The 125,228-nt window shown below is 42.5% G+C and overlaps 3 protein-coding genes across 6 annotated transcripts in view; 1 reads left to right on the forward strand and 2 right to left on the reverse strand.

Annotated features, from left to right (window-relative positions):
• Positions 1-587, forward strand: part of NKX2-5 (NK2 homeobox 5) — a 2,586-nt gene extending 1,999 nt beyond the window's left edge. The window contains exon 2 of the mRNA XM_028102830.2: positions 1-587. This exon is cut by the window's left edge and continues 54 nt beyond it. Coding sequence (XP_027958631.1) covers positions 1-587 — 587 coding nt within the window.
• A 40,032-nt stretch (positions 588-40,619) lies between these two features.
• On the reverse strand, positions 40,620-64,262 carry BNIP1 (BCL2 interacting protein 1). Its single transcript, XM_028102849.2, has 7 exons — positions 64,107-64,262; positions 59,482-59,757; positions 57,484-57,576; positions 55,983-56,074; positions 53,099-53,200; positions 52,196-52,314; positions 40,620-49,088 (listed from the first exon to the last, which is right to left on the reverse strand). The coding sequence occupies exons 2-7, from the start codon at positions 59,563-59,565 to the stop codon at positions 48,892-48,894; spliced, it is 687 nt and encodes a 228-aa protein (XP_027958650.1). The 5' UTR covers positions 59,566-59,757; positions 64,107-64,262; the 3' UTR covers positions 40,620-48,891.
• Positions 64,263-64,317: 55 nt separating this feature from the next.
• CREBRF (CREB3 regulatory factor) lies at positions 64,318-119,832 on the reverse strand. Of its 4 annotated transcripts, none has more exons than XM_028102844.2 (9): positions 119,731-119,832; positions 100,344-100,545; positions 98,280-98,405; positions 95,556-96,642; positions 88,436-88,630; positions 86,798-86,987; positions 85,195-85,268; positions 79,537-79,659; positions 64,318-69,999 (listed from the first exon to the last, which is right to left on the reverse strand). In XM_028102844.2, the coding sequence occupies exons 2-9, from the start codon at positions 100,350-100,352 to the stop codon at positions 69,884-69,886; spliced, it is 1,920 nt and encodes a 639-aa protein (XP_027958645.1). In that variant the 5' UTR covers positions 100,353-100,545; positions 119,731-119,832; the 3' UTR covers positions 64,318-69,883. The 4 variants fall into 4 exon arrangements, with proteins under 4 accessions (XP_027958645.1, XP_027958647.1, XP_027958646.1 ...); XM_028102846.2 differs by having other exon boundaries at positions 100,330-100,545; XM_028102845.2 differs by lacking the exon at positions 119,731-119,832 and adding an exon at positions 118,525-118,629.
• Positions 119,833-125,228: the final 5,396 nt, after the last annotated feature.

Genomic DNA, 125,228 nt, shown 5'->3' on the forward strand with positions numbered 1-125,228 from the left:
CGGAGCGACCCCGGGCGCGACGGCGGAGGAAGCCGCGCGTGCTCTTCTCGCAGGCGCAGGTCTACGAGCTGGAGCGGCGCTTCAAGCAGCAGCGGTACCTGTCAGCGCCCGAGCGCGACCAGCTGGCCAGCGTGCTGAAGCTCACCTCCACGCAGGTCAAGATCTGGTTCCAGAACCGGCGCTACAAGTGCAAGCGGCAGCGGCAGGACCAGACTCTGGAGCTGGTGGGGCTGCCCCCGCCGCCGCCGCCGCCGGCCCGCAGGATCGCGGTGCCAGTGCTTGTGCGCGACGGCAAGCCCTGCCTAGGGGACTCGGCGCCCTACGCGCCAGCGTACGGTGTGGGCCTCAACGCCTATGGCTATAACGCCTACCCCGCCTACCCGGGTTACGGCAGCGCGGCCTGCAATCCTGGCTACAGCTGCGCCGCTGCTTACCCAGCCGGGCCGCCCCCGGCGCAGTCGGCTACGGCCGCCACCAACAACAACTTCGTGAACTTTGGCGTCGGGGACTTGAACGCGGTGCAGAGCCCCGGGATCCCGCAGGGCAACTCAGGAGTGTCCACGCTGCACGGTATCCGAGCCTGGTAGGGAAGGGCCCTACCTGGGGCGCCCCGACCGATCCCAGCTCTAGAGAGGGACACTGAGTCTCGGGGGAGGGAGGACCCCTGACGTGTCTCCACGTCCCTTGGATTATACATTCACTCCCGCAGGGGCCTCGGAGCTTTTTCCGTCCCCGGCGCCTTTGTCCCCAAGCGCGGGAGAGTTTGTGGCCGCGTTTACAGAGCTTGCGGCGATTGATCCCGCAGCCTGGTGCCTTAGCCGTCGCCCCCAGAGTGCCCTCCAAACGCCCACGGGCATCCCCAACCGGCTGAACATGGGCCGTTGGGACTGGGAGCCCGGGTGCACCTTTCTTCGAGCCTGGGCCCGGCGCCCGGGCCCTTGCTGCCTTGCCGCCGCCCACCCACCCGTATTTATGTTTTTACCTGTTGCTGTAAGAAATGGGAATCCCCTTCTCATTAAAGAGAGTGCGCTGATCCCGCATGTGTCTTCTTTCAGCTTGCCGCGCTTCAGAAACTGCATTTTAGAAAGCAGAGCTGGGCTGCCCAGCTGATCTTGAGTTGCAGGTACCGGCATTCACTGAGCAAATTGATGATAATAATAAACTCGTCCTGGGTCCTTTGTTAGATACTGCCTGGCATTGTCTCTCGTAATATTCAATAACTCCCTAAAAAGAGGTCCTGTTTTAAAGTTTAGCAGACTGAAGCCTGGAGAGGTTTGATGGCCTGTCCCTGAGCAGTGGGGAGTGGTAGAACAGAGGTCTCACTTCACAGACAGAGGGCACTTGCCTAGAGCTCCCCAGTCTTGCTTCCTTGAACCCTAGCCCATGTCAGGCACAGTTGAGGTGCTGGGCATTACATGGGGAGCAAAGGGACCTGGGTCCTCTGTAATTGGAACACACCAGAATTCATCCTGCTTAAAAGAACATTTTACTCCATTTTACAGATGGAAAAACCTAGATAGAACCAAAGCTCTTATCAAGCTTCCCGCAATTCCCCGGCCCAGCCAGGAAGAGAGCCTGGGGTCCTGTGGCCCCAGCCTCACCAGCTGTGGGCTCCACAGAGAGGCGGCTTGCCGGCTGCCCCTCCAGCTGTGGCTGGGCCATAAGAATTCACATGGTCAGGGAACCTCCCACCCAAACCTGATGGCTGTCCTCTCCTCTCCGCATTTAACGAATTTTGCCATAGTCTTGATCAACGAATGCAACTGTTCAGGCTTTACAGATGAGAAAATAGGCTCGAGGAAATAAAGCTAGAAACCTGCTTGCTGTGAGACTTGCTCACTGCACACCCCAGTCTGTAAATGAGGATAACAAGAATATCTTCCTCTGAGCCCAGGTCCCACCAGTCCACAGGGGCTCCGACCTGACCTCTGACTCCTCTATGCACAGCGTCCAGGGCCGGGAGGAACTAACTGCGCTTCTTTAAAAGGGATGAAAGCAGGAAGGAGTGGGAGCTTTGAGTTCCCGTGGAATACAGGTTTTTTTGAGATTTTCCCTAGCAAGCGCTGGGCTGGCCTCGTGGGGCTTAAGCCATTTGCCCTAGAGCTCCTGGTCATAGCCAAAACATTGATTGTGGCGTTCAGAGACCAAACGAGACTTAAAGCGCCCTAATAGCCAGGAAGAGTCGTCAAGCCAGGCCTGGTGCAACCAGGAGCCCTCCTGCCACCACACCGGGGGCCCATGCAGATCTGCCAGTGCCTGTCTGGTCATCTCTTTGGGTAAGTGCTGCCCCCAGGCTCGCCACATCGCCGGTGGAAGAGGGGAAGATGCCAGGAGGTTCCACCGCTTGCCAGAGCCTAGCAAGGTGCTGAGCTAGACGCCACCGGGAGCATGCAATCAACCATCGCAGGGTTATGCACGAGGCTCCAGGAAGGAGAGGAAAAGGGCTGAGCTCAGGGCTTGACTCTGGGCCCCAGGACTTATTCCCTCTGCTGCAAGGTCCAAGCCCAGCTGGTGAGCGCCCCGGGGAGGATGTGTTCAGTTCAGTCTCAGCATTCCGTGTTCTGGAAGCAGGGCTTATGACCCTGCTTCCAGCTTTTACCTCCAGCGCGCTCAGCGCTCCCTATCCCTCTTGATTATTCGCGCCTTGGTCCCCTCTCACAGAGGGGCACGTTGCGGCTCCACCAGGCCATCAGACAAGCTCTGAAACCAGAAGGCGTTCTCTTACCATGCATCCCTGGCCTGCAGGCAGCCTAACTCATGCACCCGCGGAAATCCTTCTATCTGGAGCTCACCCACCTTCTGCGCTGTTAATCAGAACAGTGTATTAGCCCACAGGCTCCTGGGGTCCTGCACTTCCGTTGGCCTTTTCCATCTTATACACATCTACGGTAACATTAGAGAAAGTATTTCTTTCACTTAACATACCGCGAGGTTTTATTTCTTTTTTTAAAATTAATTATTTATTTTAAGTAAACTCTGTCCCCAGCGTGGGGCTTGAACTCACAGAGGGAGATCAAGAGCCGCATGCTCTACTGACTGAGGCAGCCTGCTGACCGCCCCACCCCAGGACTTTTCTATGATGACTCTCTCTCTGTCATGTCCCTTGAGGGACCAGCTGAGTGACCCCAATGTCTCTCACAAATGGATAACAATGGCTGGCTGGCATCGGGCTCACCAACTGCGGGGACTCCAGGCTAAATGCTTTATAGGAGTTCTCTAATCCATCTTAATTTGCAAACCATGAAACTGAGAACCGGAGGTAATGGTCAAGGTCATACATTCCCCTAGCATGGAGCTGGGAAACCCATCAGGCATTACCGAAGGGCAGAGCAGGTGGCATGTTGAAGAAGCGAAAGCCTTCCACGTTGCCTTGCACTCCGAAAGATGCAGCGGGACCCTACTTCTGGCCATGGCACAGAGCCTACCCCTCTCTCTCACCAGTAGGGTGAGGGTGTCAGGCTTCATATTCAGGCTCATTATGGGGCAAACTGGTGCGTGGAGCTTTGGGAAGGCTCACTGCATGGACTGCTCTCCCTGGCGGGGGGTGTCAGATCCGGGAGCCAGGGGGCAGAGGACGGCAGGGTCAGAAGTACCCTAAACTAACAACGCCCGCGTTTACACAGCGATCCCTTCCCAAGTTAAATCGGTAGTGTTTGTTTTTCAATTATTACATAAAGGATGGGCGCAGTGAGAAAATTCAAACAGCACAGAAAAGTAAGAAATAGATGACAAGTGTGGGCCGCCTCTGAGGTGTCAAAGAGCGCAGAAATTGGGGTGACACAGGCTGGCCCCGCATTCCCGGAACGCCAGGGGGAGCACGTAGGGTACTAGTTATATTTAATTAAAAAAAAAAAATCAAACAAGGACACCGTGGTTAAAAAACAATGAGCGATACACCATGATATTAAATAGAAAAAAAGCTGGCTTCCCAGGCTGGGGTGGAGTGGTTCCCACAGCGCGGCGCCACCCTGCGCAGGCTGACGGAGGGGAGACCCCCGTCTGGGTGTCCCCCCCTCAATCCCCTGTCCTGCGAAAGAGAGACCAGAACACCTCGTCCCTCCCGGTCAGCCCCTGCACTGGCCCGGATGTCCTCTCGCCTCCTTGCGTTATTCCCAGCCAGCAGATAAAGCTTTTGCCAAATCAGAATAGCTCTCATCTTCTTATTTTGTATAGATACCCCTTAAATCAAGGCTATGTTGTGTATCTCAATACCTGTGTTTATTTTTTTTAAAGATTTATATTTATTTGTTTGCCAGAGAGAGAGAGCTCCAGAGTACAGGCAGGGGGAGCGGCAGGCAGAGGGAGAAGCAGGCTCCCCGCAGAGCAGCGAACCCAATGCGGACTTAATCCCAGAACCCGGAGATCATGACCTGAGCCGAAGGCAGTCACTTAACCAAATGAGCCACCCAGGCGTCCCTCAATACCTGTGTTTATTTTATTTTATTTTTAAAGACTTTATTTATTTGACAGAGAGACACAGCGAGAGGGAACACAAGCAGGGGGAGTGGGAGAAGGAGAAGCAGGCTTCCCGCTGAGCAGGGAGCCCGATGTGGGGCTCGATCCCAGGACCCTGGGATCATGACCCCAGTGGAAAGCAAACGCTTAATGACTGAGCCACCCAGGCGCCCCAATACCTGTGTTTAAAAGAACACACAGAACCCTTAGGGCTCGCAGCAGACCCGCGAACTTTACAGCAGCCAGGAACTCTGCCCTGCTCCCTGGAAAGCATGCCCTTCCTGAGCCGAGCCCCTAGAGTCCTCTGGTACTCCGGGTCTCCGGTTCTCCGGCCCATGCCCCTGTGTGGGAGGCACAGTCCCCAGGTCTTCCTACTTGCTCCTTACACTGGGCTCCTGGAAAAGGGAGCCTATGGCTTGGATTTCATTTAGTTATCACCACAGGAGCTTACCGCATGTCAGGCACTGTCCTGAGCTCTTTACAAAGTGAACCCATCTAATCCTCTTTCACACCTCTGAGTTCTACTGAGGAAATAGATGAAGACTCAATCTTAGGTTCAAAAAAGAGGAGTAGGGGCACCTAGATGGCTCAGTCAGTTAAGCGTCTGCCTTCCACTCAGGTCATGATCTCAGGGTCCTGGGATGGAGCCCCACATCAGGCTCCTTGCTCAGTGGTGACTCTGCTTCTCCCTCTCCCTCTGTGAGCTCTCTCAATCTCACTATCTCTCAAATAAATAAAAATCTTAAAAATAAAAAAATAAAATTAAAAAAAACAAAACAAAACAAAAAAGAGGAGTAACTCCCCAAGGTCTCACAGCTGATCAGTGCCAGAGCTTGGTTAAAAACCTGGGCAGGCTGGCTCTGAAGCCTGAGTGCCCAGTGCCATCCCATCCCCAGTTCAAAGAGTAGGCACCAAAAAGTGTTTGTCAATTGATTAAAGAGTACAGTAACAATATTAGCTAACAATTCTTTGAAGGCTTTTATGTGCCAAGCATGACAAGCCTATGAGATAGGCACAATTATTCTTCCCTTTGGGCAGAAAAGGAAACGGGCACAGAGAGATGTGACCCACCCAAGATCTCACAGTGGGGGAGGCATAGCGGCTGGGATTTCAGGGGGCCAATTTGGCCCCACCCCCACCCCACTCTGCTGCATCTCAGGAGCCCTTACTGCAGCACAGGGTGGAAAATGAGCGCCCCTCACAGGCTGGTCACCCAGAGCCACTACAGGTTCCCTACCCTGTCCCAACTCACAGCTGCACAGGATAACAACACAGATTATTGCCTAACATCTGTTCGTGCTTGCTTTGTGCCAGGCCTAGGGCTAAGTGCTAAACCTGCAAATCTCATTCTGTTGGTTCCCAAGGAGGAAATTGAAACCCAAAGAGGTTAAGGGCGTTGCCTAACTAAGGCCACTCTGGCAGTGTGGACCGGGAAGGCTGTACTTGAATCAGATGATGCTTGTAGAGCCCTGGCTTTGAACCATTCTCAGCAGTTCTCCAACTTACCTAAAGGCACACACTGCTGGAGGCTGGGACAAACGCAAATCCTTGTCTGCCCCGTCTCCCTTGAATTGGACTCCCAGGGACAGGGGTGGCTAGAAAACCGCATGTATAACCAGGTGATTCTCATCATCTGGCAAGTTGCAGAAACGAAACTCACAGAGGCCCCAGACCCTTCAGGCTCTGGCTCTTGAGGGCCTGGGAGAAAGTGGAGTCAGATTTCCTCTCTCTAGGCCCTGCTCTTCCATTTCAGGGTCTCTGTGTGTTTGCTGTGATCCAGTGGCTACAGCACAAGCCAAGGAGTCTTGGGGATCCTGGGAGCAGGGAGGAGGGCAGAAAGAGGTAAAACCGAGGGGGTAGAGGCTGGGAGAGGTACTCTGGGACACACCTGTCTGGGCGAAGACCACAGAGCCATCCCTGTGGGTTACACATCCCATTGCTTGCCGGTACGGCAATAGGAGAGAAGAGAAATTTGGGGGGACTATTCAGAAACAGTCCATCTCTTCTGTCCGGATTCTAAGCTCCACCTTGAGGTCCCACAGGAAGGGGAGTCAGGGGAAACCAGCCTCAATAGGGGTTTAAAGTGTGCCAGGCTTTCCACCAGCCCTCTGTCTGTGTGAGGCCATCAAAGCCCCACAACTAATTGATCCTCATGGGCTCCATTTTACAGATGAAGAAAGTGAGGCTTTAAAAGGTTTTGTGAGTTGTCCTGTCCCAATAGTTAGGGAGTAGCCAAGCTGAGTTCTAACACCAAACATCCCCACCCCACCCAAACTCCAGCTTACAGAAATCTCAATTACAGCATTGACTTGCATTAACTCCACCCCATCCATCCCAAACTGGTTTCCTCTGTCCTCAACTTTTTAGAGGAGGTCTTTTATAAAAGCTGCTATATAGAAAGAAGTTCTCATTTTCAATGAATGCAACAGTTACCATTCATTACTGTTCTTCTGTGGCCCTTCATAAATTCTTGTGCAGTTGCAACAATAGGAAACATATCTTGCTGATGACCTTAGTTTAGCTCTCTCCTTACAAATTAAAAAGAATAGTTCTCCCTTTTCTCGAACTCCAGTCAAATATGATGCTCAGTTATCACCATATTTGTCCTCACTGGTGGTTATTTGACTTATTTCCATGATCCAGATTTCCTAGCCACCTAGCTAAACATCTCAAGAACCACCTGGAAAGATTCGAAGTTTAAAACATATAAATAAAGAAATGACAGTTTAGGGACGCCTGGGTGGCTCAGTCAGTTAAGTGTCCGCCTTCGGTTCAGGTCATGATCCCAGGGTCCTGGGATCAAGTCCCACATTGGGTTCCTTGCTCAGCCGGGAGACTGCTTCTCCCTCTGTCTGCTCTGCCTGTCGCTCCCCCTGCTTGTGCTCATTCTCTCTCTCTCTCTCTCTCTCTCTCTGACAAATAATCAATAAAATCTGGAAGAAAAAAAAAAAAGAAATGACGGTTTAAAAGTTCCCTAAGTATATACAGATTCAGTGTAATCCCAATCAAAATGCTAGCAGTGCATATGTGTATAGTGTACCTTGATGATTAGAAGCTGATTAGAAAACTCACATGGAATTGTAAAGAAAAGCCAAGATATTCTTCAATAAGGAAAACAAGGTAGGGAGGATCTCTCCCTATAACAGGGCTTTTAAAGCTATGGTAGTTAACTCAGTGTGGTATTGGCACAAGGGCAGACAAATGAACTAATGGAACAGAACAGGGCCCCTAGAATCAGATCTGTACATACATGATTCATAGCACAGTTATTTTTGAAGATTATTAAGTAAAGGGTGGACTTTCCTTTAAATGCTGCTCCATGAGACAAAAAAACAAATGAAATTAGACCCCTACCTCACACCATTAACAAAAATTAAATCAGGGTTAATGTGAAAAGCAAACCTATATAACATTTAGAAGAAAATACAGGAAAATATTTTATGACCTTATGATAGGAAAAGGTTACTTAAATATGACACCAAAAAGCATAAACTTAAAGGAAAAGATTGTCTACATTAGATATTTGCAAGCATGTAGCCAACAAAACATGAGTATGCAGAATATATAATGAAATCCTAAAATTCTTCCTCAACATTGTACTCCAGGCCTCTCTGGCTTCCTTACTGTTTGTCACACAAATCTGGTACATACTTCTGCCTCAGGCCCCTTACATTGGCTGTTCTCTTTGCTTGGAATGACATTCTCCCAGATATTTTCCTGGCTAGTGCCTCATCTGTTTTGGTTTTTTTTGTTTTGTTTTGTTTTAAAGATTTTATTTATTTATTTGACAGAGAGAGAGAGAGAGACAAGCTGGGGGAGTGGCAGGCAGAGGTAGAAGCAGGCTCCCTGATGAGCAAGGAGCCCACCTCTGGACTTGATCCTAGGACCCTGGGATCATGACCTGAGCCGAAGGCAGACGCTTAACCGACTGAGCCACCCAAGTGTCCTGCCTCTTCTGTTTTAAGTCTTTACTCAAATGTCCTTATCATGAGGCTGACCCTGACTGCTCTATTTAAAATTGCACCCCCAGGGGCGCCTGGGTGGCTCAGTCGTTAAGCATCTGCCTTCGGCTCAGGTCATGATCCCAGGGTCCTGGGATCGAGCCCCGCATCAGGCTCTCTGCTCGGCGGGAAGCCTGCTTCTCCCTCTCCCACTCCCGCTGCTTGTGTTCCCTCTCTCGCTGTGTCTCTCTCTGTCAAATAAATAAAATCTTTAAAAAAAATAAAAATAAAATAAAATAAAATTGCACCCCCAGGGACAAACAAAAGGTCATGATGAGGTACTATAATTCACCCACAAGACTGGCAAAAATTAGCCATGAGTACCAGAAATTGGGAGAGTAAGCATCAGTGGGAATTATTCCTCTGGAAGAGGAGTGACCAAGCAGAAAGCCTTTAGAAGACAGTTTGGCACAACTTAGTAAAGTTGAATATGAGCCCACCCTAGAACCAGTCATTCTATTTCTAGGCACATATCCCTGGGATATTCTTATATGTGCGTACCTGGAGACATATGTAATTATATAATTAGTTCAAAATAGACTTGTGTGTAATAGTATGGACTAGAAACAACCTAAATGCCTATCAATAGTTGGATGGATAAATAAAATGTAGGAGATTGACACAGTGGAATATTATACAATAGTGAAAAATGAAGGTACCACACTTGTCAACATGAATCAGTCTCCAAGATGAATCAATGCTCAAAGGTGAGCAAAAGAAGCAAGTCATTAAAGAATATAGACAATGAGATTCCATTTACATAAAGGTGAAAATGGGCAAAACAAACGATGTATTAGTTAGGATGTGTACCCTAGATGTCAGAACTATAAAGAAAATCAAGTGTGGGGCACCTGTGAAGCTCAGTCGGTTGAGCCTCCAACCCTTGGTTCCAGTTCAGGTTGTGATCTCATGGGTTGGGAGATAGAGCCTGACTCAGCAGGGTCCACCCTCAGCAGGGAGTCTGCTTGAAGATTCTCGCCCTCTGCCTCTCCCCTCAACTTGCATGCGTATGTGCATGCTGTCTCTCTCTTTCAAATAAATAAAGAAAACGTAAAAAAAAAAAAAAAGAAAGAAAAGCAAGTGAATGATTAACCCAAAATTCAGATAGTGGTTGCCTCTGGGGGAGAGAAGGAGGAATGCAAATGGGGGGGGCTTTCAGCGGGGGCTGTGAAGTATTCTTGGTCTGGGTGATGGGTACTCATGAGTTCATTTTATTATTCCTTAAACTATACATATATATGCTCTTTATTTTCATTTTATTATTATTTAACTTTTCAATTGAGATATGACTTACAGTGAAGCATATAAATCTTAAACAGTCAATTAAATTTTGCAAATTATAATATTCCTTTGTGTATGTATGTATATAAAATACTATATTTGACAATTTTAAAGTACACCCCCAAAAGCAATCATGGTGTCCTGAATTTCAGTACTTAGCCTTAGAATTAGGGGGCTCTGCCCAAGATATATTTCTAAGTGAAAGAAAGCAAGATGAGCAACGCCTGGGTGGCTCGGTCGGTTAAGCGCCTGCCTTTAGCTCAGGTCATGATCTGAGGGTCCTGGGATCGAGCCCTGCATCTGGCTCCCTGCTCAGCAGGAGGCTGCTTCTTCCTCTGCCTGCCACTCCCCCCTGCTTGTGCACTCTATCTCTCTAACAAATAAAAAAATCCTTAAAAAAGAAAGAAAGAAAAAAAGATGAAAACTGTGCTTCCAGGAGGATCTCAAGTATGTAAAAAATAGTATATACTTATTATTTTATATTACATACTATCACATATATTATCTCATATTATCTAATGATCACTGTTTTCCAGCTGTCAAATGTTATTTAGTCTGCTGTGCACTGAGCACTTTAGAGTCATATGCCCATTCAGGCCTCCAGACAATTCTGTGAAATGAATCCAGGTACTATTTCAACAGAAGAGACAGAGCTGAAGTGAATTAAGCAAGTCACTCAGCTCATAGGCTACCACCCTCCCCCCTCCATCACCACAAACCAGGGCGGGCAGTGGGGGGGAATGGGAAGGGAAGGGAATACACCAATATGTGCCTGGCCAGGGGTAATCTCAAATTTTATACCCGGAAGGCTTCCTTAGGACCTCAAATAATGCAAGCCTGGTTTGCAATAGGATTAAATGGAAAGTACAATTCATGTATCCAGTTTTTCACTTAAAGAGAAATGATTATTTTTGGTATTGTTCTACCTCAAAAGCATAGGATTCAAATTTATATACAATGTAAGACACAAACTCTGATTTCTCTATATTCTAAGTCTACTACAATGAGCATCAGAAACAAAATCAAAGTCTAAAAACGTAAGTAGGGAGAGAGACAGCAGTATGTGGAGGCCCTTTCACCAAGAGGCCTGGAAACTATGAGCTAGAGATCAAAGCCAGACAGAGAAACCGCTGCATTACCCCTCCCAGAAATGACGGTGCTGTGACTCATGGTCTCCATTGTTACAGCAGAAGTTCCATGAGGGTAGGGGGTTTGGAATTCTCAGTGTCTGGAACAGTTCCTCACATAACGTGGACTACAAATTGAGCACTAAGTGCTTTTACATTCATTCTCAGTTTCCTAAATTTGACCTTCATGCTGAGACGCCCGGCCCCCCTCCCCCCTAGGGATTCGGATTCAGCTACACTTCCAGGATAAGGCCCCAGAAATCAGGCTGATCCCAGTGTTCCGGCAAACTGTTCATGGTCTGTGATGAAACCTGAAGAATATCTGGGGGCGTGAGTCTTACTTCCAAGGACTTCAGGCTTAATTCTCCTGGAGTCAGGAGATACCCAGCCTTGGGAGTGTCTAAAAAAAAGTCTTAGGGGCACCTGCACCCTAATGTTTATAGCAGCAATGTCCAGAATGGCCAAACTATGGAAAGAGCCCAGCTGTCCAATCGACAGATGAATGGATAAAAAAGACGTGGTATATGTATACAATGGAATACTACTCAGCCATCAAAAAATGAAATCTTGCCATTTGCAATGACGTGGATGGAATTAGAGGGTATTATGTTAAGTGAAATAAGTCAGTCAGAGAAAAATTATCAAATGATCTCACTCATATGTGGAATTTAAGAAACAAAACAGAGGATCATAGGGGAAGGGAGGGGAAAAATAAAACAAGATGAAATCAGAGAGGGAGACAAACCATAAGAGACTCTTAATCATAGGAAACAAACTAAGGGTTGCTGGAGGGGGGGATGGGGTAATTGGGTGATGGACATTAAGGAGGACACGTGATGTGATGAGCACTGGGTGTTAGATAAGACTGATAACTCACTGACCTCTACCTCTGAAACCAATAATACATTATATGTTAATTGAATGTAAATTTTTAAAAATGGAAAAAAATTAAATTTAATTTTAAAAAAAGAGGAAAAAGGGGCGCCTGGGTGGCTCAGTCATTAAGCGTCTGCCTTCAGCTCAGGTCATGATCCCAGGTCCTGGGATCGAGCCCCGCATTGGGCTCCCTGCTCCGCGGGAAGCCTGCTTCTCCCTCTCCTACTCCCCCTGCGTGTGTTCCCTCTCCCACTGTGTCTCTCTCTGTCAAATAAATAAATAAAATCTTAAAAATAAATAAAGAGGAAAAAAAAGAACTTGCTAGGGGTTCATAAAGATTAAAGAGGTGATTCTGTATAAGGAAAGTTCTTGATATAAAAGAAGGGGGGGCGCCTGGGTGGCTCAGTTGGTTAAGCGACTGCCTTCGGCTCAGGTCATGATCCTGGAGTCCCGGGATCGAGTCCCGTGTCGGGCTCCCTGCTCGGCGGGGAGTCTGCTTCTCCCTCTGACCCTCTCCCCTCTCATGCTCTCTCTCTCTCATTCTGTCTCTCAAATAAATAAGTAAAAAATCTTAAAAAAAAACTTGTTTAAAAGAAGGGGCTCAATAAATCTCATAAAAAAGAAGTCTTAAGAGAAAGGGAAAGTTATCTGTGTTTCAGAAAACTAGTTCAAACAAACAAAAATACCCCACAACACAGTATCAGGGTCCTTTTCATTAAGTATTCCTTATTCAGATCACTTTCATAAGAAACCATAAGTCCTCAGAAAATAAAAATAATGACTAATGAACTAACCACTTTAAAAAGAAGGCTTCATTTGGGGCACCTGGCTGGCTCTGTTGGTGGAACATGTGATTCTTGATCTCAGGGTTGTGAGTTCGAACCCCACAATGGGTATAGAAATTACGTAAAAATACAATCTTAACAGGGTACCTGGGTGGCTCAGTCGGTTAAGCATCTGCCTTCGGCTCAGGTCATGATCCCAGGGTCCTGGGATCAAGCCCCGCATCGGGTTTTCCACACGGCGGGAGGCCTGCTTCTCCCTTTCCCCCTCCCCATGCTTGTTTCTGCTCTCGCTAACTCTCTCTCTCTGTCAAATAAATAAGTAAAATCTTTAATAAATAAATAAAATTTTAACAAAAAAAAAAGTAGGCCTCATTTAAACGGCATTTAGAGAAATTCTTGCAAATGTGTACCAGGAGAACCACAGCCACCCGGTCAAGGTCTTTGTCCCAAGCAGCGTCCAGTGGCAGTCAGTCAGCACTGTGCAACTCTATAAGGTTATTCAATTATAAAATGAAATAATAAATTCCACAAAAGCTGTAGAATTTCAGTTCAAAAATGCTCAAAGACTCAAATAGACATTCCTCCAAAGAAGACATACAAATGGCCAATAAGCACATGAAAAGATGCTCAATATCATTAATCATTAGGGAAATGCAAATCAAAATCACAATGATTTCACACCCCTGGAAGTGGCTACTATGAAAAGAACAGAAAATAACAAGTGTTGGTAAGGATGTGGCGAAATATGGCAATGTAAGAGGGCGCAGCACCTGTGGAAAACAGTATGTCAGTTCTTCAAAAACTGAAACATGGAATACCCATTTGATGCTAATTCTACATCAGGATCTACACCCAAAAGAAGTTAAAGGAGCAACTCCAACAGCTATTTGTACACCATTGTCCATAGCAGCATTATTCACAATGCTAAGAGAAGCAACACCAGTGTTCATTGAGGAATGAATGAACAAGATGTGATCTGTACACACAATGAAATATTAATGAGCCTTAAAAAGGAAGGGAATATTGATGCATGCAACAACATGAATGAAGCTTGAAGACATTATGCTAAGTCAAATAAGCCAGACACAAAAGGACAGATATTATATGGTTCCACTCACATGAGTATCTAGAGTAGTCAGATTGATAGAGGCAGAAAGTAGAATGGTGGTGGCCAAGGGGCTGGGGGAGGAGGAACCCGGAGTTAGTGTTTAATGGATACAGAGTTTTAGTTTAGGAAGATGAAAAATTTCTGGAAATGGATAATAGTGATGGTTGCACAGCAATATGAATGTACTTGATGCCACTACACATACACTTAAAAATAGTTAAAATGTTAAATTATATGTCATGCATATTTTATCACAATTAAAAAATTAAGTTCTGGGGCGCCTGGGTGGCTCAGTCTGTTAAATGTCTGCCTTCAGCTCAGGTCAGGATCCTCAGCGGGAGCCTGCTTCTCCCTCTCCCTCTGCCCCTCCCCTCGCTCTCGTGCTCTCTCTCTCTCTGTCTGTCTGTCTCTCTCTCTCAAATAAATAAATAAAATCTTAAAAAAAATAGTAAGTCCTAAAAGTAAAGAAGAAGAAGTTGTCAGCTTTCTGAAAACTGAGGAAAGTGTTGAAGTGTTATCCCATTTACACCCAAGGCAACAAGAAGATGAAGACCTGGCAAGGTGAGCCCAATTCATTGTAGAGAGAGACAATCAAGGAGTGACCGGTGAAATAGTAAAAATCCACTAGAACAGTGGTTCTCAAACATTTTGGTCCCAGGAACACTTTACACTTTTTTTTTTTTAAGATTTTATTTATTTATTTGACAGAGAGAGACACAGCGAGAGAGGGAACACAAGCAGGGGGAGTGGGAGAGGGAGACGCAGGCTTCCCCCTGAGCAGGGAGCCCCATGCGGGGCTTGATCCCAGGACTCTGGGATCATGACCTGAGCCGAAGGCAGACACTTAACGACTGAGCCACCCAGGCGCCCCTCACTTTACACTTCTTAAAAATTATTCAAAGCCCCAAAGAGCTTTAGTTTTGGTTGGTTATATTTATTGATATTATCATATTAGAAATTGAGAGTGATAATTTCTAAAGATACTTATTAATTCACTTAAAAATTGCAATGAGCTCATATGGGGTTTGAGATAGAAGACAAATGCAAAGCAAAGAAAGATGTAAATAGGTGGGCAAATATAAGCAAACATTGAATGTAAGACGTGGGGCCAAGAGAAAGGAGGGGCGAGAATTACAATACCACATAACAGTAACTTATCCATCAGGAGCAGTGAAATGGAGTTAAAGTGTGTTAAGCTCCTGAAAAAGGGTAGAAGTTTTGATCAATTGTAGATTTTTCCAACAATATTATATTTCTTGACCTGGGTGGCAATTACATGGGTGTTGTTTTCTACTATAAGTAAAACTGCACATATGTGTTTTATGCCTTTTCTGTCTGAATGTTATATCTAATCATTTTTTAAATATTTAGAAAAATTTCACAAAGCACAAAAGGTTATATGGTGACAACCTGTATCCTTGTAGAGATACCTGATGCATAAACAAGCAAATACATAGGATTTTTTTTTTGGCCCCCTTTACATACATGGCAGATTTTAGACTCACTGCTCTGTGCCTTGCTTCTTTACTGAATAATTTTTGGAGATTGTTCCATATCAGTTAATAAAGACCTTATTCTGTGTATTATAACTACATACTGTCTCACTGCATAGATGTACCATTTATTTAGTTACTTATTGATGGATATTTAGGTTGTTTCCAGTTTTTTTGTCTTGCAAATGATGCTACAGTGAATAACTTTATTAATATACCATTTTGTATGGTTATATCTATAAGATAGAGATTTTTTTAAGATTTTATTTAGTCATTTGAAACACAGGGATACAGAGAGAGAGAGAGCATGAGCAGGGAGAGAGGCAGAGGGAGAAGGAGAAGCAGGCTCCCCGCTGAGCCAGGAGCCCGATGTGGGGCTCGATCCCAGGACCCTGAGATCATGACCTGAGCCGAAGGTAAATGCTTAACCATCTGAGCCACCCAGGCGCCCCTATGAGATAGAGATTTTTAATGATGACATTTTGCCACAGCGTCTCAAGATCTTTTCTTTTTTAAAAGATTTATTTATTTATTTGAGAAAGAGAGAGAGAGAATGCACATGAGTGGGGGGTGGGGAAGGGGCAGAGGGAGAGGGAGAGAATCTCAGGCAGACCCTCGCCAAGCACGGAGCCCGACACAGGGCTCCATCTCACGACCCTGAGATCATAACCTGAGCCAAAATCAAGAGTCGGATGCTTAACTGACTGAGCCACCCAGGCGCCCCAAGATCTTTTCTTTTTTATTCTGGCAACTGCTCTATTAACACAAAATGTTTCTTGATCATGTGTTTTAATAGGGGTTTTCAAGTTACAACTACAGAAGGCATATGTTTTATAATTATAGCTGCATTTTAAGGGTTTTTAATTTCAGCACTATCTTTTATCATTTAGCTGCAGGTACAAGAAATGAAATGGTAGTGGCTTATGGTTCTATGGGAGCAGATGACAGAAGCCGGCTCTGGCTAAACAAGCCCAAAAGAGGACTTCATTGAACAGATCTTAGAGCATCTCGTCTAACCCAAGATAGGGCATCTAAACAACAGGTCCAGGAGGTGCAGAACCAGTGCAGCTCAAAGGCCCGCATGGAGGAATAGTTCACAGCACAGCCTTGCTCTTTAGAGGGAGTTGTTAAAAAGCCACTTAGCCCCAGTGACTGCAGCCTGTGAAAGCTCCATCCGTGCTCAGGTACCTAGGAGAGCAGCTGACAGGCCTAGGTAGGTCCGATTTCTCTCCCCGGATCAATCAACTGGGCCAGAGGGAACTCAGGGCCCACCTGGGCATTGCAACTGTTCCCAGAGAAGAGGGCATCATGGGCCAGTCGGCCCTAGCAACCAGCACCTACCACCAAGTGGAGCATGGAATCCTCAAAGGGACCCTGGGGTGGCCAAGGAGTGCCTGGCAGGGACATTATTCTTTCTTAAAAACTGAAAGCGCCAACATCTGAAACACTGACAGTACCAAATGCTGACAAGGATGTGGAGCAACATGAAGTCTCATTCATTGCTGGTGGGAATGCAAAATGGTACCGCCACTTTGGAACAGTGTGGCAGTTTCTTACAAAATTAAGCATACTCATTATACTAGCAATCGTGCCCTTGGTATTTACCCAAATAAGTGGAAAATTTATGTCCACGTAAGAAAGTGCACACAGATATTTATAGCAGCTTTATTCCTAATTGCTAAAACTTGAAAGCAACCAAGATGTCCTTCAGTAGGTAAATGGATAAGTAAACTGTGGTATATCCAGACAATGGAATATTACTCATCCCTAAAAAGAAATAAGCTACCAAGCCATAAAAAGACACGGAGAATCTTAAATGCATATTACTAAGCAAAAGAAGCCAGTCAGAAAAGGCTACACACTATATGATTCCAACTCTAGAACATTCTGGGAAAAGCAAAACTATGGAGACATTAAAAAGATCAGTGGTTGTCAGGGATTGGGGAGGGAGGGACGATTAGGTGGAGCACAAAGGATTTTTAGGGCAGTGAAACTATTTTGTATACTATAATGCTAGAGACATGTCATCATACATTTGTCCAAACCCACAGAATGTACAACACCAAGACTGAACCCTAATATAAACTATGGACTTTGGGTGGGTGATCATGATGTGTCAGGGTCGGTTCCTCAGTTGTAACAACTGTCCCACTCGGGTGCCATATCTTGATTGTGGGGGACGCTGTATATGGTGGAGGGGCAGGCAATATTCTGGAACTCTCTGTACCTTCTCCTCAATTTTGCTGTGAAACTAAAACTGCTCTAAAAACCAAAATCTTTGTTTTTAAAAGTATTCCTTACTATAAAATTAATACATTTTATTGCAGCAAATTTAGAAAATGCTAGAGAGATCAAAATTACCCATGATGCCACCCAGAGAGAACCAGGAAACATCATTTTTCCCTTCCAATGATTTTCTTCTAGGCATGTCTTTTGTCTTTAATTTTTTTAAGATAAAAACAAAAACAAAAAACAGGCATGTCCCTTCACCTAACAGTACATCATGAAGGTCTTTGAGAGTCTGGACCCAGCATTTCTGATTTCAAATCCCAGTTCTGCCACTTAGAGCTGTATCACCTTGGGCAGCTTACTTAGCCTCTCTGTGCCTTATTTTCCTCAAGAGTACAACGAGGATAATGCTGGTACCTATGTCTTCAGCTGTGGGGAGGATCAAACTGGTTGTTTACATAAAGCACATAGAACAGTGCCTGGCACATAGTAAGCACTCATATCGTCATCCTTCCATGATATTCAGTATTTTTGCACAACATGAAAACACTGCTTTTATTGGCTGCATAAATAATTGTGTTGTTCAGATATAGCATAATTTGTTTAACTAGCCTCTTAGCTTAAAATGTGTAGGGCCCTTTTGTTTCTCTCCTAACCAACACTGTGATGAACATCTTTACAGATACATTGAAGTAGAATCTCTAGACACAGTTTTAAAGCTTGAGCCTGTGTGATGCCACGTCACCCTGGAGAATGTGGCCCCAGTTGACGTTTCCTCCGGGAGTGGCGAGTCCTGCCCCATACCAGGTGGTACTGTATATGGATCCGGTTTCATCTTTGCCCACCTCCCAAGCAGCAAATGGCATCTCAGAGTTTTCAACTCATCTTCGCAGCAGGTAGAGGGGTCCCCTGACCTGAGGCTGGAGAATGCTTTCCCTCTGCTCCAAGCAAGCTGTCAAAGCCTAACCCAACCCTGACCTTTAGATCCAGATCTGAGCCCGATTAAGAACTTTTCCCAAAAGACAGATAGCAAAGATTACCCTCTTCCATCCTCTAACCAATCCGCACACTCTTGCCACAATTCCCGTTTTCATTACTCCACTGTCTGCTTTGATAACTAATGCGATCTTTACCACGGGTTCTGCCTCAGTTGTTTCTTTTCCGCTCTGACAAAGGCTCCCAGTAGGGCCACCTCACCTGCACTGGGTGCCCGTGGTCTCTGCATGCTGGACAGGGAGGCCGCTCCTGATTCATTCCACCCGCACGGGGCTCACCGGGTGATGGGTTGGGGCCTCTCTGACCCTTCACAAATGCCCTCCAGGCAGGTGCTGCTCTTTCCTTCTCTTTAGATTTTTTCTTTTTTTTAGTAATCTCTCCACCCAACATGGGGCTCGAACTCAAGACCCTGAGATCAAGAGTTGTGTGCTCTTCTGACCGAGCCAGCCAAGCGCCCCATGTTTTTGTTTTGTTTTGTTGTTTTAGATTGATTGATTGATTGATTGATTGATTGATTTATCTGACAGAGAGAGACACAGCGAGAGAGGGAACACAAGCAGGGGGAGTGGGAGAGGGAGAAGCAGGCTTCCCGCGGAGCAGTGAGCCCGATGCAGGGCCCGATCCCAGGACCCTGGGACCATGACCTGAGCCAAAGGCAGACGCTTAACAACTGAGCCAGCCAGGCACCCCATGTTTTGTTTTGTTTTGTTATTGTGGTACAATATACATAAGTAAATTTTACCGTTTTCACCATTTTTAGGTGTACGATTCAATTGGCGCTAAGCACGCCTAAAAGGTCATACAACCATCAGCACGATACATTTGTAGAACTGTTCATCATCAGAAACAGGAACTCTGAACCCCTTAAGCAATAACTCCTCATTCCCATTTACCCCGGGCCCTGGTAGACCTCTATTCTACTTTCTGTTTCTATGAGTTTGCCTCTGCTACACACCTTAAATAAGTGCAATCATACAGTATTTGTCTTTGTATCTGGTTTACTTCACTTAGCATAAGGTTTGCAAGGCTCATCCATGTTGTAGCATGTGTCAGAATGTCATGCCTTTCTATGATTGAATAGGATCCCATTGTGTGTATACACGACATTTTGTTTACTCACTCATGTCAATGGACACTTAGGTTGTTTCCACCTTTTGGCTACTGTGAATAATATAGCCATGAACATGAGTATACAGGTATCTGAGCCCCTGCTTTCAATTCCTTTGGGTATATACCTAGGAGTGGAATTGCTGGATCATAGGGTAATTCTTTTTGAGGATGTCATTGGCATTTTATAGATAGGAAAACAAAGTCTCAGGGGCGCCTGGGTGGCTCAGTCAGTTGAGCATTTGCCTTCGGCTCAGGTCATGATCCCAGGGTGCTGGGATCGAACCCCACATCGGGCTTCCTGCTCAGCAGGGAGCCTGCTTCTCCCTCTCCTCCCTACTTGTGCTGTCTCTCACTATCTCTATTGCTCTCTCTCAAATAAATAAATAAATAAAATCTTAAAAAAAAAAAAAACCCAAGTTTCAGAAAGGTGGAAGGATTGGCTATACTCTGGAGGAAGTGTAACCCAGGCCTGTCTCACTCTGAAACCCATGGTGTCTTCAGCACAATCTGTTGCCTCAGAGGTGAGAGGTAGAGCTGAGATGTGGACAGATTTTGGGGCAGACGTCAGAAGGTCCAGCTGGGTGACCCTCTAAACTACATCTCACATCTGTTCACTTTTTTCCATTTCCACTGCCACCACCCCAGGCTAAACAACTCTCTGGTCCCACTGGGAGTCCAGCCACAGCCTCCAGTCTCCCTGCTCACTCCTGCCCACCTCTAGCCAGTGGAATCCTGCAAAGACACAAATCAGATGGAATCATGTCACTCCCCTAATTAAAGGCCTTCAATGGCTTCCTAAACTTAGGACCAAATTCTTGGGCCTGCTGCTTCAGCTCCTGTCTGTTTCTCCAGCTTTACCCTAGCCTATCCCCTTCTTGCACGAGGTGTACCAATCTGCAGTCTGTCTCTTGAACCAGCAAAGCCCCTTCCTGCCTCAGGACCTTTGCCCATGCTATTCTCTCTGCCGCGAGCTCCTTCCACATACCCATTGCTTGACTGGCCCCTTCTCAACCTTCTGGTTTCCTGTTTAAGGAGTACTCCTCAGAGAGGCTTCTCTGGCCACCCTATCCAAAATAATCCACCCCCTTCCCAACTTCTCTGTATCTCCTACTTTGATAGTCCCTGATTCCAGAAGAGCCCTTTCTCAGCCAAGGGTGGGCATCTGTCCTTCAGGTCCAGCTCATACAAAAGAATGACCGGAGGCTGCACGAGGGAGGTCTCCTGGGCCACCAGCCACCATGGGGGAGGGCAGCTCTAGGGAGTTCCAGTCTGGCTGAGACTCCATGTCCCTCCCTCCCCACTCTAAGCCAATTGGTTGTCTCAGAGGAGGAGGTTCCTGAAGCCCAATCCGACCTGGTCTCACGCTATTTATACTCTTCAGGGCTCCTGTTGCCCTCAGGGAAAAGCAGGCATATGAAGCTGCCAGAGCTTGCCTCTGTCCATTCCCAGCCTCAGCCCGTGCCCTAAACCCCAGACAGCAACTACAGAGGGTCTGCAATGTGCAAGTCCCTACACTGAGGCACAGGGAAGCAGACCAGGTATCAAACCCACCCCAACACAAGTGCCCTACCTGCCTTGACCCATCCCCTGGTCCCCAACAAGTCCACCAGTAATCGTGCTAATCTTTGTGAGTTGGTTGACAAGCATCCTGATGAGGTGGTGCAAATCAAGATCCAAATAAGAAGATAAGTCTTGCAAAGGACACAGGAGGTCATGATGCTGAGGACAGTGGCATCAGGGAACCTCACGGATCCCAGCTCAGTCCTGGACAATTGGGGTCTGAGAAGGAAGGAGAGTGGACAACCATCCACAAAGAGAAACATGATAAGGAAAACGCTGAGACAGGCAGCTTCAAACAGGAATGCTTCAACACATCAGAGGGGGAAGGAGAGGCCCTGGGGAAACCCACCTGCCCAGTGGCCTGTGCTCTGAAATGAAATGCAAGGGAAGGATGTGGTGAACTTGGCCAGAAAAATTGCATCTTTCCCCATATCAACATTGGATTCCATTTTGGTTTCCTTTAAGAATTAAAACAACTGTTGGGGCGCCTGGGTGGCTCAGTTGGTTAAGCATCTACCTTCAGCTCAGGTCATCATCTTAGCGTCCTGGGATCGAGTCCACATCAGGCTCTCTGCTCATTGGGGAGTCTGCTTCTCCCTCTCACTCTCCCTCAGTGTTCACTCTCTCTCTCAAATAAATAAATAAAATCTTAATTAAAAAAATTAAAATAACTGTCAATCTAACAACTTTTGTTCACTATTAGATGAACTTATTTTCCTAATTTTTCATTTCTTTTCTTTAAGACAAAGTCCCACACTAATCTTTTTTTTTTTTCTTGCTTTGAGAATTTGTTTTCATATTTTGGACTCCATTTGTTTTAAATAGCCCTTTTTCCTAGCATGATTTTTTCCTTAAAAACTGATGACCCCCTGTTCTCATGGTCTCAAGACCAGCGCTTTCTCTTATATACACTTGCACTCTTGTGTCTGAAGTCCCTCCTTTCTACCTGGTGAACTCTCACTCACCCATCAAGGTCCATGTCATGTGGCCCACCCTTTCTGAGAGGCATTCCCCACTGTTTGAAAGTTGACTTTGTAATGTGGTGGTTGCCATTGGAAATCCGACGCATCTTTATGCCCACGGTGCTTAATATAGAACACACTAGGGTGGTAGTAGGCGCTCACAATGCTGAATGCGTGAATAAGTGAATGAATGAAGCCTATATGTAGGAAGCAGTGAGGCCTGCAGACTCATAATCTCCTGTACTTGTTTTCTGTAATATTCATGGCATTTGTAAATCTTGTTGCCATTCTGTCTTGTTGCTAAGTCACGGGTTCCCTGGGGGAAAGAGGCTCACCCTGTAGAGCCTGCATCATTGTAAGCATATCATAAATATGTACTGTCTGAATGAAAGAGTCCATTCATTAATTCTGACTTTCAAGATACAGAAATGCACTTCTGGGGACAGAATAAAAAAAAAAAAAAACATGACTTTCTGCAATTACTCATCACCCTTTCAAACTTCCCCCCACCCCGCTCCTCCCTGGCATTGCTGAAATTCCTTCAATACACATTTATTAAACATGTGTAGGGCACTAGGGAGCCCAACAGTGAGCAAGATCTCTGCCATCAAGAATCTTCGGTCCTGGGGAGGGGGCTGACAATAAACAAATAAACCAAACATATATGAGATCATTTGAGGTTGTAGTACTAAGAAAAAGAATTCAGCTGGGTGACATGATAGAGGGTGCTTGGGAGTGGGTGGGATGAGGGAGGGGAGGAGAGAGGTGTTTTAAGTATCGCGGTCTGGTAAGGCCACATATTAGAAGTAACATTTTAGTTTAGTTCTGAGATTTTAGATGTAGCAGCCATGGAAGGGTCTAGGGAAGAGAGTTCAAGGCAGAGGGAGCAGCTCATGCAAAGGCCGAGGTGGGAATGACTCTGGCATGTTGAAGAAACGAGTGTGGTCGGCACTTTGTGAGCGCTTGGATGGTTGGGTCGGTGGATGGGTGGAGGACTAGATGTGGGGTTGGAGCAGTCTGCCTTGTGGACGTGGGGCAGATTGATCATAAGACTTCCCTCCCCTGTATGGTATTTACACCTGTCCCTGAACTTCCCTGACTCTTGACTTTGGGCTTGCCTAGGGGAGTTGTTTTGAAGCATCAGATGTTAACAGATAGGACATAGCAGAGGCTTGAGGTATGCTTTCATGGAGGGGCTTGCTGTCTTGAGCTTCTGCCAGCCCACTGGTTCAAGGAGGATGAGAGACACCTGGAGCAGGCCTGGACCTAACCTAGAGCCTGGGTCAAGCCCACCGAACCTCAGCCAAACTCCAGCCAACCCAAAGATGTATGAAAGAAAAAAAAAGAAACCTGATGGTTTTAAGCCACTGGATTGGTGGGAAGGGATTGTTTCACAGCATTATTTTGGCTATCGTTAACTAATATGAAGCCACTGTAGGAAGCTGGGATTTTATTTCAAGGGGCAGAGAAGCCAGCTGGATGAATGCTGCCTTAGATGGCCCTTAGCTCCAGGGTCTCTACACCAGATGTAGCAGTCACACACACTCTGTTTGTGTTCCTGTGGGGCGCATAACATGATTGCATTTCCCCACCACCATAAAGTTAGCATGGCCATGTCACTTGTGAGCAGAAGTGATATTAACATGTCAATTCCAGATGAAAGCTTTAAGAGCCAGAACACTACTCGATCTCCCATTTTCCCTCTGCCAGGCAACCAATAGATCTCTCTAATTCCATTTGCTTCTCTCCACTTCCACTGCTCCCAACCTGGTCCAGGCTACTGTTCTTTCTCGCCTGTATGATCACAGCGGCCTCCCAGCCAGTCTCCTCTTTTCCATTCCTGCTCCCTGTGTTAGACAGAATAACAGTCTCCCGCAATGATGTCTGTAACGTTTACGTCTTAATCCCCAGAACCTGTGAAAATGTTGCTTCATATGGCAAAAACAAAAACAAAACCAGACATGCACACACCAAAACCTTTGCATGTGTGATTAGGTTAAATGGGCAGATTATCCTGGATTATCCCCTAGACGGGCCCACTGTCATCACCAGGGGCCTTATAAGAGACAGGAGGTTTGGAGTCAGAGAAAGAAATGTGACAATGGGAGCAGAGGTGGCAGTGAATGCACCTGGGAGCTGATGAAGGCAGCCAGCCTCTAGAAACTAGAAAAGGCAAGGAACAGGTTGTCCCGAGAGCCTCCAGGAGGAATGTGGCCCTGCTGACACACTGAAGTCAGAACTTCCAACTTCCAGAACTGTAAGAAAATACATTTGTATAGTTTGAAGCCACTGAGTTTGTGGTAATAGAAAACGAACACAATTCCCTACAGTCTAGTGTAGGGCCACTACACACGGCCTGCAGGGATCCAGAAGTTGGATGCTGTCACTTCCCTGCACAAGGGCCCCGAGTGTTCCCCAGTGCTTGTAGGCGATCCAGAACTCCTTGCCTGGGCAGGAAGGCCTGTCCACATCACCGGCTGCATCATCCACTCCTGCATGCAGCTTTCTAAGAAAGGGCCTTCCTGAGCCCTTGTCTAAGTTGGATGCTTCCACATCCTCTATTTTAGTGGCCCTTCTTACAGTCTGTTCCACATATTTGCAAGTGCATTGGTTGTCATCCCTTCTAGACTAAGTGCCATGGAGGGCGGGGACTATGCCATCGTAGTCCATACTCATGGAGCAATTATGAAGCATCAGGCTGCATTTGCAACATCACATTTAATCCTCACCTGAACCCTGTAGACAAACACCATCATTATCTTCCTGCTACTGATCAGGCCTGAAGTCCCTAGCGCAGAGGACATGGAGAGTGGAGAGTAATGGGCAGGGCCAGGACTGAATTCAGGACCCAGGCAGGCTTGGTCCAGAGCCCATGCCTCTATCCTCTGGCCTCCACTGCTCTGGTCGGTTCACACCGCCTGGCACACAGTAGCTGCTCAATGAACGCAGGACAAACAGATGGGTGTTCTCTGGAGGTGCGGTGCCGGGGCTGAGAACGGCGTGCCCTGATTGAAAGACCAGTAGTGATGCAGCAGAGAGCTCAGCTGCCTTGGTTGAAATAAACCGCACACATGTCAGTCCAAAGACGACGAGACCAAATTGTCTGGGGGCCACAGGTGGCCCCACTGTCCATCTGTCCCCTGTGCCACCCTGCTCCCATTAAGTGTAAAGCTCAAGGAGCTGTTAGAACAGAAATCAAGCCCCTCCTTATCAGTGTTTAGCCACCCGGCCTCCCTAGAGAATGATGGCTTTTAAACCTGACAGTGTTTCCCCTCAAGGAAATGAACTATTTGGTCCTGCAGGAATCATCTTCAAAGCCAGAGAACTTGGTTTAAGCATGGCATTTAGAAGCGGCTAATCGTGGCCCTGACTCCCACCAACCAGACGGCTGGACTGCCTTCCCCTGGTGGAGTCAGGGGCCTGTTTCACACAGCTGTCCAAGCTGTGGGCTGAAATCAAGATGCTGGAATTCATCCTCTCCACTCTTTCATCCGCAGCCTCTGGGACCTGCGGTCCGGAGTCAAGTGCGGGGTGAGCCGCAGGGCCTGCAGCGGGCAAGGCCTCGAAAGCTATTAGCTCCCATGCCCAGATACTTGCTCCTTTTTATGTTCCTGATCTCTTTACCAGAAACACTCCGTATTTTGTTCTGAGCTGGGCTGGGAGCATCACCCTGTTCAGAGGGCACTGGAAAGTCAGGTGTTTTCAATGCCAAAGCTGTCAGGCCAAGATCTGTGGCCTTGCAGCGTGGACCAATGGGGTTAGGAGAGCCAGAAGGGAGGAGAGCCAACAGAGCGTGACAGTGGGGGGAACGCCAGAAATCAAGGAGTAGAAACCAGAACGTCCTTGGACCTGTCAAATTTTGTTGATGTTTGGGAGGCAACCTGATGCAGTACAGAAAAGCGGGGCATATGGGGAGACATTTCTCTTACTGAGAGAAGATGCTTTCTGCTAGATTCCAAGATTATGAACCTGGACCAAAATGACTGGCTATCATCAACAGTGAGTGTCTGGTGGGATTATGTGCGTCGGTTTTCTTCCTTCTTTCTGAATTTTTGGAATGATCATCTATTTCCTTGAAAAACTGACAAAAGCACATTTTATGTCAAAAAGCAAAACAAAGTCTGGCTGTCCCCCCTCCGGTGTCCTCAGAACAACCCTCTTAAGTGCTCAATACTGCATTTGGTGAGTGACCTTCCCTGGAGGGTCCAGCTCAGCCCCTGAGCCGGGGGAGCCCCACTCCCGGCCAGCCTCTTAGAGCTGCTCGCAGAAGAACGGCCCCTGTCCCGCTGTCCTAAACAGCTAGACACCGGCTGGGCTTAGAGGCCGCGTCCGGGCCAGTGCTTGACATTTAGGCTTTCTTATCCTCAGATGAGGACAGCAAAGACTGAGCGGGCTGACTTGTGAGCAAAGGTGACCTGATCTGTGCACAAACACTGAGCTGGTATCTAGCCTACGAGAAACACCCAGAGGCAAGGAAAGATGGTAGGCTGGACTGGGACCCGAAAGGCCGGCCAGCCCTGTCCCCCAAGCCTCACCTTCACCGTCTCTCCCAAGTCCACTCAGCCCCCCCTGCTCAGGGGGTTCTTTGTTGACATTTTCCCGAAGTTCACCTTAAGTGACTCACTGCTTTTACTTGCCTAATCCTGAACAATAGTACCTGTGAAACTGCAGCTCCGCTACGCCAGTCACATTTCCCAAAGGTACGGGAAAATAAAGACAGAACTACTGAAAAGAAAATGTTTCCTGTGCACCATCTACAAGTGTCTTTCACGCCCCCAGGGACCTGTGCCTCGCCCCGCGGGAACCACAGCGTGGGAACTGTGGCCTCACCCACGCCGAGCGCCTGGGTTGCTTCCAAACGAGGCTGCTGATGCTCTAGGTGTGCTGCGGTGCATCGGGATGAGGGTCCTGAGAGAGCATCCTCCGAACCTTCCCACGCCCGCCCTGCGAGGCCGGCCGGAGTGCCTCCCGAAGCACAGCCCGCTGCCCGCCGGGGAAGAGGCCAGTGCACTCCTCCGGTGGCAAGCTCTGGCCTGTCCTCCCTGTGCCCACGGTCACCACCTTGCTCAGGCTCCCTTGCCTCCTACCAGCCTGGGACACTGACCCTGTCTCACTCTCCACTCCGTTCCCCACACCATTCTCTCCGCACAAGGTGCTTATTCAAAATTGCATCAAGCTTTCCGGTCACTAGAGTTGAGGTTGTAAACTGGAATGTTTAGCCCACGAAGCGTTCTCTCTCTCTCTCTTTTTAAATGAACACAATGTATGTGATTTTCCTGAATATTTATGTAACGCCTGTGAAGAGTATGCCTGGAGCTTGGAAAATAAATGCCTTGTGGTTCCTCCTTATTGTAACAGCGAAGTGCTGGGCTAGACTACCTGCAATTTGTCCCGCGTCATTTTGCTCCCAGGTGGCCTCGTGCGCACTGGCCTCATGCTACTATTTGGAGGAGCCACGGAGCCTCGGGACTGTCCCTGGGACCCGCGCTCTTAGCGTGCAAAGAAGCCTCTGCGTTTGGCAGCTCTCTCAGGGGCCTCTGCGCTCCTCCATGACACACACGGTGCTAGACTTAAACATTCAGACTACTGAACTTGAAAAATGGAGTTATCTGACCATGAGGGCTCATGTTCCCTGTGTAGGCTGAGTAGCATCTGCTCTCGAATTCACCACAGCCCCCACACTCCCTATTGTCCACGACAATGAGGTGGCACCAGCTGTTCCTCTCACAGCAGCAGAGAAAGATTTCTTATGTCCTTGTCTTGCAAAATGGGAAAAATTAAAGCTAGGTGAAGAGGATCCCGTATTTCCAACAGGAAAGCAGATATTGCTTGGTGAAAAGAAGTACCTAGTCTTCCTTACTCATCTGCATGGCTGGCCTGGTGCCTATAAGCCTTTGAGTTTGTATCCCCTGATCTGGGGATAGAACTAAACTCCTCTGCAGGGAATGATGAAGTTGCATGATACACTAGTTAGGATCCAAGGTGGCTATAACAAAGCACCCCCAAACTAGAATGGCTTAAGCAAACGAGAAGTTTATTTCTCTTTCATGCCAAGTTTGTCCCAATTTATGATTTGATGGTATTGGGAATCTGGGCTCTTTCTATCTTGTTCTGCAATTTGTTCTCAACATGCAGCAACCACCTCATGCTCTGAGATGGCTCCACCGTCCCAGCTGCATTCTAGTCAGGGGGATGAGGGAAGAGTAGAGAGGGGCCCTTGTCTTCCTTTAAGGACACAATCTAGATGTTTCACTTAGAACTTTCACTCTTGTCCCGTTATCTGAAAGTAGTTGCTTCACCATACCTACCTACCTACCCACCTACCTGCAAGGAAGGCTGACAAATGTAGGTAAGTTGGTATCTATGCCTGTGCCCACCTAAAATTTTTACAGAACAGAGGAGAGAATGAGCAATTTCTGTCATCTAAGTACCCTGCTCGTCTCTCCAGGCTCATCTCCCACCTGTATGTGTCAGAAATTTGCTCTCCCACAAACTATCCCTCCCCTGTGCCTTTGCATACACCCTTCCCTGTGCCTGCAATGCGCTCCCCAGACGGACTCCATTCTTCAAATCCAGGGCAAAGTATGCCTCCTCCACCATGCCACTGCCCCCTGCCGCAGCTCAGCTCAGCACTCTCTCCCCTGGGCTCGTTTTATAGCTTGCAGGAGCTCAGACTCTGATGCCGGGCTGCTTAGGCTGTGTTCTGATTCTCACTTACACAGCCATGTGACCTGAGGCCATTCACTTAGCTTCCCTGGAACTCCGTGCTCTCATTTGTAAAATGGGACTATTTAGGACCTACATCACAGTAAGGCATTTAAATGAGAACAAAGAAGTAAAGCTGGTAGCACAGTGCCTGACACAGAATAGGTCCTCTTATCTCACTTTTAAGGGCTCTTAAATATTAGCTCTCATTATTATCATCTGTTGAGAACCTAGTCTGTGTCCAGCCCTATGACAGGGATTAGAAATCCGGCAATCAATAAGCATCCCACTGGAACTCATAGTGTAGAGGGGACGTGTGCTGGATCTGCTTATTATTCCCATATATTTGCCTCATCTCCCTACTTCCATGGGCAGAGCGGACATCCCTGGCTCCTGACTCTGTACTTGGTCATGTGACTTGCTTGGCTAATAGGATGTTAGCAAATGACATGGCAGCAGAGGCTGGAGGGACGCTAGCATGGCTGGTCTTGTGCTCCTGTGTTTCGGCCTTCTCCACGAGAACAGCAAGCCCAGGCTGGCCTGCTGGCTGCTGAAGGAGGGGAGAGACACATGGAGTGGAGCCAGCCGGCCTACAACAGTCCACCAACCCCCCACCCCCGCCAGACCCAGCTGGCCCGTCAGAGCCATAGAGTTAATTTAATGCTTATTGTTGAGTGCCACTAAGGTTCAATGGTTTTGTTGTAGTTGTGATGCGCATTATTGTGGCCATAGTCAACTGATTCAGAGAGAAGGAATCGCAAATAGCCAGCATTAGAGGACACGGCAAAGGTGGTGATGGCAGCCTCACAATGAGAGCTAGAATGTGAGCCCAGGCAGTCTGACTTAAGAACCCAGGTGTTCGGCCTCTGTACCTGTCCTCTCCTCAATCTTCCCTTCCTCCCCTGCCCACTCGCCTCTGCCCAGGGCTGGGTAAACGTCTGGTGAACAAGGTAGGCCACTGGGGCTCAGGGGCCATCTCTACGGCGGTCTCATCCGAGGGCCTTGTCAACCCTCAGTGGGTGTCTGCAGAGTATCCTCACTCTGAATCTATAAGAAAGGCTCCTGGGGGCTATGGTCACCTGGGGGCTCTCTCCAGCTGGGCCCTGGCCAGCGCAAGGGCTGCTCCCATCCTTAAATGCCACCTAGCCCAAGCCGGCCCAACAGTCCCTCCCCTCTTCTCGCCACTCCAGTCCTGGGTGGGAGGACTGGCCACATCCCACGGCCACAGGCAAGCAGGGCCTGTGGGATGGACAAGGATCTGTCGTCTGGGGGGAGTACACAGGGAGGTGCGGGGAGGTCCTCTTCTGGAAAAGACCGTGGGGTAGTGGCGAAACCGCTGGTTTTAGTACTCACTGGCCCATGTTATTATCCTAGCTCTAGCATCATGAAACTTGATTTCCCTGATTGTTAAATGGGCCTGTTAAAGCCCTCCCCCACACCATGTTGTTGGGAGCATAAAAGGATAATGCAGATGTCAGTTCAACAAACGTCAGTTCCCTTCCCCACTTTCCATGGGTTGCTGTCTCAAGCAGGAGACTGGGCCTAAGGTAGTTTCTGTCTGAGGCCCCAAAGTGGAGATTCCTCACAGACAATGTCAAGTGGGTGGAACTGGAGGTCGCGCTGCGGTGTGGGTGGAGGACAGGCTTTGGACACCGAGAGCCTAGGGGCTGCTTGCCAGCTGTGTGCCCTCGTGCATCACTGGGGGAATGATGTGCTGCCTCACAGAGCCGCAGGGTGTGCACACGGGGACATGGAAGCGCTTACTGAACAGGCCTAGTTAAAGGATTTGGAAACCACTGAGTGGAGTTTCTATTATGTAGTTTGAACAGGAAGATACTACAATGTTTTCTGTCTGTTCATGGGCTAGCAGTTGGCTGGTATGACTGTTTCTTGCAGGAGGGTTTGCTGAGTGAATGTGCCCGCTCTGCTATCCCTGTCCTTGGTCACCTTGGCTGCAGACCAGAAAGGAAGGTATAATGGGCAAGAAAGATCTGGAAAGGGGTGAGTTAACAAGCCTCACTGGGTCATCTTTGATCATCACACAGTTGGAAAAGAGGGAGCCAGGGGCAGGCCACTGCCTGCTTTCATGCTGTTCTGTATTTCCCACCCACTGGTCTGTTGGTGGCACTAGGCGTGTGCTGACCCCTGCCTAGCCCTGCCCTGGCTCCCAGGGGTGCCATTATCACTGCATAAGCACGCCTCATCTCCTGGGACGTACGGGCAGCAATTTTGCTTTCAGGTTGAAACCTTCACAAATCCATTTTCAAATGCCTTCTATGCACCAGCCTATGGCTGCACCCACCTCTTTGGTCCCCTCAATTTTAGTCTCTGCCCCTCCACAGTGGTTCCAAGGGAGCTTTCTGAAATGTTTTTTCCCTCCAACAAGTCACTATTCATTTATTCATTCATGTGTGCACTCAATCAGTATTTATTGTGACACTGTGGTGGGAACTGGGGATGTAAGTGTTAATATGATACATAAGGACCCTGCCCCTCTCGAGCTTATAGTGAATAAAATAATGACATGTTGTAGTGAGTGCTGCCCTATGAAGAGATGTGCCAAAAGGCAATAAAAGGGGGCCCCTTTACATGGTGTGATAAGCTCATGCATTGGCGTGCCTGAGCACCTTGGGTGGGTGCTCCACTGGTCACCTGGTGAACCCCCCAGACTGGGTTCTCATTCCCATCCTGCTGGCTCAGAAGGCTTTTGATCAGCATCCTGGGAGCAGATCCTTATCTCAGGGCTGGACTTATGTTATCTAAGCTGTTATAGGTTGAAATTTGCCCCCCCCACACACAAACATATGTGAAGTCCTGACACACAGCACCTCAGAACGTAACCTTATTTGAAAATAGGGCCATTGCTTGTGTAATTAATGAAGATGGAGTTATTAGGGTAGGCCCTAATCCAGTATGATTGGGCTCCTTATTAAAAGGGTAAATTGGACATAGAGATAGATGTGCACAGGGGGAAGACTATGTGAAGACACAGAGGGAGAGCATGGCCATGTGGTGGTGTAGGCCAAGATTGGAGTGACGCATCTACAAGACAAGGAATGTCAGAGATTACTGGCACTACTAGAAGCTAGAGGAAAGCAAGGAAGGATTCTCCCCTCAAGCTGTCAGAGGGAGCACGGCCCTGTCGACACCTTGCTTTCAGACTTCTAGCCTATAGCATTGTACAACAGTAGTTTTCTGTTGTTTTAAGGCATCTAGTCATATACCAAGTACTTAGTGAGCAACTACTATGTGTAGACACTGTGCTAGGTCCTGGGGACACATGTGGAGGCCTAGAGGCCCAGAGGTGGGGGTAGTAGGTAGGCTGGTGAAGAGTCTGGGCCAGAGGTGAGAGGACAAGGGCACTACCATCATGAAGAGGCATCTGTGGGTGAGACTGGAACCAGAGGCAAGGGAGGTGAGGACCTACTCCTCCCTGATGGACAGAGTTGGGGGGTACTGTGAGGTGAGGCCTCGGGGTGGGGGCTGCTCTTTCCTAACCTTGTGGCTAAAGCGATCACCAGCTTGTTTCTCTAGATGGTTACAACACAACTGATGAGGCTTCTGCATCACAAACTACAGTCCCATCCAATAGTTGGGCCTCCCTGAGATCGCCCCAGATGACTTTGGTTGGAGTTTGGGGTGTGCCCCAACTCTTCATTCACATTTACCAAGGTGATACTGCTTTAATCCAGATGCCACAAAGGCTTCACCCCAGGGCCATCAGGTGGGTGCTCCCTGCCGCATAGTGTTTTTGCTGGCCCCACCACTTCCTCCCTAGGCCCCGTTCTCACATTCTTACTTCATGCCTTGCCCAAGTGAAAGTATCTGAGGTTAAGATGTCTGTCTTACTCAGATTATTGGTAATGTTCCAGTTGTCTATTGCTGTGTAACAAACCACCCCAAACTTAGTGCCATAAGACAACAACAACCATGTAACTCTTCTGTGGGCCAAGAATTCAGATGAGGCACGGTGTGGATGACTTATCTCTACTCCATGATGTCTGGGCCCCCAGCTAGGAAGACTGCAATGGCCAGGGGCTGGGACCACCTGCCGCCTTCTTCACTCATTTGTCTGGTGCCTAGGCTGGGATGACCCAAAGATTGGCCCTAGTGGGAACTGACAGCCCAAGCATCTACACTGGCTTCTCCACATGGATTAGGATCCTCACAGCATGGTGGCCTCAGGACAGTTGAACCTCTTACATGGCAGCTCAGTTTTCCAAGGGCAAGGGCTGAGAACCAGGTGGAAACTGTACAGCCTTTCATCACTTATCCTTAGAAGTCATATAATAGAATCACCTCCACTGTACTCCATTCATCAAAACAGTCCCAAACCCTCAGAGTTTCAAGAGGAAGGACATGGAGCTTATAGACGTAGACAGAGACTCCTCCTCCAAAAGAGAAGTGTCAGTGGACCCATGGCTGTGTTTCAAAACCACCACAATCAATTACGTCCACTAGGTAGAAAACCAGATTTCCCACAGGTCTAGGTTTTGGGGTACACCTCACTTGACTGACAAAACCTGGCCCTCTGCTCAAGTACGGAATGAGGTCCAAACCCCTTGGCATGAAAATCAAAGTTCTTCACAGCCTGTCCCAGCCTGCATTCCAGCCTTCTCCTCTAGCCATCTGCCTTTCCCTGAACCAGCTGAATATTCTCACACGAAGTGCCACTCGCTGGCCAGCTGTGGGCCGAGGACCCGTGACCCCCGCAAGGGGGCACACTTTTCTAACTCCCCAAAGGTGCCACTGAGGCTGGTGGCATCCCTGGATTATTCCTCCAGAGGCTCAGAGCTTCCCTAGGGGATGCTGAAACCCATCCAGAGCTCTGGATTCTTGCCCTGAGGATGTTGTCCCCTGTCCTCCGCTAATGACTCAGCCATCTGTTTTCTTTCCCTGAACTCTGCTCTGCTGGAAGCTGCACAGACACTCCAGCTGGGCTTCAAAGCCAGGTGGTTTGAGTGGCCCTAAGCATGGGAATCGGAGCTGCTTGTGATTCTCTAGAGTTCCCGCCCCAATTCATAACCATTCACAGGGCACGGACAGCTGAGCTCTGTCTGCTTCCTTGAAAAGGCCGCCTTTGAAGCCAGTGATGGGGGCACTGGATGGCCTCCTGAGTGAGCACCACACCCAGCGAGGAGAAGACAGGGGTCACGGGGGGCCACACCTGGAAGGGCCACTCTGTTACAAGGAGCCATGGCCCCGCCAGGAGGGTGAGAAGTGAGACAGGAGGGATGCACTTCCGCCATCAGTGACCTCTGGTCCCCAACCAAATGGATGACTGTGGGGCTGGAGGGGACTGAGAGTCCAGGAATTAAAGCCACGTCTCATTTCAGTTGACGAGCTGCAGCCTGATCCTTTCTAAGGAGGAACAGACAACTCAAATTCACAAGCACATAAGGCACATGACACTCTGCACTTGGACTTGTGCCCCTGAACAGTACTTAGTGAGTCAAGTACAAGTAACCTGAACCCCAGAGTCTAGCAAGAAGTCTTCTTTTCTGATTTATATTCATCCGCAGTAATCCCTAATGTTTAGGGTTTTTAAAAACTTTGTATTTGGAAATCATTATAGACTCCCAGGAAGTTGCAAAAATAGTACACAGGATTCCATGGACCCTTCACCCAGCCTCCCCCAATGGTAACATCTTCTAGAGCAGTAGACCAACATCAAAGGAGACTGATGTGGATATAGTATGGTTGACTAGACCACCGACCCTAATCTGCACCAGTTTTTACGTGTTCATTTGTGTGTGTGTTCCTGTGTTATCTTATCCCATGAACAGACTGGTGTAACCACTACTGTAATCAAGACATGGACCCATTCCATCCCCACATACGAATTCCCTCACGCTACTTCTTCACAGCCAGAGCCCCCTACACCCATCCCCTGGCTGTCTCTAATCTGTTCTCCTTCTCCTTAGTTTTGTCATTTTGAGAATGTTCTATCAATGGACTCACAGGGCATGCAGACCTTTGAGACTGGCTTTCTTCACGAAGCATCATTCCCATGACACCCATCCAGGTTGTTGCACAGATGGACAGTTTGAACCCTAATGTTGTTGAGTAGTGTTCTACCGTAAGGATGTACTAGAATTTGATTAGCCATTCACCCGTTGGAGGACATTTGAGTTGTTTCTGGTTTGGGGCTATTAAAGGCACTCTGAATGCTCGTCGACGGGTTTCTGTGAGGATGTAAACTTCCATTTCTCTGGAATAAATGCCCAAGTGAACATGTAGTAGTTTTAAGCCTCCCTGTTATCTGGCACACATCTGCCAAGGAGTTACAATCTGCAAAAACTTCAGATTTTGTGTTTTGACACGCCGTAGTGACTTTTCTAAAGGGAAATCATCTTGTTCTCACATGGGTTTTGGAAATGGGGCTTCTTCCATATAGAATTTGAATATGAGAGAATATCTATATGTCAGTATGATTCAAGAGATAATCAAGCTATTCTCCTTTCCCATTTGAAAAGAGGCATTGCACCTCCATTCCACATGCAATGACGTTAAACTCCGTGGTTGACATGGTTTTGTTTCTCACTCTCCTAGTGGACTAGCTGCGGGCTTTCAGTAGGATCCTGAGATGGGTACAGGGGAGAAAACACAAAGACTGTGCTGGGTCTGGATTAGAAAGATAATGGCAGTAAGGATGATCCGAGCTCTGGATTCCTAATTGTCAGACTTTTTAAAGAGATACATCAGACACACCAAAAGGTAGAAAGTAGTTTTACCAAGATGGTAATGTTGCTATGGCAGGTGCAGCAGACAAGAGGGGTTTTAGACTTGTCTCTCTGGGGCTTCATGAAAAAATTCATCACACTTTCAGATGACGTAACTCTGACTTTAAAATAAATTACAAAGAGGAGGAAACTTAATAGGAAACTGGAATGAAATATTGTCAAAAATCTGAGAATTTCCTTCCATGAATGTAACTTTTGTGTCAGGCTTCAGGCTCATGGCCACCTGCAATCCCTGTTTTAATGACGAGTGCTTCAAATTCTTCAGAGTCAGCACAGCCAAGAGGTTTTGTTTTCACAACACAAGTAGTTAAAAAAAAAAAAGAAAGAAAAGGTTTAAAAAATTTTGTCTTGTCAGCTCAAAAAAATTATAACGGTCAAAACTACATTTAAAGAACCTCTCTTTTCTTTCACTTGGCAATTACAATATAGGAACTTCTTGGGATTTTGAATCTGGTCACATTTCTTCATATCAGGTATTTCTGTGGAAGTGGAGGGGGGCTTGTGACGAGTCAGAAGAGATAGAAGACAAAGGAGATGGGAAGGAGGTTGAGTTTCTGGCTTGGGCACTGGGGGCCAGTGACAGGGTGGGGAAGCTGCGTGATGGTAATGAGGTTGCAACCCAAATAGGGAACACACTGGGGCTGGTAAAGCTTTTGACACCCAGTTTCTTTATTCTTGCTCAGTGGTCAGATTTAAGCAGGCATCCCACACTCATCTCTGTGGTGTCAGGTAGGGCCTGGTCTTGGGGCAGAAACCTGTGGTAAGCCAAAGGTCAGGCTTAATGTCAACAAGGGCCAAATCCCAGACTTTGGGGTAATTAACATCCCAGCTCTAGGTTAAGACCAGTTCACAGTCAACTGAACAACTGGTGGTCAAAGTAAACCAGAAAGCCAACAGGGCCTGAAGCCTTTGTAGGGAAAGGTCTGGACAGAAACCGTTATGCTTTAGGCCACACTGATGTGGAGGGCCCTTGTCTGGAAGCCTTTTTGAAGGGGGTTTGCCTGCCAGTTCTCTCCCTCTTTAATTTCTCCCCCCTCCAATACACAGGGGCTGTATGATTAAGGACCCTTTGAGTTGCAAGTGACAGAAGCCACAGTAAAATAAGTTAATTTTTGGATGACCTAAACAGGAAGACCAGAAATATAGCTGGTTTCAGGCATAGCTGGACCCCGGGGCTTAAATTATGTCAGGAGGAGGCTATCTCTCTGTCCCTCTGTCTCTTGGCTCTCTTCTAGACAGGCTCCCCCAAAGACAGTAGTTCCAGGGTCCCTTCCTATGAGCTTAGCAATCCCAGAAAAAGAGAATGCTTCTTTTTGGAGAATTCCAGCAAACATCCCAGGACTGATGCTTGGTGGCCTGGCTTTGGTTATATGAGCCAATCACTGAGCTAATCTGACCCTGATTGTCCAGGTCACATCTCCAACCCCGGTATCAAGGGTTGGGTGAGCTCGACTCTAACCATGTGGACTGAGAGTGGGAAAGGGTGGTTCCCCAAAGAAAAACTGGCAGAGGTGGGGTATTCTCAGATAAAGGAGAATAGATGTAGGACAAACAGACACAGCAGATGCCCACCACGGGGCATTTGACTCTCAACCCTGAGGCTAGGGGAGAGGGACATCCTTTCCCTGCCCAAGGGAAGGGAGTATGGGTTCTTCTCGCAGACGATTTCCTAAAATAACCTCATCTGTGCTTAGCTACACCTACTTCCCGTCCCTAGAGAAAGGAGGAAAGTACGCCTGGTTATCCGGGGAGGCCTCCCCTTAAACTCTGCTCTGCTTCTACCAGTTACATCACTTCAAGACGCTAGGGAAGAAGGCAATGTTGAGTGTGTTAAAATATATAAGGAAAAACATTAACGTTGTGAGTGGACACTTTCAAGTCAGAAGGAAAGGGATGTATTTTGGTCAGAGGATTGAGAAAATTCTGGGTCACTAATATTATCTGCTCAAAAGTACCTCTGCTATTTCCTTTCCAGTTTTGGGTTCAGAAAATGGTTAATTTGGTTTCAGTTGCTGCCACATTCTTTGTAGGCCCTGGGATTACATGACCACATTTGTTCCTGAGAATAGCTGATGGCAATGCCTGTACTTGCTGGGGAGAAGTGTTTGAAGTCAGCGTGACACTGAGTAACATGAGCAGCACGACTGAAAGATGGATATAAATATTATCCTGAAAGCTCACCTTCCTATGTAAATCCATTTTCCAGAAGGAAGATGTTTGCGATCTCTTTTCTGAGCTGGGGTGAGTCAACGCCCCAGATGGGGGGAAGGTTCCTGAAGGCTCCAGGAAATGCTTTTCTATCTGGGAAAGACAAATGTTAAGGTTGCAAACCTTAAAATGGCTTGCCCAACTGATTCACCATGTCCTGCTTCCATCTTGCTCAGCACAGTGAACTCCAGAGGTCAAAAACCTACCATTCCAAAAACCTGCAAACAACCTAAATGCCCAAAAGTGGATGCAGGGGCAGGGGGGCAAGTCATCAGGTCATTCACTTCCTCAGTAAATATTTATTGAGTGCCTGTTATGTGCTAGGGATTATCTTGGGTATATTTTTTCTTCTTTGAATTTGTAATTTTTTCTTCTTTGAATGTGTCAGTGTTTTCCAAATTTTCTCACATGACCCTGTATCGCTTTTACCATCAAATGAATCACTTTACCAGCAAAAAATGAATGTTCATTCGATAAGGACAATGTCAACCACAGGAACTGATGTTCTGAGGGCAGTCTGGCAGCATGTTCCAGCTGTGTAACAAATCACAACACACGGGGGCGCAAAACGACAATACTTGGTCATTGTCATTTTGTCTCATGGTTCTGGGGATCCATGGGGTGCAGCCTGACGTTTCTTCCTTGGGGCCTCTCATGTTCACGCAGTTGCAGTCAAATGGTAGCTGGTGCCAGAGTCATTTTGAAGTCCCTATCATTCACACGCCTGGCATTTGATGCTGGTTGTCAGCAGAGACCTCAGCTAGGCTCCAAAACTAGCAAGTGGCCTCCCTGTTTGGCCTGGGCATCTTCACAGCATGGTGGCTGGGTTGTAAGGGTGAGTGTCCTGAGAGAGAGCTAGATGGATGCTATATTGTTTTATGATCTAGTCTCAGATGTCACACAGCATCACTTCCACTGCAGTCTGTTATTAGAAGCATGTCATGAAAGTCAGCCCATAGTCAACGGGAGAGTACTTAGACTATACCTTTTGATGGAAAGAATGTCAAGAAATTTGTAAACATCTTTTAAAGTGATTGCACAGCGGTTTCCTGAACCAAAGTTCCCAGAACCTCCACAAAGCTCCAACACTACCAGCCATCCTACCCACCACCCCATGAGTCTCTGTATTGTCCATCTTCTCAGCACCCCTAACCCCACCTTGAACCCTCAGGAAAGAGAAACCAAAGACAGCAGAGGTCTCCACACATACACACACTCTCTCGAAATGTTCTTACAGTGGAACACGAACCCCCCTCCCAAGGTGAACCCTCTCCCCTCACCTCCCCCATGACCTTGCCTACCTCCTTCTCCATTCACCCTCACATTCTTGAAATGTGCTAAGTTTCTTCACCTTAAATAAGCCCATCCCTCAGAGCCTAGGGTAGGGAGACCATTCAGAAAGTTATTGCGTGGGGTGCCTGGGTGGCTTAGTCAATTAAGCATCTGACTCTTGATTGCAGCTCAGGTCATGATCTCAGGATCGTGAGATGGAGATCGAACCCCGGGTCAGGCTCTGCACTGGCCTGGAGCCTGCTTAAGATTCTCTCTCTCTCTCTGCCCCTGACCCCCCTCAAAAAAAAAAAAAAAAGTTATTGCAATAAGCCAGCCCAAGTCCAATTGGGGCAGTAGGAAAAGGGGAGAACCATAGGAAAGTTCACTTTGGAAAAGAATGGCCACACCCTTGGAGGTGATAATATGGGGATGAAAAAGGGAGTTTTGAACAGGACTTTGAGGTTTCCGGTGTCTGTGTTCCATGAATCCTTCTGTAGTATCCTTCTTACTAAATGTGGGAAAGTTCTGTCTTCTTAAATCCCAGAGCAGCGAGTGGTCACGTGTCCCACCGAGAAGAGGCTGAGAGGATGAAGCCTTGCAAAGAAGAGCAGAGATGGGAGGCAGCACGGGCACAGTGCTAGGACCACGAGCGCTTGGAGTCAGGACTTGTTCAGGACTCAGTCCCAGAGCTGCTCAGGCTCCGACAGTTCTCCTTCAGATCTGGAGCCACTCCAGGGGGATGCCGGGAAATCCACCCTCTCCTTTAAAACAATTTTTTTTTGTGGTAAAATATACATAACACAAAATTTATCATTTTAACCCTTGTTGAGTATAAAATTCAGTGGCATTAAGCACATTCACACTATTGTATGATCATCACCACCATCCATCTCCAGAACTTTTCCTAAACTGAATCACCCTAAATGGAAACTCTGTCCCCATTAAACACTAAACTGTAACTCCCCATTGTGCCTTCTCATTCTCCCCTCCCCCAACAGCAGCACCCTTCTACTGTGTCACTATGAATTTGACTATAAAAGGTACCTTGTATAAGTGAGATCATACAATATTTGTCCTCTCGTGTGTGGCTTATTTCACTTAGTATAATGTCGTCAAAGTATGTCATCCATGCAGTGTGTGGCAGAATTTCATTCCTTTTTAAGGCTTAGCAATATTCCATTGTATGTATAACCACATTTGGTTTATCCATTCATCCATTGATGGGACACTTGGGTTACTTCCACCTTTAGGCTTCTGTGAATAATGCTGCTATGAACATGGGTGTGCAAGACCACTATCCAGTTCGGATAAACAAACTGTGATACGTCCTTATAATAAAATAGTACTCAACAACAAAAAGGAACTATCGACACATTTAACAACACAAATGAACCTCAAAATAACTATACTGAGGTAAAAGGTCCATAATTATACCGAGTGAAAAAAACCACACCCCCCAAATAGTATATATGATATGATCCATTTATAAAAAGTGATGAAAAGTACAATCTAGTCTATAGTGACAGAAAGCATATCAGTGGTCATCTGGAGAAAGTACAGGACCGGTGGCGGCAAACAGACTACAAAGGAGCATGTGCTCACTTCTGCAGCACATATACTAAAGATTACGAAGGGTCACCAGAACATTTTGGGGGGTGATGGATATGCTCATTACCCTGACTGCATGGTACACATGACAAACATCAAATTATACAGTTTAATTATGTGCAGTTTATTATAAATTATATCTTGATCAACTATTTTTTAAAGTAAAAACAAACAAACCAGGATATACAACATGATCCCATATATGTTGAAGGTAGAAAAGAAGAAAGAAAAAAAAAGATACAGCATCCACTCCCAAATGTTTCCAGCAATTCTCTCTAGATGAGGTTATAAATTCGTATCTTTGGAAGGAGGAGTTTGTGTGGCTTAAATATGTTTTCTAATTTTCCTGCAATGAACAGATCTTTCCTAATAAGAGAATCCGCTGTTAAAAGTATGCTTCTTCCTACAAAGGAAATAAGCTGCACCGTGAACACCACTATACTGGCAAAAACGCAGCCCAGCCGCTCTTATTTCCTTGAAGGAACTACCTCCTCCCACTTTCCACTCTGCGGCTGGTCCATGCGGGGCTGATTCCACGCCCATGCTGGCCGTGTGACCAGGGCTTCACCAATCAGGACATCCTGGCCCCCTGGCCACAGGGACTCAGCGAGGGATTTTCAGGAACTCTTAAGGAAAAGGCTCTTTCTTCAGAAACTCCAAGCTAGGTGGATGGAAGTCTGAAGCTGCCCATGGGGAAGGGGGAAACCTGCTACCTGGTCAGAGTCCACCTCAGAAGAAAGCCAAGTGGAGGGAAACAGGGGAGAGACCAAAGACCAGTTTCTAATATCTTTGTTAGAGCACCTGGAGCCAGCTGTGTCTAAAGCCACTTACCTTTACACAAGCCAGTGAATTATTTCTTTCGCTTATGTGACTGTCCCATTCTTGAACCTCCAATGCTGACCAAGCTCAGCAGGCACCCTCACAAAGGGATCTGCTAACCCTGCACCCTCAACTCCTCCATCCCTACCCTCCCCTTTAGATCATTATGGTTGCTGGGTGGGGTCTACATGGAGGATGCCTCTGCCCCCAGAGCTTTGTTGGCCTCTCTTATTCCTACTGTTGGGAGTAGTCCAGAGACTCTTGAGCCTAGCTGTCTGGGTTTGAACCCTAGTTCTACCAGTTACTTGCTAACTGTGTGACCATGGGTATGTTTCTGGACCTCTCTGGGTCTCAGTTGCCTCAGCTGTAATAACATTAACTATAGGTAGAATTCCTGGATTAAGTGAATTAATGCACAGTGCCTGGCACATAGTAAGCACTCAATAAATTTATTAACATCATCACCTACTGAACACCTCACCAAGCACTGCTTTTGGACCTCATTATAATTGCTTATCATTAATTTTATTTTGACTACCATTTGCTGCTTCTAAGCAGTGTAAAGGAGTTGTCATTTTGTGCTCCCCAGGGCCCCTGTGGCTCCCTTTAGGACACTTACCACCCTCTGGGGTAACTATCTAGCTCCAGCTCTGTCTCCAATAGGCTGTGGGCTCCGCAAGGCAGGGAGAATCCTCCTCTTCTGTCCTTAGTGCCCAGCAGAGTGTAGCCAAAGCACACATGCAGTACGATTCTGGAATGGACTGGGGGTGGAGTGGGTTGAAGTCATTTCAGCAAGGCAGCCAGGAGATTGCAGAGTCCTAACAACGCACCTCCCCTCGGTCCTTGAATCCACTGGTCTGCAAACCCGGTCAGGTAGTGGCAGAGAATGCAATGGCAGAGCCATCTCTTGCAAACCAAGAACTCCTTTCTCAGAAACTGTGACATTTCTGTTAGGAGCCCTCCTGTCGTTCATACCAGTCAAGCTGTCAGATTAAAACTGAGGGACCATTTCTTCATTTTCCAGTCCACATTCATTTGTTAACTTTATGGATTCATTTTACCCAGGAGCATTCTTTGCCAGTGAACAAGATTGCGGGGGCAGGGAGAGAAGAGCAAACATTTAATAATAATAAACAGAACATTTTACATTGAGCTAATTCTTCCCATTGACTTTTTTTTTTCTTTTTGGATGTTTTGAGAATGATGGCCAATTTTCCACCACCTGCTTTGTCCCATTCAGCTCTCTACCGTCCGAGAAACTAAACTCTGCTCCATCCTTGGGCCTGATTCCTTGCCAATCCCAGCATCCTCTTCACCTAACCACCATTTCCCCCAAAATAAAGCTCCAAAGAGAAAAGGGAATGAGGTCATTCCACGTTTTTCTGGGAATGAATGCAATGGCCATCAGGGCGACTGTGCGCTCCACTGTGTGAGTTCTTGGGTGACTTCTGTCCTTTAATCTCCCAGCAGCCCGAAGAGGTCAATGCTGTTGGGTATCCCTGTGTTCCAGATGAGGAAACAACAGAGGGGTGAGCCCAGCCCAGGGGCATGTGGCCAGGAAGACTACAATTAGAACCCAGGCCCCTCTGTCACCAAAGGGCAGATTTGGGGCCCTGTGCACTGTAGGGCCGTTGAAAATGTAAGTTGACCAATACCACGGGCCCTGGGGCTCTGCTGTTGGGGATTGGGGTGGGGGGGCGGTTGGTGGGGTAGATAACACCCATCCCCTCCCCTCATCCCAGCCTGCAGCCCTTCATTCCTGACAACTGCTGAGACTCCAGGCTGGTATCTCTTAGATTAGCCCCCAGCTATTTTTATTCTGCCCTTGTTTAGGGAAGAAACACAGCTTGGGCAAACCCTCAGGCAGGGCCCCAGGGGAGACCACCATTAGTCAAGGAAGAAAAGGAAGCTTATTTTACATTTTAACTATCTTTTTTTTAACTATCTTTTTTTCCTTAGAAAAATATCCAAATTGGGTCACCCTGCCAAACTGCCTCCAGTAGAGCCTCCTGACCTCCTAAATTCACTAACACAATGCATCTGCCTTCCTTCAGAACAATATTGACCGTTGAATGTAGTCTCATCTCTTGGGCTGGTGGCAAGAGGTGTGAAGCAGATGGGCCTGGTGAAGGGAAAAGGAAGCACGGGAGGGGAAACGAGGTGTGCCAGGGAAGACAGGGAAGACAGGGAAGCTGGAGAAGAGCCAGGCTGTGCCTGGGAGGGAGAGGTCCCTCCTGAAGTGGAGGAGTCTCAGAGACAGAGACATCTGAATGGAGATGCTAGAAGGTTGGAGATGATAGAGATCTGGAGCTCACCTGAGAGTCTGTCATGGAGACAGAACTTTGAAATTATTGATAGTGATTCTCTAGATGATTGTTAAACTGGGTGGGGGGGGCGGAGGGGGGAAGAAGGATGACCTTGCCTGTGAGGGAATACATAGAAGAGGGAAGAAGCTCTGGTAAGCCAGCACTTAAGGCTGAAGAGAAGATGAAGAAAGAAGAGTGAGCAGGAGTTGCCAGAGAACAAGAGGAAAACCTAGAGTGTGGTATCACAGAAACAGGTTTCTGGGAGGAACAATGCCCACCATGGTCAACAACTGCTAAGGATGAGGTAGGTGGGGGCAGACATCCTTCAGATGAACAGCCTGGAGGTAACTGATGACCCCAGGGAGGCTTGTTTATGAGAGAGTGGGACTGTCGCAGCAATCAGACTTAAGTGGCCCAGGACGTGGGAGGCGAGGACACAGACCGTGTCACAGAAGTTGAGCAGTAAAGGGGAGAAGACAGAGCAGGGCTCAAGGGTGAAGGCACAACCTTCCCCGTGCTGTCACAGAGGAATGCTCCCTCCCTCCACAGGTCCCCTATGACAGCCAGCGCACGGGCACCACTGTCATTCTGTGCTGTCCTGAAAGGCAAGAGGGAACTGCATTTATGTGCAGTCCTCAGGGATCTAACACACAGCCGGAACTCAACAAACAGTAGATGCTTTTGATGATGAGAGTGACGATGACAACGATGAAGACAAGGATGAAAAACACAGACTCTTGTAGATCAGAAAGTCTCCTATTTGGGGGATTAAAAGAACAGACTCCCTAAGAAGCCTCACTGGTAACAGTGGCTCTGTTTCTGGGCATTCCTCCTTAGTCTCATGTGCTGGCTCCTCTTTTTTGTCGTGAGTTCTTTATCTATATACTCAAATCTCTGGGCGAGCTCATCCAACCTCATGTCTTTAAATCCCATCTATACGCCCTCTTCCAAATTTATACCACGAGCCCTGACTGCTCTCCCAAACCCCAGACTCACACATAACCACCTGTGTACCTGGCATCTTGACTAGGGGGTCTAAGTAGACATCTCAAGTCCAACACGTCCAAAACCCAACTCCTGATCTTTTCCTCCTTTAGTTACATAGGCCAAGAATTTCATAGTTTTGGGGCGCCTGGCTGGCTCACTTGGTAGAGGATGTGACTCTTGATCTCAGGGTTGTGAGTTCAAGCCCCATGTTGGGTGTAGAGATTACTTAAAAATAAAAGGACAATTTTAAAAAAGGAATTTCCTAGTTTTGGCTCTCATTCCTTCAAGAATGATACCCATTCCTTCATGAAACCTTATCCTATTGGTTCTATCTTCAAAATATATCCAGAATATGACTACTTCTCACCACCTCTACTGCTCCGCCAGGTATAAGCCACCGTCAATCTGCTACCTGGACATCTGCAATCAATGGTCCTCCCAACTGGCCACTCTGCTCTGCACTTGTCTCGTTCACTTTGTTACCAACATGTAGGTCGTATCAAGTCACTCCTCTGCTCCAGTGGCTCCCCATGTTCCTCAAAGTACAAGCTCAATCATTCCAATGACCTACAAGGCTTCTCATGATTTTGTTCCCACTCTGATGTCCTGTACTACTTCTCTACCACTCCCCACACTCTGCTAACCTAGCTTCCTTGCTATTCCCCCATCAGTCATGCTCCAGTGCATGCATGGATGCATTTCCGACGTATGGATTTTTTCCCCACACCAACAATCAGTTCTAGCTGGGTGTCCTCTAATTCAACTCAATTCGGACACTACGCACATGGTCATCTGTTCCCACAGGTTAAAGGCTCAATCCCACAAAACTGCGACCCCACCCCTCCACCCCTACTTCAGCTGCCCATCACAAGTCTAGATAGTCACAGGGGCTTCTGACTAACAGGCCCAGATGGGAGGTTCCCATGAGCACCTCCTCCTCGGGTTTGATTAATTCGCTAGAGAGGTTCACAGAAATGAAGGAAACGTTTTACTTACTAGATTGTCAGTTTATTACAAGAGGATATAATTCAGGAACAGACAGATGAAAGAGATGCCAGGGCAAGGCATGAGGAAAGAACGCAGAGCTTCCATGCCCTCTCCAAGTGCACCACCCTCCCTCGATCTCCACGTGCTCACCAACCCAGAAGATCTCTGAACCCAGTCCCTCTGGTTTTTTGTTTTAAAGATTTTACTTATTTATTTGAGAGAGAGACACAGCGAGAGAGGGAACACAAGCAGGGGGAGTGGGAGAGGGAGAAGCAGGCTTCCCACTGAGCAGGGAGCCCGATGTGGGGCTCGATCCCAGGACGCTGGGATCATGACCTGAGCCGAAGGCAGACGCCTAATGACTGAGCCACCCAGGCGCCCCTCCCTTTGGGTTTTGTGGAGGCTTCATTACACAGGCATGATTGATTAAATCACTGGCCATTGGTGACAGAACTCAATCTCCAGCCCCCTCCCCTCCTCTGAGGCCCAGGCAACCAGCCCCCATCCTTAGTGCTTTCCAAAAGTGGCCCCATGAAGATTAACAAAAGAAACCTTTATCACTCTCATTGTAGGAAAGTCCAAGGGCTTTAGCAGCTCTGTGCCAGGACCGGGGACACCAAATACATATTTCTGACAATAAATCACAGTATCGCAGATGCTCCCACTGTAGGCCTTTGCACTAGCTCTAGCTGGCCCCTGTGGGGAACCCTCCTCCCTCAGCAGTCCACATGGCTAAGGTGTCTTCATCCTCAACAGGCCTTTGCTCAGATCTTACCTCCTCATTGAGGCCAGCTCTGACCACCCTACTTAATACTGCAAACCTATCCCCTCACCTATATTCCAGATCTCCATTAACCAGCTTCACTTTTCCCTAAAACACTTATTTTCTAACAGAATGAATGACTTATTTAGTATCTTAATTGTTTATCATCTGCCCACCCTCCCCCACATATTATAAGTTCCATGACGACAGGGAATTTTAGTTTTGTTCACTGAGTGTACCTAACGCAGCGCCTGGTACAAAGTAGGTGCTCAGTAAATACTTGAATGAACGACCTCTTGCCAGATGCTCTGTCCTTTTAGCTCCTTGACCTTCATCTAAGCAAAATGTAGAATACACGTTTACGTTACTGTTAACAGTGAGAATTAAAATCATTTATGAAACATCCTCCAAAAACTATATAGGTGGACTTTGTACATTTCTATGGCCTTTTTTTTTAAAGTCTGGTATCTGAAAAAAAAAAAAAATCCATAAGAACATTCCATGTGGACTGATAGAGAGTCCTAAACACAGCAAGATCATAGAGCAAATGTGAACACTGCCCCCTCACGGATGAACATGGCGGTGGCTGCTTCTGCCCAGCCAGCCCACTTGGGGATCATTTTGAATCCTGGTGGCTGGCTGATTGGGGCTGCAAGATATAATCCTATTGATGGCACTTCAAATTCAACCTATTTGCAGAAGGAAACAAGTTAAAGAAGAATAAAGTCAAAGGGAGATTTTTTTAAGGAGTACAGAGCCCACACATTCCCATATTGTAAGGAGGATGTTGACAATTAGTGGGAAGTAGTAAAGAAAAATGTTAAGACAAGAAAATCCTAAATTGATAACATCCATCTGCTGCACTTACAGCTGGAATCTGAGTGGGAATTTCCCATCTGTGCTTTATTCTCAGCTTTAATTTGACTATAAATAAGACACATGCATACACATTTTGCACCGTCTTCTGAGTCCAGAAATTGTTTAAGAATGATATCTATATAGAAGCGTGTGTGGACAAGGACACACACACACACTTTAACTTAGAACCTGCTCATTAAACTAGTCAGAGGTGTGCAGCCAATCTCTCACACACTTGGTCCCATGACAATCCGGACTTTTTAACTGAAGCCGTAACTGTTCACACCCTCCCTCTGCTCAAGCTGATCTAACAGAACTTCCGACGCCCAGGCCAGCTTTCACTAAAGCCCATTCGCTGCAGGAAACCTCAGGGCCCAGAGTCCTGGAGGGGGCCCCATTTGGGAAGCCCACTGTCCAGTCAGACAGAAGCTGCACTTGTTACTGTACATTCTTGTTTGATTCTCCTATTGACTCTACCAATGACTGTATGGACTATCATCCCCACTTTACAGGTGGGGAAACTGAGGCTCAGTGACAAAAGGTAACCTGCCCATGGTCACATGGTCCCTTAGTAGTAGAGCCAAGACTCAAAACCAAGGTTCAAAGTCCATGTTCTTTCCACTTTCCCCTCTGCCTCCACACTATACCTCCCAGGGCCTCTGGGGCTATAAATAGTGGGGAGGCTGGGATTTCATGAGGCCAGCCAGTCCTACAGCACAAGGAGACACTAACATCTCCCAGCCTGAGCCCTAGCATCCCCCAGGCCTCAACAGAACTCAGGCCCAGACAGGCCTCAGCTTATCACTAGGCTCACTCTCATGGTTATATTTAGCTCTGGACCTCAAAGAGAAAGACATGGGCCAGCCCCCAAGACACGGCACACCCCCAGGCCAGGCCCACCACTGTACATAGAAAGAGAAGGATGTCTGCCTGAGCCTTTTCAGATGTGGTGTCAGCCACCTCCCGTGGGGGCTTTTTGTAACTTGCTTTTTTAGAGCCTATGAGATCTTGTTCTTCTTGCTCCGTGAGGGAGGAACCACAGCAGCTTTACAGCTGCTGTAACGGTCAGCAACGTCTTATAATACATTGCATGTGGCTGTTGCTTAATAATCCTTTGTTGAATAAACAAATAAATGATCTTAAGTTGATGTTCTAGAAATCTGGACATCAAAAACAGGACACAAATTCCTAGAAGGATACATTATAAATCCACATGCATTTCATTCTATTAAATAGAGTCAAGTTTATTCAAGGAACGGGCCTGAGTTTTCCTTATCCTTCTCCCCACTTCTCTCCTCCTTCCACCAAATCTGGCATTAAGGCTACAGCAGGAGAAGGGGAGAGAGGAGGATCCAATCCTGAAGGCTGGCCTCTGCATGCCCCATGTGACAGCCACACGCACTGTGTGATGGCTCCTGGAGTCCCTGTGTCCTGCAGGTGTCCTGATGACAGGCCTCCCTTGCTCTACTTGCCCTTTATAGGCTAACCAGCTGCCTACAGAAAGCTGGGGGGCTGGGTCTGCAATCCACCTGCTGAGCAAGTGGAGCAGGCCACAGAGGTGTGCAATGATTTGGCAGCTGGGGCCAGAGCTCAGGAGCATGGACAGATCCTGACACTGGAGCTTAAAGGGCAAAAGCTGGTAATTCTAGATCTTACAAAAATGGAAAGAGCCGCTTTTTTACAATATAGAGGACCGTAGCAAGGAAAAGGGCCAGGGCAAGGAAAATGAGAAGCTTGTCCGTCAGCTCTCGGCGATTATATTTTGTGATAAGCTTCCGTCCCAACTGGATGGTCCCTGACATGGACTTAAACTCTTCATTTGCATCCAGGATAGTCCGGGAAGAATTGGCTGAAACAAAAGAGGGAGGGAGCCTGACTCAGAGACTGTAGAGCACCAAATCCAAAGACTTTGCTCTGCTGGCTGGGTTACCAGCAAATAACACTGCACTTTGCAGCAAGTTCCCCTCGGCCATAAGCAAAAATGTGAGCAGAGACAAACAGAGGAGCAACGAACAAGGATATTATAAGGAAAGTACCTCCCTAGGTCCTATTCAGCTCAGAGTGATGTGGTTTGTTTATATACAATGTCACAGGGCCACAACTAGGTGTTCTCCAATGTGCATATCACCAGGGAAAAAAGAAGAGAGTTCCTTCCAAAGCAGGCAAGTGCTGGTGAGAAGAAGCACCAGCCCCAAAACAAACCCGGGCAATTGTGACCAGGCACTATGAGGTCTTTTGGGGGGGCAGAAGCTAAGAGTTACCAAGACTTTCCACCTGAGGTGCACCCTGCCAGGACCCCTGAGAGTCAGATCTGCTCTTGGTGGGATCCTAACAAGTTGGGCTAGGCCCTGCTGCCAGCCCCCACACACACCAGTTCTTCAGTCCTGGGACACTGCCGTGGCTTTAAAGATATCACACCTATGCTCTGGCCACTGTATGAAATCTAAAGGGAGGTACCTGTGCCTTAAGGTTCACTGTGCCTAGGAGTCAAATGTACTTCTGAGTATGGGTATTTGAGCCTGACACCTGGGTAAGAAGGTCTACCTGGCAAGATTCTCCCCCAAAGCCTAACATCATCAGAACATCCACAGAATAAAACGTGCTGTTAAGTGGAAAAGTGAGGTGTGAAAGAGCGTATGTGAAAATTTCCATTTATGTAAGAGAGTGGGGGATAAACAATATTTAATTTGCTTGTGCTATATGTGCTTGGAGGCGCTCAGGAGGATATAAAAGAAACTGGTAACAGTGGTTGCCCTTGAGGAGTAGACCTGATGGCCAGAGGTCAGAGGGAGGTCAGAAGAGAGAGCTATCGTTTTACTTCTCTCTTGTACTGTCCAATATGGCAGCCCCTAGACACAGGTGATACTTGAGCATGTATATGTGGCTAAACCAAACTGAGATGTCCCTAGGTGTAAAACACACACACGATTTCCAAGATTTAGTATGAGAAAAAGGAAGGTAAAATATCTCAATAGTTTTTGACATTCCATATTGAAATGGTAATATTTTATATGTATTGGGTTAAATAGATTCATAGGTTTCTTTTTACCTTTTTTAATGTGCCTACTGGAAAATTTAAAGTTAAATATGTGGCTCACATTCTATTTCTATTGGACAATGCAGGCCTAGAGGTTTTTTTCTTAACCATGTAATGCATATTACTTTTTCATAAAATTAAAAGTCAATGAGTAAGTAAAAGAAATTACCAGAGGAAACAGAGCAGTGTTTCTATAAAGACAGATGAAGGGGAAAAATAAACACTCAGACAACAAAAATCCCTCTCTTGGCCCTTTCTCCATGCCTACCTCCATCCCAAAAACCTAAGAGTCAGTTCAAAAAAATCTAACAGGCCTTTCTTTTTAAACTTCGTATGATAGCTAATTTTCAAGCATCACCAAAGTAGAGAGAATAGTATCATGAAATGTCCTATGCCCATCACCCATACCCAAGAACCACCAACTCCCTGGTGCTCCTGTTCCCATACTACCCCACCCAATTCCAGCAAATTCCAGACATTATATCCCTCACATGCTTTTTTTTTAAAAAACTTGTAGCCCTATTGGGCTCTTAAATCAAGCTGAATTTGTGAGCTGTAAGGAAAGGATTAAGAATTGCATTCTTCTTTCTTCAATAGTTTTCTCTCCTACAAAATGGGCCCTAAGAACAGCCCTCAACACCCCAGAAGCCATCAGCATCTGTGCACCCTCCTCACCACTTAACTATCTCATCTGTTTCTGATGTGTGTATAAACTGTGTGTGTATGGGGAGGCGTCCTGTCACCTGCATCAAAGCAGAAAAGCCCTCCACTCAAAGGCCAGGTGGCTTCCTATTTTGCACGTTCTCCCAGGTCTCTCCCAAGGCTTGAGCCCCGCTGCCAGCACGCATGTAGCAGAGGTGACTGGCTGGTTCTGAGCCTAAATGCCCAGATAGGTTTCAAACACAGGGACTGACCTTGGGGACAAGTTGCTTGCTTTGCTTTTCCTTCCACCTGTCTGAATAGTGCACAGAAAAAAAAGCGGCTCAAAATTACAGATACTTTTTAAGAGTGATAATGGTATTGTGGTTTGGTTTTGTTTGTTTTTTGTTTCAAGAGTCTCTTATCTTTTAGAGAGACATATTGAGATATTTTTAGATGATGTCTGTGATTTGCTTTGAAATAATCCAGATGGAGGCCCAGGAAGGGTGGAGCTGAAACGAGACTGGCCATGAGCTGACAAGTGCATACCACACTCTCTGCTTTAGTCTCTGTGAAATCTTCCAAAACTGTCTCAAACAGTAAACTCTCTCCTCGTTTTCCTATACAGAGGACCCTGAAGAGGGTCAATTCTCTTCTACATTACAAGGGAGACACCATGGGAAAGCTGCTAGAGAAACCAGACGCTCAAGTGGCTTCTGTTGTGGCCTCTGATGGTATCTTTTAAAAGGAGCTCATAGTAAAAATAACACTGGAGAGTATAATTGTAAGCTGAGGCCCCAGCAGACTGATCATAATTGTAAGCTGAGGCCCTAGCAGACCGACCAGCAGCCGATATACTAAACATCTCCTCAAGCAATGATTCCCCAACCTGCCTGGCCACATGGGTCCACAGAACTCCAGAGAAAAAAAGGGACTTCCAGGCCCCTCCCCCAGCCCTACTGGCACCCACTCTCCAGGAGAAGACCTGGAGATCTCTGCTTTTCACAGGAGACCCTGGGAGTGCTTCTGCCAGGGAAACATTTCGAGAGGGGTGTGCAGATCTTCTTAGTGCAGCTATAAAAACCAAGAAGAGAAGTAGGAGCGACCCGCCCCACTCCAGGCAGCACCGCACTGCCGAGGCCACACGAGTCAGCAAGCTCGGAGGGGAGGGGAGGGGAGGGGAGGGGGCAAAGGCGGAAGAGCCTGGTGGCAGGTGCCAGGGCAAGGGCTCTGGGGCTGGAGTCTCTGGGAGAAGCTTCTAACTCCAGGTCCGGCTTTACCTAGAGTCTGCATGGCTTCCTCGCTCTGCTGGACCTGCTGGGACATCATCCTGCTGATTCCCATGAGGCTCTCCGTGATGGCACTGGACGTCTGGGCCAGGCTCTCTTTGGTGGTTTTCCTAAAAGTCCAGAGTGAGAGGAGGCTTGTTGACATCGACATCCCATCGTCAAATGAAATCCCATCTTTTTAATCTATCAGAATAAAATCTATTTAAATATCAATGATCACAGTCAACACCGGCAAGGGTACACTGACACCACACTCCTGAAGACTGCTAGTAGGAACGCAAACTGCTGCTACCTTCTGTAAAGCAATTTGGCAATACATATTAGGAGCCTTAGAAACATTTAGGTCTTTGGCCCAATAATCTCATCCCTGGGAAACTCTCCAAAGGAAATATCCAAAATGTGGACAAAGCCTTATGTCCTGGGATATGGCCTTGTGTATTATTTACAGTACAAACTAGAAATGTAAACACCCACAAACAGGGGATTAGCTAATACAGGGGAATACTATGTACTCTTAAACTTTTGTTTAAAGAGTTTCTAAAGCAACAAGCAAGTCTTTGTGCTATAATACTATGTGACGAAGAGCAGGGCAATAAGTTTTATATACAGTATGATTCAGACTTTGTGAAAAAAAAATGGTGGAAGGAGGCAATATACCAAAATGTGTGCAACACAATGACAGTATGGTTTCATTTTGTCATTAATATTTTTCTTTATTTTACCAATTTATTAAAATAAGCATGTATTTCTTTCATACTTTAAAAAATATTACCTATATAATAAAATTAAGTACCAGTTTTACATTGAAAACAAGAAGGGGTTCCTTACGTGGGTTTTGCACCTTGCCAACTGCTGTTCTATCATCAGGGCCCAGAAAGACAAAAAGACAGATACCTTTGCCTTAAGAGGTCTCCTCCCTGGAGAAGTTCTGCTTTCTCTAGATTGTCGATAGCAATTTTGCAAGTGAGATTAGCCTTCCTCCATGAGGTCTGATTGCTGGAATCAAAAGGGTCTTGCATGAGTTTCTGTCAGATCAAGTCACAGCAGTTCTTCCTTCTGGCAAGGGAGTGATGGGGAAGGCCACCCAGGAGTGGCCCACAGAGTCCATCTCCACCACCCGCCATTTGCACTTCTTGGTTGCCCCAGCAACTGTTCCAGCTCAGGCCACAACACCTCTGGTCTGGACCCTGGAGGCTGCCTCTGGGACATTCTCCTACTGCCCTACTGCCTGTAACTGTCCCTCTCCCTCCAGGGCAGCCAGAGGGAGCAGTCTGGTCCCAGCACTTCTGTGTTGACAGCCCGCAATGGCTTCAGACTTCAAACTCACCGTGGGCGCACGAGGCCCTGTTCTGTCAAGTTATCTCTAACATTTTACTGCTCTTTGCCTTGCGTACTGGTTGGTTCCATTTCTTGAGAACCATGTCTTACTCATCTCTGGATCACCAGTACCTAGAACAACAGTTTCTGGCCCATTAGCCAATCAATAGGTATTATGAGAAGTAGAAAAATCATAGAAAGGCAGTTTTCCTCAATATTTCTTTTCTTTTTAAAGTTTTATTTAGGTTTTTTTCATTTTTTTGAGAGAGAGCACGCCTGAGAGTGAGAGAGCAGGGGGAGAGGCAGAGGAAGAGAGAGAAAAAAATCTCAAGCAGGCTCCATGCTCAGTGCAGAGCCTGACACAGGGCTTGATCCCAGAGCCCTGAGATCATGACCTGAGCCAAAATCAAGAGTTGGTCGCTCAACCGACTGAGCCAACCAGGCACCCCTAAGTTTTTATTTAAATTCCAGTCGGATAACATACACTGTAATATTAGTTTCAGGTGTACAATGTAGTGATTCAGCACTTCGGTTTTGCTCAATATTTCTTTAAGATTTGCTGTTCTTTACACAGCCAGAACAATCATGAACAAGAGAAACACAATGTATTAGCAGAGCCCAGTTTGATGTGATTTACTTACATTCTTTACCCGATCTCCCTTATGAGAGACACCTCAAATTTGATGAACAGCTCCCTAGGGAGTGCAGCTTTTGTTTTTTTGTTTTTTTTCTTAAATATTTTATTTATTTATTTGAGAGAGAGAGAGAATGAGAGATAGAGAGCACGAGAGGGAAGAGGGTCAGAGGGAGAAGCTGACTCCCCGCTGAGCAGGGAGCCCGACGTGGGACTCGATCCCGGGACTCCAGGATCATGACCTGAGCCGAAGGCAGTCGCTTAACCAACTGAGCCACCCAGGCGCCCGGGAGTACAGCTTTTGTCGATGGACTATACAAATGTTAATTGGGCCCCTGAGAGAATCAAACTCAAGCACTAGAACTCTTAGGCAGCTGGTTCACGGCAACTGTGCTAACCCCTGAGATATTTATGAAGTCAAACACAGGGCACGTGAACTGATAGGGTGTTTTTCTAAGAGCACCTCTGTGCTTAAAACATTAAAATGAGCTCTCTGCCACCGGAACAACATCTACTATGCCATTTCACACCTGATGTTTAAAAAGAATCAATTACATTTTCGAACTATTAGCAAGGGGGTTCTGCTGGGCCTTGTGACAGAGATAAGTGAGCTGCAGTGGCTGCCCTCAAGGGGCTCACATTTACTGGGGAGAAAGACAAGCAAACAAATATTTGCTGAATGGTGTGATAAGCATGATAACCCAGGCAAGCACAACCAGTTTTCACACACAACTGCCAAAGTATTCATTTACTGCTTTCTCTCTCTCCCCTGTAACTCCACATCGTGAATGGCCATTCTCAACTTTAAACCCATGCTAAGCCCATCTTATCTGGTGTAACTTACTATGCTTTATACAAGGGGTCCTCTTGACTCAGTGTTCAGAATCTGAGTATCCTTGGTGGCCGAGGGAAGCAAACACCATCACGCCACAAAATATTAAGACTGAGCCACGCACTTTAACACTGGTCGCCACCCACACATCCCTCCCTACTTACACTAGCCACCACCATGCCCACATCTTTGTCAGTCTCCTCCTGTTGCTGGGTGTTCTAAACACAGCTGCTGTCAGCAAGGATGATGCTGGAGAATTATTCAAATCAGAAGCAAAGCCACAGACAAATACAGGTATGGCAGAGTTAGAGTAATTAACAAGGATGAAGGGAACACCCAGGAGGATGATGACTAGCAGGGGCTTCAAACGAGAATGACCTGGCCACCAGAGGATTGGAAGAGTTGATGGAGTCCTCAAATATTTCTGCCACGACAAACCTCTTTATGATTATGATACAAAAGTCAAATGTGGAGGGACAGGTACTGTTTCATGCCATCAGACAATTTTGTTGGCAAGTCCCCCAGCTCAATACCCAGAAATAGCACATACTTCAGTTATATAATCAAAGGTTAGCACACAGTTACAATGGTGACCACCATTTAACGTAACATAACCTTATTTACATTTTGGGGGGTTTCGTTTTTTAAGATAAAGTGCCATTCAAAGCTTTCTAAATTTTGGTCCCTCCTAAGTAGGACTTTCTCTGGTAATGATTACACTTAAAGAAAAAGGACCCTGTATTACAAAAGCAACCATTTTTTGGTTTTGTCTTAAAAATATAAAATACAGTATAATGGTAAATATGCTTTTGTAAACTATACACAATTTGACCTACCAACAACCCTTGCTGGCCCCTGCTTTGAGAACTACTGATCTAGAGAGGACGCTCAGTCTGTGTAGAAATGACACAATTAAATCATTAAGCCAGGTTTGTTAGGCAAACCCTTGTACAAGCCTCCCAAGGAGCAAGTGACCCAGCACAGGCCCCACCTACCTGAGCATCTGCTTTTTGTGATTCTCCACTTCCTGGAGGAGAACTTGCTTCTCCGACTCTTTGTCTTGCTCTTTCGCTGACTGCTCAAGCTCCTTTGGGGGAAAAGAGCTCTATATTAAAATGATTTTAAAAGCCAATATAAAAACCAAAGAGCACTTCTCTTTCTAGGCAGGTTATACAACAGCACTTGAAAACCCTCCTAAAAGAGAACACTTAGGAATGCCAGGTAACAGAGAACAAACATCCTTATAAATATATAGCTGACTTGCAAGAAAGTAGGGATAATCCCCAGGGCCCCAAGGAGAGAAGGGAACTAAGAGCCAGAGCGGTCAACCTGTGAGTGATGCATGTCCCACTTGGAGATATCATGGAAATATCAAACTGCTACACATCCAAATGCTCACTCTCAATCCCTGTACCTATTTCATTATTGACTGGTAGCAAACAATTTGAAGGTTCCACTGTGTGCCCATATTTTTTTTTTAAATATTTTATTTATTTGACAGAGAGAGATGGTGAGAGCAGGAACACAAGCAGGGAGTGGGAGAGGGAGAAGCAGGCTTCCCCCCTGCCGAGCAGGGAGCCCGATGCGGAGCTTGATCCCAGGACCCTGGGGTCAAGACCTGAGCCGAAGGCAGGTGCTTAACGAGTGAGCCACCCAGGCACCCCACTATGTGCCCATATTTACAAAACATACATATATATATGTATGTTTTGTAAATATATATATATAAAACATATGAAAGTAAGAGCCTTTCAAAAATAAAAAATTAAATGATTAAATCAGTGCTAGAGATGGAGGCAAAAAGATCAGGTTCAGTGACATTGTTAAAATTCTAAAGTGAATTTTTATGACAAAAACTGCTTATCTTCACAATTGCCTTGAAAATCCCTTAGGAAGGCAACACACAGGACCCAGACATACTATTTCCGAATAGCCAGTTTTTCTTCCAGCTTTGGAAACAGACTGTCGTCTGTTAAACAACAAGGTTGTTGGCTGGCATCTGGGACCACGTCACAGGAAAAGCACAGGTCTTTAAATCCCAGGACCACAAGCAGTGAGACCGGGTGCCCCCAGACCCACTCAGGGATGGGCAGACCCATGCACCCATCTTATTCTCACTAGGGCACAGCAGCAGAAACAGGCTATGCAAATGGATACTTCTCACTCCGGTGGTTTTTGAGATAGCACATACACCTTAGTTGGATTCGGAAGTGCTATATGTGCATATGAAGTGACTGGAGACCTCAGAAACACGGAGGAAGATGCTAGGCAAAGCAGAGCACGAAAAAAACCCCAGGAGACACTGACAATGCATTCAAAAGTTCCTTACTTTTACCTTGAGAGCATGGAAGTACAGTTACCCTCACTGTCCAAACGTTTACTAAAAAAAAAAAAAAAAAAAAGAACCTGGACAGCTCTCAAGTGGAGGTTACTCCCAAGACGGAGCCTCCTCATTGTTACCCAATCTCCCCACATTTCAGCTCTGCAGCTACTCACCTGTATTCTGTGCCGCAACTGCTGAAACTTCCCTTTCACTTTAGTATTCAGTTCAGTAAGTGCACTTAATGGTCCTGAACAATCTCGAATATCCTAGGAGACACTGAAGAGGTGAGAGGGCCTTTCTCGAAGCAATGAAATGAAATGATACCATCTGTACAATGACAGAATTGGCTTAGACCACAACTAAGGCTGGCCTACTGACTATAATTCATCCTGATCTTTGCAGCTTACCTCTGCAACACAAGCAAAAACATTATCATTTACATTTCTCTCATACCTCTTTAAATTAATTTTGAGCATGTAATATAAAAGCATAAAAAGAAACACAACTGTCTTGACTTACTAGTTCCTAAAGTTTAACAAAACGCCACCTGGCCGGTATAAAAAGGCTTAAAGTAGCTTGTATGTCCAACAAGAATGGACATCCAAAAGTGATACTTTAACTTTAGATCTTTCCAACTTGAAAATCAGGATGCTCAATTCCTGGCATCATAGGACAAAGTTAACTTCAATCTGATTTTACAAACCATCTGTTATAAATCACCCTGTTTACAGACATGTCCAAGGGTCGATTTAGAATTTGTTTCTGGACATTCAAAATTACTGGGGTCAGGTTTTAGAGCAGGCCCTAGAGCCAGAGTATGTGGATTCAAATTCTGGCTGTAGCAATTTATTGGCTGTGTAACAAAAAGTCACTTGAGTTCTCTGTGCCTCAGTTTCCTCATCACACTGCCTACCACATAGACCATATATGTATGTAAAGCATGTTGCAGAGGAGCTGGAACACAATAAGAGTGCAGTAAATCTAGATATAATCAATCTTTCTCATTAGCAGCCATGAGAACCCAAATATTAGAGAGTACAAAAGGGGACTTAAGCAACTTAGATTATGTAAAAAGGCAATTTTATTTGTATGAATCCTAAATTTGTTTTTCTAGACTCATCCCAACAGTTTTGCAATGTGTATGGAGAAGAAGTGAAGTTGAAGAAATTTAAATGCTTGCATCAAGTTTCCTTACTTGTTCTCTGGCTTACTTGCTAAATCACACCCCCTTGCACCACGATAAGGCACTACTTTGGTTTATTCTGCATCTGGTTTCTATGGGAAGTCCCACTTTCCTTCACTTTTTGCCACAGCTAGTTGCAAACTCTGAGTCTACATCTAATGTCTAGTAACATTTGTTGGAAAGGGAAATGATTTGCCTAAAACCAAGATTTAAAACTCCTGGTTTCTTTTTGCTAAATTCAAGGAACCATTTCTACATTCCTAACTCTTGCCTATGTCAATTGGTTATTGCTCTGGGGCCTACTACTCTTAAATGGCTTAAGGCAAAGCATCTCAATTACCCAGTCTGTTAAAGGAAGTTGTAGACACTCCTTAAGTCCCTCTCTAGGCTGACTTTGCCCGTCAGGTCGCAGTTTTGCCACCATCTGCCCTCTGATTCAGGCCTTGGCACTTTACCCGATTTCCTCATTTACAAAGTCACAACTACAGTCTAAGTTAAGTTCATTTCACCGGGTGCCTCCCGTGTCAGGCGGCCTTTGGTACCACGGGACACTGCACCCAGCCCAGCTGGCCAGGAGGGGGCGGGGCTAATGCCCCCCAGGTCGCCACCAAATGGTGGGGAGGGCAGTGTCAGAAGGCGGGGCCCACCAGGGTGACAGGTATGTTGTGTGGCGGTCCCAGTCGAAAAGAGTGCGTGGGAGGGGCCAATGGGGGCCACAAAGGGGTAGCCTGGTCAGGGACCGGGGAACATGGGAGTGTCCAGAAGAGGGCAAGACGACAGCAAGTGGATGGAGGATCAGGGCCAACGGTCAAGGAAACGGGACCAAAGGGGGACCACAACGGGGCAGCCGGCCATGGGGCGGGACCAACGACCTCAGGGACTTGACCAAGTGGGGAAAGCTCGGGAGTGAGACCGCCAAGCTTACAAGGAGCCAGTGGAGCCTGGGTTTAAGGCTGCTGGAGCCCGGCAGAGGTCCCGGGAATTGTACCTGGATAAGCGCCTTCACCTCCAGGTCGAATTTGACAATCTCTTGGTTACAGATACGGACGTGGACATCTTGGGGAGCCGCCATGTTGAGGACGCCGGCTACGGGCAGCGGCGGTGCCCAAATTTAAGCGCGTTTCCGCGTCGCGTTCCTTCTGCGCCCGGTCTTTCGGCAGCGCCCTCTAGAGACCGGCCTGAGGCGAGCGAGGGTAGAGGCTGCAAGTCCTAGGGACTTTTCCTGAAAACGCGGATGGACTCAGCCCCGCCTCTTGGTGTGATCCTAAGAAAACGAAGAAGAAAAAGAGAGGGAGTATCAAGGGCGTTTTTGCAGTGGCTTCTCCCCATCTTCTATCTAACGGCCATTCTAATGACTACATATTTTTTGCATAGAGGAAAAAAAAAAGACTGGAAGGAAAGTATCAATTGGAATGTCTCTGGAAGGTGGAGTTAACAATTTTTTATATTTCTTTAAATTTTCTTATATTTTTCATATGTTGTACAGTGAATATAAACTGTGGAGCAAATGAAAAAATGAAAAATGTTATTACTACTTTTAATGTATGGAATTCGAGGCAGGTCTCTTAGAGCACCCCCTGTGGCCCAAGGCTTCTAAAATCACAATTGATCAAGTCACCTCCCTGCCTACACCTCTTCTGTGGCTCCTGGCAATTTCCTTTTGTGTACAGTTGGATGTATTAAATCTACCTCGCTGGAGTAGTTTTGCTGGAAATAATTAAGAGCAGACCCTCAACAAATGGTGGCTGTTTTCTTTTTATTATTAAATAGTCAAAGTTTCTTAGCTGGTCTTCAAGGCCATCAGCCACCTCACCCTGTCCCTCTCCTGGATTCCTCAAGTTCTTTTTGGATCTGTAGCTTTGGAATGTGCTGTTCCCTTTTCTTAGAATGCTTCTCCGCTCTTGCTCCCACCCCATGTACTTTTGTTCACATCAGCAAGCATGAAGTATGAGGACCTGAATGCTTAGCTGTGTATCTCTTAACCCTTCAACCACACTTGAAATAGGCAATACCCCAGTTTTACAGATCAGTAGATGGACTAAGAGTAGATCAAAGCGAAACAAACCCAAATTGAACAACCCTGCCCCAAGGTTACCCAACTTGAAAGTGGCAGAGCCTTCACTGAAAGCCATGTCTTCCCTCAAAAACCAAATATGGCCCCTTGGGTAGTGTTGTACACTTGGGGCTATGTAGCTTGCCCATCTGTGTTTCTCCAGTGCTCCACACACTGCCCCTTAAGGTGTTCATCATCCCACTGCACCTAATAGGCAATGTACTGCAGCCTTGGGAGTTGACCCTGCTTGAATCCTGCGGGACAACCCACTTCACACCTCTGTGCCTCAGAATCCTGAGGCTAACTGGTGGTAACCACAGGGTTGACTGGAGGATTAAATGAGGTGGTACATGAAAAGCACCAAGCACAGTGCAGTAATGTAGCATGTGTTTAAGAACTCAATGGGCATTAGCTGCTAGGACATGACTGACATTTTTGGAGCACTTCCTACGTGCCCAGCACTCTGTACTAAGTTCTTAATGTGTGTCATCTAACTTGACTCTCACGACAACCCTATGAGGTAGAATTATCCACATTTTACACGTGAAAAAAACAGGCACAGACAGAATGACTTGCCCAGTGCAAACGGAAGGGCTAGTCAAAGGATATGTGCATTTTTAAAATTTAGATACATACTACCAGATTGCTCTTCAGAGAGGTTATATGAATTTATACTCCTGCAGCAATGCGGTACAAATGCTTGCTTTCCCATGGCCTTCGCCAACGTGCTGTGTTAACAAATACTAGGACTTTTGCCAATTTGATTAAGTGAAAAATGCCATCTTTTAATTTGCATTTCTCTTATCATGAATGAGATTGAGTGCTATTTGTATTTACTTTGCTCATTTCTCTATTAGGTGGTGGTTCTTTATCATACCAGTTTCCAGGAGCTCTTTATATATGAGGAGGATTAGCCCTTAGAGATGAGCTTTTTGCATAGGCTATAGAATTTCGACTTCCCTTATGATGGTTTTGGCCTTTAAGTTTTTAGTTTTTATTTCACATAGAATTTATCAATCTTCATTTATGACTCCTGGATTTGGGATCCAAGTTAGAAAACCCTCCTTACCCTCACCCCACAGGTTTTAAAGGAATTGCCCACATTTCCTTCTGTTATTTGTTCATTTATACATTTTGAGATATATATTGGCTTATTGTATGAGATACAGAGCCAACTTTTCTTTCTCCAGAGTTTCCCAGTTGTTCCAATCCTGTTTTCTGAAGAATCCATCTTTTTCTCACTGGTTCTGGATGCTACATTTACCTTAATAAATTCTTATGTTTGAATCTATTTCTAGACCTTCCATTCTGTTCTATTGGCCTATTTATTTATGCACCAAAATGACAGTTTTATTTATAGTTTTATATGTTTGGATTAAATGCCCGATCTTTTCTTTTCCCCCAGCATCTTCCAGCTATTATTTTTTTCCCCTATGAACTTTTTTTTTTTTAACCTCATTGGTATGTTTTGAGAGAGCATTACATTTTTAATTTGAGGACTGACAACTTCATGTTGTTGGCTGCTCCGGTTCAAGAACTTGGGTCTTTCTTTCCATTTGTTCAAGTCTTCTTCTGTGTCCTTCATGTTATTTTAAAGTTTTCTTTATCTAGACCCTGTACATTTTAAGTTCACTCCTGATGATGTTTTAAGACTAAAATCTTTTAAAGAAACTGACATCTTTCAGGTCACTCAAAAGTTTTGGATTCTCAGATAGAAGCTCCCTATTTAGGACACATGACCTTGGGGCCCTTTCACATCTGGCTTCTTGCTGGAAATTCCTATGTAACTGAGTCTCCACACAGTCTTTCTGCAACAGTTGAAGAAAACATAGCTCCCTTTTTCTCCACCCTCCAGCATGCTCCCTTCTAACAAAGAGACCCAATTCTAGGCCCTTACGCTAGAGGCCATCTTTGAAGGATAGATGTACAATGCAGTGACCCACGCTCTCAATCACTGACTACTGCCAATTTTCTTTTGCTTCTATCACCTTTACCCACAGATCCTGAGATTAGCTTTTGGTTACTACATCTGCTAGTTTTTGGCTTTAAATGTTTGTTTGTTTATATTTATTTATTTATTTGATACAGACACAGCGAGAGAGGGAACACAAACAGGGTGAGTGGGAGAGGGAGAAGCAGGCTTCCTGCTGAGCAGGGAGCCCGATATGGGACTCAATCCCAGAACCCTGGGATCATGACCTGAGCCGAAGGCAGATGCTTAACGACTGAGCCACCCAGGCGCCCCATAGTTTTTGGCTTTAGTTATGGTTTTCAGATTCTAAGCCCATTATCTCCCTCCTACACAGATATCCATTCAAATATTGCCTGTGACCTGGCCTGGTCCTTTAGGAGTATGAATTGTCTCTGAGTGCAGGAGCAGACTGGAGTTTGAATTGGGGGTATCATATAAGCTGGGTCTGAAGTGAGTCCCCTTATCTGAGTCTATTCTCTTTTGTAAAATGGACATGACCACCCACCTCACTGCACCACCGAGAGCTGAGTTACTTGAAAGGAAAGCACTAGCAGGGGTTTAATGAATGCCAGCCACCCCAGCCTTCTAGACTTCCTAACACCCTTTTCTCATTCTAAACCTTTCAGCTGGGATATTAAAGCATTTCCCAACTTTATATCTTTCTGGCTAAAGAGCTCTCCTGGTTCTGAACCACTGTGGGTGAGGAAAGGCAACTGAATGACCCATTTAACTAGGTGCTACCCACAAAATGTTGTTTCCTAAGGACTATACTGACCTGGCTCACCCAGCTCCTTAAAAGTTCCCAGACCATGATGGAGGCTCCTGTGAGGGGTGGTTTGGATGGAGGTCAAGTCCATGAGAGGCTATCTCCACTTCAGCCCCAATGTCACTCAAATGAAGCAAAAAGAACTTCAAGAATCCTGGGATGTCATGAACACAAGCCTGTCGATTCTTCTCTAGCATACCCTACTGGATGTGGTACCTGTGTCCTTGCAAGTATCTCAGTAATAATGTACCCAAAACCCTTTGCATGTGTAACAGCTCAGGTCTTATTCACATGCTGCCTCCCCTCAGCAAACTCTGAGTTCCTGGATTATCTCTCTACCTAGCACAAGTCTTGGCAAAATATATGCTAAACAAATGTTTAGCATTTGAAGGAACACACTGCTTCAGTGGTGTTCACTCAGGTCCCCTGAAGTAAGACTTTATGTATATGGGGGCACCTGGGTGGCTCTGTTGGTTAAGCGTCTGCCTTCGGCTCAGGTCATGATCCCAGCGTCCTGGGCTCCCTGCTCAGCAGGGGAGTGCATCGCCCTCTGCCCCTCCCCCTGCTAGTGCTCTCTCTCACTCTCAAATAAAATCTTAAAAAAAAAAAAAAAAAGATTGTGTATATGTCCAGGCTATCTCAGAGACTTGCTTTGAATTATTAAACACATACAAATGTTTAAGTCAGGAGAGACTCAAAACAGTTTATTTCCCTTGCTTAACCAAAGAATCAAAGAGGAAAAAATACGTGTAAACTAAACTTTGCTCCAAACTATGAAGAATGCAAATGTTTTCATCAATAAATAATTCTCCATAATACTACCTTTCACTAGAGTACTGAAAAATCAGCCCAAAGTGTCCAAAACGTTAGCTCTTTATGTCCTGCACCAAGAGGGGGGCAGCACAATTCACGGTTCACAGCTGTCTTTAGTCTGGAATTTCTTTGCAGTGGGTTATCTTGCAGAGGCGCAGATGGTTACCTTGGTAAGCAAAAGAAAAGCAACAGAGAAGGGGCGAAAACATGAGGCAAACAATTCAAAACCTTTTCATCTTTTTTTATTTTAAATTACAAAGGATGTTGCATACACTGATGAATCTGTATCTGACTAGAAGTGCTGAGGGGTTGGAAGGTGACAGAAAACAAAGGCAACATTTGAATTGCCTTTTCTTCTGAAAAGAAAAACTGCACAACTATTAACCAACATTTAATAGAATAATTTTTAAACAGCTCATGCGTCAACAAGATAAAATTCTTTCTAGACAAAAGACAAGACTGAATCCAATAAAAAGTTTCATAGCTCCAGTTGGGGGAATGGGGAAACAAAACTACAGAATATTTATGATAGCATTACAAACAGGATCCTACGCCACTATGCAAAAGAGGTTGCCACATCGTATGAACAAATGCTCTGAATTCTTGCCCTTCCGCTCTTCTCTTGTGACTTCTTATGTGCGGTCAGCCCTAGTATCACTGTTAATCACAAATGCTAAGTTATAGGACAAATCCCAGGGAAAGAAAGTAAAAAAAAAAAAAGCAGGCAGTGGAATACAGTGTCATAAAAATGTGGTGGAAAGGCAGATACAGTACACACATACACATTTCTGTTATTTGGTTCCGAAAAAAACAAAGGGCGAAGGGCAAGACACAGTAATCAGTCCCGCTCCCATCCACCCAGAATTTAATTAACTACACCATTGTGTTTACATTGTTATGAAAGAGGCAAACCTAGTTCACCCAAACTTGGCACACTGAAATACCCAACTCTGATGTTCTTCTCTAGTCACCAAGTCTTCAATTCCAAAATACTATTTGGAAGTAGTTTTAAGGTTCTACTCCCTCACTACTACACCCTAACCTCTCTTTTCTAAAGAAAAATGGCAATTTGGCATAATTCAGTTCCTAGGTGTAATTTCTACAATTTTCGGTCAGTTTACTAAGCATGAGGATTATGCTTCAACACATAATCCCACTTGCCTATGGAAGTGTAAAACTGTCAGTAGTACATTTTCATCATCTTTCCCCAACATGCTTATTCCTTAAAACGAAACAACCATTCCTACAGTTGACATTCATTGTTACATCCCAATGTGTTTGAAATATTAAAAAAACATGGAGTCATCTTCTCATAATGCCCTTATTAAGATTACAAAGATTACAAAAGAATCCACAAGTATTACGGCACTGTGTGAGACTTATTTGTCATGATCCAAGGGAAGAACAAGACTGCAATTCTGTGCAAAGTTGTGGAAATGGCCTCAGTTCCATGGGAAATGGTATTCCACAATAGACTTCACTAGAAGGATAATTGAAACCTTTTACTTTAACACTGAAAGCATAATTCAATGCATTCTCAAAATTCAAGTTTCAAGATTTGGAGAGATGCTAACATTCTCTTACATAATTAATTAGAAAATACTTGAACAGAATTGTAGGAAGACTATATAAAGAAAGGGAACATAAGCTTTTGTTAATTCCTGCTGAAGGCAACTTGAATTTCTTAGAAAGTTAACTAAATCTTAGCAGCTAAAATATTTTTAAATGTATGGAATAAAGAAAAGCACATCCATTCTTGACATTTTGGTGAATAAACTAACAGCTTTATTAATGAAGGCAAACATCAGATAATTGTATGAATATTATATATAAAAAAAAGAAATCCAAACTAACAGCATTGTATTTCAAAAGTACTGTACTTCTGTTTCTTTTAAAGAGACTTGTCATCTGTTTTATAAAACAAACAAAACGAGTATTCTTCTCCTAAAAAATTCTGGAAAGATGAAATAGTCAATTTCAAGCTGATGAACTGAACACACCTTTCTTTAAATGCAGACTATTGCTAAGGAGCAAATCAAGTCAAGCATCAGAAAGAAGATGTAGGACAAATTCATGAAAGTCAGAAACAAGGGATGTAGTGAAATTACTGCTAGTCTTTCCCTCTCATATTTAAAGACCATTCAAAACTGGTCTTTCATACAAATATAAAATAACTATAAAGAGAGGGAATTGGAAACCATACCCATCTGAAATCCTTCATGATGTTTTTATAATTGCTCTGATTCTCTTACCAAAAAGGTCAAAGTGAAAGATTTAGGAGTGGAAGGGAATGAAGACGTTAAGTTTAAATGTACAAGTAAGGCACAATATAAAGCCACATCATAATCTGTCGTGAAGGATATAGGAAAGGACAAGAATCATACATGGTACAGTAGAACAAGCCATCATATTGACTGAAAAAGTGTGGCACCCAATTCAAAACTCAGACGAGATCTTAACAAGAACAACTGGACAGCATGCTTTCATATGGAGACAAACTCTATAAAGAATCCAGTGTATCTGAAACAAGGAAGAACGTTTTTTGTATTTTTTTTAAATCATAGTAGTACTAGAGTCAAAGTTTATAATTGCTTTTGGAACAATGGGTTTATTTGAGGTGAATTCACAATGCCTTCACTTAAAGTAAGATTCTGGACTTCATTATGAGCTATCTGTATACCATGTATGAACACAGAAAACCTTTAGAGAGCTCTTCTCTAATGATCTTCACCCAAAAATACATGCCACAATTTTCAAAAACAGAACATGTACAATTGTTGGGGTTTTTACGTTACCCTTATAAGATTTGTTTGTGTGATACACTAAACGTATATATTTTAATGACAATAGAGGAAGCAGATTATTACTGGCATTAAAGTACAACCATTTCTAGACGGTTTTAAATGCCACAGAGTCCCCTGGTTAAAATGTAAAGCTGCACAGCTTGCCTATGTCATCTTTATGATAAAGTTAAAACAGCAAGAGGATTTAACTTTCACTCTACATTTTACTGCCAGGTTTTTATTTAGATCAAGTATCGCTGCAGCATTCTGACCAGCCCAGATTTAGCAGCAAATGGCAGGAATCATATAAAATGCAATTTTTTTTTAACAAAGTGCTTTTCTAAGATATACATACATATATAAATAGGTACAAAATAAAGTGTCAACATTAAAAAGCTCAACTATTTAAAAGCTTTTAACTATTTAACTTAAGTAGTACATATAAAACACTGAAATGCAAGGATATGGAATCTACTAAACAGATTCAAAGTCTTTTTTTTTCTTTTTTTGAAATGCAAGACCAAAAAATCAAATTCTGGTTTGCAGATAGGAAAAAAGTATCAAAAACCAGAATTCCGAACAGAGCAGCTAGAAAGGGGCAATTTTATAAACCTCATCAGCTGAATCTCTATCATGAAGTGATTTTCACCTGATTGCAAAACTGCCACATTTTGGAACATGTTTCAATTTACTAAACACACTCTGCCAAAACTTCATATACTCCTAAGTTATAAGCCTGTGCTTTGCCTTCTCCCATCTAAAAAGGAAAAACTTTAAACAACGAGCTTACATTCTTTTAAACCATTAGCTCTGAGCTTATCATCTGTTTAGCATGAATGCACTAAAACCAGGTGTGTTTCCACCAAGCACACAGGAAAATCTTGTGCATCACAGTTCAGCTAAGGTGTTAAGACAATCCTTCTAGGAGTTTCCTTTTCATGATGTCAAAGAAGCATATAAGCAACATTGTTCAGTTGTTACTGTGTGTTTTAGAATCAAACTTTATAAGCTATAGCTTCAGATGCTATGGCTTACAAGTGGGGGGGGGTGGGAGGGAAAGGGGATAAAGTAGAAGAAAAAGAAACACACTATTAGGACAAAATATAATTAAGGAATAAATTCTCCAGGGGGTAATGGAGAAACAGTTGGAGAAATAGATAATTTCCCAGCAGCTAGATCTGAAATTTTTGGTATTTTTTTCTGGCTAGATAGGATCTTCTTAAAAGTATAGTTTTTATGCCACCAGTTTTCAGAGTTCAAAACACAAGATTTGAGAATCAAACAGTAAGAGAGACAGAATGGAAAGATCTGTGGGGAAGGTTTATAATGCTGCCTTGACACAAGAAATTTCTCATCAAGAGGTAAAGCTTTAACACAGTTAAAACACTGACTAATGAAGCTGTTCTATGTGAGCAAAAAAGAGCACCTAAAAACTAAATGTGTTAATATTTCTCAGTTCTAGAAACTATAGAAGAAGTCACATGTAAGTTTGAAGAAGCTAGTTTGAAAATACCTGTACAAAAATATAAAAATCTATAAATTGTTTTTTTTGTTTTAAGCTTGTGTTGATCTTTGAAAATATTACATGCACAATAATACATCAATTGGAAAAGTGGCAACTAAAGAATTAGATATTTTTAGCTTTTTTCTTTCTTTACATATATATATATACATAATACAATAAAAATAATCTGTATTTTGGTTGTTTGGTGGAAGTATACTACAATAAGCTAAATAAACTTTTTAATTTTCAAGGTCAAAAACTATTTTACCAATAGCTTACTAAAATGAAATATATTAAAATTTCCTACAACAAGTGCAGAAATAAAAAGACTTACAGACATCTAAATGGCCACCAACTTATCTACTATGGAAGCGAACTAGAGGAACAGCAAAATAATATTTGTGTGTGTGGATGCTCCTTCTGTAGATAATTGGACCCAAACAGAAATAAAATTCACAGTTCAGTAAGATCCCTAACCCTGACCTTTTCGTTTTTCTTTTTTTTTTCTCCTTTTTTTTCATACATTCATACAGTATCATGTAAGCTGTGCAAAACTTTACTTAGACTGGCAGTTTGCCATATCAGTTGCATTTGTCTTTGGTACAAAAAATAAAACAATCGCAATAATGTGCAAGTATTTGTCTTCTTCCGGTCAAGTACCGAAATAGGAGTTTTCTAGAGCCATCTTTTTTTTGTTTGTTTTTTGTTTTGTTTTTTATACAATACACAGACTCTGTGGCATATATCTACATTTCAACATAGTCCTATATACATTCAAAAAATTTGAAAAAGAGTTGGAACAAAAAAACATTTAAACCCCATAATTTTTCCATCTATATATCTTGTGTTTCCTCATTAGGGTTTTCATCATACAAAATATTACCAGTTTTATAGTTTCCCCAAAATACAAGGCACAAAGAATATGCTTTTTTTTCTTACTTGCACAGACATTATATATATATTTATATATTATTTATATATACCATATTGAGCTCGGAAAATGAACTTCTAATATGGCACATGGGCATGAGTGCTGGGTTGTGCCATGTACAAGTGAGATTAATGGTTGTGGAAAATTAGAACAAAAGGAATAATTCTAAAAACAATCTAAACTGACTGTTTAAAAAAATGCTTCCTCAATTTTTTGTGTGTGGTTCAGAGCATAAACCTGCCACAATATTTGGCATTTACTAATTTCGCTCCTCCCAAATGTTTTACTTTAACAGATTTTTGCAATCTGTACCTGAACAAATATTTACTTAAATGTGTGAGTTTCAATTCTGATGCCAGTAGCAGTTTTAACCATGGTTTATGCTCTGAAAATGCAATAATCAAGTATTTTGGATCATGCTTCACTTATGCTACTTAGTTCTTAAAACAATGTAACCTAATCGTAAATGTTTACATAATGCTAAACTGACATGCAAAACAGAATGAAAATTTACAATGAATAACGCGACAAACACAGACATTTCTGACCAGTGGTCCAATGAAGCTGATTACACTTTTGATGTTGGTATCCTTAGTCCTACAAGGCCTCCAGTGGGATTGCCTTCTGCAGTCTTCTCTAACACTTGGTTAACAAATTCTGAGGTTTGTCCAGCAACTGGGAGACCTGAGGAAAAAGAAATAAGGCACACTTAGGCACAGAAATGGAGAAGGCATAAAAGGAAGGTGAGGAGTAGGCAGATCTGAGGGTCAGGGGTGGCCTCCTGCTTGATACTGGTCCCAGCCAAGTACTCAGCTGCTTACTACTGCAATCCAGAAATTAATTCTACTCATCAGATTAGAGCTTACAATTTTTAAATTAGAAAGATCAAACCAAGAATAAAGAATGGTTAATCAACATTTTAAAGTGTGGTAGATGACAAGTAGCAATAGTCCAAATAATAGTCCAAACCCAAACCCCACACCTGTCAACAAGCATTGTTACCAAACTGACCATGTTCGCCGTTTTCCCAGCCAGTCTCTTCCGACTGCTCTAGCCACAGTGCGTCCCATGGGTGGGCTTTACCCACACAACTGAAAACACTGACCTGAAGGATGTTTTCAGTCATTTTTATAACTATTGTATTAAGTTTATGTTTCCTTTTCTTCATTTTAAAGAAAAGTGAATGAATAAACAAAGTTAGAAGAGAAGAGGAAAAAAGGTGGGAGGTAGTATAATTTGAATTTTTCATCTTCCTCATCTTCTACAGCTGAGGTCAAAAGATACTTCAAATCAGTAAGTCAAATAACAGAAGTATAAGCATGTTTTAAAAGTAATGAGAAAATAAATGATTAAAATGAGATGGAAATAGAAAAATATCTAGTCACTGCCCATAGGAAGAAGTCAAAAGATACTGTAACAAACACAGAACTGATGCTACCTCAGCCATGTGATTAAATGTAGCATGACCAATAATGAGACAAACTGATAATATGTACCTCTTGAGTGATGGAATGAGAAGGATAATCACCTATGATGATTCTTGCCAAGAAAATTTAACTGCATCTAGTCAGGAGGAAACAGATGTCTAACTCCAGATGTTGGGACATTTTATAAGATCAACTACCTGAATTTTTCATGGAAAAAAAAAAAAGGCTGGTAGACTAATCTAGATTAAAGGGGGCAAAAAGATATAAATAAATGCAATGCATGATCTTTAACAAACATACAAAAAGGCTATAAAGGACATTATTAAGACAACTGGGGAAGTTTAAATATGGACTCCATATAGATATTATAATAGTGTTGAAGTACTTGGGTGTGATACTGGTATTGTGCCTAAGTAAGAAAATGTCCTTGTTCTTGAGAAACACATGCTGAAGTAGCTAGGGATGAAGGATTTGTTTAGAAGTTACCTTCAAATACTCAGGAATAAAAATATGTAGATACAGACAAAAATAAAGCAAATGCAGCAAAATATTAACAACTGGTGAATCTAGTTGAATGATAAGCAGATGTTCATGTACCATTTCGATTTTTCTTATAGGATTGAAATCTTAAATGAAAAGTTAAGGGAAAAAAATTAAACATATTATGTTCTAGTTAAAAATTCAACTGACAAGTAAAAAATGAAGAGCTTACAAATTATCATAGAACACATACAAAACTGCAACTATAATAATGGATCATACAATGAGTGATATAAAAAGGAAAAAGCCACATGAACAAAGCCTAACATCTTCTGATGACAAAACTAAAATCAGACATGTATCAATAAATAAAAAATTACCTAAACTCACCTATTAAAGAAAAACTCCAGTCTGTCTGACTAATAAAATCCAACTTTATGCTATGTATAAAAATCTAAAAGTTAATTTTATACGCTACTTATCAAAATTAAATTTTAACTTAAATGTTTTTAAAAGAGATGTATCTAGTATAAAGTGATTCAGAAACACTGAAAATGAAAGGGTAGGCACAGGTATACTCAGCAAGTATAAATAAGAAAGCTGCATTCATGACTGCAGTACCAGACAGGACTGAATCAGAGAAAGTCACAAAGAAGACTGAAGAAGTATGCTTCACAATGATAAAGACTTTGATCCGTAATGAAGATCTAGCAGTAAGGAATCCTATTCAAGCCCTCCAGCATTCAAGCAAAACCACGGAAAATATGAGAAAAAATTGAAACACATTAGCAGGGACTTTCTCAGTTTTACAAAGAGTAAATGGACATCTTCTCCAAAAATAAAAAGGAAAAAAATACCCAATTAATATTACCTAATCAACATACAATGGAGTCTTAACATAAAACAGAAAATATATCTACTTTTCAATGTCCACAGAACATTTAATTAGGCTGTAATAAACATAACAAATGTAAATAAATGTAACCATGTTGGGACGCTAAAAAAAAATCTTTTTTAAGATTTTATTTATTTGACAGAGAAAGACACAGCAAGAGAGGGAACACAAGCAGGGGGAGTGGGAGACGGAGAAGCCGGCCTCCCGTGGAGCAGGGAGCCTGATGCGGGGCTCGATCCCAGGACCCTGGGATCATGACCCGAGCTGAAGGCAGATGCCCAACGACTGAGCCGCCCAGGCACCCCGGGTTGCTAAAAAAAAAAAATCTTAATAAATCACAAAAAAAGGAGAAGTTAATAACAAAACTAGAAAATAATAATGTCTACCTTCTGGAAAATTTTAAATCTCTCTCAAACAATTCTTGGGCCAGAGAGTAAATCAAACCTAAAATTTCAAAGTATTCAGAAAACAAGTAAGACATATCAGAATTTATGACATATAGCTAAAGCAGTTCTCAGGAGAAATTTCAAAGGTTTTTAATTACATTAATGAACAAGAAAAAATAAAAAAAGAAGTGAACTAAGCATCTAACTGAAGAAATTAGAAGAACTGATGAATTCAAGAGCTGGTTCTTTGGGGGAAAGTAGAACCACCTATAATTAACCAATGCAAGAAGTGAAGGCAAACACAGTAGACATAAAGTAAGAAATGTAAATGAAGCACTAACCACTGATACAGAGGCTATTAAAAAAACAAAGACAATTTTAATAAATTTGAGGGCATGGAGGAAGTGGATAATTTTCTAGGAATATACAAATCAAACTGACTCCAAAAGAGCTTGTAATCTGATATACAAATTATCATAGAGGACACAGAGAAAGTTTTCAAAGAGTTAATCACAAAAACACACTGGACGAGATAGTTTCAAAGAGCATTCTATCAAATCTTTAAGAAAAAGAAACTCCAATTTATTTAAAGTCCTCCAGAAAGGAATTCTGGAAAGATTATTGTTTGGCAGCATAGATTTTTAATCTCCTCAATGCCCCATATAAAAACAGACATTAAATAGAAAAACCATAAACCCATGGAAAACATTAACAAATGACAACGTATCTCCACAAACTCCAAAATTCAAAAGGGTGGAAACAAACTACCAAAAGCTACAAGACCCGTATGGCATTAACATTACCAATATTTGTGCAGGATGAGTCAAGGGGATTAATGTACCTGAGAACAAAAGAAGTCAAGAACAGCCAACAGGTTACTCACTGGAAGCCCCAGGAGACCAACCTGAGAACAGCTGAAGGTGAATGTGAGAAGCCCACAGTAAGATGTTGAGGGGCTAGAGCATTCTAGCTCTGTGAACTAAAAACTGACCAACCAGGACTCCCTTGCAGGACAGGAGGCAGGACTGGTAAGAATCAAAACTGGGCAAGATAGGAACAACAGGTATGAAAGAAAGATGGTCCAGATAAAATGGGAGAGGAGCACAGACCAAGAAATTTCAGAAAGCAAGCTGCCATGTGCACCTGCCTGCCCCAAGTTCCTCTTCTTGACTGTGGGCTAGTGACATACAAATGTACCAAAGAAATCCCCTCACACCTTCTGCTTTGGAACATCACCACTAACTCCAATAAAGGCACTTGTCCACAGGTACCTTTGTTTTTCTCCCACTCGTTCTCTCTGTCCCCTCCCTAACTTGCTTTGTTGAACCCTCTCCCTTATTGCTCCCTCCATGTGGCTCCCTTGTGGCATGTGGTGACTCCGTTTCTCTAGGGTAAACTTTCTTCCTGCTCCTCTCCTGTGTCCCTTTCTCAGGCTGGATTGAATGACCATCTCATAAATAAATACAAAACATAGTTTTAGGGTCCTCTGTTTTCAGTTAATACAAAACATAGTTTTGACTCTAACTAAAATTTGAAGTTAGGAAAGCAATCCTGAACTTTCTTTTCAAGGTTTAGAAAAAACAGTTTTACATGTATTAAAGTCAAAAATCCCATGAAGTTATTGTAAGTGGGAGTGCCTGGATGGCTCAGTCGATTAAGCATCTACCTTCAGCTCTGGTCATGATCTCAGAGTCCTGGGAGCCCGTGCTGGGTTCCCTGCTCAGCAGGGAGTCTGCTTCTCCCTCTCCCTCTGCCCACACCCTGCTCGTGTTCTCTCTTTCGAACGGATAAAAAAAGTTATTGTAAGATAAAAGAAAAGATTCCTACAAACAATGAAAGTGTGCCTGAAAGATATGACCACAAATGACCATATCCTACTATTATTATCTTAAATGGTCACAACCCACTATTATTTCAAAATGAATTCAATGATTTTCAAAATGAACAAAAAGACATTAAAGAAAATGTTACATGAAAGAACAAAAATCAGAAATAGAAAAACTCAGAAAAGAATTGGAAGAAAAAATTAATTCCTGAAATTAAGACAAAACTAAAAGAAAATGGCAACCTATGGAATGGGAGAAGATATTTGCAAATATCTTATCAGATAAAGGGCTAGTATCCAAAATCTGTAAAGAATTTATCACACTCAACACCCAAAAAACAACCCAGTCAAGAAATGGGCAGAAGACATGAACAGACATTTCTCCAAAGAAGACATACAAATGGCCAACAAACACATGAAAAAATGCTCAACATCACTTGGCATCAGGGAACTACAAATCAAAACCACAATTAAGATATCACTTCACACCGGTCAAAATGGCTAAAATGAACAACTCAGGAAACAACAGATGTTGGTGAGGATGTAGAGAGGGGAACCCTCTTACACTGTTGGTGGGAATGCAAAATGGTGCAGCCACTCTGGAAAACAGCATGGAGGTTCTTCAGAAAGTTAAAAATAGAGCTATGCTACCACTCAGCAATTGCACTACTGGGTATTTATCCAAAGGATACACACATAGTGATTCCAAGTGGCACATACACCCCAATGTTTATAGCAGTCATGTCCATAATAGCCAAAATATGGAAAGAGCCCACATGTCCATCGACAGATGAACAGATAAAGAAGATGTGTGTGTGTGTGTGTGTGTGTGTGTGTGTGTTATACCCACACACATATACACAATGGAATATTACTCAGCCATCAAAAAGAATGAAATCTTGCCATTTGCAACAATATAGCTGGAACTAGAGGGTATTATGCTAAGCGAAATGTCAGTCAGAGAAAGACAAATACCATATGATTTCAACTCATATGTGGAATTTAAGAAACAAAACAGATGAACATAGTGGAAGGGAAGAAAAAAAAATAAGATGAAAATAGAGAGGGAGGCAAACCATAAGAGACGCTGAACTCTAGGAAACAAAGTGAGGGTTGCTGGAGGGGAGGTGGGTGGGGGGATGGGGTAATTGGGTGATGGGCATTAAGAAGGACACTTGATGCATCAGTTCTATCACTAAATCCTATGCCTGAAACTGATAATACAGTATATGTTAACTAAATTGAATTTAAATAAGAATTTAAAAAAAAGACAAAACGAAAAGAACTATAAGAGCAGCAAATAAACACAACAATAATGCTTTTAAAAGAAACGGAGGTGCAGGGCGCCTGGGTGGCTCAGTCGTTAAGCATCTGCCTTCAGCTCAGGTCATGATCCCGGGGTCTTGGGATCGAGCCCCACATCGGGCTCCCTGCTCGGCGGGAAGCCTGCTTCTCCCTCTCCCACTCCCCCTGTTTGTGTTCCCTCTCTCACTGTGTTTCTCTGTCAAATAAATACATAAAATCTTTAAAAAAATAAAATGAAAGAAAAAGGAAATTAAGAGATAAAAAGGTTGATCAAAAGTGAATTTACCTCAGAAAATACTAAAGATAGGCAAAGAAGATCCAACCCACAAATAGTAAGTCCCTGAACAACAGCAACAACAAAAAACAAAGCAAGGGGGCGCCTTGGTAGGTCAGTCAGTTAAACGTCCAACTCTTGATCTCAGCTCAGGTCTTGATCTCAGGGTCGTGAGTTCAAGCCCTGCATTGGGGTCCATGCCCAGCTTAAAAAAACAAAACCAAAGCAAGGAAACAGGTCAAATACTAAAAATATCTGAACTACATACTGAAAGAGCAAAGTGCACACATGAGACTTTCAACCTAAAATGACCAAACCCAAGACAAAGTTTAGTGAAATTACTGGGAATTAAAGAAAAAGAAAAAATCCTGTTGACACTGACAAAAACAGCAAATGAGTTATAAGGCAAAAAAGTTAGGCAACTATTAGCTTTTTTTGGTGGGGGCAATTATTAGCTTTTTAATAGCAACACTTTATGCCAAAAGAAAAATGGAGAAACATATTTAAAGTAAGGAAAGAAAATGTGAGTCAAGGATTTTGGATCTGGTAAAACTGACTTTTTGGATGTAAAGAGAATATACAAACTTATCAAATTACAAGGTCTTTACATTTAAAATTGAAAAGGTAAAAAGAATCTTTACTTGTAGTGTTAAGTTCCTCCCTCTACCTAATAAAGGAACTGAAAATGATTTTAAAGAACATGAAAGACAGAAATACACTGAAAAAAATACAATATTAAAATAGCATCAATCCATTTGAAGAAAAAGTCAAGCAAATTCACCAGGACTTCCCATATTTGGGTACTGAATTAATCTATGTAGAGGTAAAAAGTAACTGGTTGTTTAGGAAAAGTATTGATATTTAGGAACTACTCTTTGACTAAGATTTTTCTCCATATAAATACAGTTTTGTTCAAAATAGACTTTTGACCTTTCATAGTGTTAATTTTTTGTATAAATATACTGTCCTTAGTTTTGTTTCACTTTGTATGTACTCTATTTTGATATATATTTACAACTCTACTTTTGAAAAAGTTATTCTGTATATATAATAATTGCATATTCAATTCATTTTAGTATTCTATGAACTTACCTGGTCACTATTTGTAAGTCATTTCCCAACGCTTAGCAAAAAGAATTAACTACTGATAAGAAATAATCACTGAAATACCATACCATTTGGAATACTAAAATAGAAAAATTGTATCTATTTTGTTAGTCAATTATATCACAAATAATCAAGTTAATACTATGTTGTGAACATACAACTTAAGCATTTGAGTAATTTTAATTGGCTTTGTCATGAACAAAAATCTTCAATTTTCTAAAATATGAATGATGGATTACAGGAACAAGGTGGAAATAAGACTTTAAAAAAATCTAAATGGTGAAGATGTAATATGGTAACATCTACAACTAGTATTTATTGAGTATTGAGGAATTTATGTGCTCAGCAGGGTGCTAAGTGCTTTATATGCACTCTTCCCATTTAATACACCCACTGTCCATATTTTACAGATGAGTAAAATTAGGTTGAGAGAAGTGAAGTCATTTCCCTAGTGTCCTCATGTAGTTAAGTGGCAGGGGGCCAGGAGTTCAATCTAAAACGGATTTCAAATACTCTGATTTTAACCACTATAATAAACAAGCTTTTGTTTTTTGAAAACATGATTTTAATTTTTAGACCAGTGGCTATTGCTAGAGCCACAGAGAAACCTAGCCTTTTTTTGGTAAAAAGATAGGAAACAAGGCATGCAGATCTAAGGTACCTTAAAATAAAGAAAATGTTTCAAGAATGAAGATAAATGCTCAAAAGTGTCAAATGTTACAAATAATGTCAAGAAAGGGAAATTCTCAAGTAAGCCTACTGGATGAAGCGATTAGCGGGCCACATGTGAACTACTCAGGTCAAATACCACAGAGATGGGTGTTAGATGATAGGGCTAAGTGATGTGGGGGTACTGTGAGCACGGGAACTCAAAGAACTTACTTCTATGCCTGGTTCGGCCATTTATTGATTGTATGACTTATGGCAAGTTACTTTAATACCTTGCTGTGTTTCTAATTCCTCATTTGTAAAATCAAAATAATACCTCCTTCACAGAACTGTGAAAGTAGATAACTAACCAACCTTAACAGACAGGTACTGGATCACAGTAAGTACCCATAAATGTTAGCTGTTTATCCCTTCCTAACACCTAAGGAATCCTTTCCAGGCTTTTGATCTCTCCTTTAAATCTTCTCCTTTTGGCCTTCAAACATGAATGTTGTCAAGTCATGAAACTGTTTTGTCAAAATCTATGTGCATTGCTAATTTTATTAATGATTCCAAATTGCCCTTCAAAAACACTAGAATATTTCACATCCGGTATGAACACAATGCTGACAAGAGAAACTAGTAATTGCAAAGACATGAGAAACTTACTAAGTGCATGGAAGCATTCAATGTGTATTTATCTTTAATTAAAGAAAATGCAATCATTTTGGTAGCTGTGAGAAGTATTTCTCTGTAAACAGAAATAAACTGTTGCTCACTCTACTCCATCTAAACATCTTGATTTCCTCACAGCAATTGCCACAGTTTGTTATTCTTTCCCGTTTATTCTTTGTCTTCCATTTTTAGACTACAAGCTTCCTAAGAGTAGTGACCAAATCTATTATTCATCCCTGTATCCCCCAACACCTGGCATATAGTAAGCATTGAAGAAACTTTGATGAATGAATTTATAGTAACTGGAAGTAAGAAAAATTGTCTTAACAGAAATGCAAAAAAATTCCAAGATATTTACAATTTTAAAAAATTAGAACAATTTATAGTGTTTGTTACCCTAAAATTCAGGTAAGTAACTAAATAATTATTTAAAAAGTAAGCTCTAATTCCTTTAAGTGACCTGATTCAATACACAGCATCCTGGGGAAAAATGAACTGGAAGAAAATTCTCAGGTAACCGAAGTATGCCACTCTACATAATGACTACATAAGAACCAGTTTTTAAAGACAGTCCTAGAATAAATATTGCGAAACAAAGAATATATAAAACAGCCAAGCCAATTTTATGAGCTTCAGGGTTTTGATGGATTGCACTATGCTGCAATGTCCTTGGGATGCTACTCATCTGTAAGGCAATCTGCTCTTATGGCAGCTAAGCTCTTACACCTCTAGAATTCTCATGTCTACCTTAGCTACCTCTCTGCTCCCTGTCACGTAGTGCTCTGCCTCTCTTCCTCCCCATGATATATATTCTGTTCAGGGAAAAAAGATAATTAAGTTTATTAGAATCCTGTGAACTGTATTACTGAGTAAAACATATACATAAGAACCTCTACCAAAGTATAAATTGCAGGCTTGACAGTTGAATCTTTATTTTTCCCATTAAAGGTTAAAGTTGCTAGAAGTTCATCTTTCCTAAGCAGTAAAACAGTTCAGTGATGAAGTCTAAATAACAAATTGTGGTAACCAGCAATACATGTTTATGAATGCAAAATCTCAAAAGACAAAACAACTTGGAAAGAAGAGCAACTACAATAAGAACATCTGAGTTTTTCCTTAAAAGAATGTTTACTATCTCCTTAAATCATATATCTTACACTACACGTTACTGTTATGAATTTATCCAATATTCTTCTTACCAAGAGTATCTTTAATGAGCATTTCAAGCTTCTGCCCCATGTTGGGTCCTCTCTCCTCTCTTGGATTCTGTACTCGGTTTACAATCTCTTGCTTGATGGAGTTGATTACAAACAATAAATTATCTGGAAGACAGAACAAGATACTTGGAACATGTCACTAACAGGGAAGAATTTGCTTTTTATTGTGTAGTAACAGTTATTCAGTTAAAAAATGGAGAATTTGTAAGAAAATATTAAGTAGTGATGGTTATAAGCCTTTTTTTAAATTTAAATTCGATTAGCCAACATATAGTAGTACATCATTAGTTTCAGATGCCGAGTTCGGTTATAAGCTTTTTTTATCCAGAGAAACTAATTTCAAATGATGTGCCAGTTTTGATGACACTGTAGACACATATCAATGTCTACTATCCTATAAGCAACTTGACTTAATTGTCTTCATTAAGACCCATGATAGTGCCTGTATATTGAATCATAGGATCTTAGTAAATGTTTATTAAATAAATCAAATGAAGTCCTTCAAGTCCTCCAAAGACAAAACTTGAAAAACTATCCCCAGTTTAAGAAGAGAGTTAACCAAAAGTAAATAGAAGGAGGTAAATAATAAAGAGCAGAAATCAATAGAACAGCAAAAACATACAACAGAGAAAGTTAATAAAGCCAAAAGTGGTTCCCTAAAAAGATCAACAAAATTGATATCCACTCCCACCCTCCATCCCCAGCTAAACAGATCAATCACCTATATGAAAAAGGGGTTATCACTTAAGAATCTGGAGCTACTGAAAAGATAATAAATGCTATGCCGGGGCACCTGGGCGCTCAGTTGTTAAGCGTCTGCCTTCGGCTCAGGTCATGATCCCAGGGTCCTGGGATCGAGCCCCATATCAGGCTCCCTGCTCGGCAGGAAGCCAGCTTCTCCCTCTCCCACTTATGCTCCTGATCTCTGTCAAATAAATAAATAAAATCTTTACAAAAAAAAAAAGAAAGAAAGAAAGAAAGAAAGAAAACGCTATGCCAACAAATTCAACAACTTGGTAAAAATGGTCACATTTCTTGAAAATGCAACTTAAAAAAATTGACATAAGAAGAAATGAAAAATCTGAACAGCTTATTTCAAGTAAAGGAATTAATTTATCCAAAAACATAAGGGGTTTTAATGGAAAAGTATATCAAATATACAACAAAGAAATAAAATTGATCTTATTAAACTTTTTAAAAAATAGGAAGATAGATCATGGCCCAATTCACTCTATAAGGCCAAAATAACCCAAATACCAAAACCTGACAAAGACATTACAAAAAAAGAAAATCACAGACCAACATCCCTCTTGAATATAGACACACAAATCCTTAACAGAATATTAACAACAGAATCCAACTTAGTTTTAGAACAGAATCTTACAGAATATCTGTAACAGACTCTAATATAAATATTGTCCTTTTTGGACAATATATCACAACCAAGTAGAGTTTATATTCCAAGAATACAAGGTTGGTTTAATATTAAAAAATCAGTTAATGTAATTTACCATATTAAGAGGTAAATATGTGATATATTACCAGAATAAGGGAGAACAACATGATTGCTCCAACAGATGCAAAAAAGACCATATGACAATATTCAACACCCATCTGTGATAAATGAAACTACAAAAAAAAAGAGAAATTAAAGTGATAGAGGGAATCTCATCTTACAAAAAAACCTACTGCCAACATCCTACTTTAAGGTGAAAGGCTCCTCACCCCCGAGATTGATTTATTTTTCTTGCCTTATTGCAATACCTAGGACATTGGATAGACATGGTGATTGCCTTGTTTGCAAAGGCATAAATATCAGAAAAGAAGAAATAAAGCCATCCCTATTTGCAGATGATGACTGCTTACACAGAAAATCATAGGGCATCTATATACCTACCACTGGAACTAATAAAACAAATTTAGCAAGATAACAAGATACAAGAATAATATGCAAAAATCCATTTTGTATATTAGCAGCAAAGTTTAAAAATAAAATTTGAAAAATGATTCCGTTTACAGAGTGCCAAAAAATATAAAATATCCAGTAACAGATCTAACAAAAGATGTAACAAAAGCATTCTACACTGGTAACTATAAAAAAAGGCACAGAGAAATTAAAGGAGACTTAACAAATGGAAAGAGATACGAAGTTCATGGATTAGAAGACTCCATTTTGTTAAAATGGTAATTCTCTCCAAATTGATCTACAGATTGAAAGCAGTCCCAATCAAAATTTCAGTAAGTTTTGTAAAAAGTGATTCCAAAATTTATATGGTCATGTAAATGACCTAGAATAGCCAATGCAATTTTGAAAAAAAACATAATTGTAGGATTAACAAGAACTTACACTTACCCAACTTATGATTTACTATAAAACTAATCAAAATAGTTTGTATCCGCATAAAGGTAGACAAATGATCAATGGAACAGAATACAGAGTCCAAAAGTGGACTCATACATACAGGGTCAACTGATTTGACAAAGGTGAGAAAACAACTTTTTATTGTCTTTTTATTTTTTATTTATTTTATTTTTTTTATAATGTTAATCGCCATACATTACATCATTAGTTTTTGATGTAGTGTTCCATGATTCATTGTTTGCGTATAACACCCAGTGCTCCATGCAGTACGTGTCCTCTTCAATACCCATCACCAGGCTAACCCATCCCCCCAATCCCCTCCCCTCTAGAACCCTCAGTTTGTTTCTCAGAGTCCATAGTCTCTCATGGTTCATCTCCCCCTCCGATTCCCTCCCTTCATTCTAAGGAAGGTGTTTTTAATGAATGGTGTTTGATCAACTGGATATTCATATGGAAAAAAACGAACATCAACTCTCACCCCACACGTAAATAAAAATTAACCTAAAATGGATCATAAACCTAAATGCAAAACCTAAAACTCTATGAATTCTAGGCGAAAACATACAAGAAAATATTTGCATTTTGGAGTTGGCAAAGTTTTTAAGAACACTAAAAATATGAACTACAAAAGGAAAAACAGGCAAATTGGAGTTCAGCAGAATTAAAAATTTTTGCTCTTTGGTAGCTCTTGGGGTTACCCCAGTTTTCCATGACTTGGTTCATTTTCCAATTGGGGATGTCATAGGGATGTCCCTTCTTAGTGTGGTCTTTTATATTTTACTTGGGCACTTGATCTTTAGCAGAAACAATGATGAATTCATTAACTCCTGTGTTTACATATTGTTAATCCTTCTCCCTCTAATTTCCAAGTAAATTCCATTTTAATATCTTAAGTGGTATAAATTGTTTAATTCTAAAATAAAGGAGTTAGAAAGGCAGGGTATTGTGCTGTGCTTAATTCTATGTAGTACAAAACATATAATGCAGAATAACTAAGACCTTCAGAATATAAAAGAATAAGAATAATGGAGTAAATTTTTCATAAGGTTTATTTCACTCTGAGATTACTTCCTTCTCAATTTTTTAATGCTAAATATCCTTCCTTGTATGAAATTACAGTAGTTGTAGATGATATTCTTTTTAACGTCTTCACCTGGCAAAATATAAAGTTCACAACCTTACAATTCCCAAATCCCAAATTCTTTTTCAAATGTCACTGACTTGTGAATTACAAATTCCAGAAACTATTGGATTAATAGGTAGGTAATGGATAATAAGTGTTCCACAAAACTAACAGATCGACTGACAGATATTTTGAGGAAACGAGGGCACCATTCTCTCGAGAAATGTACCAGAAACTCTAGGAAGAATTTTCAAACTACATGTGGCAAACTGCACGAGAGCCTCTCATGGGTTCTGAAATGACTTCTAAACCAATAGTTAAGTCTGGCCGTTCTTTCCCAGAAACTGGAGAAGAGAAGCTAGTAAGAAGTGGAAGAGAAATAAATGAATGAGAAGATCCTCTTCCTTCATGCTAATTGAGAAGAAAATGTAACTTTTTAAAGACAGGCCTTTTTCTACATGAAAATACGAGATGCTGAACAGGAAAAGGAAGGTCTTTTTATTTTTTATTTATTTTATTTTTTTTTTATAGTCAGCTTTAGAAACAAGAAAAATTTAAGAGAGCGATCATAACTCAATTTGAGATAGAACAACACATCCAGAAACACATATACGCCTGGCCCTTACCAACTCCCCAGGTGTTCCCTACCCCAGAATATATTTACATCACAGACCAAAGCATGTGTGGGGGGCTGTGCATTAGCATATATACAAATGCAAAAATATCTGGCTATACACAATTATGGATATACATATATACATAATTATGGATAAATACATTAACTGAACAACACACAAATAGATGCCTACAACTGTCCAAGGAAATAAGATCCAGAAGGCTCCCAATGGTCCATCACATCTCCTTGTAGCCCAAGTCATCTGCTTCTAAAATGAAATATGAATGCCTATGATATTGTAATTATTATGTGTATATATACTCACAGAGCTCAAAGTCAGAATGCTTCAACAGCAAGAAAGAATAATAGGAAAATGGGTAGATTTCCTTTCCAACAAATCAACTATTGTTTTACATAATTCATTTACCTGCTGACAGTTCCTGAGTGGCCATTAATATATAAAACCATCAGCTCATTTCACAAGTTGTAAACTTCACAATAGAAAATCCTCTTTCTGCCCTCACAAATGGAAACAAGATAATCAAGATAAAGAATTCAGAAAACTGCACAAAGTTTACTGAGCACCTATGTGCTAGATGTCATGTTGGATTTCAAAACATTTCAAAACATTTTGAAACAAATAATAACTGATCATTTTGCCACTCATCCACTTTCAGATACAACTTAGCCCAAGAGCTGTATGGTGAAGAAGACAGTTTTAGAGGCAAAAGAACATACGAACTCTTATGACACCAGGCTTCAGGGATAGTCAGAGAGCAAGGAGGAAAGGAAAGGTAGTTCTTACTGCAGAAGATCAAAACCAGAGCTTTCCAAACTCTAGTGTGCTGTAAAAGGGTTCCAGGTGTTTTGAGATACTAATCCTCTCAGCCCATAGGGGCCTCTCCTCCCATGAGCAGCCTACTCTGATAAATTCCAAGATGCCTCAGAGATGATAATCTTTACATGTGCCATGTTGTGAAAGATTGGGAGGTACCGATCTAAACCAACAGTTCCCAAACAAGTGCTAAGAGAGTTGCCTAAGAGTAATATAGGGCAGTGTTAAAAACATGGACTCTTTTGAGTTCTACTTGCACAGATTCCAATTCATCGGGTCTGGGAACCTGTGAGAAGCCTAGAAATCTGTACTTTTAACATGTACACAGATGATTCTAATGAGCAGTCAAATCTGTAAAACACAGATCTAAATTATCCACTCAGAGATTAAAATAAACACTAGTCACTAAAACTGGCTAACGCAGCAACACAATTGTAAAATGAAGTAGGAGATTATTGTGGTCACAAGTAGACAAGCTCTTTAGGGTAGCGAGGAGATCTGGCATGGGGAGCCACAGATACAGACACTCATTAAAAGGAGAACATGAATGAGTAAGAGTATGTAGCTTACTGAATGAATGGACAAAAAGGAGGCTGGCCTAAAACTTGGCAGCATACAGGGAAAGCAAGTAACAAAACCAAAGAAAAAGAGAGTGGTCGGCAAAGTATAGGAGATTAATCAAATTCTTAAAAGTTTAGGTTTACCATATTCTGTGTTGAGGCCCCATAATTTCACTTTATTAGCTTCATACTGGGCTTTTTTCTTTAATCGACAAGCCCTGTGAAAGGAAGGAGCAATTAGTTTACTTTTTTTTTAAGTGAACACTCAGAATATACTTCTTTTTGCTGCTGTCAAACATTTTCTAATAGCAACCAAAAATCACTGCCTATTGATGTTTATATCAAGGAACTCAGTATCCAAAAAACACACAGTATAATCATTAATCCAAAGTGATTTTTGAAAATTTTAGCACATGTCCAAAAATAAAGTTATGATGAATACACTAAAATAAACAAAAACTGACAGTACCAAGAGAATGTAAAGTAAGTGGAACCATCATATGTTGCTAACTGGGATATGAAATAATACATACTGCTACTCTGAAAAACAGTAATTTTTTAAAAAATTTACTTTATTACTTCGTTAATAGCTATTTTGACAATTTCTTATGAAGTTAAACATATACTCCTGGGTATTTACCCAAGAGAAATGCAAACTTAGGTTCACACAAACACCTGTAAGTGAATATTTATGGTGGCTTTATTCATAATTGGCAAAAAGTGGAAGCAGCCCCAATGTCCTCATTTGGTGAATGGATAAACTGTAGTATATCCCTACAAAGGAATACTATTCAGCAATAAAAAGGAACTACTACTCTGCTCAACATGGATCAACATGAATCTCAAATGCATCATGTTAAATCAAAGAAGCCAGACTCAAAAGGCTACATATCATATGATTCCAACTATACGACATTCTAGAAAAGGCAAAACTTGGGGACAGAAAACAGAACAGTGGTTGGAGGGATTAGGGGTGGCAGAAGGGGTTCCCTTTACAAGCAGGCATGAGGAAATTTTTTGAATGGATGATGAAAAATATTATCTTGATGGTGGTGGTGTTTATATGACTGGATATGTTTGTCAAAACCCATAAAAGTGTACCATAGAGGAGCCTGGGTGGCTCAGTTGGTTAAGCAACAGACTCTTGGTTTCAGCTTAGGTTGTGATTTCAGGGTTGTGAGATCGGGCCCCACATAGGGCTCCAATGCTCAACTCAGAGTCAGCTTGGGATTCTCTTTCCCTCTGCCCCTCCCCCTGCTTTCAGGCGCGTGCTCTCTCTCTCATATAAACAAATCTTTTTTAAAAATTCCATAAAAGTGTACATTAAAAGGCATACATTTTACCTCAAGTAAATCATACCCCAATAAAAAAACTGACTTACCACAAAACAAAGAAAAAATAAAACTATGATAAATTTTTTCATTTTTTTCTTTAAATTTTTTATTGTTATGTTAATCACCATAATCATTAGTTTTTAACAAATTTTTTCATTTTTATAATATAATGCACTTGAGTCCATTCATCTCTCCCCTTTAAAAGCATAACACCATCTTTTGGTATCATGAAGCGTAAACAAAGCGTAAATACCATCTTCTATTTTTAAAGGAAAAATTACAATGCTCTCATTATAATATTTATAAAAGCATATTTCTGAATAAATGGTTGACGGTTATCTATAAAAGCTCACTGAAAGTCTAACCTCATCACCTAGACTTTATTTACACAGGTGAACACGAGTAGCATTTACCTGGAAGCCAGCTTATTTTTTTCCTTCCTTGACCTTGGCCGGGCTGTTAAGGGAAGCTCACTGACCGGAGTCAGATCACTAATCACCTTATTCAGTTTCCGTAGTTCATTGCCTATCTGGAGCAGTTTTTTAGGATTTGGAGTCAGGTCTTCTACATCAGTTCTCCGTGACTTCTTTACTGCATATTTTCCTATAGATGGTTTAAAAGAAGTTTAAGGTAGATCATTTTATTTCACCAAAGATACATTCTACAGGCATATTTTAAAACCACATTTCTCCCTTCCCTCTTTTTTCTTTTTTAGAAGTCTTGGCATGTTTCAGAAGTCTCAGCACGATATGCTAAAAGGGCTAGCCTCCTCTCCTTCTCACCTTGTGCCTGCAAGAAATTGGGGAACTATGTCACAGCTCCAGTCTTTGCCAAGTCCTTCTCCACCTTAAAGTTTCTAGCCCTGGTACGACAGAATCTTAATTATATGCATGGTGGTAATAAGGATCGCAAACTTCAGGACTGGAGTGCAAGTTCACTGCACCCAAAAATCAGGGCTAGGGTAGAATATACACCCAGAAAAGAAATAGGAGATTTTACTCAAACCATGATGTTTTGATGCTATGATTGAAAATTTCTCAGACATATACTCTCGTGCTGGACTCAAAAGGCCAACAAATAAGGACTGTCTTTTTTGAAAGCTCTTCTTTGGTTAGTTTGATAAATAACATTACAGGAGACTTGGGGATCTTGCCCTATCACTGCAGGTAAGAGGGATAGCCTGGTCCTCTTAACTACAATATACCAAACAATTTTCCTAGTACTCGCCACGTGCTACCTAAAGTTATTTATTGGACCTGTCTTTTCATTTCTTGTAGAAAACTGATCTGAAGGCAAAAACTAGGTCTATTCACTAAGAAACACTAGAGTACAGACTGAGTGCCAGTGGAAAGGGAAAATGAGGTACAAATATACTTCTGATATAATTCCTGTGTAAAAACAAAATTGCTTAGCAACTTACATCTGTAGCATGAGAGATTACTAAAACTGTTCACTGAGTGCCAAACTTACTAGTGCCCTCCCCCTTTTCAGTACAGATTTTGGATCATACAAAATAGAAGAAGAAATTCTACTTAATTACATCTTCCTAGGTTCACAACTGTAAACTTCACCTGCCTAAGATTATAAGCTTCTCCCAACTCCTATCATTCAACTCCTCTCTCCATTTCTTTTCTCTACAATCATTCCCTTTCCTCTCCCCTCCTCTTTTCTTCCCATTTCCATTTGATTCCAATCTCCCTATTTACATTTCAGCCTGGAGACGAGACAAGAATGGAATAGAAAGATGCTGGAGCCCATTCCCCTTTCTCCCCAACCCTTCTGGTTTATTGCAACTGTGAATAGAATCAAGAATCAATCAGCAGTCTCCTGGTCACTCGTTTCTGCACGGAGCTTCCTCCCTGTTTAGGTGATGGCTCTCACCACCAGCAAAAGCTATTTGTGAGTATCTCTGCAGTGATAACAAATATAGCAGCTCTACTGTTCCTCTCTCCACTTCGCTAGGAAGGGCTGAATATGTAACTGAGTAAACATTATGGTTTATGATCTCTATTTAAAGTGACACGAAATGTTTGACCACAATTCCCTCTCACCATGATGTAAGCCATTTTTCTGATACATATTACTTGGCAAGGTGTCTCGGTTCCATTCAGACGGCCTCAGCATCCTCTCTTGCTGTGACGGGGTGAGCTGTTCACTGTACTCCCAGAAGTACCTTCTTTTACCTCTCTTCCGAGAGGATATTGAAGTCATCTCCTTCAAGTCTTCCACAGAATCATTTTCATAGCCTTAAAAAAAAAAAGGAAAGAAATTGGGGACGGGGGGGGCTTAAGTTCCATAAATTTCAATAAAGCAATCAGGGCAAATAAAAAGATCTCTATTTGTCACCTGATATATTTCCTTTCATCTGAAAACATCACTGGCATGTCAAAGATAACAGACTAGGTCTATAAAATGACATTTAATATGGAGCTGTCTAACTCATAAAATATTCAGAGACTAATAAACACAGGTAACTATACTGTTTATTCTCCTTATAGTTCTCTTTGGTTCATATAAGTTAGTGTGTGACATCCTTTTTTTGTATCTTTACATAGGCTCTCATTGAGAGAATAATGAAATATAGCTCCAGGAATGTCAAATGTACCATTAGATCATGATACTAAGACCCCACACTGTGATTTTAGAATGACTTCCTCTTAAAATGTGTGCATCCAAAACATTCCCAGACAGGTGTGTGCATTTCTATGATGGTATCCTACCGGTCAGAATTTTGTGAGGCAGCAGTGCTTTTCTGCCTACCTCCCACCCTACCCCTTTGGTAAAAGTACAAAAACGAGAGTTCTCACACAGTCTCTCAAATAAAAACATATATGCCTAGTCTAATATTTTACTGGAAACAATCTGCATTTACTTCACTTAAGAAGTTATTTTCCTCACTAATGGGGAGTTTCAGAAAATAATTACGAGTTGCTACAACTGTTGGTCAGACCTCACGCAGGATGACCTACAAATCTAAAATACCCTCAGAGAATGCCCATCTTAGTGTACTCCACATCATTACCACTATGTACATAGGGGAATGGAGACGGGCCCCATGCAGGACGTATGTAACACTACGGTGGCCAGGAAAACTTGGGTAGCACCGGCCAAGCAAAATGACCATTTTGTCTCCTAAAAACATGACTTCTCTGGAACTGACACTAAGAAAGAGATGACACCTGCATGTTTTGGAAAAAAGAATTTCAGAATTTTACCAGGTTTTCTTCAGATTAAGAATGAATCAAAAATATGGCTCCATTTATATGACATTCTGGAAAGGGCAAAACTGCAGGCAAAACTAGAAAGTGGTTGCCAGGAGTTGGGGGTGGAGGGGGGGCTGACTCTAAAGGAACATAAGGTGGGGGCAGCTGGGTGGTTCAGTCTGTTAAGCATCTGCCTTTGGCTCAGGTTAGGATCCCAGGGTCCTGGGATCGAGCCCCGCATCAGGCTCCCTGCTCTGCGGGGAGTCTGCTTCTCCCTCTCCCTCTGCTGCTGCTCCCCCTGTCCGTGTGCTCTCTCTCTCTGTCAAACAAATAAATAAAATCTTTAAAAAATAATAAAGGAACACAAGGGAAATTTAGGGGTGATCAAACTCTTCTTTATCTTGATGGTGGTAGTGGTTACCAGCACTACATGCACTTGTCAAAACTCACAGAAGTTTACACTTAAAGAGGGCGAATTTCATACTTGTACTTATTATACTTCAATAAACATGACCTTTTAAAAAAAAATCAATTTGGAGACCAGAATGATTTCAGGGCAACAATCAAGAGAAGCTTCTATAGCACTGCTGGTATTCACAGCATTAAAGTGCACATGCGGTAGTTTAAAACAATATGGCAAGGAATGTGACAGTAAACTTTAGTTCTTTATTAAGAAATGATGCACGAGGGGCGCCTGGGTGGCTCAGTCATTAAGTGTCTGCCTTTGGCTCGGGTCATGATCCCAGGATCCTGGGATTGAGCCCTGCATCAGGCTCCCTGCTCAGCAGGAAGCCTGCTTCTCCCTCTCCCACTCCCCGTTTGTGTTCCCTTTCTCACTGTCTCTCTGTCAAATAAATAAATAAAATCTTAAAAAAGAAAAAAAAAAGAAATGATGCATGAGTCACACAATCATTTCTAGAAATCTGATTTTTAAAAATTGTTAGATACATAAAGCAATGACAACTTTGGCCTATTTATTTCTGCCAATGTGACACTTCAAATTAAGGATTTCACCTTGTTCCAGTGATCAACCTAGCTTTGGGAAAGATGCAAGGGCCACACAGTGCCACCAGAAATGGTGTTTTCGAATCACCTGGCTCCACCAGGCCAAGAAAAACTTACTGGCTCAAACTACTGGTTCACAGAGACTAACCTAGTATGGCTGGGAACACCTCCACACAGGCAGATGGACCAACAAAACACTCCCAACTTCCCACCAATGTTAAGAACTGGTGTTACACACACACACACACAAACCCCAAAAAACCAACCAACCAAAACAGAAACAGACCCACAAATACAAAAAACAAACCATATACAAGATTCAGAGGGGGAAAATAGGTAAAGGGGACTAAGAGGTATAAATTTCCAGTTACAAAGTCAGTCAGTCATGGGATATAAAGTACAACTCAGGGAATAGTCAATAATATTGTTAATAATTTTATATGGTGACAGATGGTAACTAGATTTAATGTGGGGGTCATTTTGTGATGTATATAAATACTGAATCACTGTATTATACACTGAAAGTAATATTATATACCAACTATAATTAAAAATAAATAAAAATTTAAAAAATAAGTAAAACAAAACAAAACAAAAACCCAACCTTTGTATGGTGACAGACAGTAACTAGACTTATCATGGGGATCATGTTGTAATGTATAAAAGTATCGAATCATTATGATGCACACCTGAAACTAAGAGGATACTGTATGTCAATTATACTTCAATAAAAAAATAAGAAATCTACCCTAGCCAAAGCATAAAGGAAACTTTTTCATATACAGCTTCCTCAGGCATCCCATTCCTCTGACAATTTATTTGATATCCTCCTCCATTTAGCAACTCTCCTCAGGTGGCCTGGATTTCTGGCAAAACACTGTCCTTCTCATTTAATGTACTTACATATTTCACTTATAGATATTTTATTTGAGACTTCTAAGAGCCCAATTAAAAAAAGGTGTTATTAACCCCATTTACAAAAAGAAACATGCTCATGGAGGCTTTAAGCGAGTTGGCAGAGCTGGAACTGACTCAAGTCCCATGACTCAAGGAGTCTAACTCCTACTGGGCTTCTTTACTTTTCCTGTACCCACCTAAATGGTCTAAACGGATTTTTCTTTACATATATCCCATTGTTAAATTCAAAGAATAATAAAGATTTTTATTTCTTCCATCCCATTCAAATTAGTTATCAGTTTTATTTATATATGTTCAGCCTTTTCCAAAAAAGCATTTAAGGGCCATCAGTTCTCTTTGACCTAATATTTTAACATTTTCTAATAACATACACCATAAATTCACCATAACACACATAAACACAGTCACATGCACACAATGGGTTTCTTTAAGATGGCCACTTTTCAATACAGAGACCACTATGAGCAAGTAGAATGCAGAAAAATTATTATTCCCAGATCACTGGTCTAGCATTTAAGGTAATTAAATCTCTCTCAACGTATATTCTAAGGAACACGATTATCGTAAGATATGCCTTCATCCCCAAGTGAGTTCTGTGGTCAAATAAGGTTTAAGAAACTCTCATCCTGCATCTCTCTCTTGCCGAGTCACACTACACACAAGCAGATTAAAAGACGAAGAAATCAGGGGTGCCTGGGTGGCTCAGTCATTAAGCCTGAGTTCAGGTCATGATCTCAGGGTCCCGGGATCGAGCCCCACATCCGGCTCCCTGCTTGAAAGGAAGCCTGCTTCTCCCTCTCCCACTCCCCCTGCTTGTGTTCCTGCTCTTGCTATCTCTCTCTGTCAAATAAATAAATAAAATCTTTAAAAAAAAAAAGACAAAGAAATCATAACAGTAACTAAACCCACTCAACTCTAAGTTCCATCAAGACAAGGATCATGTCTGTTTTGTTCATCTCTGGATAGGCAATATCTAATACACACAGTGCCTAAAACAAATGTAGGCACTCAAACATTTTTTTCTTTTATCAATTATTTATTTTTATTTATTTATTTTTTAAATGTTTTATTTATTCATAAGAGTCAGAGAGAGAGAGAGACAGGCAGAGGCAGAGAGAGAAGCAGACTCCCCGCCTAGCAGGGAGCCCGATGCGGGACTCGATCCCAGAACCCTGGGATCATGACCTGAGCCGAAGGCAGACGCTTAACCATCTGAGCCACCCAGGTGCCCCACAAATCAATTATTTGTTTAATGAAACATTTCCCATGAAGCCTTTTCCCTTTTCTTTTCATTTGCTGGACCACCATACTGATCTAACTCATTCGTTCCTGACATGATTATCAAATGGAAGTCAAAAAGGCTACATTTATTGTGTAAAATTCTAACCACACATCTCTGGTTAGTGCACACTACTGGTAAAGTCAATCGTGAAAATGTTTAGTACAGATTACAAAACAAACTTTCATTCTGGGGGCCCAATTCTTAGTATTACAACCATGTAATCCCAATGACCCCAAACGGTCATAGCCTGTTCACAGAATAGGCTCTATTAAAACTTGGGAGCAAGGCCAGAGTAGGGACTGAAACTCCATTTTACACCTTTCCTGGAGCTTTGTAGGCTCAGGCACTGTTGTAGCCAACTGCCAAGAAACAGCATCAAGGGAGCTAGTCATCACAAAAGGGCCTTTGTAAACTGCTGCAAATTAAACCAATCAACCCACTCTAAAACTAGCACTCTGAAGAAACTATAACTATCCACTTTTCTGCTTCAAAGAATTTCTTCCTGCTTCTCACCAATAATTCACTTTTGCATTCCTGAAGTCACTTGTTTAGCTCTTTCTTCCAAGAAAAAGGGAAATTTTCATTAGCAAATGTGAATAAAGCCCAAATAATACCACAAAATAGTGTTGATTTTGTGGTTAAATCATGTCGTTCATTAACATTTGTGAGAACTGTCCAAGTAATACTAACCAAAGAGGCTTTATTTCAAGTCAACTGGAAGTGACTGAATTAAATGCCATCCAAACATTTAGCATTGTTAAACAGAGCCAAGAGGAGAGTTTTACTCAGCCAATGCATCTCTGTTTCAAAGCAGAGTTGGTTAACACCAACAAGCTCACAAATCAGGATTCCTCTATAGGAGACAAGGCAAGAGAATGTGGCATGACAGGACAACACCAACTATAACACTGGTGCCCCCTCCCTGAGTGTCAAAAGGTTGACAAAATGGAAATGAGGGTCAACTTACTAAGTGATCTCTCTTCACAGACCTATTCATCTCTCAACACATTTAACCAGGTAAAAACACATTAAAAGATAAGGATGAATTTAATGTGCAGTTGAAAGCTAAAGAAAAGCAAAACTACAACCACAAGTAGTTTATTTGAGAGAGAGTTTGCTCTCTCTCTCTCAAATAAATAAATAAAATCTTTAAAAAAAAAAAAAGGCTGATCGCTCAGACATGGAAGACTACTCATAGATAGCACTCTGGTCTTCCCATGGGAGGGAGCTATATAACTTAACACTAGCTATAAAGACAACTTTCCCTGAAACATTTCAAAGCAAATTTTTTTAAAGATTTTTAAGTAATCTCTACACCTAATGTGGGGCTTGAACTCACAACGCCGAGATCAAGAGTCACATGCTCTAGCAACTGAGCCAGCCAAGTGCCCCTCAAAGCAAATTGTATTCATTTGTTGAGAGAAAAATTTTCCTCAGTAGAAAAAATAATTGTTCTATCTAGACTATGCAGAGTTCTAAAGTAAACCAAAAAAAGGCATAAGCCCTTTTCCTCCAGATTAAAGTACTTTTCCTTACTTGAAACTTAACCCGAGTCAAACAACTTGGTTGTATCAAATACACAAATCTAGGCATTTGTGTAATAGGAAGATTTCATGAAAGGAAAATCTTTCAGCAGTAATAGTGCTTCACCAGCTACAATATATCTACCATGGCTTAAAAACTTTTCTGAAAATTAAATACCAATCTTTATACTGCCAGAAATTCCAGCAATCGTGTAACAAAAGGGCTCTCTTTGACAATTTCTAAGGTTTTAAAAATAACAGTTTTTTTATGTACAAGTTACAGCACCAACATTATTTTTTTTAAAGATTTTATTTATTTATTTGAGAGAGAGAATGAGATAGAGAGAGAGCATGAGAGGGGAGAGGGTCAGAGGGAGAAGCAGACTCCCCGCTGAGCAGGGAGCCCGATGCGGGACTCGATCCTGGGACTCCAGGATCATGACCTGAGCCGAAGGCAGTCGCTTAACCAACTGAGCCACCCAGGCGCCCGACCACCAACATTATTTTTGAAGAAAATAACTTTTGCTTAAATTTGAAGATCTTCACTTCTTTGTGCATTTTGAACTGTGTGCCACTTGGCAATACCATTTTCATAAATACTGCACAAGCCAACAGTGGCAACAGCCCAAGCATGTAAATGCTGAATGAAGTGAACCAGTTCTCACAGGTTTCATTTTCTTTCTCCCTTTTATTTATATGTGCTGTATAGAAATAAAGCAGAGTATCCTTTATGCTCATTAAATCATAGCACAGATTTTTCTTAAATGGAAAAATACCGTGTGAATGAAAGATGGGACAGACACAAAGAAAATGCTCTTTTTTACATTATTCATTAAGTAGGCCTTCTTGGTTTTAAGCATGAGTAATATAAACCATCATTACTTGGTTTACCATTGTGGGCACTCCTAACTTGCCTCAACTATAATAGAGGGGGACATGTACAGAAATAGGAATATGTTTAAATCAATCAATTCTTGGCATCCTTGCATAGCTGCTCAAGAGAGTAACAAATTAGGTCCCTTAACATAAGATAAATTAAGAAGAAGCCCTCGAAGAATCAGCCTATGAATCACTATATGAGCAAAAGTGATCATTTTAGAACTGCCTGAATAGAAAAAAAGCAATTACATATCTGAACCAAGATATTAAGTCACTTAATCTCCAAACTAAGACAAAGAAAACATCCATATCTCAGGATAGGAGAAAGGTCAGTCGGGTAAGTCTCCAAGCATTACCATACCTGGCTCAGAGAAAGTGTCACTAATATCATCATCTTTGTCATCTTCATAATCCTCTTCCTCCTCTTCCTCCTCTTCGTTTTCAGAAAGTTCGTGCTCACTACCAAATCCTTCATCATGGTCCTCATCATCAACATCCTCCTCGTCTTCCTCGTCATCCTCAGGACTGCATTTGGTTGGCTGTTCACCCAAGTTGTCAGAGACAAAAAGGGAGTAATTGTGCTCTTCTTTTTTCTGGGATGAATCTGAGACCAATGTGCTGGCAGAAAGGCTGCTACTCTCTCCTGCGGCAATGGACCCAGGACCCTCCTGGGACAGGGGACTGAGCAATAGTTCCTGGGTTTCTTTAAAAGGCAAAGCTGGAGTGGCATGACCCTGAAGAGGCTCCATCCCTTTTCTCTCGGGTCTCTTTGCTACTACACCACAGTAGCAGGTATTCTCCTTTGCTGCATCTGCGTGAATCTGGCTCAACAAGGGCCGGCTCTGCTGCACTGGGTTGATCTTTACCTTTGCCTTTTTTACATAGTCTTTACATTCAACATGAAAGTTCACCTTGTCATTATGATACATGTTGGTCTTCACCATGATCTGTGTGCTTGAAGTGGGTTTACTTGCTTTTTGGACACAGTCTGACAAAGGGACCTCAGCCTGAAGAGTTTTAGAAGAACACACAGGGGCAGCTGCTCTGCTTGAGATCTTTTTACTAGGGAATGAAGAGGGCAAGGGATTTTGTTTGACACTGAAAAGTGAATCAGGGTAATAAAGGGAATCGGAAACAGACTGAGAGTCCTCACTATTAAGCTGGGCCAAAGTTGGAGTTTTACTTATGACCTCTTCATCTTGGTAAGGGCTAGAAAAGTCATCAAGACCCAAGTAATCCACTTCTTTTGTTCCCCAGATGTCACAGCTGGTTAGTTTGGTGTACTTTGTTAAGTCTTCACAGTATGTATCCCACTGCTCCCAGTTTGAGGTTAAAGCACCCTCATTATCCAGGACATCTGTGAAAGACTCCAGATTTTCAATGTCTTTGCAGTCCTCCAAAGAAAGGAAGTTGTCTCTAGGATTCTGTTGATAGTTCATCTCTCTGTCCTGAGAAAAGTTTAAAAAAAATTGCACACCATATTTTAGGAAAGAAATATTCACCTCCATCCTCACATCCATGTACCAAATTGATAAATCAGTACTTGACCTCTGGTCTGTTTTATTTTAAGATAAAGGCTATTTACATGTCACTTTACCAGTCCATATAATATCATTTCCCTGGGCAAGGAAAAAAAAGGGAAAATATGCCCCTTTAGAGGCTTAGGTATGGTCTAAATATCAAGGGCTCTTGAACTTTACTATAAACACTCTTCCCGAAAAAGGTTTACATTTCCTGATATTTGACTTAGAAGGATTTGGGGATCTCCTCTGAAACAAGCTTCAATTACAAAGCAAATAATGAAGACCTTACCTTCATCACAGACGAATCTGTCTTCTTAAGTGAGAACTGAAATACAGAGGCAAAGTGCAAACCAAAGAAGAGTTGAAATTCCACCACAGAAGGATAAGATCTTTGGTAAGACCTTGTTAACAATGCTTGGGCATGGGGACTACAATACTCCTCATGAGTGTGATACTCCTCGTGAATAGAGATGGGATTTTAAAAATATGTTAGTAAAACTATGCAGCCACTAAAAAGAATGCAGTTAAAGTCTCATGTACTAGCATGAGAGGCTGCTCACCAGATGTCTTTACGTTAAAAGGATCAAGTTACAGAATACTGAATCTATGAATGTGTCATCCAATTTAAAATACTCATGTATTTATATATGAACAGGAAAAACTCTGTTAGGAGTACTTATCTTTGGGGAAAAGGGTTAGAAGGTGGAGGTTCAGGAAGGAAACGAGGACATTTTCGGTTTGTTTTGACTTTTCCATTTGGGGCCTTTCTTGTTTTGCTTTTGCTTATGGGTGTGTGTCTCTGTGTTCTAAGAGCTTTAAGGAAGTACAGTTTGCAGACCGCAAAATTCACCTGTATTAAGTGTACAATTCAATGATTTTTTAGTAAATTAACAGGTTTGTATATTTAGCTTTGCATTCATGTTGCTTAAGCTGTATGTAATTAAATTCTTCTTAGGAATCTTATTTACCTCGAGAATAAGTGATAAGTATACCACCTGGAATTGCTACTTTTACCTCATATTCTCTGTGTCATATGCTTTGCTTAATGTTATCATTTTTAAATATCCCAGTTGAAGAGTTCTTCAGCAGTCAGGCATAACAAAAAAGACAGCTTCCCATCCTCATCATCAAAAACTGGACTTGAATATATTTAGATAAACTCTCCTCTTATTATTTTCTTTTATGTGTGTGTGCATGTATTTATGTAAAAATTAACAATTATTTTATAGTCATAGTCATATTTTAAAATTCCAGTATAATTAACATATAGTGTTATATTAGTTTTAGGTGTGCAATATAGTGATCCAACAATTCTACACATTACTCAGTGCTCTTAATCCCCTTCACCTGTTTCACACCCATGCCCTCATCCACCTCCACTGCTCTTACTATTTTCAATGGGTTCATACAGCCTTCTAAAATTACTAGACTGACAGTCACAAGAATCAAACTTGACATCCTTTTTTCTGTTCAGGCATTTATAAATAAAAAAACTATACCACAACATTTTTACCCCAATTAAATAAATCAATTAAAGCAGAATCCAAGAAAACGTTACTTACCAGTTCATACATGAAATCTGGATCTGAACTGTTTGCTAAGAGATCTGTGCTCATCAGAGTCTGTTCTGAAAAGGTGTGGCTTCGAAAGGCATCCCCAAAAGGCGGATCCATTCCGCTTACACTAGGCTACAACAAAGTGATTTTAACTTTAGAAAGTTAAAGACTACTGCAAGACCACTCCAAGACCAATTTATTACACGCAACTCCCATACCTACTAACTTATTAGTTTCACAACAATTCTGTATATTTTCTACTCTTTAGCACATTTGAGAGATTAAACTAACATTAAACTATGAACTTAAATTAGGAAAATAATGAAGATGCATTAAAAATAGAAAAAGAAATAGTGGCAACTGTTAATAATACCTAACTTCCAAAAATTAAAGCTTATTTAGCCACTAGAATCAGCATTCACTACCCTAATGAGTACTTTTATTCGGCTATATAACATTTCTTCAAATCCACCTCTAACAACATTCCCTCTTCTATCTCTCCAACATGGAGAATTCTCTATTTCCTGGGGTCTGCAGAGATAGCAAGTCAGTCTCATTCTGTAGTCCTAAGTGAGTCCAGTGTCTTATTTCCCCAAACAATCTGGAAGACAATCTGGGCACCTTTAGTGCAACCAATGCCTCCAGGAATGTGGTGATGAAAACAGGATCAGTCAAATATCCAAAAATCTTACTGGTGAGACCAGAAACTTGGGCATGAGCTCAGTAGCCTTAATCCTGATCCCAGAAAAGGGTACAATTCATTCTGTAATAAAGAAGGGAAAAGAGACTTGGCACCCAGAGTTGATGCTCCTTCTTTTCTCTCCACCCCACTTTTCCATTCCAACATCTATATAAATCACTCCAGAGGGAAGTCAGGGCCTACACTCCTAAAGCAGCCCAAGTAAGTGAAAAGGCCTCCCTCTGAAATCTAACTTGGATGAAGGAAGAGGATGTGAAAGAATAAAAATTCCCTCTTTGCCTTTTTGTTCTTATTCTGCAAGTTTTTGCTGAAACTTTAAAAAAATTCTATCAGTCTATTTGCTTACATTTCTCTATTCATATACCTTCTACCTACCACAAACTGGCCTTCTTACATGCTCTCTTATGTTTTTCTTTACTGGTACTTCCCAATCCAGTCTTTTCTTTCTCTAATTTTCCCCAAACCTACCAGGCTGCAAGCTCAAAATAAGTATGTTATAGCTCTAACTTCAAGTATTCCACAAGTAACAAATTAAACTCTGAATGGGAAAGAACTCCAAATCAGTACGAGCCGTCCACTTGGCCCAGAGATTGGGGTGGAGCTAGGCCACTGGTCTTCTTAATATCAGCTAGCTTTCTTTGCCTTTGCTACCTGCCTCTGAGCCACTGGAGAATCCCAGCAAGTTGCTTATTTTCTGTGCTCAAGGCATAACTCTGCTTGGCCCTACCTGAAGCCACCTAAGAGTCCCTGCCCTCTCCTTATTTCTAGGTTTCTCCTCAGCACTGAACCCAAAGAGAGAAAGGCATAAGAGCTAACCACTGGAGGAGGACAGGAAGAAGTCTGGATGTGCAGTGGGGACACACAGGGCTTCTTTTATTATTTCAGAGATTGCCTCAAACCAGGACTGATCAATTCAAAGTAGTTACCATAACATAAATAGATCTGATCATTCTCAATAATCTTTTGTGAGTATATGTGTATGTATGAAAGAGAGAAAGGTTGAAATCTCTCACCATTTCCTCTTAACTACTTTTAAATTCAAAAGGCATAAATGGAAAGGAATAACTGGGAAACAGGAAGTAGACAAGGAGATGGAAGTGGGCTTTCTGTGGCAGATTAATTTTCAGGGGAGTTGGGTGAGCCCGCCCACAGCCAGCAGATCTGTCCCCCTTCTAACCAACTTTTCATTCACCAGGTTTCCCGTGTCAAGCTCATTAAATTTCAAAGCTGTAGCAAAGGAGGAAATAGAAAATGTCTTAAAATGTGAGTTTGTCAAGTTGTGTTAAGATTCAAAGAACTTACAGAACCAAGAGTACTGGCTTTCTGCAGTGGGAAAATATAAAACTTTGCACCTACTCTGTATGATTTACCTGAGGCATTTCCAAGCCCAGATCCTGTGAGTCCGATCCCAAACTTTTTTTTTTCCTTGTTTGTAAATTCTTTTCCAGCTTTACTTTTAATTTCACGATCAAAGGCGATTTTCACAATAAATGGCAGGTTTTCCCACAATGCCTTCAATTCAAATGCTTGGATCACTGCTTTTTATTTATTTTTTAATATTTCTGTGTGAATCTGTCAAACAACACAAAGTAACTTCACTGAGCACCATTAAAAACAAGTTGACCTTTCAAAAATGACATTAACAAAGAACATTTTAAAGGAGTCTTATAGTTACAATCTCAAGAATTTGGTCATTTCTTGGTACTAACTATCCTGAAATTCACCATTTCTCTCTTTGTTTCTAAAAAAGGATAGGTCAATAACCAATTGGCAACATTAAAAAAAAAAACAACCCTGACAAAATTAACTGAGGCCTATCTTCCTGAAATACATCTAAGAGATCTATTGTATCTAATGTTAAAGTAAAGCTCCCATTCACTTTATGTTCTGTATGAGAAAATGTCACAACATTTAATTCCATCTATTGTATAATCATTACTGTAAAATTAATCTACATTTTATATCTCTTATAAATCTACAAGAAGAGTAATGAATACATAAAGTCAACAATGGAGGGTGCCTGGGTGGCTCAGTCAGCTAAGCGTCTGCCTTTGGCTCAGGTCATGATCCCAGAGTCCTGGGATTGAGTCCTCATAGGGCTCCTTGCTCAGAGGGGAGCCTGCTTCTCCCTCTGCCTGCTGCTCCCCCAGCTTGTGCTCTCTCTCTGACAAATAAATAATTAAGATCTTAAAAAAAAAAAAAAAGGCTGTTAAAAAAAAAATTATTCCAGTAAGTTTTTAACATGTTTATGCTGGGGGAAAATAAGAAAATACCCTGCAGAGGGGTTGCAAGGGTTAAATAATGATTGCAGATCACCTGGCAGAGAGTCTTAACTGTGGTAGAGCCTGAAATTTAAATGTTAATTCCCTTTTCCTTCCTCTGTGAAGGCCTCAATTAAGGGGGTCTAAACAGCTATGCCCATTTCATCATCTTTTCCTACATCAGGGGTCCTCAAAGTGTGATCCCAAGACCAGAACCATCAGCATCAACTTGGATTGTGTTACAATTGCAAAATTTTGGGCTCCAGCCCAGACCAACTACAGCAGAAACCCTGGGAGTGTTTCTCCCAGTTATGTGTTTTAACAAGCGCTCTAGGCGATTCTGACTCTCCCTAAAATTTGAGAACCACTGTCCTGCACTCAACACCTTGCTCTCATTCAGTCTAGTTGCAATATCCTTTCTTAGACTGAACCAATTTAAGCTGAGCTGCTCCATACTTAACACATCTGGACTAGAGGCTTAGGTGTACATTACGTCAATTTCAAAGGCCTCTGCAGAACAAGTAAGAGACTGTCAACCAGAGATTCAATAGCTGTTCCACTTAATTAGATTAGTAAATTGACAACCATTTCTATTTCCTGGATCTTTGCTGGGCTCTCCCCTCTGGTGGGCTGTCCTTCCTACCTTGCTTTTCTAGCCTAGGAAACACCATTAAGTGCCCAGCCTGGGCCTACGAACAGAATTAACTATGCATTTCAATCCCATGCTACAGTTTAGGCTCCTGACAAAGGCCAGTTCTGGTCCAGTTCCTCCTTATATGGCCTCATGCCTTGATCCTACTGCTGATATATAATCTCAGTCCTAATTCTTCCCTTGATTCCTGTGAGAAACAAGGTCCGTTGCCCTTTCTTTTTTTTCTTTCTTTTCTCTTTTCCTTCCTTCCTTCTTGGGGTGGGGAGGGGCAGAGGGAGAAGGAGAGAGAGAATCTTAGCGATGTGGGGCTCGATCTCACAACCCTGAGATCATCACCTGAGCCGAAATCCAGAGTCGGTCACTTAACTGACTGAGCCATCTGGGCACCCTGATCAGCTGCCTTTTCTAGATCTATTACTTCCAACTCCAAAAAGGTGTATGATTCAAGTGATGCATTCAATGAAGTGGGTCAGTATAATCCTGGTCTATAACCTGGATCTGGGAGAAAAGAGTGATACTCTCTAAAATCTTAAGTTTACCCTTACTAAGCAACAGGGCTGAAGACTCGAGAAAAGATTAAGTTCTATTAAATAAATACTCATTGCCATCAACTAAAGACACCATCTACCAATAGTTTGGTTTATCAGGGAAAACAGTGGACAAAAGAGGGCTAAGTTCTAGTTGCAGCTCTCATTTGCAAACCATGTAACACTGGGTAGGTCAATCTTTCTAAGCCTCTTTCTCATTTCTAGAAAGAAAACAATACTACTAATAATACTAGTTTCCTAGCCACCGAATCTTCTAAGCCATAAAGCCATAAAATACAAATGCAAATAGAGGTAACCCCACTTTTTGAAGTTTATGTTACACCACTTCGCTTTTACGAAGACCTACACTGGTACCTGTTTTTGCTAACTGAAGGAAATCCAAAGAGGATTTGTGTTTTTATGAAAATAGGTGAAAACAGTGTTAAGCGTTTGTTGTCCATTGGGCCATTACAGAGGCAGAACACAACCCAAGCACAGCAGCAGATACCCTACCCAGCTCCTTCCCTGGGAACCACTCAGCATCTCCGTACCAAGTTGCCACAGTTCTGAACTGTGTCTGTGAACATCTGTGCTTTATCTCGATTTATTTTGTGCATGCATTAGCAAGATGTATCCTAAGGTATCAGAAAATCCTATGAGAGGTTATTTTCTGGGCCTGGGAATGCTCAAAATTTTTCCACATAATTAATGGTAAGTGCTTCTCCACTTTATGCCATTTCAGCTTACGAAAGGTTTCATAGGAGCACTCTACTTTTGCATAGCAGGAGAAACTTTTTTTTTTAATTTTATTTAAACACTTGACATCAAAACTAGGTTGTCAATGCAGTTAGCAAAAAGAGCACTTGTTTGGAGCACTTGACAGGAGACTTGGAATCCAGTTTTGATCCCATAATTAAAACTAAGCAGTCTTATGAATCTGAGCAAGTTATTTAAATTTATGCCTTAGCACCCCACTGAGGAATGACAATTATTCTCCTTTAACTATATCAGGGATGTTATGAGAATTGAATGAGATATTAAATTAGGATGTACTAATAAAATAAATCTGAAAGGTGATTATTATCAACAGGTATATTTTGCCAATGCTTTCCTTTGTGCCACACCTACTCCATCTCAGAAACTCAACGTCTGTGACGGCTACTGGCAGCAAGGCTGAATGTTTTAAAGACACCATTTCCCAAAGAGAGGGTATCCATCATGTTAAGAGTTGAGCATTTCCTCCTGGGATAGTTAAAGGTCCTTAGTTGCTTTTCCCAGCAGCAAACAGGAAGGGTGAAGGGCCAATTTTACCCCAAGCAGTAAAAGGTCTTTTCATTCTCTGAAACTAATGACCCAAGGTCACAACCAATTATCTTTATCCCCAAGGTTTTGCACCCATTTTCCAGAATTCTTGGTACCATTCCAAGTACCAATTTCCAAAATTCTTGGTACCATTTATTGTGAAACGACCATGAACAACAAAATTCACCACCCAAAAGTGGAAAGAAAAGAAAAAATAATAAAGGTTTCTACAGTAATTACCATTGCACAGAATCTTCCATAATGATACACTGCTCCCAAATCATCTCCTATACCAGGGAGCCATATACAAAGGGTATATTGATGTTTAGATGGCCAAATAACAAGAGGAAGGTGTAACAACTTGCTCTTCAGGATGCCTTCACACTTCTTTGGGCTTAAGAATATCCATATTTTACTCACAGCTTTGATATTAAAGTTATGTACACTAAAAGCAATGGTCTAATTTCCCAATGTGTAACCTAAGAAATATTTGTTCCAAGGAATGTTAAATGGTTATTCAATAAAAGGGTTATGAGGTTTAGAAAACACCACATTAAATAAAACTGATACATTGACTCCATGTAGGGCTTCTTGCAAACGTTAAGGTGCTAGGTACTAATGTGCATTATAAATCACCAAAAGGTGACTAGCGCAGATAGGATTTCCCAAACTTCCTTGATCCTAAAGTCCTCTACCCTGCCCTCAAGCATACCAAGACTAGTGTTATTAAAAACAACTACAAAAAACCCACAAAACCCTAAAGGAAAGGCTAAATCAATTTCCTAGTTAGGAATTCCTTTTTTTTTTCCCCAAAGATTTTTATTTACTTGAGAGACAGCGCACCCAGGAGAGGGAGAGGGAGAAGCAGACTCCCTGCTGAGCAGAGAGCCTGACACAGGACCCTATTCCAGGACGATTGAGCCACCCAGGCACCCCATGAATTCCTTTTTTTCGCAGCTCTGGCTCATCAGTTCTCAATACAGTTTTGTGACTCTTTCAAGGGAAAGAAGACTGTTGTCCATCAGAAATATCTGCCAACAGATTTTCTGTACCTGGGCTCATTCAAAACTATTCAACAACAGTGCCTAGGCACAGGAAAATACTCTGTTAACAGAAAACTGGCTCCCTGAAGCAATGTGATAGGGGTTCAGGGCAGGCTGCCCCAATATGCTGCCCTCACATATTATTTTTAATTGAAGTTACTCAAGAAAGAGCTAGTGCAATAAAGACACTCTGACCTTCCTCTGTCGCCCTGAAAGCAAGAAATAAATTTCCCCATGTGAGAGGTACCCTCCCTGCACCTGGGAGAAAGAAAGCATCCTTAGTGCCAGAGATAGGCAATTCAGGGCCAAGAAGGCTATATAAATAAACCTTATTTCTTCATTAATTTGCTACCCCAAGCCCAAACATCTTTGTCAACTCTTAACAGATTTATTGTTTCTTTGTCTAAAAGGTATAAAAGTTGCCTGCTTTGGTCACTTCTTTGAATCTCGTATTTTGATGAGCTCCCATACACATAAAATTAAAATTTGTTTTTCTTCTGTTCATCTGTCTTGTGTCAATTTATTTATATCAGACCAGCCAAAGAACCTAGAACCTAGAAGGGAAGAGAGGAAAAGCTTTCCTCTCCTACAAATGATATGGAGCAAATGACTGATTTATGAGCAGTAATGGTATCACTTGAAGATGGCCATGGCTCAATATCTTTCATAGCTTTTTTTTTTTTTTTTTTACCAGGTCCTACCCTGGTTTTTTTGGTTCTCTACTTGAAAATATGTTGAGGCTTACTATGTACATTAGGCAAGGCAAAAGGTGAAGTAAGGTAAATCACCAATAGGTAAGGCCAAAGGACTTTTACCAAAAGCTCATCCCTGGGACTGCTTAAACCACTAATCCAAACTTTGAAAGCCAAACCCAAGAGCTGACTGGAGTGCCAGGCAGCCTACACACATCCAAGAGCCCCTAAATTTTGCCTCTTCTGAATCCGAGGGTTTCAGCTGATTCCTGAGAGTCCATGATATTTTTCAAAGGTTGAAAAATATAAACCAATATAAATGAAAATGTCTTATGAAAAAGCAGATACTATATATATGATGGCCCAAATCCCTACACCTCCCCTTTTATATGCCACTGGCTTAGGGCACTGTTCCCATTTAGTTGACTCAAGGGAACTGACTCCTCACAATAGTAAGTAGCACTTTTGAGTCATCCAACATTCAACAGAGTAGATGTTAAAAAAATTTTTGACACACCCATTAGGATGGTTATTATCCAAAAAATGGAAAATAACAAGTCGAGGATATTGAGGAGGATATGGAAAAACTGGAACCCTTGTGCAATGCTGGTAGGAATGCAAAGTGGTGCAGCTGGGAATCTTTAGCAGTTCCACACAAAGTTAAACATGGAATTACCATATGATCCAGCAATTCCACATCTGGATACCCAAAAGAACTGAAAGCAGGGACTCAAACAGATACATACACACCCATATTCACAGCTATGTTTTTCACAACAGTCAAAAGGTGGAAACAACCCTAGTGGCCATCAACAGATGAATGGATAAACAAAATACAGTGATTCATACAATGGAACATTATTCAGCCATAAAAAGGAATGAAATTCTGATCATGGATGAACCTTAAGAACATTACGCTGAGTGAAATAAACCAGACACAAAAGGACAAATATTACATAATCCCACTTATACGAGGTACAAGAAAAGGCAAACTCACAGAACAGAAAGTAGAACAGAGGTTACCAGACGCCGGGAGAGTTACTGTTTAGTGGGCAGAGTTTCTGTCTAGGATGAGGAAAATGTTCTAGAAATAGTTACACAAGATTGTCAATGTACTTAATGCCACTGAACTGTACATTTAAAAATGGTTTAAATGGAAAAATTTGTTTTACAATGAAAAGTATTTTTAAAAATTTTTTGAGGTAAGAAACTCCAACACATTTATACCGTTATATAATTCATATACTATGGTTTATTTTGTTCTTTCCTAATCTTTGCTGGTTCATGCTCATCCTTTCTTTCATGTGTGCAGAGTTCCTGGGTTTTCTCTCTATTGTCTTTAAACTGTACCAGATCCACAGTTCTAAGATGTGGTAACTGTCCTGACCCTCTAACTTAAATAAGTCATTTCCCCTGAGGCTTAATCCCCACATAAAGATGAAAAAAAGGGAAGAGAGGGGAGGGAAGGGAGGAAGGACCACTGACTTGGTAATTTAGGTTTATACATCATGTACATATAGCCCATGAGGTTCCCGTTTGGCAAGAAAGACAGTTTATGAGTTTGCCCAAGCTCCTTTGCAGACCAGGACCCGTCAGCCACATTCCATCCACCCTGCCATACGTCATATGTCCCACTCAACAATTCCTTTCCTTCTGAAAACTGTGCAGCAAAATAGTAAGCAAAATAGTTCTACTGAACAAAATAGTTCTTCAGATGTTTACTGAATCAAGCCACTACCTGTTTCATGGCACAGCAGAAATCAGAGATCCGCAAATTCCCAAACCACTGAGGAAGCATATGCTGCTCACGCAAGGAACACACTGGGTGAATGGTGGAGGCCACATTCTCCCTTAAGTATGTGATATAAAACCTGTGAACACAACTTCAGGTGAATCCCCATTCTCTACCCTTCAACAGCAGTTCTCTGGACTCCAAAATATAGAAGACAAGTAAGTACACTTCAAACTAGATGATTATAGTTTATGTCTGGAATTATTAGCAAAAGACCCCCATTATTTATTTTCCAATCCCTGTGGCTGCTGGTCTTGAAGAAAAGAGGAGGCTAAAGAGAAAGAAGACATATCTTTTCCCTCAGATTGGGTGAGAAAAGATCATTTTCCTAGCCAAGCAGTACTCATCATGACCCTATAAGGAGATACGATCCTTTTACCATACCACTTTGTGGACCTGGGTCAATACAATAGTCCCTTTTTATCCTCACACTGAGAGAGTTTTAAAAATATGGGGGTTGAGTTAGGTTTGCCACATTTAATTAAACAAAATAATTATATTTTACTAAGAATCCTGAGGAGCTAAGAAAAGATACTGAATCTCAAAAATCTCTCTCCTTAGAATGCAGTCTTGGAGGAAGACACAAGACCTCTCAGATTTTATTCCATTCCTTTCCAAAGATTTCTGCTGAACTTTAATCTTTCACCTACAGAGAAACCAGGGAGGCTTAGTTAAAACCCTTTGGGAACGGGGGCGCCTGGGTGGCTCAGTCAGTTAAGCGGCTGCCTTCGGCTCAGGTTGTGATCCCAGGGTCCTGGGATTGAGTCCCGCATCGGGCTCCCTGCTCAGCGGAGAGCCTGCTTCTCCCTCTCCCTCTGCCTGCCTCTCTGCCTACTTGTATTCTCGATCTGTCAAATAAATAAATAAAATCTTAAAAAAAAACTCTTTGGGAACGAAAAAGAAAGACCATTAAAGTAGGTGTCTGGATCAATGTGAGCTGAACAGGAAGAGCTACTTTTTATTTCTGAAAACTATCAATTACAAGATATTATGGGCTTTCTGCAGCATTGATACACGTCAATTAAGTTGTCCAGAGCACAAGAGCAAGAGCATGGGACAGTTTTAGACAGAACCAAAGAATGTATTTCTAACCCCAGTCACATTTGGTTACCCCTGGCAACAAAATATTCACAGTTTATATTTGTATCACTGTTTATAGACTACAAGCACATTGCTATGCCCTGTCATTTGATAAAACAACTTGATGAAGTAGTTAGGGTACATATTAGCATAACTGTCATCCCTACCATTTTTACATTAATAAAAAAAGTTCGATAAGGGTAAGAGATTTATCTGTGGTCATTCAGTAAATGCCTCTGTGCAAACCTATCATTATAGAGACCATCCCTACTTGCAGTGCCTCTTCTCCAGAGGACTCCCAAATCTACATCTTCAGTCTAAACGCATGAATGCATGAGCCTTACCATCTGAGAACCAGGTATTTCCATGTTCACTCACATCCCATGACCTCAGACACAACATGCCACACCTCCCTCTTCAAACATTTCCATTCTGTCAGTAGTACCGTCATTCCCAGACATCCAGGCACACAACACTGATCTCAGTACTGACTCTTTTCTTTCTCCTCCCTGATTCTTTGTTAAATCATGCCAGTTCTCTTTAACAAAGATATACTGACAACTTACCTTGCACCTAGCACACACGCATCTGTTCGTCTTTGCCCTTCCCACTTTCTCAACCCTTTACTTGGGCCTCATCATTTTATATTTACCATCCCAATAGTTGCCCTACAGATCTTCCTGTCTCCAGCTGCCCCCCCCCAAGTTCTTATGTTCTATTATATTTTCTCCCTAAACCACCACTTGGTATTAGCACTATGACCATAAGTTTTCAGCAACTCCCAAAGATTTCTTGGATAATGCTCAATATTCAGACACAATGAAACTATCTTTCCAATCTCATCTTCCACTACTGTTCTATAACACTAATATTAGCTTGATCTTACAATTTCACCAAATCCTTGAGGTACTTATAATCACACTTCACTCCACTCAGAATTTCCAACAGTGAGGCTCTGGCCTTTCATGCCTTTGCTCACACTGGTTTTTCTTTTCCTCCTCCCTAATTCCTTGTCTCCACTACCAGACTGTAAAGTCTTTTGGGAACAACCATTATATCTCATCTCTGTTTCGCTACAGTACCAAAAGCAATGCCTTGCCCAGCACAGGCATCCACACAAGAGCTGACTGACAATGAATGGGAAATCCCCTAAGACCACAGGTCCCTCTGGATAAGGAGTCAGAGCTGCAACTTTGTTCATATACAAAGAGGACACTGCGAAGAAGTCAGTCATTTAGAATACCCTTGGATAACAGGTTTGAACAGTGTGGGTCCACTTGTACGTGGATTTTTTTCAGTAAGTACAGTAGTAGTACTGTGCATGTATGTTCTCTTCCTTATGATTTTAATATTTTCTCCAGCTTACTTTATTGTAAGAATACAATATATAATATACATAACATACAAAATATGTGTTAATCAACTGTTTATGTTCTCCACAATGCTTCTGGTGAACAGTAGGCTATTAGTAGTTAAGTTTGGGGAGAGTCAAAAGTTATACACAAGTTTCAACTGTATGGGGGGAGAGAGGGTCGGTGCCCCCTAACCCCCCATGTTGTTCAAAGGTCAACTTGTATATGTATCAAGCATCTTTTATGTGCTCTGAAATTATCTAGTAGTTAGCTTGCTAATTTGAGTCTTGAACCACTACAGTAACATATAATAAAAATATTGAAAACTGTACTCCTGAGTTTTCTTTTACACTTCCAGGAAAAGTATTATTTGAATTTCAGTAAATTCTGAAGACCAGAGAGAATTCTTGTCTAGTGAGGAGAGGGCAGAAGAAGGAGTAGGATTAAAATTTATTGAAGCCAACTGAACCCAGGCATTGGACTGATACAGGTTACACTGTTCTCTCCCCACCCCCATTTTAATTAAAACAAAATATTTTATGCAGATTAAACACTAAAATTTAAAGAATCATTTAGTTTCTGTATGTAAAATGTAAAAAGGGAACAGCAGGCTTAAAGGCAGCAGCACAGAAACAGTGGTGCAGGCAAACACATTTGAACCATAATGCAAGATTCCAGGGGAATAGCTGTCCCAAGACACTCTGGATGTAGCCTAACAACTTCAGCACTCCTGTTATCAGAGATGTAGGTTCTTCCTCAAACTTTGTCTCCTCCCTCCTTTCCCAGATTTGACACTCTTCTAAAAGTAGCAAGAATATATACAATTTTGAAATCCTCTTCAAATTCCTTCCTGTTGTGTGAAATGGGCTATACCACTGACACAGGGCTATAGAACAGCTGGTACAGAGGTTTTGGACATAAGGCTACAAAGAGGTTGTGAATACAGTTTTGCAATCATTTATTTCAACACTGAGAAAGGTTGGCTGCCTCTTTGGCTCTAATACTCCTAAAGGCTTGCTCTGTGAGAAGCAAACTCTAGATTCAAGATAAAAGGTTCTGCTTTATGAGTATTTGGAATTTTATTCCAGATTCTTACCTGCCTTCTTTTATTTGTAAATACAAGAATTCCCCGTTTTACTTTTCAGGGATTTTGTGACTCACAATAATATGTGCCCTGACACAAAACAGATAACTCAATAAATTGTGGCTACTTTTTATCCTAAGATTCCTTTCTTGTTATAAGATGTTCCTGGAGTGTTCAGCTACTGAAAGTATAAACCTGAACTCAACTCAGAATCCTAGATTGTCTAAATTTCACACTTCATTATCACAAAAACCCAACTGCTTGGAACTAGGGTAGATAAGGGATCTGCAGGCAACACAGGTCATTTAACATCCCTGCCCTGGCTTCATGAGGGTCAATGTCAATTATGCTGGTTTAATCAGCAAAAGAATCTTTGGATTCACAAAGTAATTCATAAAGCTTCAAACTAGTCATCTCTGTACACAATAAAGAATTGGCAAGTAGGGGCGCCTGGCTGGTTCAGTCCATGGAGCAGGTGACTCTTGATCTTAGGGTTGTGAGTCCAAGCCCCACACTGGGTGTAGAAATTACTTAAAAATTAAAAAAAAAAAAATCTTAAAAAAAAAAAAAGACTTGGCAAGTAAATTACAAGGGGAAAGGGCTTCTTCAGAGAGATTATTGCTCTAACTGTTCAAACCATTACATAGAGCTCATCTCTTTTTTATAGTTAGTTTTATACTGGCTTCACCAGAGATTCTGGGTAACCCAAGGGAATGGACTTACACAAAATTTATCTTTATATCCATAACATCTTATACAGTTTCTAATAAATACAAATACACAGTTTATACTATACTTGTCTCAACAGGATTCAGAATAAACCAAACAAAGCAGATGGACTACCCCAATATCTGGGAAAACGTAACTATGAATACAATCAGCAGCTATCAGAGGAGAAGTACAAAGAGTAACAAGAACTTGATCCCACCCTCCATCAGACACTCAGAATTCTTCTATCCCTCCTAGCAGAGGAAAGAATAAAATTTGTTTATAGTAATTCATTAGTTTAGTCTTTTAACTTGGGAGGTTGGACAACCAGCAAGTTATTATGCTAAGCTATTAGGTAGCAAAGTCCCAACAAGTTCACTCTACCAGGACTATAAACATTTTAAAAGGAAATACAAAGTTAACTGAAGATTTAAAGTAAAGGCCCCAAACTGGACTGCAGCCACAAATCAATCTACATATGGGTTTTGTTCGGCTCCCTCACTGGTGTTTTTAAAAAATTAAACTTTAAATGCCAGCATTTAAATTGGAAATTTCATGTAAAATTTCTGAGTCCTATTAACAAATGTCACTGTCTTGGGGGAAAAAGAAAATCACTGGGTACATATTCCCAGCAACATCACCTGAATCACTCAACTGAAAGGAATTACCCCTTTAACCTGGCCTATGCTCCCTAGCTTGCTACAATCCACCCCAGTTCCATTTTACAGATGAGGTGCCTAAGCTGACAGATGAGATGCTATTAAAAATCACAGCACTAGCAAAAAGCCTGTTTGAGAATACAGTTAACTTCAGGTCTTTCACTCTTAAGCATTCTGCAACTGGACCTCCATATAAAAGATAGTTGATGATAAGAGAGGTATTTAAAACACCTCTACATGAATGTTTATAGTAGCTTTACTCAAAATGGCCTAAAATCTTGAAGCAAACCCAAAATGGATGGATTGTGGCATATCCATACAATAACAAGTACTCAACTGATACTCGAAATGACATGAAATCTCAAAAGCATTATTAACATTATAAGCGATCAGACTCAAAAGACAACACATTCTATGATTGCATTTAGATGCCAGTAAAGACAAAACTACAGTGATAGGAAGTAAATCAGTGATTGGGGCCAGGGGTGAAGCAGGGTCATGAAGGAACTTTTTGTGGTGATGGAAATGTTCCGTATCATGACTGTAGAGGTAGTCAGATGACTGCATAGATTTGTCAAAACTAAAAGTTAGGTAAATTTTATTTTACGTAAATTATACCTCAGTAAAGCTGAGGTGTTTAGAAAACACTATAAAACTACAGAGAAGAGAACTACATCTCTACCTGGGTAAGTTTGGGAAAGTTTCAGGAAAAGGTGAGATTTGAATTGAATCTTGTCATAGAACAGTTTTAAGTAGAAAACACAGCATATAAGTGGTTATATTCTGCACTGTAGCCTATAAGAAATGGCATCTCTGAATACAAATGAAAATGCTTCTTAAAAGGAAAATTCATGGAGATGGATAATTAGTACTTGGACCGGTATCAAAGCCAAGTTGATCTCACAAGATTTCCCAAAAGGGAATCAACTCAGACATTCGTTGCTGTTCAAATGCAAAGAAGCAGATCGTGTGAAAGAATGTTTTTGTTTTATTTTTAAATAAAGCAAAAATGAAGAGGAAAAGTAGAGTCAAGGGACGCCTGGGTGGCTCAGTCGGTTAGGCATCTGCCTTCAGCTCAGGTCATGATCCCGGGGTCCTGGGATTGAGTCCCACATGCGGCTCCCTGCTCAGCAGGAAGCCTGCTTCTCCCTCTGCCTCTGCCTGCTGCTCGCCCTGCTTGTGCACGTGCTCTCTCTGACAAATAAATAAATAAAATCTTAAAAAAAAATTTAAAAAGAGTCAAAAAAAGGGGGGAAAGAAACCCAAAGGGAATAAAGAAAGGGATGGAAGCAAGGAGGTGAGATATGAGATAAAGGCAAGGGACGCATTAGGTCAGAATAAAAGGTTATGTTGGTACTGACGGATTACAAGAGAGAAGAGAGGTATGTCAGACCTCGATGAAAGACTGAAAGAAAAACCAAAAACTATGGGAAAAGAGATCATCTAATCAAAGTCAAAGCCACAAAGTGAAGGGACCAGAGACCTGACAGCGTAGAGCAGGCCCAAGAGAAGGAGGGGACAAGAGGAAAACAAAAAAGCCCTTTCCTCCTAAATCTCACCCCAAGTAGTCTCTTCCTCCTCCTCCATCTATGCCCTCTTGGTGGCCCTGTCTTAGGTGAAGCCTTCTCATATCCAAGCCCACCCCACACATCACATACATCTTTTATTTTCTTTTTTAAGTAGGCTCCATGCCCAATGTGGGGCTCAAACTCATGACCCTGAGATCAAGAGTCACGTGCTCCACCGACTGAGCCAGCCAGGTGCCCCGCATATACCTTTTATACCTCCTTGACTGGACACAGAATGCTTCCTTCACTGGTGTTCAAAACCCAGTTCAAATGGACCTCTTCTGTGAAGCTTCTCCAACTTTCCTCCAACTTTCTCAGGCAGAGCTAGTAGTCCCTCTTCCGTATTTTCAGAACATGTTGTTCTAAAAATTATCCTACTGTTAAACTGCAAGGTCTTGTTTCCTCTATTAGTCTATGGGCAACTCTAGTAGAGAATTCAATAGTAAGGATGAAAACCCTTACTAACAAGCACTTCACAAAACTGTAAAGTCCTTTACAAGTAAGAAATTTTATACACCTTATAAAACACAAGTAGAAAGCTAGAAGCCTTGCTGTTTAAAGGATTTCTAGAGTGAATGTTTTGAACAAGAGTACAGGCACCCTACCCCTAGTTTCTCCCCATACCATCAAGGACCTTTCCTTAAAGTTTTTTTTTTTTTTTTGTAATGCTTTAAATTTCTGTTGAATGGCAAAAATATAAAAGAGAAGGCAAACTGCATCAGGAATAGTGTGTAGCAGTCAAAGATGGAAATTCCTCTCTAAAATAAAAATAAAAGCACCTTAAACTCTCAAAGGCAGAACACTATAAACTAAACAAAATATGTGTACAAGAAGAATCTGAAGAAAACTGGAGGACAAAAAATTAGCAAGCTCATAACGCTTTCATGGGAAACTGTCAATGTCAACAACACCCAAAGATAAATAAGTAAAACATGACTTTGTAACAAAAGATGTAGAAGTAGGTTTGGTGTTAAAAGGACAGAATAGCAAGATGAACAGAGTTGCCAGGAATTAGTGGGAAGATGAGTGATTTAAGAAGTTGTTTGGGGAGGAGAGTTCCAATACAGATTTTGTTAGAAAGGTCATGAACTGGTAAAAAAGCATACAAGGCTTGGCTAGCAATACAGTGGGATGGTAGTGCAGTCACCAAGTCCCACTGCAGCTCCCTGCAACAAACTCTCTCCATGTCTAGCCCTCACCCCTGGGGTGAACCAGACTTGATTAACAAGAATGACTTTACAGTACTTCCCCAAGATGAGAAACACTGCTATACAGATGAATAATTGTCCCAAACCTCTAAGAAATGAGGCTCCACTCACATTTGCCAAACACCCAGAGATCCAAGTGTGCTAAGTGCTAATGACAAATCCAAAGGAAAAAGCACAGGTTGTGTGTGTGTGTCTGTCTGTCCGTCTGGGCATGCTTAGAAGGAATATTCAACAAGTCTAACTAATGGAATGTATCTGAAAAAAATTGACGAAAGAATTAAAGGGATTTTTAGACATCATCAAAATAGCTTTTCCATAAACTTTCTCAAACGGGTCAATTTTTAAATGAAGGCTTTTTGTTTCAGCAGATGGTGATTAATTCCTCCCTTCCAACTAAGCCCAACATCTCTACTAATAGTAGACTGACTTATTACCTTCCAGATAAGCAGTTTTTAGCAATGCACTCATTTATTTAGGAAGTTCAGAAGCACTAAAAGGTGACAGGCACAGAGAGAGGCACTGGGGATATAAAAATAGGCAGACTCTGACCTCAAGTTGCGCACCAGGTAGATGACATAAATGGGTAAATACTGTACTGTGGTACAAGTGCGAATAAGGATAAACTGAGAGGTCATTAACCTATGAAAAAGAAAACTGAATAGAGATTTGAGAGGTGGTTCTAAGCAGCTGGAAGTATTAGCATATTCAAAGTACAAGAGCTTGAGAATACAGTAACTGACAACTTCCCAATATCCCACTATGAGATAGAAAACATCATTAATCTCTCCCATTACAAATTAATAAACTTAATTACCCACAGTCACCCAGCCAAATAGTAGGCTAACTAGAACTAGAAACAAGATTACAGGCCACTTGATGCTTTTCCGTTCTAAGAGGTCAATATATTCTCCTTTCTCAACTGTCATTCTTGCACTTAAAACCCAGTTCAAGTCAACCAAACTGGAGAAATAACTGCATAGAAACAAAGCAAAAAGCTACCCATGAAAAAATTAACTATTTGCCTATGTAGGGTTTTAGCATCTCCACTTCAGTGGGCACTTAGCACCACTTCACATTTTCCAAGGAAGGGGAGGGGTAGCAACCTGTATCTTTTGGGATCTTGTTTGAAAAAGTATCCCACCCTATTTAGGTCATTCTACAAACATCTCAGGCAATGGCACCATCAGTATGGCTTCCAAATTAACTGCATGATATATGTAAGAACTCAGAGGGTTAAGTATTTACTCATTTGACTAACATCTCTTCAAACGGCTGTAAACAGTTTTGTTAGGAATGATACACTAGATGCACTTTCAGACCTCAACAGGACCATACCCTTGACTATATTAAGGTTCTTAGGTATAATATCTTAAAAAGCCAAAACTTTTCAATCAGAATGCATCTCTAAAATAAATAGGACTTAATATTCCAACATTTGCTTTAAAACATCTTTTCAGGGGCGCCTGGGTGGCTCAGTGGGTTAAGCATCTGACTCTTGATCTCCGCTCAGGTCCTGATGTCAGGGTCATGTGTTCTAGCCCCATGTTGGGCTCCACACTGGATGTGGAGCCTACTTTAAAAAAGTAAAAAAAGAAAGTTTTTTTTTCCAGGAAAACATCTATTAGCAAATGAAATAAAAATATAGAATACAATGCTGCCCTATGCTCTTATTCTAAAAATTCTTCAGGGCAAGAGATAATGTACATTCTGCAAGTGCTCAAATTACTACCTGAAGTGCATGTTTACATATTCTGCAATATCTTTACATCTAAGTAATTAAAACCCAGTGACTGATGTCTTAGGACAGGGGTTGATAAACTACAACCTTCAACCACAGCCAGTTCTTGTAAATAAATTTTATTAGAATACAGCCCCAAATATGTTATCTATGGTTGTTTTCATGCTGCAATTTGCAGAGCTGAGACAGAGACTACAATGGCCCACAAAGCTAAATATTTACTATTTGACCGTGAATTGAAAAAGTCCTGTCAACCTCTATCTTAAAATCATCAGACTAATGACCTGACAAATTATGTCTAGCCTAAGAGTTTATCTACCCTGGAAGATGAACTACTGAATACAATGAAAGAGAATTTTTCTCCCAAACATCCAAGACAAAACCCATAGGGAAACAAACCTCTGCTGATTAATTCCAAGTCATATAATTGTCAATCCTGACTACAAACTATACTTTAAAAGCAACTGGTGGATGTAGTTTAACTCTTTTTAAAAACTATGCTACATTAATAAACATACAAACTCACTGTACTTTCACGGTCACTTGTATTGTTAACCACCACCATGGAACTATACAAGTTATTCTTCCAGTCCTTACACTGGCATCCAAGAATCCACACAGAGTGAACTAGTAAACCAAATAGGATATAGTCTAAGAGTCTGTTTTCAATTGTCATGACAGAGAATGGGATGGTAAGTGGAACATCCAAAATCTCTCCTTCTGGATGTATTTAGCCTCTTCTATGCTTACTAGTCTAAAAATTCCAAAGCTAGTATATAAGTCATATAAAAGAATTACACCCAAGTAAGTCTTGGATCTATTTTCCATTCTTATTTTATTTTTTAAAGTAAGCCCTAGGTCCAGTGAGGTGCTAGAACTCAGGACCAGAGATCAAGAGTTGTATACTCTACCAAATGAGCTAGCCAGGTGCCTCTCTGCCATTCTTAAGAAAATTCAATAAATAATAAACTAATACTTTTACTTGCTGTAAAAGTTATATTTAAGAACTGAAGTCTATAAAAAATGAGGGATTATATTTTTACATATCATTCTTAACAAAACTGAGTCAAGCATGTCAAAACAATACAGAAACCGACAAATCATTTATTTACCGATTATTATTTTTCTCCAGTTAACAAAATAGGAGATAATGCAAATTCCTAAATAAATACAGTCAACTCCTGAATGGCCTCTGCATGATACCCTAAATGCTTAACCAAAGTGCATCAACAAACAGCCTGGTACCCTGACAATACCAGTGCAGTCACAGGTTGTAAGGTGATGTTAACACAAAGCTAAATCAAGCATTTAATAAGGCTGACAGGATGCCAAAATAATCAGAAAACAAAGTAAAATAACTGATTTTCTAATTACTCATACCATTTCCCCCTTCATCTCTGGTGCTTTCCCAGCTATTTTGGATGAAAAGAAAATGGGAAAAAAATATTTAAAAGTACAATCAGTGACAACCAGTTTACCACAGATTACCAAATTTACATAAAAATCTTATTTTCTGCTTTTTAAAAAGAAATAAGATTTTGATCCTATTCCTCACCTGCAGGATATTCACAAGACAAAGTTAAAGAACCTTCAAATCTGTAATTTTCTCAAGGCTCACTTTTCTTATGAACTTGATTCACGTGAGCTACAAATTTATGTAAACAGGAGGGGCAAATTACTACTAGGACTAGGGCTAGAAAGTGCGGGGGCGATCTTTAGAAGGTACCCTGATGAAAAAATGGAAACCCCACCCAGCTCTTAACTTTCTCGGCTTTTTCTAGTCCTGGTTTTCTGTGCAAAATCCAGAAAAGCAGAACTTCCTCCTCACTGCCTCCCTCTATGTGAGGCCTTGTGCCGAAATTCAGACCGCTAGCTATCCAAGTACCTTCTTAAGGTAGTCTTAAGGCTCAAGCCCGCTCAGAAACAGCAAAAAAGGTTTGTTTTCTTGGGTCAGAGGAAAGCAATTACAGGGTTTGGCGGCCGTGTTTGTCAGGAAGGGTAGGGCCGAGAAAGAGGGAGAATCCAGAGATTGAGCTCCATCTAGTCCCAGGAACCACCCCCAGGGGCGGCTAGACTGCCCTCGGTACTTCCCTGCCTCCTTTGCTCGGGAGGGGAGAGCGGTGGGTCGGGGTCTGGCTCCCCTGAGCTACTTCCTGGTCCGATCGGACTCGCCTTCGGACACCCGAAACGCCCCCGGCCCGGCTCCCTCGCCCTTTGCCCTGTCTCCTCCCCTCTCTGTGACCCACCACCACCGGTCCCCTCCCATCTAACATGGCCGCCCCACCCGGCCCACCCCCGGTACAGCCTAACCAATTGGGAGGGGGCCCCCGCGGCACCGCCTCCCCCACGTCCATTGGCGCAGCAGCCTTCATCCGCCTATCCCATTGGGCAGCACGGCCCGCCACTCCGCGCTGAGGGCTCCGCCTACGAGCCCCTTCAAGCTGCTTTGAGAAGACATATAAACAAATCCCGGAGGGAGGCCCCTCTCGCCCGTCTCTGGGGCGGAGACGGGAAGGGGGAGCGGCTACCCCAGAGACACCCCTGCCTGGATCCCCCCCACCCCCAGCCAGCGCTTCCTCGTCTCCTGCCTGCCCGGTTCCAACCTTCGTGGCCCCGGCCCTTCCTCACACGCCCCTCTCTCTCCTCCCCCGCCAGCCTCGCCTCCCCTCCCTTCCCCGGCCCCTCCCACCCGCTAGCTTCTCTGACAGGCCGGTTGCCGGCAGCCACGGCCCCGGTCTCGGAGGCAGCAGTGAAGGGCCGGGCGGCCCGGCAGGGCAGACGCCTGGCGTTGCCCACCCCTGGCCTAGCCTGCCGCCCACCCGTGGGTCCCCTCTACAGCCACCCCGCGCTTTTATATAACCGTCCCGGACCGGGGGTGGGGGAGGGGAGCCGGAGACCCCGTGACCGGCAGGCGGCAACCTGAGGCCCGCGCGCCCCCAGACTCGGCCCTGGTCCCGGTCGCCCCGCGCCGGCCCGGCTCAGAGCCCCGGCGCTGCTGCCTCGTAGGCCAGCGGCCCTCCTCCGCCCCCCGCCCGGCTAGTCCCCCAGCACAGGCCCCTGCGGGCTCCAGGCGGACAGCAGCGGAGCTCACCTGTAGGTGTGGGGGCGGCTCAGGGGCTGGGTCCGGTTCCGCTGCAGGGGCCGCGGCCCCTCTCCATGCTGCCTCGGTTTGTTTTGTTTATGTCCTTCCTGACGGGTTCCCGGAAATCGCGTGACTCGCCCCCCTCACGTGGGCCGCGGCGAGGAGGAGGAGGGAGGCGGGGGCCCGCCGGCCTCCGGCCAATCGGGAGGTGTTCTGCAACCCGGCCAATCAGGAGCTCGTCCCGGCTGGGCACCCCTGTCACATGACGCCGGAGGGGCGGATTGCCGGGAAAAACCAGGAAGAGGGGGCGGAGCGGGGGCTCGGCGCCTGCCACTGCAGTGTGGGCGTGGGCTGTCTTTGATACAAAGCCACACTCACGTTTGTAGAGGAGGTTCGTTTACAAAAGCTCTCCCATCCAGCGTTTTATCTGATCTCACAACTATACGGTGAGGCCCGAAGTGTCCGTATATCCATTTATATTTACGTTTATGCCCATTTGCATTTACATTCTAAGTTCAGTGAAACTCGAAGGGGGCTACGGGAACCGAGGGCATTGACTTAAGAGAGGGATTGTATCAACTTTCTGTTTTATGTATGTCCCCCACATCTGAACCTCTTAGTTCGCTGAGACTGACCTTGCCTTCAGTCACTCGTTCATTCAACTAGTATTTATTGCGTATGTAAGCCCCAGATATTGGGATCAATCGGATTGCGTGCACCTTTAAGAGAAATACCTGTACACAACTATACAAACAGAAGGCTACTAGAAGCGCCTAGACAAACAAACCTTCGTAACACCTGTACCCGAGGTTTCCTTGTGTTCCCTAATCCTATTAATAACAACTGCGACCCTTTGCTACTGAACGTGTAGTATGTGGTGGGCTCATTATCTTATTTAGTTAACCCTACAGGTACACGTAATGGTAGTATACCGATTTTTGCAGACGGGGAAATTAAAGCTCATAGGGATTACTCGCTCAAGGTCAGGCAGCTAGTAAATGAACCAGCAGGGCCCAGAACCCAGGTCTGTTGCCACAGCCTGTGCTCCTAGACTGCTCTTTATACTTCTTAAGGGCACAGAATTTATCTTCTGAGCACAGAACAGAAATATGACTTTAGTAAGCATGGAGAAAGGAGGATTGGAGAACAGAAATTTCTCTTAGGAGTAATTGCCTTAGAAATCGTGGCTCTCCTTTGCACAGACCTAGGGAAGTAGTACAATGTTAATGTCAAAACCATGGACTTTGGAATCAGAAAGACTTCTAAAGATTATAAGCTTCAAGAAGGCAGGGATTAGCCCTGCTGTTTCTCCTCTACCTTTCATGCCTGCCACATAGGCAGTCATTAAATACTGGTTGAATAACAGCCTGGATTTGAATCTTTGCTCTCCCACGTGTTAACCAGCGCAAATTACTTAACTTCTGTGAGGCTCCTCTGTAAGTACCTCATGGGGTTGATGTGAGAATTGAGTGGAAAAATTCATATAAAGCACTTACCACAGCGCGTCACATATAGTGAGCATTTAATGAATGACAGTATTATTAGATTGTTTCAAAGACATCATTTAGAAGATGTACTGTAAGCTAAATAGCAAGTAAGGATAATTCTAGACTTTAGCAGTTTAACAGCCACTAAAATAATACTTAGGTAAACAGTATTAATAGGTGGGGTATACGTAGATACCTAAGGGGAAAGTAAAGTAAATCTCACCTCTGCACCCTTCAAAATGCCTTAGGGTCTCAGTACCCAGTGAAGGAATATTTTCCCTACTACACAGGAAGCAGCAGGATTATTATTTTTTTAAGTCTAACATACCACATTCTAATTTTCCATATCGACTAAAGTTTAAAATTGAAACACCAAAAGAAAAACTGGCTTGGGAAGTCTGAACCAGTTTCCTCTTACTAGTTCATATTCGATTCCTGCATTAAAAAACCGTGGAATACGTTACAGACTATCCTTTCTTGTAATACTATGTTTGGGAAAACTCCAGCAGATGGCTAGCTCTTCCACTGTTCCACTGCCCTTTTGATGGTCATTTTCATACTTCTGCTGGGCAACAATCTGATTGGGTCAAGGAGCAGCCTGATTCTTCTAGCACATGGCTCTGCCATTGAAGAAGCTCACTAGTGAGTTACGCTGGATTCCCACCTTTGCATCTTCCCTTGTCTCAGAAAGGACAGTTTTAGCTAATGGAGACCTTTCCATCACGGTTTGTTAATGATCATACGCTGCACTGAAGTGAATGAAATCACTGACTGCTAATTGATTTGTGTTTCTCTGGGGTTTTATCCTGCCAGATTGTACCACAATCAAAATTGGGAGGAAATTGGAACTCTGGAATAGCATTGGCTTGAGGTTCAGGAGACTCTTCTTGTTCTAGCCACAAAGTAGTAACCAGCTGCCATCATCTCTTCCAAAGTGCTTAACCTTGCTTCTGCAGAATCAAAAGCCTGAATCAAAAAATGTGTTACACAAACATGACACAATAGGGGAAACAAAGCAATAGTTGAACTCATAAAAATAAATTATTTATTTTCTGATTAGGTAACATATACACAGCACAAAATTCAAAAGGTACAAAAGGATATTCAGTGAATATTAAATCTCCCTCCCATCCCTGTTCTCTGTCTACTCATTTTCCCCTCTTAGAAGCAACCACAAGTACCCATGCTCTGTGTATCCTCCCAGCGATATTTTCTGATATGCTGACATTTCATGCCCTTTAAACCTTGATGTATTTGAAACGCTGTTCTTGGACCCAAGACTTCAATTTGAGCTCTACTTACTATGAGATCCAGGTTGAAGGGCGGGACCTCTCTGGGTTCCACTTTCTTCACCATGAGGAATCTGGAATAGAACTGGCTGTTCTTAACCAACCTTCTAACTTTTAACATTGAGTTCTCCTGAAAATAATTAGAAGAGTTGCCACAGGTCCTAACTTTCCTTACGACCTAAAGTTTGCAGTTCTTCATTAGAGCACAGACTGAGCCCTGCCTGCTGACTATGTACACATCCAAACGAGTGTTACCCTTTTGAGTCTAAGTGTTTTCTTTCCGCGCCCCTGTGGACCTGTGTGATACCTTAACATTTCACAGCTGCAGAAGTGAGATTAATTAACTCAAAGCTGGAAGATCTCCAGGAAAAGCTGTGTCCTTCTCACACTTTTAAAAACTGATTTTCTTCCTGAGGAGACTGGAGCACTGCTGAGGGTAAATCTCAAAGATACTGATGGCTGGCAATTGGCAGCCATCCCTCATTCACCTCTCCTAAAAAATATTCTCTGGGGGAAGAAGAGTTCAGTTTTTCCCCTTGCTTTAACCTCTCAACAGGATGGAGTATTCTTTATGTAACAGCTCTGAGCTTTGGTTTCTTAATTCTCCCGGAAGGCACCAAGTTCAGTCCCAAGGCTCTTCTCTAGTCTATCCGTTACTTATTTACCCTGATTCCTCACTCTCCATTTGCAGAACTAGGCCTGCCATGAGATAGGAACTTAACCACTGTGGTCCAAATCCTACTCATCCTCCATGACTCAAGATCCCACATCTTTTATGAAGTCTATTTCTACCATGTCTTTTACTGCCCTCATTAATATACTTTCCTCTACCACCCAAATGAGCACTTAAAGTACTTATTGCTTTGTACTATTCATATCATGTGTGTTATTATATCCTCAATTAAATCAAGTGGTATAACACTCATATATCCTTGAATTATGGAGAATGCAAGGCACGTCGTTAGACAGCATAATCAAGCCCGTGTTTAGTGATGGGTAGGGGAAGAGAAGAGAGAGAAATAAGCTGACATCTGTGGAATGTCTAATGTGTACATGAAGACACAGTCCTCACCCTGGAGGAATTCAGAACCTGAAGGAGAGTGACATGGAAAGCTTACAATACAACAACACAGTTTATAAGAGGGGAGGCCCTGTTGCAGGGGTTAACAACATGATACCTACGTGTTTCTGGGCCACTTTCTTGCTAACTTATTTGGCAAGATACTGACTGTTCTTGATTTCTGTCATGCATCAGGTTGATCTTGATGCAGAACCTGATGCATAATAGTGCTCACCGGTGTTGGTTTCCCCCCTTGCCGACCTTCCAGGGAGGAATGTGACTAAAAGCTTCTTGGAAGAAAAGCAGCAGCAAAGGGAAAGTAACGTGGCAAGAGAAGGCAGCCTGCAACTCAGACTGTTTTGTGATTCCCTTATCTTCCAAGGCAGCATTCCTATCAAAATTGTTTTGTCTGTTTCGCTAAGACCGAAAACTTCCAGGACAAGTAGTAGCTCCTGTGGGGTTTTGTTTTTTAGTTTGGTTTTGTTTTTTTGTCAGCACTGTGCAGAACATACACTGTTAGTATCAGCAACTCTGATAACAAGCCAGGAAGGCAGGGAGTGAGAACAATCTAGCATTTGTTGTAGGAAATACTCCCAAAGGACAGGTACAATAAGACATTCTTGTTGGTGAGGCCCGAAGTAGGCTGATAAAAACAGAAAGTGGAGGAACAGATCGATAAGCAGCAGGAACCAAGACCTGTAGCTATGATAACAGTTTGTTGAACTACAGATGGAGGCATGCTCTGAAAGAGCAAATCCAGTGTAAAACTATAAAGCTGGATTTCCACATCCAGGAAGTGAACAGTCCAGAGGGGTTGCTAAAAGAAAGAAGTAATAATGAAAGGTTCAGAGAACTAAGAGTGAAGTTAGGGGGTCCTGTGTATACAAGGTTTTTGCTTCCCCCACAAATTCACAAGGTCATAAATTTCCCTCGTGCGACGGTGAAACCAGGGATGGTGTCCACCAGTGTTGCGTTTTCCTCCTGTCTTCACAGGGCCCAGCCCAAGAGTGAGAGGTGTAAAAGAAATAGGTGCCATATTCTGCACCTGTTTTTCACACACCAGTTGGCAGTGAGAAATAAAGCACGTTAACAAACCCGAGTGCCAACTGCAGATACTGTCCTGTTAGGAAGGGCAGTCCCAGGAGGAAGCCACACTCCTCGGCCCCCATACCTCAGTGCCCACCAAGGCTCCTGCGGGGCTGCCTGCCTGTCTACACAGAGCCTCAGGGCACCCTGTTGACCTGGGCAGCACACCTATCACTCAGGCTAGAGCCAGGAGGATTATGGCTGCAGGAGTCCTGGTGAGCTGGCCACAGCTCTTCACTGGTGCGCCTACAACCAGTCAGATAGGAGGGGGCTTCCTGCCCACTCATCTAAGTATCTCTTCCCTTGGTAAAAGAGGAAGTCGCCTTTGGGAAAATTGGGAGTATGGGTGGAAATTGAAGTGAGATTAGGACAAAGTAAGGGGCGGTTCTCCTCTCCTTCTAACAAAGGAAGTATTAACAGGTTTAGGCTCCTGTAAACACCACAGGAGAAAAGAGGACCAGGTTAGTGAGCTTTTCTCCTCCCTGGGAGTAGGGGGACACAGAGAAGTTGGGACTATTAGAAAGGAGAGGGATGTGCAATACTGCTCTTTGCCCTTTCCTGCCCCAATTATAGTCTGGTGAAGGG

The sequence above is a fragment of the Eumetopias jubatus genome, unplaced genomic scaffold (assembly GCF_037043125.1).
Source record: "Eumetopias jubatus isolate StellerSeaLion01/CBP00866 unplaced genomic scaffold, mEumJub1_p1.0 scaffold_5, whole genome shotgun sequence".
Taxonomy (NCBI): domain Eukaryota; kingdom Metazoa; phylum Chordata; class Mammalia; order Carnivora; family Otariidae; genus Eumetopias; species Eumetopias jubatus.

Excerpts from the sequence above, each read along its gene's own strand:
- BNIP1 (XM_028102849.2), bottom strand. The coding sequence starts at position 59,565 with ATGGCGGCTCCCCAAGATGTCCACGTCCGTATCTGTAACCAAGAGATT. Across the intron at positions 57,577-59,481 it reads AGGTGAAGGCGCTTATCCAG|GATATTCGAGATTGTTCAGG; the intron begins GTACAATTCCCG and ends AGTGTCTCCTAG. Across the intron at positions 52,315-53,098 it reads GGAGACCTCTTAAGGCAAAG|GAAAACCACCAAAGAGAGCC; the intron begins GTATCTGTCTTT and ends CTGGACTTTTAG.
- CREBRF (XM_028102844.2), bottom strand. Across the intron at positions 85,269-86,797 it reads AAAAATAAGCTGGCTTCCAG|GGCTTGTCGATTAAAGAAAA; the intron begins GTAAATGCTACT and ends TTCCTTTCACAG. Across the intron at positions 79,660-85,194 it reads GGGCCTCAACACAGAATATG|ATAATTTATTGTTTGTAATC; the intron begins GTAAACCTAAAC and ends TCTGTCTTCCAG.